At 38.2% G+C, this 104,539-nt stretch overlaps 7 protein-coding genes, 2 long non-coding RNA genes, 1 other non-coding gene and 2 pseudogenes across 10 annotated transcripts; 1 reads left to right on the top strand and 11 right to left on the bottom strand.

The window, feature by feature from the left end:
• Positions 1-4,625: 4,625 nt before the first annotated feature.
• On the bottom strand, positions 4,626-6,260 carry LOC121785512 (8-hydroxygeraniol dehydrogenase-like). Its single transcript, XM_042183968.1, has 5 exons — positions 6,087-6,260; positions 5,908-6,021; positions 5,325-5,838; positions 5,100-5,253; positions 4,626-5,009 (listed from the first exon to the last, which is right to left on the bottom strand). Exons 1-5 carry the CDS (start codon positions 6,182-6,184, stop codon positions 4,807-4,809), a joined length of 1,083 nt encoding a protein of 360 aa, XP_042039902.1. The 5' UTR covers positions 6,185-6,260; the 3' UTR covers positions 4,626-4,806.
• Positions 6,261-18,646: 12,386 nt separating this feature from the next.
• Positions 18,647-18,753, bottom strand: LOC121785629. The gene has a single exon (XR_006047013.1). It is a non-coding gene; the product is annotated as a small nucleolar RNA R71 (small nucleolar RNA).
• A 6,147-nt stretch (positions 18,754-24,900) lies between these two features.
• On the bottom strand, positions 24,901-26,467 carry LOC121784598 (8-hydroxygeraniol dehydrogenase-like). Its single transcript, XM_042182763.1, has 5 exons — positions 26,336-26,467; positions 26,154-26,267; positions 25,560-26,073; positions 25,320-25,473; positions 24,901-25,228 (listed from the first exon to the last, which is right to left on the bottom strand). Exons 1-5 carry the CDS (start codon positions 26,431-26,433, stop codon positions 25,026-25,028), a joined length of 1,083 nt encoding a protein of 360 aa, XP_042038697.1. The 5' UTR covers positions 26,434-26,467; the 3' UTR covers positions 24,901-25,025.
• Positions 26,468-28,969: 2,502 nt separating this feature from the next.
• Positions 28,970-30,488, bottom strand: LOC121784596 (8-hydroxygeraniol dehydrogenase-like). The gene is made up of 5 exons (XM_042182762.1): positions 30,320-30,488; positions 30,079-30,192; positions 29,495-30,008; positions 29,255-29,408; positions 28,970-29,172 (listed from the first exon to the last, which is right to left on the bottom strand). The coding sequence occupies exons 1-5, from the start codon at positions 30,415-30,417 to the stop codon at positions 28,970-28,972; spliced, it is 1,083 nt and encodes a 360-aa protein (XP_042038696.1). The 5' UTR covers positions 30,418-30,488.
• Positions 30,489-37,727: 7,239 nt separating this feature from the next.
• LOC121784594 (8-hydroxygeraniol dehydrogenase-like) lies at positions 37,728-39,370 on the bottom strand. The gene is made up of 5 exons (XM_042182760.1): positions 39,224-39,370; positions 39,003-39,116; positions 38,415-38,928; positions 38,171-38,324; positions 37,728-38,071 (listed from the first exon to the last, which is right to left on the bottom strand). The coding sequence occupies exons 1-5, from the start codon at positions 39,319-39,321 to the stop codon at positions 37,869-37,871; spliced, it is 1,083 nt and encodes a 360-aa protein (XP_042038694.1). The 5' UTR covers positions 39,322-39,370; the 3' UTR covers positions 37,728-37,868.
• A 1,826-nt stretch (positions 39,371-41,196) lies between these two features.
• Positions 41,197-42,947, bottom strand: LOC121784595 (8-hydroxygeraniol dehydrogenase-like). The gene is made up of 5 exons (XM_042182761.1): positions 42,712-42,947; positions 42,510-42,623; positions 41,928-42,441; positions 41,684-41,837; positions 41,197-41,584 (listed from the first exon to the last, which is right to left on the bottom strand). The coding sequence occupies exons 1-5, from the start codon at positions 42,807-42,809 to the stop codon at positions 41,382-41,384; spliced, it is 1,083 nt and encodes a 360-aa protein (XP_042038695.1). The 5' UTR covers positions 42,810-42,947; the 3' UTR covers positions 41,197-41,381.
• Positions 42,948-46,747: 3,800 nt separating this feature from the next.
• On the bottom strand, positions 46,748-48,480 carry LOC121785111 (8-hydroxygeraniol dehydrogenase-like). Its single transcript, XM_042183473.1, has 5 exons — positions 48,316-48,480; positions 48,114-48,227; positions 47,520-48,033; positions 47,276-47,429; positions 46,748-47,176 (listed from the first exon to the last, which is right to left on the bottom strand). Exons 1-5 carry the CDS (start codon positions 48,411-48,413, stop codon positions 46,974-46,976), a joined length of 1,083 nt encoding a protein of 360 aa, XP_042039407.1. The 5' UTR covers positions 48,414-48,480; the 3' UTR covers positions 46,748-46,973.
• Positions 48,481-53,547: 5,067 nt separating this feature from the next.
• LOC121784682 lies at positions 53,548-54,314 on the bottom strand. Its single transcript, XR_006046760.1, has 2 exons — positions 54,247-54,314; positions 53,548-53,796 (listed from the first exon to the last, which is right to left on the bottom strand). It is a non-coding gene; the product is annotated as an uncharacterized LOC121784682 (long non-coding RNA).
• A 97-nt stretch (positions 54,315-54,411) lies between these two features.
• On the top strand, positions 54,412-56,481 carry LOC121785172. Its single transcript, XR_006046932.1, has 2 exons — positions 54,412-56,082; positions 56,186-56,481. It is a non-coding gene; the product is annotated as an uncharacterized LOC121785172 (long non-coding RNA).
• Positions 56,482-63,220: 6,739 nt separating this feature from the next.
• On the bottom strand, positions 63,221-64,913 carry LOC121784369 (rhamnogalacturonate lyase B-like). The gene is made up of 6 exons (XM_042182517.1): positions 64,743-64,913; positions 64,300-64,500; positions 63,913-64,211; positions 63,722-63,838; positions 63,529-63,652; positions 63,221-63,457 (listed from the first exon to the last, which is right to left on the bottom strand). The coding sequence occupies exons 1-6, from the start codon at positions 64,911-64,913 to the stop codon at positions 63,221-63,223; spliced, it is 1,149 nt and encodes a 382-aa protein (XP_042038451.1).
• A 120-nt stretch (positions 64,914-65,033) lies between these two features.
• On the bottom strand, positions 65,034-71,186 carry LOC121784368 (annotated as a pseudogene).
• Positions 71,187-74,900: 3,714 nt separating this feature from the next.
• LOC121784367 lies at positions 74,901-94,371 on the bottom strand (annotated as a pseudogene).
• Positions 94,372-104,539: the final 10,168 nt, after the last annotated feature.

Raw genomic sequence — 104,539 nt, 5'->3', positions numbered from 1 at the left:
GCATCCCCCCTTATCACCTCCATCCTCATGGATGTCTCCCATCATGTTGGATCGAGTAATAGGAGGCATCAAAGTTACCTACAAAACACAATGACAAAGACTAGAAACTAGTCTTAGAGATTAGTGAAATAAGAAAGAGAGATTTAAGAAGCTAACTCACCCCAATGTAGTATCCCACCCTCCAAGTCACTCACCAATGTCATTCGGTAGGTTTAGAATATAGTGGGGCTAGTGGTATCACACACTCTGGATCCAATTCCCACTTGTTGGTGCCTGGACAACTCAATCAAAGTATATACCTCAAGAAAATATAGACACCAAGTAGTAAACACCAAAGTAGTAATGAATAAGCAAATGAGAGCATGAGAACTAGGCCTAAGGTAAACACACACACCAAAGAAAACAAGACATGGGATGAAGCTTTTGTTGAAATTTGGCTGATCTTGAAGAATTTTTTTGGTATTGATCCCCGCGCCCAAATTGGATGAATTTTGGTGGAGAGATTCACAATCAAGTCTGGATCTAGGGAAAAATATTCATATATAGTCTCTAATAATTGAATATGATTTGTATGGTTTTCCCCAACTATGCCAAAACAGGGCAATGATGTTAATCCCCACAGTTAACTAGGCAAACAAAGAATTTTTTTTGATGAAATTTTGCAGGAAGCTAGGTTATATAACATAGATCATACACACCAAATTTCAGTACATTTGATCAATCCGATCATCCCAACAAAAACATAGCAAAACAAGGAATAAAAGAAAACTCAAGGAAGCAATAGATCAAACACCTAGTGGGTACTAAGCTCTAGATACCAAATGATGTGGGTCCAAGTAATTTAAGATCCATTTCACAAGAATTTACCCATTTATGATGTTTGATCTAGATATTTTTGTAAGATTGATTTTCAATTTCTCAATAAAACAAGAGGATAAAAAGAGATCTAACCACAAAAATTGAATATAAACTAGAAATGATGGTAGATTAGGAGTGGAAAGCATGTGAATTGTGATGAGAAAAAAGAGCTACAATCATAGAACCTTAACCAAATGAATGGAAACAATCCAAGACAACTTTCATTAGCTCTATCACTCCTTGGCTCCACTACTCAATGGATATACTCCATTGATGCATACCTCTACTGGAATCAATCTAGGATGGAAACAAGCAACCTTCAAGGAAGGAATTGGATACAATTCTCAAAGAGGAAACTCACTAGGGTAGAAACTTTAATTCATCAAAATCTAAGGAAAGAAATTACATCAAAAGGTATTTATACTAGGGTCCAATTCCCAATGAAAAGGCTCACAAAATCTGGTATATTTAAACTATCCACTCGTGCATAATAATATAATAATAATTATTATTATTGTAATTAATAATTTATTAAAAATTTTACTTTATTATTCTTTTTTTATAAATAAAAAATAATAAGTATATTTAGTTTGGTGTTTAAATTAAATATAAATTTAAAATCTTGATATTTTTCAACCACAATAAAGTAAAGTTACTAGGAATCATATTCCCATGATTCATTTTCTCAGGAACCATTTTCCTTGCCAACTTTACTTTCCCATCAACCAAGTTGCATTAATAGAAACAATGAGGAAAATAAGTTGTATAAATAGCATAAAGAGACAAAAGAGAAAAAAAAGGAGAAACGTGCCAAGTGGGAATTGATCTCGAGCATGGTGGAAAGAAGGCATGATCTCCAACCACCTGAGCTAACTAATCAACATATAATATTAGGTTTGCAAATAGAATATATACTAAAACGATAAATTGAGGGGGGGGGGGGAGGGGGGGCGCCAGAGGAGGGTTAGTGGACCATAACATACAAGATGTTGAGAATAGCAAACTGTTAAGGGACGTTTTCCCCTAACGGGGGTTAGTGGCTTTCACTCAGAAACTGCTGAAGTCCGGCGCCCTATTCGAGGATCGGCGGATGGTGTTTGATAGCTTGGGGGTAGGGTTTCTTCGTCCGCGGCGCGTGGGAGTCTTCCCTTCGGACTTTATAGTGAAGAAGATTTATGGTTTGAAAAATATAACACGTAGTATCCTAGGGAAACTTCTAATTCATTGATTGATTAAAGGATAACAATCTCTCTTATTTATAATACTCACTCCGTCCCATAATAGGAGTCTTATTTGGTTATGATACGAGTTTTAAGAAATGTAAAGAAAAGTTGGTTGAATAAGTTAATGGAATACGAGTCTCACTTACATATATTAGTTTTATAATAAAATTTGGGTGAAATAAGTTAGTGAAATATGAAGCTTACTTACCATTTATGGTAAATGTGAAATAAGACTCTTATTGTGGGATGGACCGAAATGACAAAATAAGACTCTTATTGTGGGACAGAGGAAGTACTATAATACTAATACCCTAACTTATCAAACAATAAACAAATATCTAAACATATATGTAGGGCTGCGATGCTCTATTTAGTAGCACTGAAAATATCTGCAAGCATACATGAAAGATCCAGTATAGCTAAAGGTCAGTACCGGAATATCGAACACATGGAATAAGATTGCAACTGGCTATCATATACTAAGCGTCATATACTATCTAGAGACAATAAACTTTTGATTTTGGAATTATAAACTAAGCATAATAATAAACAAATAATAGAGAGCATAAACACAAAATAATACAAAGCAGGCTAAAGAATGTAGAGTTTTAGGGGACGACCTAGTGATGATTAATCTCACAGAACCTTTACCTTTATGTGTCTCTATAATTATTAGGAAAGTCGCGATTTTAGGATAAGCCCTCTTTCGAGTGCATCTATCCAGTAGATTAGACTCTAACTATCAAAGTCTCCTTCCAATAGATTAGATTCTAACTCCTTAAGTTCCTAAGACTCAATCACAAAGGGTCCCCTCTCTCGAGTGCAGATAAACCTATGTGTTGTACATGTTCCTTTTACTACGTAAAACTAGCTATCTCTCGATTAATCTAGTTAAACGGACATAGTTCTAAAGTTGGCCAGATAAAAGAACAATAAAAACACAAGAATAAACAAAACAATCACATAACTTAGGTTAAGAGCAATTTATAGGTTGGAAAAAAGTTTATTTTTTATGATTTTCGTGCCCTTCAAGAAATGGGAGAGATTTGGGAAATAAATTATTTTCTTTCCTGAATTTCCGCCTAAATTTCCGTCAGCTTTGACTGCACTATGCAATGTTTGTAGAATAGTCATAACTTTTTCCACATAATTTCGATTGAGACGTGCAAGGCATCCACACAAAGCTCTTTCGAAGATGAAGAGAATGGTATGTATTAATTACTGATTAGATTTCAGCACTTCCGGGAAACTCGACTTGAACTGAGGTTGTTGCACCTCGACCCTTTTTGCACTTTTTCTTTTTTTTTTCTTTCTATTATTTATCAATAAACACGTCAAAAATACCAAGTGTATAACATATGGAACACGAAATTTCATGTCGGGTTCGGGTTACCCGTTAAGAAATAATATTATAATATTATTAATTTCAGTATTTTAAAAATAATGTTTTGTTGGATTTCGTTGGATTTTGTTGCTATGAATCTATTAATGTTATTTCATCAAATGAGATTGTGTAATCAGATTTTAGATTATTAATTAGACTCTTAATAATAAGATTCAAGGTTATAACTGTTGTTAATCAAGAGCAGTTGTTATCAGGTCATTACCGTGTATCAGGTTCTAACCATGTGATCAGGTCGTGTTGTTATAGTGTCGTGTCATGTATGTGTTGTTATCGTGTCGTGTTGACCCAAGGTGGTTCTCATTAATAGATTCGTGTCGGCTTCGTGTCGTGTTCGAGTTTGAGGGTAGCAGGTCTGGTTTGTGTTCGGGTTTGAGATTTTTTTAATAGGTCGTGTTCGTGTTTGTTCTTATTGAGTCGTATCATTAACAGGTTGACCCGATAACGATCCAACACGCATGATTTGCCACCCCTACATATATGAGAAAGATACAGTAAATTAAATGATAACTAAATAATTGGGAGATAGAATCGTATCACAAACCGAATCTATCCACCCACAAAGGTTTAAAAACTGCATACCGTTTATTATTATGATAATAGGGTCATGTTAAAAAGCATATAGTATCCAATCCACAACTAAGACCAATCCTACACTATTAGATCTTAAAATGAGTGGATGAGATTAAAGCTCACAAATTTCAATAAATAGTAAATAAAATATCAACAAAGGGTAAAATAGTCAATCTGTATAACATAATAATTTTCATAGTTTTTTTTATATCAACATAGTATATTAAATATATCAACATAGTGACATGAGGATCTCAACACAAGTGCTAGAAAATATCAACACAATTTTATTGATATTGTACCTGCATTATATTGAAATTGTTTGATGTATTTATTAATATAAAATCTGATTATCAACATATATGGAAATTGAAATAAAAATTATAAAATTTCATCATCCGATCATCGTCGGGACATATGCAATTGAGATCTCGTTAGAATCCTTATGAAATTACCTTTAATTTAATATAATTTAAAAAAAATTAATTTAAATAGAGAGAATTACGTAAATTTAAAATTTTAAAATGATTTTGAGGAGAGAGAAAGTTATTAATTTTAACTGCCATATATAAGAATTAACATTAATACCCTTTAAATTTATTTAATTTAAAATATAATGCAATTTTATTTCAACCACTAGATTTCATAATCTAATGGCTAAGATTTGATCTTAGGATTGATAATTAGTTAGCAAATGAAAGACCAAATAAAACGATATAACAACAATCGCTTCCATCGAAGAGTCTGAGTTCAAGATTGTTGGAGAGTGTTGGCAACATCTATCACAAAGCGATACTTCACATCAGCCTTGGCCAGGCGCTCTAATGCAGTGTTAACATAGTCTGCTGAAATTAGTTCAATATCTGCCTTTATATTGTTCTTTGCTGCAAAATCAATCATTTCTTGGGTCTCTTTCATTCCTCCAGTCACACTCCCGGATATCATCTTTCTCCCTAAAAGAATATTCATTTCAAGCTCACATTAATGTCATAGAAATTATTTATTTTACTATATATCATAGAACTGATGCACGGGTATTGTACCTCCAAGTAGAGTAAAAACCGGTAGCTCAAGGGGCTTAGCTATGGCGCCAAGCATGATGAGCTTTCCATGAGCCTTCAAGAGGCCAATGAGTGGCATCACAGCATGATGAGCTGATACTGTATCAACTATACCATCCATTGTTCCAACAGCACCCTAGATAGATAATAGTAACACAAATTTAGACATTTATTGATGATGATGGTTAATATTTCTTTTTTTTTTACCTGCATTTCATCAGCATCTTTACTGTTCAAGAATGAATCTACGCCCAAATGTGAAAGCGCTTCATCCTTTTTGGAGAGCGATGTGCTAATGACTGTGACCTTGCAACCGAAAGCCTTGGCAAATTTGACAGCAACATGGCCTAGTCCGCCCAAACCAACAACTCCAATGTGCATCCCGGGCTTGTCTAGTCCAAAGTATCTCATGGGGCTGTAGGTAGTGATCCCGGCACATAGAAGAGGAGCAGCAGAATCCAATGGCATGTTGTCAGGGATATGAACAATGAAATGCTCGTTAGCAACCATGATATCAGAGTAACCACCGTACGTGATGGTGCCATCGTGGTAGGGAGCAGCGGAAGTGGGGATGGACTTGGGGCAGTAATTCTCAAGATCATCTTGGCAGCTCTCGCATGAACGACATGATCCGACCATGTATCCCACTCCAACTTTGTCTCCGACTTTCACCTTCCCCACCTTCTTCCCTACCTCTGTCACTACTCCCACAATCTCATGCCTGCAATTAGTTATACATCCATGTTAATTATTGGCATGAGATGTGATTTAGAATTTTGCGGAAAGTTACCCAGGAACAATGGGATATTGAGTCATGCCGAACGCGTTCTTGAGGTTAAGAATATCAGTGTGGCAGATCCCACAATACAACACTTTGAACTGCACATCATCGTCACCAGTTGCCCTGCAAAATGATCATGTATAAGTATAATAGCTTATTCATCATTATCAGAGATATATATGTATTACCTTCTGGAGAATTTGAAAGGAGAGAGATGGCCAGATGAGTCTGTAGCAGCCAATCCTAAGGCTTTCACAGGGTGCTCTGATTCATATGATTTCGCCATTTCACAAATTTGAAATTAGTAATATGATTCAAAGCAAAAAAAAAGAAGAGGAAATATAGAGATTACTGGAAAGGTGTTTGTGAATGTTTGGAAGGTGTATGATATTTATAGATATAAGTGACGTACAAGTATAATTCCCATTTGGCATTTGGCTGCTGTTGTGGACATTGAAAGCGATATTATTAATGAAGCCGTCCTAATATTTATTGCTACCCAAGTTAGTTGACAAAAGGGATTCCAATTACTTATCTCATTCTAGATTCTTTCCTCTTTTATCATAAATACCACCACACACTTTAACCGTTCATACAACAATAACACGAGTTCCAATAAAGCTTTTGTATATAGTTAGTTTAGGTAGCGAATGATGTTAGGTTTTTATAAATAAAAAATCTTTGTAAAAATAAATATATGGAATTGGCTAAATAGAAATTTTAATTTTGTTTACCGTTGACTTGAAAATTTATTTTATAAAGAGAACTACATAAATTATAACTTGATCTATCTGAAATGAAACGAAAATAGTTTCTGATTTTTTAGATAAAATTTTTGGCACTTCTGATGATTATAACCCTAGATATCAACATTATGATTTTTAAATCATAGAGGGTATTTTTGGACATTCCCTACTTTATGTTGGTAGATTTCAAATTTTTTATGAAAATATTTAATACTTCCTCTCGCCTATAGAAATAGGTCATTTGGTATTCACACGATTTTTAATGCATAATTGGTAAAATAAGGGAAAATGACAAAAAAATAGTTGAAATTATGTAGTGAATAGTGAGACTCATAAATAATAAAGTAAAAGAGAAGAGAAAAAGATTTTCATAAATGAATATGGATTATTTGTATGGTAGGGACAAAAAAGAAAATATGACATATTTCTATGGTACGGGGGAAGTACTATTTTATTTGAATTCAACTAAATAAGAGTTTTATGTTTTTTTTTTGAATTCTTGCCAAATTCCCTAAATAGTAGGAGTACCAAATTTACCGAATTTGAATTCTAGCATTAATAGTTTTTCTTAATTGTACTAAGATTATCGGCGACCAGGTCTATGCCATGTCTCTCCTCAACCAAGGTTGGTGTCGCGAACCACTAACCATCCGGTCCTCTTCCAATTTTCTTCTACCAACCAATGAAATTGTGTCACGTGGCACATTCTCATTGGTTGATAAAATATTTGTTTTAAATCAATATATCTTTTTATATATAATGTTAAAATATTATAAAAATTATGTACTCCACATTTGCTAAAATTTATAATTTTTCATCCTTGTTAAAATATTATAAAAATTATGTACTCCACATTTGCTAAAATTTATAATTTTTCATCCTTTACAAATAGAGACACATTTACGATATTTTTATATAAAAAATAATTTCATATTTTCTCCAAATATAATCTTTCTTATTTGATATAATTTCTTACTTTTTTAATATGCTTTGTTGCAATAATAAAATATTTGGAAGGAATAGTATTATCAATATATATATATATATATATATATATATATATATATATATATATATATATATATATATATAGAGGGATGTATTCATTTCCTTTTCCTATATTTCCTCTTTTTTTCTTCTTAATATCAGCCATTAGATTAGAGAAATGGACGGTCAAGATCAACATTGGGTAATTAATCCCGTGTTGCATTATTTATCCTATTTTGTGCATTATGAGGGTACAATAGTAATCTAATAATGGTTGGAAACCGCTACGAATAATGCACCACATGGTCACGAGTAATGCATATAATTGACTATATAATGCACAATATGTGAACTGCAATGCATACGAATAAGATGTACCATGTTATGATGTTTGGACACATGTTTCTTGTTTCCCCTAAGGGTTTAATAAGCTTAGGGGCTAGGGTATAGTACGTAGACACATATGTAATCTTCACATGGTAACGAGTAATGAATATAATTGACTATATAATGCACAATTTGTGAACTGCAATGCATACGAACAAGATGTGCTGTGTTATGATGTTTGAGACACGTTTCTTGTTTCCCCTAAGGGTTTAATAAGCTTAGGGGCTAGGGTATAGTACGTACGCATTAATAACAAATTATAAAACGATACGAATAATTCACCAAATTGTCACGAGTAATGGATGTTATTAATTATATAATGCACAATATGTGAACTGCAATGCATACGAATAAGATGTACCATGTTATGATGTTTGACACACGTTTCTTGTTTCCCCTAAGGGTTTAATAAGCTTAGGGGCTAGGGTATAGTACGTAGACATTACTAAATGCACGTATGTAATCTTCAATCCGTTGATTAACCCATATACACAATACCTCTAATAATGCATAATATACTGAGATAATGACAATTAACAGCTACATAATGCACTACCTAAACCAAATAATGCACATACGTATATTCCAATAACAACAATTTGTTAGTAATGTCTACGTACTATACCCTAGCCCCTAAGCTTATTAAACCCTTAGGGGAAACAAGAAACGTGTGTCAAACATCATAACATGGTACATCTTATTCGTATGCATTGCAGTTCACATATTGTGCATTATATAGTTAATAACATCCATTAATCGTGACAATTTGGTGAATTATTCGTATCGTTTTATAATTTGTTATTAATGCGTACGTACTATACCCTAGCCCCTAAGCTTATTAAACCCTTAGGAGAAACAAGAAACGTGTGTCAAACATCATAACACAGCACATCTTGTTCGTATGCATTGCAGTTCACAAATTGTGCATTATATAGTCAATTATATCCATTACTCGTTACCATGTGAAAATTACATACGTGTCTACGTAGTATACCCTAGCCCCTAAGCTTATTAAACCCTTAGGGGAAACAAGAAACGTGTGTCCAAACATCATAACATGGTACATCTTATTCGTATGCATTGCAGTTCACATATTGTGCATTATATAGTCAATTATATGCATTACTCGTGACCATGTGGTGCATTATTCGCAGATACCAAAATGTGGCAGTTAATTTTCCGTCAAATGTCAATAATAACCCTGTAATGCATACAACCACCTTCTATAATGCAACAAGGAACCAGTTTTATTGAATCAATCTGATCCGTTGATGCCTTAGATCTAACGCGTAATATTAAGAAGGAAAAAGGATCTAAGATGTGAAAAGAAGAATAACGCTCCCCTATATATATATATATAATAGTGTGGTTGGATGTTTATTGATAAATTTTCAAATAATGTATTGTTGGGTTGAATGAATATTAATGACGTGAAGGGGATAGAAATTAATTAAATATTAAAAAAGTGGGTGGTTGGGTTGGATTGAGTAGTTGCTGATAAACATAGTCTTAGTCAGCATACATCCACAATTAACATCATCTTAGTAAAATATTTGAAAATCATTATTCATCTACCTTCCTTTTGCAATTTATTATTAAAGATATTATTATCTGTCTGAACAGTCAAAGTCAAAGGGAGATTGCAGTAGCACAATTGGCGAAGGGGAGATTTCGTGTGTAGATCAAGTTATATGGGAAGATAACTGAACCGGGTGGATCAGTTTGCAATAGTCGTTGCCACTTGATCAAGGAGCTCTCTCTTTCACGAAAACATTTATAACTCCCAAACATGCACTACTTTAACAGTAAAGCAGCAAGTACGGGGTCGATCCCACAGGGAAGCTGGTGCGTTGAGTGTGTGTTTAGTGAACAGGGTTCGGCTGCTGCCACGCTTTAAATTGGGAGTTTTAAACTACTGGATTACGCTAGGCAGAAAATAGACTAACTACTTGATCAAGGGACTCATCGTGCTTACAACAAATAACGGACCAAGTAAATGTCAGGCTGAAATAAAGACTTAACTACCTAATCATGCTACGAAACTAAAAACCACTTTTTCATTCAACATAATGAAGATTCAAACACTCGACCAGGGATTTCAGAACTAAACTAAGCTGGAACAGTAAACAAGAATTCTGAAAGTAAACAACTTTGATTTTTATACTTAGAGCTCTAAATAGTGTTGTGAACTTGCGAAATACAAAACAAGAACTATTCTTTAACTACATAACAAAATGAAATTTAACTAACCTAACAGATTCAGAAAATAAGAAAGCGAATAAAGCCGAGAAATCCTCGGTCGGAACTTGAGACGGCGCCGAACAGATATTGATTTCTTTGTCGCGCTCCCGTATGACGCTCTCCTTCTAACTGACCATTTCTACTATTTAACTAGGCTATTTTGGAACTGGGGAAGAACTTCGAACCAGGAACAAGTGGAAAACTAAACTAAAGGCGAGGAAAAGGAATAAGATCATCACTATGGCGCTGCATCCTCTATTTATAGGTGCTTCACACAACCTCCAGCTACGATAACAACTTTGACAACGAATATTCGTCCTTGCTGGGATCGAGCGTCTCATCTGCTGATACGTGCCCTTCTTCTAGAATGTAGTGGTTCTTCAATAACCGAATGAGGATTCGCCTTCGTCTTTGCGCAGCTTACGCACCGATACGTGTCCCATTCTAGAATGTAGTCCTTGATAACTGATTGAGGATCCATTTCCAGCGCATCAGCCTCACGTGTCTTCCTTCTAGAATGCAGTGGTCCCCCGGCTAACTGCTTGATCACCACCTTGATCAACCCACCCAGTTTTGGCCTTTTTACGCCTTTTGTGCCATTTTGATCAGTTTGGCCTTGTTGCATTTGGTCAAGCGGTATTCCTGCACAATTAACACTCGCTTTGCGCGGTAAACTGGTCAAGTAGCCTATATTTTACCCCTAAACCGATGTATGAAATAGGTCTTATCAACAATCAAGGTTGGGGTGAAGATAATATGGTTGATGACAAGCTTTCATGCACTTGAAGTTGTTGAAGGAGATGCTGATATGCGATGTTATAAAGAAGTTGGTGTACGTTGATATTGTTGCTAGCATCTGTTGACATTATTACTATATATAGCGAAGTTGTCATTGCAAGTGCATATTTTACATTTTTATAAATATAAGTTGACATTGTTGCTAGTGACTGTTGACATTATTATTACTGAAGAAGTAGATATTTTCTGTTGATGTTATTTTGTCATCTGTTAATGTTTTTTAATGATCCAGATCATAGTTTAGAGTTTGCACAATATTTAGAGTTTGAAATATATGGATGTAATCAAATGCAAACTCTAAATATTATACATACTCCAAACTATGATCTGGACCATTAGAAAATGTCAATAGATAACAAAATCACAGCAACAAAAAATATCAACATAATGTCAATATAAGGTTAACACATTGTAAAATTTCACGTTGTTTATGTCAAAACAGTTTCAATAGTTGACGTTGTGTTGACAATGTGTTGACATCAAAATCTTGATATTTTACAATGTGTTGACATTGTATTGACATTGTGTTGACAATATGTTGGAGAGTTTAGAATTTGTACCATACATAAAGCTTGCATTTTATCATTACCCTATATATAATGTCAACTAATACTAACAACAATGTCAACAAGTCTATAAACGTAGTCAATGATTTGTAAACTATTTTTGAAGTGTCAAAACAAGTTTCACGAGCATAGTCTATGGAAAACAAAACTACCAACTTAGCCAATGATTTATGGCCTACTTTTTAATGTAAAAACAAGTCTCACAAGCATACTTGTAAATGAATTGCATCCTCCACTCATCATTAGTCTATGGAAAACAAAACTACCAACTTAGCCAATGATTTATGGCCTACTTTTTAATGTAAAAACAAGTCTCACAAGCATACTTGTGTAAACGAATTGCATCCTCCACTCATCATTACACAATGAAGAGATTACTTCTACAAGGTATATCAAATTAGTCGATGAAAAAGTATAAATGCAAATCAAAATTAATATCAAATCGGGCACTACAAAATGCATAATACCAACATATTTTAGCAACAATGACAACTTTGTATATATAAAAATATACTTCCTTTGTCCTGTCCACTTTTGATTGCGACACGAGTTTTAAAAAATATAAAAGAAAGTGGCTGGAAAAAGTTAGTAGAATATGAGTCTCACTTGTACATGTCACGGGTTCAATTCCCGCCACCCGCTGGGAGACTTTCGGCCTTAATCCGCAAACCCGATCGAGCAAGATTAGTCGGATTCTGCTGAAGGCGGATCCGGTACACCTGTGGTCAAACCTAAAAAATGTGCGTTGAATAAGTTAGTAGAATGTGAGGTCTACTTACCATTTATGAAAAAAAGTGAAAGTGAACAAATAATGGGTGACAGACAAAAATGGCTAAAGCGAATCTAGTTGTTTGGCGGAAGATCCTCGGTTGATTTCTTAGATCCGTGAGATTCTGGTGTTCTTGAAGCCTTGTGGTTGTGGTTGTGAGTCATTTGATGTGTGAGGTGGCTACTGTGTTGTAGTAATCGGAGTAACCCTAGGGTTTGGGGTTTGATTGTTTCAGTGTGCTCCCTTGAGACTTGTTGGTGAAGATTGAGGAGGTCCTTGGCCCTGTGCAGTCGTGGACAATTATTGGGGAACGAAGGGAGTATGCATTAACAAACACAATGTCAATAGAAGCATTAGCGACAATGTCAACTTTAATCTATAGAAATATCAACTTTAACATACACGAGCATCAATGTCAATAGACACTAGCAACAATCTCAACTTGAATCTACAAAAATATCAACTATGTAGTACTCTCTCTGTCCGCCATTAGGAGTCTCGGTTTACTATTTTAGTCCGACCGTCATTAGGAGTCCCAGTTCACTTTTACTATAAATTATAGGTACACTTCACTTTCCACAAACTCACTCCAGCCGCATTCTATTATAAAACTAATATATAAAAATAGGTTGCACATTCCACTATCTTTTCTCACTCACTTTCTTTTATATTTCTTAAAACTTGTGCCGAACTCAAATGAGATTCCTAATGACGGACGGATGGAGTAACAAGTACAATGTCGACACTGCTATATACAAATGTCAACTTCTTCAATAATAATGTCAACACGCACTAGCAACCATATCAACTTATATTCATAAAAATATCGAATATACACTAACAAATAATATCAACTCCGCTATATGTAAATGTCAACGTCTTCCATAATAATGTCAACAAACACTAGAAAGAATGTACACTTGTATTTATAAAAACATCAACTATGCGCTAACAAATACAATGTCAACTCCGCTAGATATAAATGTCAATGTCAACAAACACCTCCTTCTTTACCGCCACGCACATCAACATCTCCTCTAGCACTTTGTTTGTCACTATCTTCTTCACCGGATTGCATATACTCTTAAGAATTTGCATAAAAAAAAGCTACTACAATCTGATCGAACGGAAGGAGTAACAACAATTTGCAAGAAGAAGACACAGTTAAGAGGAATTAATAAAAATAAATTAAGCAACCGCAATGTGAATTATATAGTATATATCAACCAACTTGAAGAGCAATTACATAGATTAATTCAACAATAAGAACATAAAGTCTAATTCACTCATAATTGAATCTTGAACAAATGCAACCTAGTAAGATTAATAAATTGACATCTTAAATAAATCATTGCCATGCAAAAAAAAGGGAAGAACTTAAACACAAAGAACTCGTGAAACCGTCAATGATTGAAGTGAAACTGCCCAGCTTGAACAGAAATCGTTTGAAAATGTATGGACGGCGGCTCGAGCTTGAGCTTTATATGGACCACCTCCGCCAACGATTGTACCGTATGCGGATGCGAGCAGTCCTTTGCCGGTTGTTGATGTGTTATTAAAGGCAAGCTATTCACTACTAACTTTGTTAAAAGAAAATATTATGGCCATTCTTTTTCCCCATTCTTTTTCCTGCATCCCTGTGATGTAAATGGACCAATTGTGTATTGGGCCTGGGATTTATTTGGTTTGGGATTAGTATTTAAGCTAACCCAAAGTAATGATCCATTACATACCTAGAGTGCTCCGATGGCTGCCGCGTGGCATTTCACATGGATCCTGGATGATGGCCGTTGGATCTAGGGTGTGTTTGTTGTGTGAGAATAAACTAAACCCTATCTCTCTTTCTGCTCATTTTCGGTTCAACTACTCTCTCTCTCCCTTCCAGAAACACTCCTCCTTCTCTCTAAGAACTCTCTCTCTTTCCTCTGAGATGTCTTCGATCTTCTTCTCCGGTTGCTCCAATCTCTGTGTTAAGTGAGATTAGAGTGTTAACCTCTCAACTTCTGTGTTGATTTGGAGGTTTCCTTCGGTGATTTGAACGGTGTGTTCGAATCAGGTTCTTGGGTGAAGATCTTCGATTAAGTTCTCAGATTCGTGAGATCCTTGTGTTCTTGAGACCGGTGGTAGTGTTTGTGAGGTGTTTGGGTATTCGTTGTGAAGGTTGCTGGTGCGTTGTAGTAATCGGAGCACTCCTAGGGTTTTGGAGTCCGATTTGTTCATTATGCTCCCTTGTGACTAGTTGGTGAAGATTGAGGAGGTCCTTTTGCCCAGTGAAGTCATGTGTGCGACCTGAGCCATAGTCCCTCGATTTCTGACTTGTTGTGCTTCGTTGTATTTTCTTGTCTCAGATCCCTTAGGATCTGATTTCTTGTTGTACTGATAAGTCTATTTAGTGTGCAGGTCAAGTTCTAGTCATTAGAAGCTCGGAGTTTAGAACCGGTCAAGTGTTTTGACTAGAGCTAGGGTTTTCTGTAACTTGTAGCAACTTGTTAGATTGTATAGCTTGTATCCTATGATTGTATCCTTGGTCTGTATTCTTGGAGATTGACCATCTCCTAAGTGCAATACAATAAAAGAGGTCCCGCTAATTAGTGAATCCCGAATGTTCTGATCCCTGCAGTGGTATCAGAGCCACGGGGGGATCATTCGGGCACGCTGGATTGTAAATTAAGGAGGTGGGCTCGTTAGAGTAAGGATCGTCCTCCGGTACAAGCCCTGAGGTAAGACGGATATCCCTTAACGAAGGGTATCCACTTTGGTAAATTGGCTAAGCCCTAAAACTTTTACTGTCTTCTAGTTTTAGGGGTGGGCAGTTGTTGCTGGTAGTAGTCGCTTGTCGCGGCTTTAGGCTATCTGCTCTTGTATAGGTCCTCTAGGACTTATTGCTTTCGAGGTGCTCTTACTGCTTTATTGTTCTTCCGTTGTGCTCTGTTCTGGTGTGTTTTAAGTGTTGGTATTAAATGTGTTCTATGATTTGTACTGCTTGTTAGAGAGAATTACCTATCCACCAAGTGCTATTCAACTGCCTAGAGTGACCCCCTACGCCCTCATTCAGTGAGTGCTTGCTAACTGGGAAATCCTCTAGCCAGGGTGCTCGTGACAGATAAGGAGGACCTCGGTTCTTGAGTTGCGTACTTTCTTGAACACATTTTGGGCTAACCACCTGTGTGTGCATGCTTGTGTGTGATCTTAAGTGATTACTTGCCTTTGTGGAGTCCTGGTTAAGCAAATCCCTACAATCTATGGTTCTTGGTGAGCTCCCTGTATCTTTGTGGCTTTTAAGCTCACCAATTGTGTGTGCAGGGTTCTGTGATGTGCCTTTAAGTGTGTTTCTTTTCTTTTTTCTGTGTGTGTTGCTAAAAATATTTTGGTTTTCAAAATGACTGCTCCTGTTATTCGGATTACTCCCTTTAATGGCAAAAATGATTTTAGTATTTGGAAACAAAAGACCAAATGCATTTTGATACAACAAAAATTTTCAAAGCTGTTGAAAATACAATTCCTAAAACTGAATCTGCTGAAAAGAAAGCTGAAATGAATGAGTTGGCAAGATCAACCAAAATACTCAACCTGAGTGACTCTGTCATAAGGAAGGTTGGAAGCATTGATTCTGCTTCTGAATTGTGGACAACTCTTGAAACCTTATACACTGAGACATCTATGTCAAGTAGGATGTATCTTCTGGAAAAACTTTTCAAATTTAAACTTGATCTTACTAAGGACATAGATGACAATGTGGATAGGTTTCAGAAGCTAGTACAAGACATTAAACGTGTTGGTGATAAAACAATTGATGAATATACTAGCATTGCTTTAATGAATGCTATCCCTGACTCATACAGTAATGTGAAGGCTACCATCAAGTGTGGGAGGGATATTGTTCCCCTTAAGTTGATCATTAGTTCCCTGAAATCTAAAAAACTTGAAATTAGAGAGAAGAATGAGACTAAGGCTTCCCAAAATAAGGCCTTGAACGTTAGAGGTAGATCTTAATTCAAGGGGGATAACAATGGGAAGCAGAATAATGATGGGAAAAAGTCAAACAAAGGCAAGTCTAGGTCTAAGAGTAGGAATCCCAATAAAATCAACAGAAAATGTTTCAATTGTGGGGAGCTTGGGCATTGATATGCTCGGATTTTGCACGGTTTTAAGGCCAATATTTGGTCCGTTTTGAATGTCAAAGTTGCATTTCATGTCTATTATTTGCATATTTTTATATATTTTGGTATTTCTACATGTTTGATGAGAAATGTGCATATTTAAGCTTAAAAAGGGAGTCAAAACGCGAAGCAGGAAATCTGGAGTTTCTGGGACCGACCAGCGACCGCCGACGCTCAGCGACCGCCATATCTGTAGCGGTCCATTTCGGAAAATTGGTGCATAGAATGAAGACACGCCCAGCGACAGCCGGGCAATGCGTGGCGACCGCCACCTAGGAGTCAGAAGTTTCGGATCATTGCATGGCGACCGCTGGCCAAGGTGCGGCGGTCTGTCACAAAAGAGCGACGAGCAGATTTGCCCTAATTTTCTCTCCAAGATTTTCCATAATTTGGAACCATTTTCCTTATTTTAGAAGGGGCGATTTTTCCTCTATAAATACCCCCTCAAGCTTCATAATTAGGGATACGCTTTTTGCAACATATTTCCTAGAGATTAAAAGTTAGAGTACTTCATTGTGCAAGGAGTTGAAGAAGGATTTAAGAACATCAAAGCTATAAGGATTCAACCTTTGAGTTTTATTTGTTTTAGTTTTATGTTCCAATTGTTTTCCCTTCAATCTATGTCTTTAGATTATTCTATCATGTGTAACTAAATTCACAGGATTCTAGGGATGTGTTAGTAACGACTTTAGTTATACAATTCCTTTTCTATTTAATATCCGTTTGTTCTTACTTTGTTTCTTCCTTAAGTTGTTGGATAATGCTTCACGTTTGAGTGACACATTCTGTGATGAATTAATATAACTTGCTACATAATCGTGAGAGGAGGTTGGTGAGTTAGATCCACTAAATAGACACTACAATTAGCTTCCTTTAAAATATACTGTTAATTGAGAGTGAGGACTTTTCAAGGTTCTTAGGAGCTTTTAGGAGTTACGTATTTAGGATTGACAACCCTAATGTTTGTAACCAACGTTTGCATCGCATGAGCATAAACTAGGTGACTCGTTCTATCAAAGTAAGAACTGTGCTAGGGTATAGACTTAGTTGGAATTCATATAACCATAACTGTGAACGCACATCCCTGAAATTCCCTTATCTCTATATTTTTATTTCTGTGATTTATCTGCAATTAGTTGTTTATTGCTTTCAAACTATTCTTTGTTTTCAAAAATCTAAAAATCTTTCGGTTTTCCAAATAGTAATCGAGTTTTAGTAGAAGATAGCCAGTTTGTGTTTGTTTTCCCCATGATCGATATCAGGTACTAACCTTTAGCTATACTATTCCTACTTTGTATACTTGCAGGTATTTATAGTGCTAATGAAAAGTGCATCAAGTTTTTGGCGCCGTTGCCAGGGACTACTTCACTTTGTGATTGTTATCTTCAACCGGACAATTTTACTACTTTGGATTTTACTTGCTTTCTGTTTTTAATTTTAGTTTAATTTGTTTTTTTGTTTCTGTTTCTTTCAGGTTGTGTATGCGAACGCGTTCTGGGAAGGATAGCTTAGAACCGTTTGATCCTGAACTTGAAAGGACCCGAAGGAGAATAAGAAGTGAGCAAGGATCAATGGCAGAAAGAACAGAGCTACCCGAAGGAGAATAAGAAGTGAGCAAGGATCAATGGCAGAAAGAACAGAGCTAGAGAGGCTTCAAGCCATGGTCAAGATGTTGATGGATGAGAGAGAAATGGAAAAGGCTGCCCGCGAGGCGCAGAAAAAAGATTGATATGAAGATAGTACCCGTGATGCACATGTTCAATCACGGGAATATGATTATTTTTTAAGGCACTTGTGTTGATGCTAACAATTTTGAGCTGCGAATGACCCTTATACAAAGGGTTGAGCAGTCTCCTTTTGCAGGTAGGGCCATAGAAGACGCCAATCGCCATCTCTCGAAGTTCGTGGAAATCTCCAACACTCTGAAATTAAATGTTGTCGACGACGACGCCATAAGGGTAAGACTCTTTCTCTTTTCTCTAATTGATTCTGCTAAAGAGTGGTTTGAGTGTATGCCCACTGAACGAGTCTCCACATGCAAGAATATAGTGGTTGCCTTCACTCGACAAGTACTACCCGTCGGGCACGATCTTAAAGCTCAAAAGTGAGATCTTCCAATTCATGCAAGGCCATGACGAGCCCCTCTATGAGGCATTTGCTCGTTTCAAGGCCCTCTTCCGCAAGTGCCCCAACCACGGTTTCTCCGAGGACCATCAGGTAGGAATCCTTTACAATGGATTTAATGAAAATATTTGTGCTATGTTGGATTCAGGCGCGAATGGAGGATTCTTGCGGAAGACCGGACTGGATGCCATGGCGGTCATTGAAGAGTTTGTCACCAACAATAGGGGGTGGTCGAAAGAAAGGCACAACTCGAGGAGAGTAGCAGCCATAGAAGAGGATGATGATAGCTCCTTTGTGAAAGAATTGGCCGAGCTCAAAGTGCGGGTTAACCAAATGGATACATCGAGAAAGAAGGATCCGGTCCCACCGACCTCCGTCATCGCAGTCGCCAAACCCGACACTCCTACCCCTCCTATGGAAGATGTCAACTACGTATAACAAGGAGGCGGCCGCAACAGACCCTATAACAACAATTATGGCCCTAACTGGGGGGCGGTAATTTTAATAATTATAATGGAAACCGTCCTCATCCTAACCTTTCGTACTCTAATAATAATTTCTTGCAACCCCCGCATGATTTAATGTGAGCAAAGGTGGAGTAGTTGAGCCTATCAAGAAAGAGGCGAAGTATGACCAAGGCATCATGAAGATTTTGGAAGTGCTAGTGCAAGATAGAAAAAACCAATGACACCAAGATTGGAGTCGTTGAGGCGAGATTGAACAACCTCGAGCAAGAAATACGTATGATTGCCACTGCCGTCACGAACATTCAAACTCAAATGGACCACGTCCACAAGAAAAATTGAAGAAGACAAGGCAAAGGCAGCAGCACGAGTGGCAGACATAAACAAGAAGTGGGTCGACAAGTAAAAGAAGGACAAAGATGGCGCCTACGGAGTGCAATCTGAGGACTGCCCAACAGTCGGCGGACCGCCGCATATACCGCAGCTGTCCGCCGCCGGACCACAGAACGGAGAGATAAGAAGGAAAGTTATAAAAAGTAATGTGCTTAATGTAGAAAAAGTGCAAGTCGTGAAATAGAAAAATTCAAAATGTGTTTGATCTTAGAAAGGATGCTTATTAAAAAAAAAGAAAAGAGAAAGTTGTGAAAGGTTTAGAAGAAAATAGAATCAAAGGTTTGGAAAATGAGTTGAAGGAGAAAAATAAAGTGTTAACAGTGTCTTGGGTTATTAGAAAAGTGGAGTTATTTTTACTCTACTTGGGATATTTTTATTTGAGTCACTTTTTGGCCAAATATTCCTCACCTACCAAAGAGCCTACATTACAACATAAAGTAAAGACCTTTCGGACTTTTGATTCTTAATCACATCTAGTAGATGATGGATTGAACTTTGAGCAAGCCTATTGTAAACTTTGCATGATGCATGATTTGAGAGTTATACACTTTGTCATATACACTTTGAGAGCGAGAGATAAATCACTTCCCATGTTTGGAAGTTTGCCACATGTGAGTGCATGATTTCAAGGTGTTCCACGAGTTAGTAATGAAAGTGCACTAATAAGCCTTGCTTGATTTGATTGCGTTAATACATGCTTAATCTATTCTTCCATCTTTTGAGGTAATTACGAGTCTAGTCTGTGTGCATTCCGTGCGTCTATTCTTGTGTCTTTTATGTTTTGTTCGAGGACAAACAAAAATGTAAGTTTGGGGGGGAGGTTGATACGCTCGGATTTTGCACGATTTTAAGGCCATTATTTGGTTTGTTTTGAATGTCAAAGTTGCATTTCATGTCTATTATTTGCATATTTTATATATTTTGGTATTTTGACATGTTTTGTGCGAAATGTGCATATTTGAGCTTAAAAAGGGAGTCAAAACTGGAGCAACACTGGGGATGATGATTAAAGAATGTACTAGGCCTAAAATGGTTAAGTCTTATAATGACAATGGGATGCTCTGGCCAATCTCGCTAAGAATGATGATTCTGAAGGGGTTTGTTTCATGAATCATGACATTTTATCTGTGAACTCTGTATCTGATTGCACTTTTACCCAAAAAGACTGGCTGATTGATTCAGGATGTACTTTTCACATTTCTCCTTTAAGGAATTTGTTCTCTGATTTCAAACTTGTTTCTGACTCTTTTGTCTTAATTTCTAATGATAAAAAGTGTAAAATTTTGGGGTTAGGACTGTGTGTTTGAAATTTGAAAATGGTTTTATTCTGGAGTTGGATAATGTGAATTATATTCCTTATCTGTGTTACAACTTGCTTTCCTATTTTTCTCTTGAAAAAGAAGGGTTTGAGGGAAAATGGGGGCAGGGTGTTATGAAAATTTGTAAGGGGTCCCGTGTGTTTTCAAAGCTTTCAAAAAGTTCAACTTGTATGTGTGTTCTGCTCAGTCCCTATGGATGATAGTAGTTGTGCAAATCTAGTAAATGATTCTAAAACTTTATTATGACATAATAGGCTTGGACACATGAGTGATAAGGGTTTGAAAATTCTGAAAATGAATCAGCTTCTCTTCCCTAATGATTTTCAAGGTGATCTTCCTTTCTGTGATACCTGTGTTTTAGGTAAGCAACATGGGTGTCTTTCCCCACTCCTGTTATTGAAAATATTAGTAAATGAGTGTTAGAATACCTACACATGGATGTGTGGGGCCCAGCTTATGTGACTACCCATTCAGGGTCTGTCTATTTTGTCTATGATAGATGACTTCTCTAGAAAGGTCTGGTGTTTTCTTTTAAAGCAAAAATCTGATGTTTTTAACACTTTTAAAAATTGGAAATGCTTGATTGAAAACAAACTTGTAAATCCATCAAACAATCAGAACTGACAATGGTTTGGAGTTCTGCAATGCCCAGATGGATAGTCTATGTGTCTCTTATGGCATTAAGAGACACAAAACTGTACCTTATACCCCTCAGCAAAATAGAGTTGCAGAGAGGATGAATAGGACCCTACTTGAAAAAGTTAGGTGCCTTCTTTCTAAATGTGGTCTATCTAAAAAGTTTTGGGGGAAGCTCTTCTTACTGCTTGCTATTTGGTGAATAGATCACCTTCAGTACCTTTGAAAGGGAAATGTCCAGAGTCTGTTTTTTTTGGTAAAAGAATTGATTTGTCACATCTTAGAGTTTTGGTTGCTCTGCCTTTACCCATCAGAAGGTTGATAAACTTGATCCAAGGTCTAGGAAATGTGTTTTTCTTTGTTACCCTGACGGTGTTAAAGGGTATAGGTTACGGATGAGGGATGAACCAGGGTTCAGGGTTGTAATAAGCAGGAATGTTGTCTTTAATGAGACTGAATTCCCATATTTTAAGGCCACTGGGCAGTCTGCTCCCATCAGTGAGTCCCCTACCTACATTCAAAGTGAGGTGGGTATTCCTACCGATGCCTCAAGTGAGGTGGAGCAGGTATGGATCACTGATCCTACCCCTGAACCTGATGGTGACCATGCTGAGGACCCAGTAGATGTTGTTGCACCTCCTAATTCAACTGATGTCCAAGATAATCCTATTGTTGATGAGCCAGACTTGCATAACTATTTGTTGTCTAGGGATAGGGTCAGAAGACCTCATAACCCCGCTGATAGATATACTGGAATTGTGAATTTGCTTACTATTGCCTTCAATGTGTTTAAATCTGATGGGGATGAACCTCAGACTTCTAAGCAGGTTGTAAAATCTAAAGCCTGGAATTTGTGCCTTAAGGCTATGAAAGATGAAATACATTCCTTGTTGATAAACCGTACTTGGATTCTTGTACTCTTACCTGTTGGTGCCTCTGTGGTTGATTGCAGGTGGCTTTATAAGCTGAAAAATGAGATAGATGGTATTAGGTACAAGGCCAGATTAGTGGCCAAAGGGTTTACTCAACAAGAGGGGGTAGATTATATTGAAATATTTGCTCTTGTTGTGAACTTTACTACTGTCAGACTTATGCTTACTTTGTGTGCTCACTTTAATTGAGAAATGAAACAGATGGATGTCAAAACTGTTTTCCTTCATGGTGATCTTGACAAACCTATTTACATGAAACAACCTGAAGGTTTTGTTGACCGCAAGTTTCCCAATTATGTTTGCTTGTTGAAAAAGGCTTTATATGGTTTGAAGCAATCTCCTAGACAGTGGAACATCAAATTTAATACTTGTATGCAAAAGTTAGGCTTTGTTATGAGCACCTTTGATGCATGCTTGTATGTTAAAAATCTTGGTAGTGTTCCTGTGTTCTTGTTGCTTTATGTGGATGATATGGTTATAATGGGACCATGTTTAAAGTCTATCAAGTCTGTGCAAACTGCTTTGTGTGAGAACTTTGACATGAAGGACTTGGGTGATGCCCATAAAATATTAGGGATCAATATTTTCAGGGATAGAAAGCAGTCTATCCTGATGCTTTACCAAGAACCTTATGTGCATAAGATTATTCAAAAGTTTAATATGGCTGCTGCTAAAACTGCTATTCAGTTGTGCAAAAACCCTGTCTTTCATGATAGAACCAAGCATATAGATGTTAGGTTTCATTTTATTAGAAATGTTGTTGAAAAGGGTGAAATTTCTTTGCATAAAATTCACACTGGTCAAAACCTAGCAGATATGGGCACTAAGTGCTTATCTGTTGATAACTTGCTCTCTTGCATCAAAACTTTACACTTTGACCGTGGTTAGCATTGCATGCCCCGCGGTTAAAAAAGGCCAAGACTTGAGGATCTGATTCTCTGGTGTCTGTGGCTCAAAAGACCTCTCGGGCTAGTGGACTTTGGTCCTTTGGTGCCTATGAGGTAATCTGGTATTTCCTTGACTAATGAACCTTGGTTCTTTGGTGTCTAGAAACTACCTTGTAGGTTGTGATGAAGACACACACAGACCAAGGCTCTCCTCTATTTACCCAAGTTGGTCCAAGGTGGAGTATGTGATGTAAATGGACCAATTGTGTATTGGGCCTATGATTTATTTAGTTTGGGCTTAGTATTTAAGCTGACCCAAAGTAATGACCCATTACTTACCTAGAGTGCTCCGATGGCTGCCGCGTGGCATTTCACATGGATCCTGAATGAGGGCCGTTGGATCTAGGGTGTGTTTGTTGTGTGAGAATAAACTAAACCCTATCTCTCTTTCTGCCTCATTTTCGGTTCAACTACTCTCTCTCTCCCTTCCAGAAACACTCATCCTTCTCTCTAAGAACTCTCTTTCTCTTTCCTCTGAGATGTCTTTGATCTTCTTCTCTGGTTCTCTGGTTGCTCCAATCTCTGTGTTAAGTGAGATTAGAGTGTTAACCTCTCAACTTATGTGTTGATTTGGAGGTTTCCTTCGGTGATTTGAACGGTGTGTTCGAATCAGGTTCTTGGGTGAAGATCTTCGGTTAAGTTCTTAGATTCGTGAGATCCTTGTGTTCTTGAGACCGGTGGTAGTGTTTGTGAGGTGTTTGGGTATTCGTTGTGAATGTTGCTGGTACGTTGTAGTAATCGGAGCCCTCCTAGGGTTTTGGAGTCCGATTTGTTCATTGTGCTCCCTTGTGACTAGTTGGTGAAGATTGAGGTTGTCCTTTGGCCCAGTGAAGTCGTGTGCGCGACCTGAGCCATAGTCCCTCGGTTTCTGACTTGTTGTGCTTCGTTGTATTTTCTTGTCTCAGATCCCTTAGGATCTGATTTCTTGCTATACTGATAAGTCTATTTAGTGTGCAGGTCAAGTTCCAGTCATTAGAAGCTCGGAGTTCAGAACCGGTGAAGGGTTTTGAATAGAGGTAGGGTTTTCTATAACTTGTAGCAACTTGTTAGATTGTATAGCTTGTATCCTATGATTGTATCCTTGGTCTGTATTCTTGGAGATTGACCATCTCCCAAGTGCAATACAATAAAAAGAGGTCCCGATAATGAGTGAATTTCGAATGGTCTGATCCCTGCACCTTCTTTTCGCCATAGTCCATTTGGGATTCCAGATTCATATACTCTCTCTGTCCAATAAAAATATAGTATGTCCTATAATAAAGTTTGATAGTTATTCGAACTTTGGGCTATGAGAGATTCAACATACGGTTTTTTTCCAATTTGTACGTAGAGAACCTTTGATAGTGTGTGAATAAAAAAGTGATATTCATTTCCGTGGATGTAGATCATTGTGGATCAAACCACTGACCACAAAAATCTTTTGTTATTGTTTTTGTAATTGATAATTCAATAGTTCATTGCAAATTGGTGTTTTTGAGGCGTATCAACATGAAAACCATGTTGATGCAATAAGGTTTGGCAGAGGCACAGAAATTCTATCCGAAAATGAAAGATGAAGGTACTTCCGATGACAAAATTTAAGACAAACCAACAGTGAATATACGAGTAAAATTGAATGAAACTAGAGAGGAACAATCACTTCCATCGAAGACTTGAGTTCAAGATTGTTTGAGAGTGTTGGCAACATCTATCACAAACCGATACTTCACATCAGCTATGGTCAGCCTCTCTAAAGCAGTGTTCACATAGTTTGCTGAAATTAGTTCAATATCTGCCTTTATGTTGTGCTTTGCTGCAAAATCAATCATTTCTTGTGTCTCTTTCATTCCTCCAATCCCACTCCCTGATATCATCTTTCTCCCTAAAAAATTATTCATTTCAACCTCACATTAACATCATAGAAATTATATATTTTACTATATATCATAGAATTTGATGCACGGGTATTGTACCTGTGAGTAGAGGAAGAACCGGTAGCTCAAGCGGCTTATTTGGGGCGCCAAGCATGATGAGATTTCCATGAGCCTTCAAGAGGCCAATGAGTGGCATCAAGGCATGATGTGCTGATACTGTATCAATTATACCATCCATGGTTCCCATAGCACCCTATATATAATAGTAATACAATCCACATTCACATTAATTTAGTGATGATAATGATGTTGATAATACAAAGGGGTATTTTTTTTTACCTGCATTTCATTAGCATCTTTACTGATCAAGAATGAATCTGCGCCCAAATGTGAAAGCGCTTCGTCCTTTTTGCTGAAGGAAGTGCTAATGACTGTGACCTTGCAGCCGAAAGCCTTGGCAAATTTAACAGCAACATGGCCTAGTCCGCCCAAACCAACAACTCCAATGTGCATCCCGGGCTTGTCTAGTCCAAAGTATCTCATGGGGCTGTAAGTGGTGATACCAGCACATAGAAGAGGAGCAGCTGCATCCAATGGCATGTTGTCGGGAATACGAACAATGAAATGCTCGTCAGCAACCATGATATCGGAATAACCACCATAGGTGATGGTGCCATCGTGGTAGGGAGCAGCGTAAGTGGGGATGACCTTGGGGCAGTAATTCTCAAGATCTTCATGGCAGCTCTCGCACGATCGACAGGATCCAACCATGCATCCCACACCAACTCCGTCTCCGACTTTGACCTTCTCAACCTTCTTTCCCACCTCTGTTACCACACCTACAATCTCATGCCTGCAATTACATATAACATTTCCATGTTAATTATAGGCTTCCTGTGGCATGATTCCATCTTATGTGACTTAGAAAGTTACCCAGGAACTATCGGATATGGAGTGACACCAAACTCGTTCTTGAGTTGATGAAGATCGGTGTGGCAGATCCCACAATACAACACTCTGAATTGCACGTCGTCATCACCAGTTGCCCTGCAAGTGAAAATTGATCAACTATAAGTATAATAGTTGTACAGATATATATTGGAAAAGCAAAGCACCTTCTGGAGAATTTGAAAGGGGAGAGATGGCCAGATGAGTCTGTAGCAGCCAATCCAAAGGCTTTCACAGGATGCTCTGTTTCATATGATTTCGCCATTTCACAAATTTGTAAAATATCAAAGCAAATAAAAGAGAAATTATTGATAGAAATTATTGGAAATGTGTTGTGTTTCGAATGGTATTTATAGATAAGTGTTGTGCGAACATGGAAAGTCATATCCGTAGGACTGTAGAGAACTTTTCAGGAATGTCAACTCAAAATTTTCATTTTTCTTGAAATAATGACCTTTTTCTAAACTCTTTCTAGAATCTTCTCTCTATTTTTTTCAATCAATTCACCTGTAACCTTTGGCCTATTCTCAATCAATTCACCTGTAATCAATTCAACTCATAAACATTTCTGTTTGATTGCGTCATTTTTTGATGCGAGCAAAGTTGACTAATTTTTACTCCCTAAATTTATGATTAGATATTTCATATAGCGATAGACACGAAATTTAGAAAACTATTTTGACTTTATAAAATAAAGTGGGTAAAAAAAGTTGATAAAATATGAGATGTACTATTACGTACTTCCTTCGTTTCATATTAATAGAGTCATTTTTCAATTATGAGAAATTTCAAGTTAATTGAGTTATATCTAATTTTAGCAAAAAATAAGTCTCTCTTTTATTTTATTTTCTCTTAATCTATCTTACTTTATTAACCATCTATTTAACACATTATTCTTAACTTCGTGCCAAAAAGAAATATCTCTATTAACATGGAACAGAGGGAGTATTTGTTTATAATAAAATGTGAGTGAAATGAGTTAGTAAAACGTAGGGTCCACTTGCCAAATATAATAAATGTGAAATGAGACATTTATGGACGAACGGACGAAAAAGGAAAAATGAGGTATTTAATGGCTAACGGAGGGAGTAGTACTTATACTGTTGTACTTAAATAATGCCCTCTCCTTATCAATAAATATAAAACATTTAGTTTTCGGCATGAGATTTATATTGTGTTGTTTTGTGCGCTAATGAAGAAAGTAAAGTAAGATAGAGGAAAAAATAGATGATATTATTTCCATTTTAGGTAATATTTATTTTTAATGAGACAACCTAAAAATGAATCATTTCATTTGTAATAGAACAAATGGAGTACATATTGTCTTATTTTGCATTTCTAATTTGTCTTAATAAATTAATATACTTTCTAATTTTGAAAATATATAAGCTTTTTATAGTAAGGTTAGTGGCACTTTCCACTAACATTATTTTAATTACTCCCTCCATCCTGCTGTAGTAGAAGCATTTTTATTGACACGAGATTTAAGAAATTATATTAAAAGTTAGTTAAGTGAACGGAGAATAAAATAGGAAAAAAAAAGATAGAGAGATGAAGAGAGAATAAAGTAAGAGTGAGTGAAGTAAGATTGTGTAGAGTATTTCGTGTTTTTTGCCAAAAAAATGAAATAACTCAACTAAAGTAACAATCCAAAAAAGAAATACTTCATCCGTCTCAACTGAGTTGAGTCAAAACATTTTGAGCACAGAGATTAAGAAATTGTGTTGAAAAGTAGGAGATATGAATAAAGTATAAGAGATAGAGAGAGTCAGAAGTAAATATGTTTTGTTAAAAAATGAAATCACTTAACTTAGTTGGGACGAAGAAAGTACAACTAAAGTACAAAAGAACGAATGAAAGTATTTTTTTCCTCTCTTGTAGTTAATAATTTTAAATTAGAACTTATATCAACTCCAAAGTTAAATCGTATTTTTAAGGAATATAATAAATTAAAAAAATTTAATTAAGCTATGCAGGTTCATTAGCAGACAATTCAAATATTAAATGCTCAAGTATTCAAATCACATCATCTACAAATCTTTAAGCCTTTAATACAAAATTTTTAATATTAGAGCATCCACTATAGGCGGACGTCCCCAATAGCCCCGCCCCTTTTTTTCCACAACTCCAATTTTTTTGTCCACAGTCCCAAATTTTTATTTCCGCCACTATAGGCGGACACTTCCAATAGCCCCAAAATTTTATAACCAATTTTCATTTTAATTTTTTCGTACTTTTGGTAGTTGTTCCGGGTCTTCTAAAACAGGTTCCTTCGACTTTTAGTTGATGATGCGTGTATGTATTTAAGATTGTTGAATTTTTGGTGTCGGCTGATATCTTGGAAATGTTTTGCTCTAGTATCCGGTTTTTTTGGTTCCTTTGAGTCACTGTATGTGTGATCCTAAGATTGGTTTGGAGTTATGAAGAAAACAATGAAACAAATAGACGAAAACAAGCCTTATTCTTGCAATAGTCTTATTCATATATATATATATGATGAGTTTGTTAAAGCCTAACATACTAAACACGAAAGCAATAAATACTGAAGACAAAGTAACATAACATAAATGTGTTTGGTCTTCAGATTGCCAATCTATACTCCATTGTCTCATCTTTGACGATGGATGTGATTACCTTGCTTCAAGCTGAGTCTCGGTTATAAATAATGCGGATTAAAATGATGTAAATTTCAACAATCGAGTATATATTTTATTAAAATAAGTGTGTATAAAATACACGTACAAAATGTAAAGACAAGCGACATGAGTATAATATGAATGAAAATAACATTCAATAGTGGCTCAAGCTTGTTTGAGGGTGTTGGCAACATCTATCACAAACCGATACTTCACATCAGCTTTGGCCAAACGCTCCAACGCGCTGTTAACATAGTCGGCTGAAATTAGTTCAATATCTGCCTTTATATGATGCTTGGCCGCGAAATCAATCATTTCTTGAGTCTCTTTCATGCCTCCAATCCCACTCCCAGAAATCATCTTTCTCCCTGCAACAATATTCATCCAATTCACTATAATAATGGATACATGAAAGAAACAATGTTATGCATATATGTAAGGGTTTTGAACCTGCAAGGAGAGGAAAGATGGGTAGATCAAGAGGCTTATCCGGGGCACCAAGCATTATAAGCTTGCCGTGAGCCTTGAGTAGGCCAATGAGTGGCATCAAAGGATGATAAGCCGATACAGTATCCACAATACCGTCCATTGTTCCCATAGCACCCTGTTATTAGTACCCGAAAATTGATTTAGTCTTGATGAATAAATTCGTGAAGATGCTCAATAAAAATAAAAGTGATTGTATTGTACCTGCATTTCATCATCATTTTTACTAATCAAGAAAGAATCGGCACCCAAGTTTGAGAGTGCTTCCTCCTTTTTGTTAGGAGAGGTGCTAATGACGGTGACCTTAGCACCGAAGGCCTTGGCAAATTTAACGGCAACATGGCCGAGTCCACCCAAACCCACAACTCCGATGTGCATTCCAGGTTTGTCCAATCCAAAGTATCTCATGGGGCTGTAGGTGGTGATTCCTGCACATAGCAGAGGTGCAGCGGAATCCAGTGGCATGTTTTCAGGGATACGAACAATGAAATGCTCGTCGGCAATCATGATATCAGAGTAACCACCATATGTGACGGTTCCATCAGAGTAAGGTGCACTGTAAGTGGGGATGATCTTGGGGCAGTAATTCTCAAGATCATCTTTGCAGCTCTCGCATGATCGACACGATCCGACCATGCATCCTACACCAACTTTGTCTCCTACTTTCACCTTCTCCACCTTCTTCCCAACCTCTGTTACTACTCCCACAATCTCATGCCTGTCATTTTAATTCACATTATATATTAGGTAAGAAAATGTTTTATAGTAAGAAAGAAAGGGAAACTCACCCGGGAACAAGAGGATACTGGGAGATGCCCCATTCGTTCTTGAGGTAATGAAGATCGGAGTGGCAGATCCCACAATATAACACTTTGAACTGTACGTCTTCGTCGCCAGTAGCCCTGAAAAATACGCCACGGGTATCGATGTTATAGTTAAAATCGATTGCCAGAATAAAGGAAATGAGTTGTATTTTAGGATGCATTGATATAAAAGAATTAGCAGCATGAGAGAGGAGAGGAAAAGCACCTTCTGGAGAATTGAAAAGGAGAAAGATGGCCAGATGAGTCTGTGGCAGCCAATCCAAAGGCCTTCACAGGATGCTCTGTTTCGTGTGATTTTGCCATTTAACACAAATGTATGTATATGTATTGGTAATTAGAAATATGTATGCAAGCAATATAGAAAATTGAGAGAATGCAAATGAGTGATTGATTATTTGGGAGAATGTTAGATACATATTTGTTAAAATAGGGATTGAAGATAAGGAATAATTTTCATATATTGATCTATCTTTCTTTGTACATTGGACACCTATTATTATAGTATTAGGAGATAGACTATACAAGGCAACACATTTAATTACATTGATTTGGTAGAATATAATCTTCTATGTTTGGTAGAGTATAATCTTCCGTAATCTTCTGTAATTCCGAGAATATCTTCTATGATCTCTTCAACACTCCCCCTCAAGTTAACTAACAGGGTTCCCGATATTTAACTTGCACAATATTTCTCGGAAGGATTTAGAGTTCACCGCCTTTGTCAAAATATCCGCCAGTTGATCTTCTGATTTGACATAAGGCATCTCAACAATCTTAGCTTCAATGATGTCCTTTATGAAGTGCCTATCGACTTCCACATGCTTCGTACGATCATGCTGAACCGGATTCCATGAAATGCTTATTGCTGCCTTATTATCACAAAACAACTTGCACGCTTGGTGTGAGAAAAGTTCCAATTCCCTCATAAGTTTCTGCAACCATAGTAACTCGGTCAGTCCACTCTTGATACCCAGAAATTCTGCCTCTGCACTAGAAAGTGCCACAACCTTCTGTTTCTTGCTCCTCCATGTCACGAGGTTACCTCCTACAAATGTGAAGTATCCTCCTGTAGATTTCCTATCGTTTGGGTTTCCGGCCCAATCAGCATCAGTGAATCCATGTATCTGTAGGTGTCCGTGCTTCTCAAAAAAAATCCCATGTTCAACTGTTCCCTTTAAATATCGTACAATCCGTAATACTGCCTCCCAGTGCTCCTCTTGGGGTGCATGCATGAATTGGCTTACAACTCCCACAGCATATGCTATATCTGGCCTCGTATGTGAGAGATAAATCAGCTTCCCGACCAACCGTTGGTACCTTCCTCTGTCGGTCGGTTTTGCCCCCTCAATTATTTGCAATCCATGGTTCTGAACCATTGGAGTATCTGCTGGTTTGCAATCTACCATCCCAACTTCAGCAAGCAAATCCAGCACATATTTTTTCTGATTAATGAAGATTCCCTTCTTTGATCGCAGTACTTCAATTCCCAGGAAATACTTCAACGGCCCCAAATCTTTCATCTCGAATTTGCTGAACAGGTTTTTCCTTAGTTCCGCCATTTCCTCTATGTCATCCCCGGTAAGGATCATGTCATCCACATATATGATTAGACATGTGATCTTTTCTCCTCTTCGCTTGATAAACAATGTGTGGTCGGAGTTGCTTTGCTTGTACCCATACTTCTTCATTACTTCTGTGAACCTACCAAACCAGGCTCTCGGGGACTGTTTCAGTCCATATAGGGTTTTCTGCAGTTTACACACTTCTCCTTCCTGAAACTCGTTAGTGAACCCTGGCGGGGGCTCCATAAAGACTAGTTTAGGCAATTCTCCATGTAGGAATGCATTCGTCACATCAAATTGATGAAGTGGCCAATCCTTATTAGCAGCAATCGAAAAAAGGACTCTTATAGTGTTGATTTTCGCCACAGGTGAGAAGGTTTCAGCGTAATCGACCCCGTAAGTCTGGGTGTATCCCTTTGCCACGAGTCTAGCTTTATACCTCTCTATCGTACCATCTGGCCTCCTTTTTATTGTAAACACCTATCTGCACCCGACCGTTTATCTTTGACCCAAGTGTTGTTTCTTTTGAGTGTCTTCATCTTAGTAAGCATGGCTTCTCTCCAATGTCTGTGCTTCATTGCCTCGTCAGCTGATTGTGGAATCTCTTCTTCTTCTTCATATAGAGCAGCTTCAAATACTCTTGCCATTTTTGCTAGATTCCCTTGCACAAAATTTGCCACTCCATATCGGCTCTTCCTCCCAATCTTCTCGGGGGAGTATCTTTTTGGTGGGATTCCTCTTGTGCTCAGGGGGGAAGGACATATCTTCCAGTATCACTGTCAATTGTGTTGTCTTCTTCTGATGGTTCTGCATTTGTTGGGTCAGTATCAACCGTATGGACACTTGGTTCAGTAAGTACCTCGGATATCGGCGGAGAAGGATCGAGGGATCGCGGTTGAGATGACTCACTTGACAAGACATGCTCGGCGGCAGTGACAACCGGTTTTGGTAGATCCTCAATCGAAGAGTTTGTCTGTGGCACAACCCAACTTAGGTAGTCCACAGAGTTATTGGACTCATTCTCCCCCTGACTACTAAGGTGGGTGTGGTAGTAGAATTCGGTTTCTAAGAAGTTACAGTTCATGGTGGTAGTGATTTTTCGGGTGCTTGGATCAAAACATCGGTAGCCCTTTCGGTTTACCCCGTACCTAACGAAGACACATTTGGTGGCACATGGGGACAATTTGGTTCTCTCGTGTTTGGCAATGTGGACATAAACCGTGCAGCCGAAGATTTTGGGTTGAAGGTTGAGGTGTTGGGGAATTTTGGATAGAGATGATAAGATATCAAGGGGGGTTTTTTTGTTTAGGATTCGGGTAGGCAAACGATTCATAAGGTAGACGGACGTGGCTATGGCTTCTGGCCAAAAATGTTGTGGAACTTTGGATTCAATCATCAGGGCTCGGGCTATTTCCAAGATTGTCCTATTTTTCCGTTCAGCTACCCCATTTTGTTCAGGTGTATAGGCACAAGAGGTTTGATGGATCATCCCTTTTTCTTGAAAAAAAGTTTTCATTTGGCTATTTAAGAATTCTCTCCCATTATCCGACCGGAGGGTTTTTATCGAAGTAAGAAATTGGGTTTGGACCATTTGGAAAAACAAAACAAACTTATCCATAACTTCAGACTTATGTTTCATGAAATAGATCCAAGTCATTCTAGTGCAATCATCAACGAATATAATAAAGTATCGAAAACCATTTCCCCCAGCAAAAGGTGCAGGACCCCACACATCAGAATGTACTAAGGAAAACATAGATTGCACACGAGTATTTGAGAGTTTAAATGATTGTCGGTGGCTTTTAGCCAAAACACAAGTTTCACAAAAAAAGTCAGTAGGAACAGATAGGTTCGGGAAAAGCAATTTAAAGTAACCCGGAGAAGGATGTCCTAGTCTTCGGTGCCACAGCCAAATCTCTTGTTTCGTGGATCCGTGAGCCAGCATCGCACTGCCAGTTTGAGCTATCTCGTCTACGTAGTAGAGTCCACATTTCTCAGTGCCACGCCCAAGTATCTTCTTCGTCCGAATATCCTGTAAAATGCAGAAATTTGGATGCATCAGTAGGGTACAATTCAATTCTCTTGTTACATGACTGATAGACATCAGTCGCTGAGACAATGTCGGAACATATAGGCAGTTTTCGAGCCGCAAAGTAGGAGATATTTCAACAGTACCAGACCCTTCGACAGTAATCAATTCCCCACTAGCTGTTTTAATATACGTCTTGGTAATTTTACTCATATTAATGAAGTCATTCTTATATGGGGTCATAGTATCTGTTGCCCCACAGTCAAAGATCAATCCCTTCTCCGTATTAGCCCATGTATTTACATGAAATGCAGCGGAAATTGTGTCTAACGGGGCAAAAGGGTTTTTCGACACAAAATTACATATATAGGGGCTAATATCAGAATTTTTATCATAATGGGGGTCAAATGGAGATTTCGAACATGCTGGGGGGTCTCTTTGCAAGTCATGGGGTTCAATTTCTAATTCTGAAAACTTATGTGGGGGATATCGAAATTTTCGCAGGTTAAGGGGTTCAGTTCCTAAATTAGAGGAGTCATGTGGGGAGTATTGAAAAACACAACACTTCCTAGGTAGCCAAACCCGTTACCTCCTAAAATCGGCGCCGCTCCTCCCTTTTCGGCAAAATTGCCGGCTCTCCGGATGTTGCCGCCGTCGGTTGGCCCCTCCGAGCTCTCTGTTGGTCCACGACCGGTTGTTCCCCCACGATTTCCATGTTGATTTCGTGGTTGGCCTTCTTCGGTTACTCCGACAGCCATCTTGGCTTGTGGCTGTGCCGTCTTCATACTCTGCCTTTCCTCCCACCATTCCGGATACCCTAGTCGTTTGAAGCATGTTTCGAATGTATGCTTGGGTCTCTGGCAGTGTGTACACCAGAGACCGGACTTATCAGGTCGTACTCCCGACCGGTTGGCGGCTCCGGTGGAGCGAGGGGGTCCTCCGTTTCGGTGTGGTTGGCGCTGACTCTGAGCGACAACTCCGCTCCCGATGCCGTCCCCAGATGACGAATTTCCGGCTTCTCCGCCAACGGCTTCGCGGGTGGGGGATAAGGACGCCGGTGGCATGATCTGGCGTCGAGCCGCCTCCGTCTTCACCCACCCGTACGCAGCTTCAACTGATGGGTAGGGTTCCTCTTTGAGGATGTCTCGTTTGATAGGGTCATATTCTGGATTCAGTCCAGCCAAAAATTTGAACAGCCTCTTCTCGTTGGAGTGTGTTCGGTATTGATTCACCCCTTTGTCGCAACATGTGATTGGTTGCTTCTGGCAGCGATCGACATTGATCCAAAGTCCGTGGATCTTCCGGTAATACGTTTCCAAATCTATATTACCCTGTTTTATCGTGATTATTTTCTCCTTCAGGTCGTAGATGAGGTATTTATCGGCCTTGTTCTCGAACGTTATGCCCAAGCTATCCCACAACGCTTTTGCCGTCTGGTGATGGGCGAAATCTGCAATGATTTCGTTCTCAATATTGTCGACGATCCACGAGAATACTACTAAGTCATCTTCTTCCCAATCGCCGTATCCTTTGCTCCCTGGTTCCGGGGGTTCTTTCCGGATGTGCGAATAGGCCCCTTGGCCTCCTATCTTGACCTTCATGAGTCTTGACCACAATGGGTAGTTTTTCCCATTGAGCTTGAATGCCACCGTGACATTCTTGCAATTCTTCAAATTGTTTGGCTGATCTGGATCGATTTTCTTGTCTTCAGTTTCTGACATTTTCCTTGCAGGTTCGGTTGCTCTGGTTCTTTGTTCGAAAGGTCGGGATTGGTATCGCGGCTATGATGAGAATTTTCTGAGCCGTCGTAGGTTTTCTGGCTCTGGTGCCATGTTAAAATAGGGATCGAAGATAAGGAATAATTTTCATATATTGATCTATCTTTCTTTGTACATTGGACACCTATTATTATAGTATTAGGAGATAGACTATACAAGGCAACACATTTAATTACATTGATTTGGTAGAATATAATCTTCTATGTTTGGTAGAGTATAATCTTCCGTAATCTTCTGTAATTCCGAGAATATTTTTCGTGATCTCTTCAACAATATTTATAGGAAGAGATGATGATGTATATGCTGAGCGCATGGCCTCCTGATGATGTGTGAATACCCAATGGAATAAGCGTAAGCCTTGCTTTCACTGTTAAGGATTAGTCAATAAAGCCAACATGCATTTTTTAAATTTTAGTGTCAAACCTTCTTAGAAACTCATTCTAGAATCTTAACCTCACCTTATCTATTTGCCTGTTTGACATTACTCGAAAATTAAGAAAGTGGCTTATATGCTTACGTGGACAACTATAATTTAATGCTACTACTGAATAATAAGAATTGTTTCAATATATTCCGCCAGGAAGCTTGTCAATATATTCCTCACTCATGTTGAGGGTGTCAGGGAGGAAGATTTAATTATAATGTAGCACGTTGCAAGACTAGGATCTCCTTTGGATCGAGAGATAACGATTGCGGATAGGGATGTGAATTCAATCCAAAATTCGCAGGTTGGCCTGAATAGTTAGACAATTTCACAGGGTTAGGGTTGGATATTTATAGCCTAAAAAAGTCACAACCGAATGACCCTAAATCTCTTACTTTTTTTATCAATTTATTTAACACACTCAACATCTCTTTTTTAAACTCTGTGTCGAAAAGTTTCGCCTCTACTATGAGAGAACGGAGGGAGTATTATTTTGCATGTTAAACCTTTATGTATTTGGTTGTTTGCCCAGTTAAGACAACTGATCAATACTCCCCCGTCTCAACCTAAGCGAGACGTTTATAATCATTTATGTCTCTACTTTAACTATTTATAATCATTTTTCCAAAACATGTTCGAAAATGAAACGTCTCACTTAGGCAGGGATGGAGTTAGTACTCTCTCCGTACCAACTAAGTTAAGTCGTATTCCTCTTTGGGATATCTCAACTAAGTTGAGTCATTTCTTTTTTTAATAAAAAATAAAACATTTAATCACTCTTACTCCCTCTATCCCAAAGAAAATGACCCCTTCCTTGGGCGGCACGAGATTTTAGGAAGCTTTATTTTGTGTGTTAAGTGGAAAGAGTAATTTAAGAGAGAGGGAATAAAGTAGAGACAAAGGTGTTTCCATTTTTAGTAATGAGTCATCTTGATTGAGACAAACTCACAAACCAAAAAGGAAAGTGAGTTATCTTCAATGGGACGGAGGGAGCATTTTATTCCACTATCTACTTTACTCTCTTTATCTTTCCTACTTTATTAATCTTTCCTACTTTTCAACACAATTTCTTAGTCTCCGTGCTAAAGTTTTTTGTCTCAACTTAGTTGGGACGGAGGGAGTATTTTTTATGGAGAAAATTACCATAAATAAACTAATACTCACATATTACAATAAATTTAGATAAGTAAATTATAATACTCAGTTAATTACAAAATAAAAGGTAGTCTGGGTCATGTTGTTATAGAATCATTGTTAGGCCGGGCAACAGTAACTCGATCGGTGGGAATACCGTTGGCTCATGCACTGCCACATCATCTTCACATCTTCTTCCGGTTTCATTCTACACTTAATAACGAAATTCTGTTGCATCTTATTGTTCCTATCCAACCAACTTTTTCTCTTTATGTTTATGCTGAAATTGTTTTCTTCATCTCAACTAACAAAAGTATATTTTTATTATAATATGTATATACAATGCAGGTATGGAACTTAATGAAAATTCAACACTAACATCATGTCCAGTTTCCTAGATAAAATAATACCAAAATATAATCTAAAATTGAGTTGTAATATTGTTTTAGTCATAATGGGTTAGCTATGACTAATTATACCATGGTTATTCATCTAGGATTGAGTTGTGTGATTGAATCTCATTAACCAAACACAATACATATTTAATCACGGATACAATTTTCCAAACCGAACACACTCTAAATATATAATTGTAAAATTCAACAAAACAAGAGAGAACCAATCTCTTCCCTCCGAACAAAACAAGAGAAGAACACGGGTACAGAACTTGAGAATATGATATGCAGTTCACAAACAAAAGCATATATTTATTATAATATGTGTGTATAAAACACAGGTACAAAACTCAAACACAATTCAACAGTGAATATACGCGTAAAATTGAACAAAACAAGAGAAGAACAATCACTTCCATCGAAGACTTGAGTTCAAGATTGTGTGAGGGTGTTGGCAACATCTATCACAAACCGATACTTCACATCAGCCTTGGTCAGCCGCTCTAATGCAGTGTTAACGTAGTCTGCTGAAATTAGTTCAATATCTGCCTTTATATTGTGCTTGGCTGCATAATCAATCATTTCTTGGGTCTCTTTCATTCCTCCAATCCCACTCCCTGATATCATCTTTCTCCCTACAACAATATTCATTACAACCACACATTAATGTCATCAAAATGATTGATTTTAGTATATACAATCTTAGAATATGATACTCCATATGGGTATTGTACCTGCAAGTAGAGGAAACACAGGTAGCTCAAGAGGCTTATCTGGGGCGCCAACCATGATGAGCTTTCCGTGAGCCTTCAAGAGGCCAATGAGTGGCATCAAGGCATGATGAGCTGATACTGTATCAATTATACCATCCATTGTTCCCACAGCACCCTACATAGGTCATAGTAATACAATTCACATTCATATTAATTTAGTGATGATGATGATGTTGATAATACAAAAGGGTATTTCATTTTGTACCTGCATTTCATCAGCATCTTTACTGATCAAGAATGAATCTGCGCCCAAATGCGAAAGCGCTTCGTCCTTTTTGCTGAGGGAAGTACTAATGACTGTGACCTTGCAACCGAAAGCCTTGGCAAATTTAACAGCGACATGGCCTAGTCCACCCAAACCAACAACTCCAATGTGCATCCCGGGCTTGTCTAGTCCAAAGTATCTCATGGGGCTGTAGGTGGTGATGCCTGCACATAGAAGAGGAGCAGCTGCATCCAATGGCATGTTGTCGGGAATACGAACAATGAAATGCTCGTCAGCAACCATGATATCAGAGTAACCACCGTACGTGATGGTGCCATCGTGGTAGGGAGCAGCATAAGTGGGGATGATCTTGGGGCAGTAATTCTCAAGATCTTCATGGCAGCTCTCACATGATCGACACGATCCGACCATGCATCCCACGCCAACTCTGTCTCCGACCTTGACCTTCTCAACCTTTTTTCCCACCTCTGTTACCACACCAACGATCTCATGCCTGTAATTATATATCCATATCAATTATGGGCGTCTAATGGCATGATTACATGATATGAATTTGCAGAAAGTTACCCAGGTACAATTGGATATTGAGTGACGCCCCACTCGTTTTTGAGGTAATGAAGATCGGTGTGGCAGATCCCACAATACAACACTTTGAATTGCACATCATCATCACCAGTCGCCCTGCAAATTGATCAACTATAAGTATAATAATTTACTTCCTAGGCTCCTAGCTCGTTCTTCTTCATCATCATCATCAGAGATTTATATATATTGGAAAAGCAAAGCACCTTCTAGAGAATTTGAAAGGAGAGAGATGGCCAGATGAGTCTGTGGCAGCCAATCCAAATGCCTTCACAGGGTGCTCTGTTTCGTGTGATTTCGCCATTTAATACAAAATGTAAGCAAACAATAGTAGAAATTAGAGAGAAAAAAGGAGTGAGTGATTGATACTTTGGCATAATGTTGAAAGAGTATTTATAGGAAAAAGAGTTGAAGAGATGATGATGATGATGTATCTGCTGAGCGCGGATGCATATGAATGTATGAGAATGGTCAATAAAGACAACTCAACTTCATGCTATATTCTTTCTTACAAACTTATTCTATTCACCAATTGTTCTTAATCAAAGTCAAAAATGCACATTCTCTCCAATCTCCATAGACTTGAATTTCTATTTCTTCTAGGAGTTTTGAAGTTGAACTATCTGCAAATGTATAATAAGTATTGACAGATTAGTACTCCCTCCGTCCCATAAAAATATAGACATATGATATGACACCGAAATTAAAACAAAATTAGTGAAATAAGAGAGAGAGAGGAGAATGATAGTTAAAGTAGTGTTAATGGATAGTAGGAGTATTATTCATATTATTATTAGCATTTTAATGGTAGTATAAGTTGCAAATAACTTAATGTATATGAGTAATAAATTGGGATAATACGGACTCTGTAGCGCATAACTGAGTTGAATAATGATTTGTTTGGATTGAAAAATAAGAAAAGTCAGCAGTACTAATTTCATTATCAACGGAAATGTTACATTAAACGGGTAAGTTTCTAGCAATCAGATTTTCAATCTCACAAATTACAATCATCAGTCTCGTAATATCTTCTTATTAATAATTTTGGCCTACTGAGTCGTGGCAGCTGTTGTGTGAATAACCTATTGAATAAGCGTATTAGTCAATAAAGCCAACATAGTACTACTACATTATTTATTTTAGTCACCTACCTTATTAGATACTCATTCTAGAACCTTACATAAAAAAATGACCATCCTATTCGAGAATAGTCCAAAATTAAAAAAGTGGCGTGGACAACTATAATTTAATAGTATAATAAAAATGTTCTTTTTTCATCCTAAAAAAAGTTAGCTATTCTAGATTGGCATGGTCCCATAGATATAACACGAATGAGAGGGTTCTTGGATTTATCTGGTTTATACAAACAGTTTGGCAAAGGATATGCATTATTTGTGACCATTGACAGAGTTATTGAAGAAAAATAGCTTCACTTTGAATCAAAACACAGTAGAGGCAATCCAAGCTCTATAAAAATTTTATTTACCATTTGTTGTTTCCAGTAAGAGAATTGGAGCTGTGTGTTGAAGCAGGAGAAGCACTCTATTGCTTATATTGACAAATCTCTTCCTCCCAGATTGAAGCTACTCTCAGTTTATAAAAAGAAGTTGTTAGCTATAGTTTTTATGTCACACATTGACATTGTAGTCATTATTTGGAAAATTCTAGGCTACTGTCAAAACTGATCACAAAACACTTGCTCTCTTGTTGAAACAGAAACTCACAAGCCAAGGGCGACTCTCTTGGCTATCAAAACTCAAGGCTTATGATTTTGTGATAACTTATGAGTTATCTAAGTGTTGTTGAAAACTTGTCAAAACTGACACGAAAGCCACCGTTATGAGTTATCAAACAGAGTTCGAACAACTCTTCACTCATGCTGAGGGTATCAGAGAGGATGATTTAATTGCAATGTGTGTTGCAAGACTAAGATCTCATCTGGCTGGAGAGGTATAATTGGATATACGGAAATCTGTAGGTTGGCTGAATAGCCTAACAATTTTATAGGGTTTAGGATTGAAATCTATAGCACCAAAAAGCCACAACCCGAATATCCCGTAAATATATATGTGCAAAATTCAACAAAATAAGAGAGGACCAATCTCTCCCCTCGAAGACCGAACAAAACAAGAGATGAACACAGTACAGAACTTAGACAATATGATATATACAATTCAACTGACAAAAAGTGTATTTTTATTATAATATATGTGTGCATACATCACATGTACTAAACTCATAGATAATTCAACAGTGAATATATGTGTAAAATTGAAAGTAATAGGAGAGGTGAAGAACAATCTCTCCCATCAAAGGACAAACAAAACAAAGAGAAGAACAATCATTTCCATTGAAGAGTTGAGTTCAAGATTGTTGGAGAGTGTTGGCAACATCTATCACAAAGCGATACTTGACATCAGCCTTGGTCAGCCTCTCTAAAGCAGTGTTAACATAGTCTGCTGAAATTAGTTCAATATCTGCTTTTATATTGTGCTTGGCTGCAAAATAAATCATTTCTTGGGTCTCTTTCATTCCTCCAATCCCACTCCCTGATATCATCTTTCTCCCTGAAACAATATTCATTACAACCACACATTAATGTCATCAAAATGACTGATTTTAGTATATACTATCTTAGAATTTGACACTTCATATGGTTATTGTACCTGCAAGTAGAGGAAAAACAGGTAGCTCAAGTGGCTTATCTGGGGCGCCAAGCATTATGAGCTTTCCATGAGCCTTCAAGAGGCCAATGAGTGGCATCAAAGCATGATGAGCTGATACTGTATCAATTATACCATCCATTGTTCCCACAGCACCCTACATAGATAATAGTTATTCAATCCACATTCACATTAATTTAGTGATGATAATGATGTTGATAATACAAAAGGGTATTTCTATTTGTACCTGCATTTCATCAGCATCTTTACTGATCAAGAACGAATCTGCGCCCAAATGTGAAAGCGCTTCGTCCTTTTTGGAGAGCGATGTGCTAATGACTGTGACCTTACAACCAAAAGCCTTGGCAAATTTAACAGCAACATGGCCTAGTCCGCCCAAACCAACAACTCCAATGTGCATCCCGGGCTTGTCTAGTCCAAAGTATCTCATGGGGCTGTAGGTGGTGATGCCTGCACATAGAAGAGGAGCAGCAGCATCCAATGGCATGTTTTCAGGGATACGAACAATGAAATGCTCGTCAGCAACCATGATATCAGAGTAACCACCATAGGTGATGGTGCCATCGTGGTAGGGAGCAGCGTAAGTGGGGATGATCTTGGGGCAGTAATTCTCAAGATCTTCCTTGCAGCTCTCGCACGATCGACACGATCCGACCATGCATCCCACTCCAACCTTGTCTCCGACTCTGACCTTCTCAACCTTCTTTCCCACCTCTGTTACTACACCAACAATCTCATGCCTGCAATTGTATATCCATATCAATATTATTGGCATCCAAAGGCATGAATACATGATACAGAAACTTACCCAGGAACAATTGGGTATTGAGTGACGCCCCACTCGTTCTTGAGGTAATGAAGATCAGTGTGGCAGATCCCACAATACAACACTTTGAACTGCACATCGTCATCACCAGTTGCCCTGCAAATTGATCGAGTATAAGTATAGGTTACTTAGTTTCCTAGCTGATTCATCACCATCATCATAGAGAGATATATAGGAAAAGCACCTTCTGGAGAATTTGAAAGGAGAGAGATGGCCAGATGAGTCTGTAGCAGCCAATCCAAAGGCTTTCACAGGGTGCTCTGTTTCATGTGATTTCGCCATTTCACAAATTAGTAAAATATCAAAGAGAAAATAGAGAGATTATTGGAAATGTGTTTGTGATTGTTTGGAAGTTGAAAGAATGGTATTTATAGATAAGTGTTGAGATGAATGCAGATGTTCCATCCCTATCCCTATTCCCATTCCCATTCCCATTCCCATTCCCATTCGGCTGCTATTGTGTGAATACTGAAGCGATAATAACCGTAGACTGAAGATAGTTTGTCAACATAGGCAATTCAAATTTTGCATTTTTCTAGAAATATTGACCTTCTTCAAAACTCTTTCGAGAATCTTCTCTCTTTTTTTTTTATCATCAATTCCACCGCACACTTTGGACTATTCAATGCCAACTGCTTATAGTAATTTCCGTTTAATTGCGCCATTTTTTTTATGCAAACGGAGACTACTAATTTTATATTTATTGTTTTTACTTTATCTATTTTTAAAAATTATCTTATTTTATTATTTTAATTCTTCTTAAAGAATTAGCCTTTTTTTTATTTTACGTACTTTCTCCATTTTATTTTAAGTGGAGTATTTTTAATTCAGCACGAGATTCTATATGATGTTGTTTTGTAAATTAAGTAGAGATTGAATAAAAAAGAAACATAAAAAGTGATATTTTACCTTTAAAAGTAGTATGTCATCTAAATTATAACATCTGAAAAATAATAATATGTTATTTAGAGTTGGATGAATGAAGTATATTAATTACAAATAAGGTGAATATCTATATCTATATACATTTACATTTTTTTAATAATTTTTTTTCTTATACATTAACAATTTTTTATTAACATTCATGTCTCCTAATATTTTTATTTCTAAGAGGTAAAATTGTAATAAATTGAAAAAAAATTCGTTATGTAGCTCCATTGGCACACTATTCAAATATTCAATGCTAAAGTATTCATTTATAATTAGAGTACGACTTTTTTAGAATTCTATTAGTCAAAAAGTTATTTCTTATACATATCAACTCATTATGTCATTTGATATATCAAGACTATACAATTTTTTCTCAATATTCAAATCCCATCACGCCCAAATTTTTATTTAAAACCTTTAATACCAATTTTTAAAAATATTTGTAGTAAGGTTTGAACTGGAGATGTAGCTCAATTAGTAGGGCAGCCACTAGTTTTAAAATCATTTTATAAAATTTTGCTGGAACGATTAAATATTGAATAGAGGACTATATTTCACGAGTTCTTTCTTTTTTTTAAAGCATGTTAATTAAATTCCATTTTAATGAAGAAGATTAGATATATTCCGAATGGGGGAGTGACGCACAAGGGTTATGCGTCTTACCCTAATGACGCACAACCCTTGTGCGTCACACTGGTTAGTATTCTCACCTATCACGCGGGTGACCCGGGTTCGATCCTCGGCAATGGTGCATTTTTTTAAGTCATTAGTATTTTATAAAAATAAGTTATTCTAAACATTTGTTTTTGGCAAATACATATTACTTTTTGCAATCATCAAATCAATATATATATATATATATATATATATATATAGGAAAATGATCAATACAAAACTTGATCTCAATACAAAATCCTGACCATAAGATTTGACAATCCAATGGTCAATAATTAAACAAAAACACGGAGGGTCATTGTAAAGCAGTTTTAGGTCATATTATAAACTTTGGATTTGAGGTCATGTTAAGATCATTTCATGTCATCCTTACTATAATGACGTAAAAATAAGCTTACAATGTCCTAAAAATTACTTTTGTATGCTTGGTTCTGCATTTTTGTATTAATATACTAACTTGTCTTGCTAGGCTAAGATTTTGACTTAGTAAATTTTGTACAAATTTTTTGGATTATAACTTGAGTCTAAGTCTACACACAATCGTGAAATTACGTGAGAGAGGCAAAGAGAGAGAGGTGAATTATTGAGGGATGAGACTATAGAATATGTGTTAATAAAAATTTTGGAATTATATTGTTCCTATTAAAAGGGTGTTTATATATAGGTGGCTTTCATATTAAAATAAACATCCGATAAATTACGACAAGCATGCGATGCACACTTCATGATTGGCAATTTGAAAGTTCATATATTTAATATTTTTATTTTACTTTTACATTTTATAAATTGTGACAAGAAATACGATTGGTCTGCCAAATGATTTACAAAATCCAAACCTTTTCAACAAAGAAAAATGATAGATATACTCGTCGTTGTGCAAACAATATGCGTTCATATAAATATTTGTCAAATTGATTATCAATTATCATTGAACTATGCATGCAATTATACATATATGAAAGGTTCAATTCAAATAAAAAGAATGGAATTTTTAAAAAAAATTAATAGTAACTCTCCTACTTTTATATTGTGGGCATTAATTTGATAGGGCTAAAGATAATTTTTAATTATATTTATAATATGGATTGATGCATTTAATTTTTTATTGAATTTAATTTTTTAAAGTTTGTGTTGATTTTAAAGTAATCGAGGGTGATAAACATAGACAATAAGAGTAATATGTATTTGCCAAAAACAACTAATCACTTAAAAAAATGCACCATTACCGGGGATCGAACCTGGGTCACCCGCGTGATAGGCATGAATACTAACCAGTGTGACGCACAAGGGTTATGCATCATTAGAGTAAGACGCATAACCCTTATGCGTCGTTGAACGACGCATAACCCTTGTGCGTCATTAGCCAAAGACGCATAAGGGTTGTGCGTTTCATTAATAACGACGCATAATCCTTGTGCGTCACTTCCCCATTCGGAATAAATCTAATCTTCTTCGTTAAAATGGAATTCAATTAACATGTTTTACCAAAAAAAGAAAGAACTCTATATTTCACCTAGGTAACGTAGCGCTCAAATATATTTTGCTTAAGGTAATATTTCTAGATCATCATTTTATTTTTACATCAATTTAATTTAAGGATTTATAACTAAATATGGAGCTCAAATGTCAATACATTCAAATATAAAATGATACTCCATCCGTCCCTTATAAATAGACTATATTTGTCATTTTGATATATCCCTTAAAGATTAATTCTATTTAAGGATTTTTTTTCTCTCTATAATGAGATGTGTCTCATTCTGCACTAATAATACTTCAATCACTTTTTCTTTTTATCTTTCTCTTACTTTACCAATTGTGAATTAATACACATGTCATTTCAAATGCCTATTTTTTAAGGAACAGAGTGAGTAATATTTTTATATAATGTTAAGGGGCAAATCCCTTAACAAACACCGACGGCAGTTAGCTCAGCGGCGAAGGGGGAAATTTGGCAGCCTTTGTTTCCCCGTCGGACAGATTGGGTCCGGCAGCATTTGCGGCTTGGTGGACGGAGGGGTAGGGTTCTGCACGGGGTTTTCCCTTGGGTTCTGCGCGGGGTTTTCTCTTCGGGCAGATTTGGATAGCTACGGTTTGATTAACGCGATAGAATAGTAGAGAAAATACTTCACTCACTGAATCATTCAAAGATAACAATCTATCATATTTATATTTCTAGTACCGTTAAATTTTCGAACACGGAAACAAATATATGAAAATATATGGAAAGAGAAGGTAAATTAACAATCGGCTTAATAATAAGATATGGCCGGGAGATATGCTTCGATTATATAGGTAGCAGTTGGACATCAAGTACATGAGAGAAGTTCTAGCTCTAAAAAAGTTCAAAGGAAAGAAAAAATGGAAAGAAATATTTGAATGAAAAAGTGGATGGAATTTAGTGAGTATATATAATGTGATATGCAATTCAAAACAAAAGTATATTTTTTATTATACCATATGTATAGATTGTATAATACAAAATTTAAGACAAACCAGCAGTGAACATATGTCTAAAATATATAATTGTAAAATTCAACAAAACAAGAGAACCAATCTCTTCTCTCCGAACAAAATGAGAGAAGAACACGGGTACAGAACTTGAGAATATGATATGCAGTTCACAAACAAAAGCATATATTTATTATAATATGTGTGTATAAAACACAGGTACAAAACTCAAACACAATTCAACAGTGAATATATGCGTAAAATTGAACAAAACAAGATAAGAAAAATCTCTTCCATCAAAGGACGAACTAAACATGAGAAGAACAATAGCTTTCATGAAAGACCGAACAAAACAGGAGAAGAACAATCACTTCCATCGAAGACTTGAGTTCAAGATTGTTTGAGGGTGTTGGCAACATCTATCACAAAGCGATACTTCACATCAGCCTTGGTCAGCCGCTCTAATGCAGTGTTAACGTAGTCTGCTGAAATTAGTTCAATATCTGCCTTTATATTGTGCTTGGCTGCATAATCAATCATTTCTTGGGTCTCTTTCATTCCTCCAATCCCACTCCCTGATATCATCTTTCTCCCTACAACAATATTCATTACAACCACACATTAATGTCATCAAAATGATTGATTTTAGTATATACAATCTTAGAATATGATACTCCATATGGGTATTGTACCTGCAAGTAGAGGAAACACAGGTAGCTCAAGAGGCTTATCTGGGGCGCCAACCATGATGAGCTTTCCGTGAGCCTTCAAGAGGCCAATGAGTGGCATCAAGGCATGATGAGCTGATACTGTATCAATTATACCATCCATTGTTCCCACAGCACCCTACATAGGTCATAGTAACACAATCTATATTAATTTAGTGATGATGATGATAGTGATGTTGATAAAACATTGGGATATTTCATTTTGTACCTGCATTTCATCAGCATCTTTACTGATCAAGAATGAATCTGCGCCCAAATGTGAAAGCGCTTCGTCCTTTTTGCTGAGGGAAGTACTAATGACTGTGACCTTGCAGCCGAAAGCCTTGGCAAATTTAACAGCAACATGGCCTAGTCCACCCAAACCAACAACTCCAATGTGCATCCCGGGCTTGTCTAGTCCAAAGTATCTCATGGGGCTGTAGGTGGTGATACCTGCACATAGAAGAGGAGCAGCTGCATCCAATGGCATGTTGTCGGGAATACGAACAATGAAATGCTCGTCAGCAACCATGATATCAGAGTAACCACCGTACGTGATGGTGCCATCGTGGTAGGGAGCAGCATAAGTGGGGATGATCTTGGGGCAGTAATTCTCAAGATCTTCCTTGCAGCTCTCGCACGATCGACACGATCCGACCATGCATCCCACGCCAACCTTGTCTCCGACTCTGACCTTCTCAACCTTCTTTCCCACCTCTGTTACTACACCAACAATCTCATGCCTGCAATTGCATATCAATGTTACTTATAGGCATCCAGTGGCATGATAACATCTTATGACTTAGAATTTGCGGAAAGTTACCCAGGAACAATGGGATATTGAGTGACGCCCCACTCGTTTTTGAGGTAATGAAGATCAGTGTGGCAGATCCCACAATACAACACTTTGAACTGCACATCATCATCCCCAGTTGCCCTGCAAATACAACCATAATTGTTAAATATTACTAGTAATTCTAGAGGCACATAATAGAGAGAGAGAGAGAGGGAATAAGGAAAAGAACCTTCTAGAGAATTTGAAAGGGGAGAGATGGCCAGATGAGTCGGTGGCAGCCAATCCGAAGGCTTTGACAGGGTGCTCTGTTTCGTGTGATTTTGCCATGTTAGAAAATAAAATTCGTGTATAAGAAAATAAGTTCGAAAGTGGAGAGAGTGCGAATTGATGTTGTTGGCGAAGGTGAATTAGTGGTATTTAAAGAGATTATGATGTTAGGTGATGTATATGCTTAGCGCATAAGCGAGTATAGGAATAGTGTTTGAATTCTCGACATTGTTTTATTGATCTACTTTGATTGACTTTACTTTTCCAAAACAATTTTCTTTGATGAAAGAAATACGAGTAGTGTTACTTTTCGCCTTGTGCCTACTAGTAAATCACTTCTATTAAGGGGACAAAAAATAAAAGCTGTTTTCGTTGCATGATTGGTGTTAATAATTAAAGATCATATTGTATTACTATCATTTCCGATTAATATATAGTTTGAGAAAAAAAAATCCAATTTACCCTAATAGACGGGCATTACATCTGAAATAAGATATACCTAGACATGTTAATAGAGATCGGAATATACCTCTTGATTGCACATCATCTTTTGTAGATAAAGGCCTGCAACTCGACAAAATATTCAGTGGACCATACACACCACCACGTGGCATGATGATGTGGTATGTCCTACTAATTGAAAATTGACAAATGGAATTACTAAGAATATATAGATTAAACTATATAAGGTATTTAGTTCTTGTACCTGGAATAAAATTTTTAAATTAAAAAACTTTCCAAATTTCAATATAAACTATTATACTCTCATATATATAATAATATATTTCATATTTTTCATTATATATTCACATCATTGTAAGACTAATTTATATTAAGTATTTTTTTATTTTGTGTAATAGTAAAATAAAATTATATAAATACTTTTAATTTCATGCCTATAGTACTAATATGATTAGTTATGATTTAGTATATTAACAAACGGAGTGTTACATTTTCATTTATAATTTTTTTCATATATAAATACAAAATGAAAAAAAATAGTAAACTTAAGTTAATGTATTGTGATTAGTTGAGAAACATACAATACTAAGTAATTTTTTATTTTGTGTAATGGTAAAATAATACTATAAATATTTTTATTTTCGAGCATAGTACTAACATGATTTATTATGATTTAGTTTATCATTATGTTTTTTTTATTTTTTATTTTTTTTCATGTGTAAATACAATTAGTTGTAATATTTTTCATATATAATACAAAATGAAAAAAATAGTAAACTTAAGTACATGTATTGTGATTATTTGAGATGCATACAATACTAAGTAATTTTTTATCTTATGTAATGGTAAAATAATATTATAAATATTTTTATTTTCGTGCATACTACTATCATGATTAATTACGATTTAGTTTATCATTATGTTTTTTTTTATTTTCTTCATGTATAAATACAAAATGAAAAATTGTAAATTTAAGTTAACATAATGTGTGTGAAGAGTTTTAAATTTTAGGATATTATTCCATGTACAAGAGAACTAAATACCTTATATAGTTTAATCTAGAGTAAAGGCCAAAATTGGTCCTGAACATATGCCCATTTTATCATTTTGGTCATAAACATTATCTTTTGAATTTTTTGGTCCTGGACATTTCAAATCGGATCACAATTGATCCTCCATTAACAATTCTGTTAATATTTAACGGTCAACGATTTTAATCACAATTTTGACCAACTTAAACAATTTTTAATTATTTAATCATCAAAAATATTTTTTTAAATAAAATCATAAATAATTTGATTATTTAAAAATTGTTTAAGTTGTAATAAATAATTTATGATTTTTTTATGATAAACACAATTTTGACCAACTTAAATAATTTTTAATTAATTATTTAATCATCAAAATTATTTTTTTAAATAAAATCATAAATAATTTTGTTATTTAAAAATTGTTTAAGTTGGAATAAATAATTTAATTATTTAAAAATTACTTAATTATTTCTAATAAATAATTTATGATTTTATTTAAAAAAATAATTTTGATGATTAAATAATTAAAAATTGTTTAAGTTGGTCAAAATTGTGATTAAAATCGTTGACCGTTAAATATTAACGGAATTGTTGACGGAGGACCAATTGTGATCCGATTTGAAATGTCCAGGACCAAAAAATTCAAAAGATAAAGTTTAGGACCAAAATGATAAAATGAGCATATGTTCAGGACCAATTTTGGCATTTACTCTTTAATCTATATATTCTTAATACTTCCATTTGTCAATTTTTAATTAGTAGGACACACCACATCATCATGCCACGTGGTGTGTCTGGTCCACTGAATATTTTATCGAACTCACATTATTTCAAATAGACAAGCTATTATTTTAAATAACACACACTTTGCAATAAAAATAATTCTCTTAGTTATTGCATTTATTACTATTATTCTAGATAATCATTTTAAAAAATATGATAATTATGAAAAAAATAATATGTCATACATGTATAACATTTGATATTATAAGTATTCATGGCAATAATGGCTCTTTCAATGTTGACGCTACTTTTAACGACAATGATCATATGTATTTCTAGTTCTATCACCACCCTTTTATTTTTTATCATTCACTATAATCTATATATCTTACAACTTCACTCATGTCATGACTACTTGTGGTGAGATAAATATCAAAAAATAATCTGCACTTATACTAGTAATTTGGACCCTCCAGAGTTGAAATTCTGAGTGCGTCATTGTATACACCTTCCAACTTTCCTTAGACTCCCGATGTGGGATGAGTTTGTCCTCAACAAATTGTTCTAAAACTCATTATGGGCATTCAACAATCCATGACAAATTTCTAAAAAGGAGCATATCACTACCAGCTCTAGACTTCTGCCAATGGTCGTATACACAACGTGTTTCGTGTGTCGCTTCTAAGAGTATCCACAGCACAAGCATTCTGCCATGTTCTGAAGTGACAAAACAGGGAAGGAACGCAGTGACTCAATTGCCTAAGTGATGAAGGGAATGATGTCCCTCCACTTGCCCTCCTCTTTCGGCCAATAGGGAGCCACTTTGAAACCTACTAGCGGGCTTACAAATGAGTTTGATTTTATCCAATTTTAAAATTATATATATTTATACATAGATATTTAATTTAAAAATTAGTTTTTATGCATAAAAATTGCTTTATATTTGCTAAAATTTATTTTTCAAATAAAATTATAAATTGAAAACCTAATTGCATATATATTTTTTTATTTGTATACTAGTTTTTCATTTTATTTCATTCCTTTTTTTACTTCTTTTTCTAATAGAATGTTATACTTTTGCCATCATTTAGATTTAATTTGAATAATGTCATTTTGTGAGATTCATGAATAATAGAAGAAAAACGATGGTTAAAGAGGGTTGATGATGACCTAAAACTAAGGTTTCGAACCATAGCTGAATATCGTTTGCATCTCTACGCTCGAACGGAATCCATTTGCCAATCGCTCGTTGACTCTTATAATGATCTTAAATTATTAAAATCAGATACATGAATCTCCCTACAGCCCAACAAAGCCAGGTCAATTGATTTAAGATTTAATGGCTGCGAAAGAATAAAGACTACATTATTTAATTAATAGTGGGGAGAAGAGTAGTGAGGTCTAGCAAGGCGGCCTGCCCTTTATACAATTCATTCAATTACTACTCCATCAATTATAATTGGTCATCATTTAACCCGATATGAACTTTAAAAAATATAATAAAAAGTGAATTAAAAAAGTTAATGGCATGTAAATCCTATTTTTATATTAATTTTATAATAAAATGTGAGTAAGAATGAGTTAGTGGAATATGAAGTCTATTAAAAAAAAGGTAAAAATGAAATGTGAGGACGGACGAAAATGTAAATAAGTAACAAATTTTCAGGGACGGATGGAGTACTTTAATCAAATATTGCAGTCAACAACGACATGAGATAATTTAATATATCCTAACAAATAGCTGGATTCCTGATTTATTTTTTCATTGAATTTCATCCCTAGATGAGTTATTTACCCTATGAAACATGTGACAAAGATTGGCAGAATGGGAGAAACAACAATGATGTTTCAAATAGCTGGAAAATATATATTGTTTCACACAAACATTGCAATGAAATCTCCGCACAGATAAAATTCAGGTTCACGCCTAGATTTTTTCCTATTGTTAGACGAAAGCTCTTCTTGTTCTTACACGAAATTTAGGATCGAGTGTTCAATGCCCAAGTTTATTAGACTATTAGTCATCTTGACTAATTAAATTAGATTCGATTTGGCGAAGGTTGCATATGAATCAGCAAAGTCCTTACTGTCAAGATTTAAATTCGTATAAAAATCTAGAATTCGGGTGATATTAGTAACTAATATAGTACCTAATTTGCTAAAAATAATCAGTCATACCTATCCTGTCTTATTTTTCTGCACGCAAGAGTGGACTGACTTTTCCTCGTACACAATGAAGATTACAAAACACATTACCTATGAATTCATAAATTATACATTTCTCAAACGTCTATCAATCTGGATATTTTGCACATCAGATGTTTACAAAATTTTTCAACGTTATGATTGACTCTTAACTCATTAATACGAAAATGTGATTGGCCGGATTGTGTGCAAATCTTCCTATATGTTTCATTATATTTTCTCGATTGATTAATAGTAAACATTGGAATAATACCAAACCTCATTAATTAATTAGTGCATTAATAAAGAGGGTACATTTCTATATTCATCATTAATAATAAGTTCTCTTTTGCTTCTCTTGATTCGAAAAAAATAATTGAATATGATGTCCGAGTACAATACTGTTGGTGATAATAAAATCAAAGATAAAGGATAAAATCATAATGGTTGGGTGGTGGGTTCCTTTGGCCTCTCACTGTCAAGATTGAAATTATGGCATTTCGGTGCAAGTTGTCGTTAAAGTTTTATATTAATACTATAATATAAAATTATTCCTAGTTTATACTATATAATATAAACTTATTTTAATTGAATCTCTGGACTTCTGTATTTTAGAATCGGAAAATTAATAATCGTTGGAAATTTAATATCCGTCCCAATTATTATTCCTAGTTATACTATATAATATAAACTTGTTTTAATTGAATCTCTGGACTTCTGTATTTTAGAGTCCTCGGTCACGACCCTACTCCCTAACTCGGAGAAAGTGTAGTTATATCGCGACTAAAGCTTACTGAAACTGTCTCAACTCATCATAAGATGCTTAATTCAAAGGAAACATTGTCTAAAATGTGTTGAGGGTACAAATCATACTGAATCAGAGTAGTCGTGGGACAATTGTCTTTGCTAAAAACAAGTTCTAAATTTGCAAACGGAAGAGTACCAAGACAAATGTAATATATATGAAGACATACTACATCAGCTATCTTCCTACTTGTTCAATCTTCTGTCCCAACACCTCCTCGGCTTTGACAACGATCAACCTGCACATTAAGGAAAACAATATGCAGGGCTGAGTACTTGATGCACTCAGTGGGCTCATGCCGAAAATATTTTTCTTTTAGTTGTCAGCCAAGCTGAGTGAACACGAGGTTTTTCTGAAAATAAGTCTCATTCACTAAAACTGTTATTTCTTTATGAAAATAGACTGTATTCATTTAAACTTTTGATGATGTACCATATCTAATCTGTGTGAACCGGGAATGTGGCCACATTCCACGATCACCGGACCGGCCAACCTGGCGCTAGCACACGGTCCCTATATGTACACTAGTTCGAGTAGGGTTTGCGGCCCTACTGGGACCCGAATTCGATTTAACTTGTTTGGCATAGCCAACAGATAGGTAATCATAAACAAAACATGACATGACAACTCATTCAAAAATATTCACGTTTTCACATAAAATCACATTTCGAATGAAAGAAGATCCCACCTCGATTGCTTAAACTCTTGCAAACGGTGCTTTCTTGTCCTGAGATTACGCGTCGAGCGACGACGTTCCTTTACAGAATATACTTAAATTAGGCTTTAAGTAATTATTCATCTTGCATGTATGCATGCCTAAGCGTGTGCTCTTTATTTTATTTCCTTCTTTCTAAAATCTATAAGTCTTAAATCTTTAATTAAATCAGTGATTTAATCTATTTGGGTTCTTGCCGAACTGCTCGGGTACAATAAATTCCCAGTTTATTTTCTTTAAGTATTTTGAAATACTTACTTGGCTAATAAAGTTCCCATCTGAGTATTTATTGAATACTATTTCAACACAGCTTAATAAATTTCTTTTCTTCTGTGGCTTAGGGAAATTTCTCTTCTAAATTCCTGTATTCATTTAGGGTGATGGTCCATTAAACTAATTATAATGGCCTAGCATTTTAGCAACAGGCCCAGAACCCTTTTTTTTGCAGTGACCCAAAATTTAAATGGAGACAAATTTCTTTATTTTTCCTGGCCCAAATATACTCCCCAAACTGTCAGGGCCCTTTTTGAAAAATGATCTCTCCAGGCCCAACTCAAAATTAAAGAGGGAGGCCCAAGTCACATTATTCTCCTTGTCCGTCACTCTCTTTCTCTCCATTTCCACATTTTTGAAGAAAAATCCCCAATTGAGAAGTCAAAACCCTAGCTTCTTCCCTCGGTGACCCCCACCGCCGCCCGTCGTTCGCCGTCGTCCCGGCGCTTTCGAAACGGAGAAAGGGCATCGCCTCTCGGGAAACCGCCGTTGCTTGACTCAAGGTTGCTGTCTGGCGTAAATAGCGGTGCACGCTCCGGCAGCGGCTTTGCCGCCGTGCTCCTTTCCTCACGACGGAGAGTCATCGCCGGTTGCTCCCCGGCGTTCAGCAGCGCCGCGCGACCGTCGCGGTTCAGCCCGCCACCATGGGGTTCTCAGCCTCTCGGCGAGCCCTCCGTCGACGTCGCGCCACCGACGGACAACCTCTCCCTAAGCTAAGTTTTCTGCCTTCTATTACTTTGCTTGTTTCGTGGGTTTTGTTTGGCAAAGCTATGAAAAATCTATTCATGACTATTGGTGATGTTCAAGCTTTGATCTTGTGAGAGTTCGATTACTGTGCCCATTAAATTGGTTCTTAGCAGAAGCTTTATGTTGTGATCCTTGGCAGAAATTTAGCTCATTAGAATGAATCTTTACATAGATGTGCTACACATTCCCCTACTGACTGTTATGGTTTGGCTATTGGTTATTTCTATGGCTTCTTAAGTGATCATGCTTCTATGATTCTAAGTTCTTGGCTATTTATGGTGCATTCTCTAAATGATGCAAGAGTGTATTGTGGGGTTACTTACTGAGAAATGGGCCGTGAGGTTGTGGGATCTCCGGCCGAGCTTAGAATGAACTCTCTCTGTTTTGTTCTGCTGCTGGAACGTTGTGGGAATGTGGAGAGAATTTGGGTGAGCATGGAGGGGTTCTCTTATAGGCCGAGATGTGTACTTGTGGAGAATTAATGGGGCTGCTGTATATTCTTGTTTTCATCTTACAGCAACTTTAACTGAAATTGGCTCCTTGTGGGTACTTAGTACTTGGATTCATAAATGAAACTTGATCTGTTGTGGCAGGTGTACAAGAAAGGGGGCCGAGGTGGTTATCTGCAGCTCTACAAGGCTGCTGCAGCTGGAGTGTAGGGTTGTTGCAGTTTTACTCTCTTTTCCTGGCTCGTGGCAGCCTGCAGTTGTGGCTAAGGAGTGCAGTGGCACTTCCATCTTGTCTTGCTTATTTGGCAAGTGTTTCTTTTTTTTTGGGTCCCCATCAAAGGTAGTGTTGCTTCTTTCCCTTACTTGATTCGCTTGCCAAAAGCCTTAGTATTCTATGTATTTTTTTCTTGTTTAATTTAGCTCGTTTCGTCTGTGTTCTGCAGGGGCAAAGGGAATTGATTTCAGACGGCTGTCACCTTGACGTCTCGGGCCCAACGGACCCTAGAAAAACCTGGGCCGAAGACTTGTGTCGAAAGGGCCAAAGCTAGATGTTCCCTATTGTAATAGGATAGTGAGTCTCCCCTTTTCTTTTATCTCAACATGTACGAAGAGTCTACTATAATTGAAATTAATGTGTTTCTGTTTCCTTTGTTCTCTTTGAATATTTGTAAACTTTAGCTTGAAATAATAAAATGTTGTGTTGCTCAAGAATTAAATAAATATTATTTATTTCTCTTTATTTAAATTTCTAGTATTTGTTTCAAAATTCTCAAGAATCTAGGTCTCGGCTATTACATTCTACCCTCAGTAACAAAAATTTGGTCCTAAAATTTTATCTCGGTTAGGCAAAAAACTCTGGGTATTCCTCTTTTATCTGGTCCTTAAGATCCCACGTCTCCTCCTCGCGGCCGTGGTGCTTCCATAGGACTTTCACTGTTACAATAGTTTTATTTCTCAACTCTTTCACTTTTCTGTCCAGAATTGATTCTAGCTTTTCTTCATAGCTCAAATCTAGTTCTAACACCATCTCTTCTTGGTGTACTATGTGTTTGGGGTCAGACACATATTTCCTCAACTGTGATACATGAAACACATTGTGTATTTCCTCAACTGTGATACATGAAACACATTGTGAACATTTCTGAAGCTTGGCGGGAGTGCTAATCTGTACGTCACAGGGCCAACTGTTTCTAGGATCTCGTAAGGTCCGATAAAACGTGGTTTTAGCTTGCCCTTGACGTCGAATCTAGTTATCCCTTTCGATGGGGATATTTTCGGAAAGACTTTGTCTTCTGCTTTGAACTGTAAATCGGTTTTGCGAACATCTGCATAGGATTTCTGTCTATCTTGAGCTTCCTTGATCCTCTCTCGGATCTGTCTTCTATAATTTCCTCTACGGAGTCTGGTCTGAGAATTCTTCTCTCACCAACTTTATCCTAGTAAAGTGGTGATCTACATTTCTTCTCATAGAGTGCTTCATATGGGGCCATATTGATGGTTGCCTGGTAACTGTTGTAGGCGAACTCTATAAGTGGAAGTACTGGCTCCGAGCTTACTCCACGGTCGAGCACTACGGCTCTCAACATATCTTCTAACGTCTGAATTGTCCTTTCGGACTGTCCGTCCGTCTGTGGATGGAATGCTGTGCTGAAGTTCAGCTGAGTGTCTAACTTTCGCTGTAGGCTTATCCAAAATCTAGAAGTAAATTTTGAATCTCGATCTGAAGTGATCGTTACTGGTACACCATGCAGGCGCACGATCTCTTGCACACAAATCTGTGCCAACTTGTCTGATCCGTATGTGATACGAATTGGTTTGAAGTGAGCACCTTTGGTGAGGGGATCTATAATCACCTAGATGACAGTATTTCCTCGCTGAGATTTTGGCAATTTTGTCACAAAATCCATAGCTATATGCTCCCATTTCCATTCTGGAATCTCGAGGGGTTGCAACTTCCCATAGGGTCGTTGATGTAACGCCTTCACTTGCTGGCAAGCCAGGCATCTTTCTACAAACGAGGCTATGCCTCTCTTCATGCCATCCCACCAAAATTGTCTCTTCAACTCCTGATACATCTTCGTACTTCCAGGATGGACAGTGTAGGGCGTCTCATGAGCTTCACTCATGATCTCGTTCCTAAGTGCCTTATCATTGGGTACGCACAGTCTTCCATCAAAGGTAAGGGTGTTATCTGCCTCTTCGCGGTAACTGTCCCCTTTTCCGGTCCTCACTTTAAGGCTGATCTTTTCTAACGCCTCATCGGGTCTCTGGGCGTCGATGATTCCGGCTCTTAAGTCTGGTTCTATGACTAAGGTGGAAATTCTGCTGTCCACCGTCTCTGGGGCTCTGACTATCTCCAGTCGCATCTTAGCAAATTCCCGGATGAGCTCTTCCTCTTGTGTGAGGAAAGTAGCCACTTGAGGTGCAGTCTTTCTGCTCAAGGCATCTGCTACCACATTGGCCTTGCCTGGGTGGTAATTTATACCGCAGTCGTAGTCCTTAACTAATTCCAGCCATCTGCGCTGTCTCATATTCAAATCCTTCTGCTCAAAGAAGTACTTGAGACTCTTATGATTTGTGAAAATCTCACATCGAACTCCATAGAGATGATGTCTCCAGATTTTCAAAGCGTGCACCACTGCTGCTAAATTTTAGGTCATGCGTCGGGTAGTTCAACTCGTGCGGCCTTAACTGGTGTGATGCATATGCAATCACCTTGCCCTTCTGCATCAGCACGCACCCGAGTCCAACCTTCAATGCATCTGTATACACCACATAGTCAACTCCTGCTTCTGGCACAGCTAGAACTGGTGATGTGGTCAACTTTTCCTTTAGTAACTGGAAGCTTGCCTCACATTCTGGGGTCCAATCGACTTTAACTCCTTTCTTGAGCTGTTGAGTCATTGGCTTTGCTATCTTAGAAAATCCTTCAATGAATCTTCGGTAGTATCCTGCCAGTCCTAGGAACTCCGAATTTCATTGGGCGTCGTTGGTGACTGCCAACGTTGCGCGGCTTCAACTTTAGCAGGGTCCACTCAGATCCCTTCTATTGTCACTATGTGTCCAAGGAAGTTCACTTCCTTAAGCCAGAACTCACACTTGCTAAACTTAGCATAGAGTTTCTCGGCTCTTAACGTCTCTAAAGTGGCCTTCAAATGATCCTCGTGTTCCTTCTCATTCTTCGAGTAGATGAGCACATCATCTATAAAACTACGATGAACTTGTCCAAATATGGGTGGAATACGCGGTTCATTAGGTCCATGAACACGACTGGGGCGTTTGTAAGCCCAAAAAGGCATTACAGTAAACTCGTAATGGTCATATCTGGTGCGAAATGCAGTCTTAGGTATACCGTTCTGTCAAACACTCAGCTGGTGATAACTCAATCTCAAGTCCATCTTCGAGAATACACCACCTCCTCGCAGCTGGTCGAAGAGGTCGTCGATTCTCGGTAAAGGTACTTGTTCTTGAGGGTTAACTTGTTCAGCTCTCGATAGTCGATAAACGTTTGCAAAGTTCCATTCCTCTTCTTCACGAAGAGTACTAGTGCGCCCAAAAGTGATACACTGACTCGTAATAGGTAAACCCCACAACACCCTCTATGCATCATGTTTAAGCAAAACAGTAGGTAGCCGAGATCAAACTTAAGAAGAACAACATAACGGTAGCCCCAACAATCAAGAAATGCCAAAGTATTCCATAGACTGCTTCGTAGGATTAATAACGGTAGCAGTTAGGTCCCAAAAACTTTTAACTCAACGAGGAACAAAGTTAAAGAGGAGAATGGAAGGTAGGAACTTAGCTACTAGCCGACGAATCGGCATAGCTCACGAACGGAACCGGAATTCGGAGGGGACCGATGCCTCTTTCCCCTACCGATGGTGCGACCCCAGCAGCAGCTAGGCGTAGAGGCGGTGGCGGTGGCGGAGCCGGCTGTGCGGCACGGCTCACAGCCGGTCCAAAACGGCGATGGGTGGTGGTGCCGCATCGCAGCAGAGCCGCCGGAGGGAAGTGCACTCCACCAGCTCGGAGAGGAGCGACACCCACGCAGATTCGGGAGATGGCGATGGAAGAACGCCGCTGGGTCCGTCTCCGATTCGGAGTCTTTTTCTGCAACAAATAGCGACGGCGGAGCTTCCGCTGATACTAGTCGCCGGTGACCCGGTGGCGACGAAGAACTAAAGCAGACGATGCTCCGACCGTAGCCCGAAAATGACGGCGAATCGATGCATTCGCCGAGAGGAAGGAGTAGGACTGCTCCCATCGTTTCAATTTGGGGCATCTCCTTTTAAATATCAATTTGGGCCGCGATTAATTAAATTGGGGCTTAGCATGTAAGTAAAGTCGTTGAGCCACCGCTCTAAATAAATTCAGGATTTAAGAAGAGAAATTTCATTTAAGCCATGGAAGAAGGAAAATATTAGCCGTGATGAAATAGAAGTCAGTAAATACTTAAGGCAGACTTTATTAGTCCAAGTAAGTATTTTGAGATACTTAAAGAAAATAATTCAGGAGTTTATTATTCCCGAGCAGTTCAGCAAGACTCCGAATTAATTAAATCGTTGATTTAATTAAAGACTTAAGACTTCTAAATTTAGAAGGTATGAAGTAAAATAATAAGCATACGCTTAGGCATGCATACATGTAAGATAAATAGTTACTTAAAACCTAATTTAAGTATATTATTTGTTATAAAGGAACGTCGTCGCACGACGAGTACTCTCAAGTCAGGAAGCGCTCGTTTGAGAGAGTTTAAGCAAACGATGTGGCCTCTTCTTTCTTTCGAAATGTGATTTTATGTGAAAACGTGAATATTTTTGAATGAGTTGTCATGCCATGTTTTGTTTATGATTACCTATCTGTTGGCTATGCCAAACAAGTTAAATCGAATTCGGGTCCCAGTAGGGCCGCAAACTATACTCGGACTAGTATACACATAGGGACCGTGTGCTAGCGCTAGGTTGGTCGGCCTTGTGACCGTTGGAATGTGGCCGGCCCACATTCTCGGTTCACACAGATCCGATATGGTATATCATCAGAAGTTTAAATGACTGCAGTCTATTGTCAGAAAGAAATAATAGTTTTAATGACCGGGACTTCTTTTCAGAAAAACCCCGCGTTCACTCAGCTTGGATGACAACTAAAAGAGAAATGTTTTCGGCATGAGCCCACTGAGTGCATCAAGTACTCAACCATGCATATTGTTTTCCTTAGTGTGCAGGTTGATCGTTGTCAAAGCCGAGGAAGTGTTGGGACAGAAGATTGAATAAGTAGGGATGTAGCTGATGTAGTATGTCTTCATACATATTACATTCGTCTTGGTACTCTTCAGTTGCGCAAATTTAGAACTTGCTTTTAGCAAAGACAATTGTCCCGCGACTACTCTGATTCAGTATGATTTGTACCCTCAACACATTTCAGACAATGTTTCCCTTGATTTAAGCATCTTATGATGAGTTGAGACAGTTTCAGTAAGATTTAGTCGCGATATAACTACACTCACAGTTCGGCCAGTTTCCGAATAAATTAAATCGCCGATGTAATTGCAGAATTAAGATTTCTAAATTTAGAAAGAAGGAAATAAAATAATAAGTACACGCTTAGGCATGCATTCATGCAAGATGAATAATTACTTAAAGCCTAATTTAAGTATATTAATTTTTATAAAGGAACGTCGTCGCACGATGCGTAATCTCAGGACAGGAAAACACTCGTTTGAAAGAGTTTAAGCAAACGAGGTGGGCTCTTCTTTCTTTTAAAGCGTGTTTTATGTGAAAACATGATTTATTTTAAATGAGTTGTCATGCCATGTTTTGTTTATGATTACCTATCTGTTGGCTATGCTAAACCAGTTTAATCGAATTCGGGTCCCAGTAGGGCTGCAAACCCTACTCGGACTAGTGTACACATAGGGACCGTGTGCTAGCGCCAGGTTGGCCGATCCAGTGACCGTTGGATCGTTGGAAATTTAATATTAGTCCCTCCGTCCCAATTAAGTTAGGGCACTTTTTTTGGACATAAAAACTAAGAAATTGTGTTGAATGAGTTGAATGATAATAAAATAAAATATAAGAGAGAAATAAAGTACGAGAGATAAGAGAGAGTAAAATAAGTGATCAATGCACATATGGGCATACCGAAGTGTAACATTTATCAAAAATTGACAACAATCAAGCTAATTTGTCAAAACGTAAAATGATAACGTTGTTGTGTATATGAAAATGCATCATCTTGAGTAAGACATCTGACCGTAATTCAAAACCCTCGATAAAATCGATGGGTTCAGCTGCAATCGACGATCCGAGTTTCTTTAAATAGAAATCAGTGGGTTGGCACATTTCCTTGGAAGGAAAAAAAGTTGTTGGTAACTACATGAAGAAATGCATATAAGAGGGGAGCAACAATAGTAGCAGCTCATTATTTGTACTTAATTACGAGATATGCTAAAACAGAGCAATGATGGAATGAAAGTCCAACTGCTGTCCGGAAAGTCTCATTAGGAAAATGGTCAGGAATGATATCATACATGTATCTTAAGTCACATATATTACTGTACTACTTTGGGCATTGGCAACCCAACCTTTGTGGCTTAACGCGCAACAGAATGCAAGGAAATGGTTGGGATGAATGTTATGGTTTTAGTTCTCCCTAACGTGGAAGAGAGCACAAACCGTGGAGAATTAAGAACAAAGATGAAAGTTTTGCCCTAAGTTGGAGTGCTAGGATTAGCGACGTGAGTGAGAAGAAAGACATTCTTTATTTCTCAATATTGTGACCTATATAGATCCTGTTATTTATAGGATCCGGACCCTGCTTAATTCAACTTTACGACCCGGGAAAGGATCAAGAAGAAATTATGAGAATATTGACTTAAAAAACTTAATATAATATCATGCAAATACTTTGAAAATAAAGAAAGAAATAACATAGAAGGAAATACAATTTTAACTAATGAGAACTAGGCCTCTTCGTCTTTCGTTTGGGTTGTGAGTTCCATGTGGGCTCTGAGTTGGGGATCTCGACCCCTTGGTCCCCCTGCGTCGGGCATCTCGACCTGCACGGCTGTTCCGAGTAGGGGCATTTGCCCCAACAAAGTACCATGTAGATCCGCTCGTGGCTGGACCATATCTCGTTTTCCATATGTGTCATATTCCACAACAAGAGTTTGACTAATTTTATAATTGGTAGCAAATTCATTAATATATAATACTCCCATTTCGACTCAAAACGACACATTTACTGTTCCACACGATTCTATGCAATAGTGTGCTAAGTGGATAGAAAATAAAGTAGCATAGTGAATCAATTTTTTTTAGAAATATGTCACTTATGAGTGAAACATCCAAAAAATGTGAATAGGATGGGAGATCATGTGCATATAAGAGCAATACGAAGAATACAAAGGGAACAAACATGCCATCTAAATCTGAATCTTTTTCTATTTTATGATAGTAGCTACTAAATGAATATTCTAATTTCTAGTAGGTGGGCTTCAGGCGAATGTAATCATATAAAACACTGTTGAAAGCGCCAAACTGTAGTGACTGCTTGAGATAAATGGTATTTGTTCCATGCACAAGATTAAATCCGTCTACCTTTATACTATACAACCAGTATAGCCCATGAATCCCATGTCTCGCTATCGCGTTATCTTTCACAATTCTTCCAGTCTCAAAGTGAGAGAGATTACCATTTGGATCGTCGTTGATCCATACCTACACATATACAGATCAATATTATTCTTTCTATGATAATCGACTTACATTAATTATTTCTTGTAAATTACTTGTATGTTAGCACATTGAGCAGAAGCTAATGCCAGCCTCAGTGTGTAATTTGCTCCCCTCGTCAAATTCGTTGTGTCGAATATTATCTTCCATGTGGTTGGTTTATAGCCTCTCTTTACCTTTCTGCAAATTCGACCAAGGCCAATGGTTATTTAGTTGCCCAAAACTATAGATAAATAAAGTGTAAACTACCTGTTTACATGGGCGAAAAACAAGTGTTTGCGATAGTCGCTCTTTCCAACAATGTAAGTGAGATCTTGATCAGGATACAAGTGTGCGTATCTCTCCCATAAGCCATATTGTCTATATCTGGAAACAAATGTTAATCATAAATTAATTATTAACGATCGCCTTAGTTAAGATATTTGTGAGTAGGAGCTAACTTGTCAGTGTGGTTGATGAATAGTTTGTTTACTAGGGTAGGGTCTAGATCAGGAATGTAGAACTCAGCTGCGGTACGATCAGCAATTCCGATCTCCCACAGTGTCGACCCATTTCTTGGAGGAGTGTACACAATGTCGCCAAGTTCAACTTTGCTTCCTTGTTTGATTACAATGTTGAATTCATGTTTGAAGTCCCCGAGTACAGTTGGTACCCAAGCATACAAGTTGTACTTGCCTGCTCGAACGCTTGTTATGGTGAACGAACTAGTTTCATCAGTTCGTGTCCAGAATTGATAGCCCTGACATGTGATAACATCTATGATCAGTATGTATATGATAAATGTATGTATGTATGTATGTATGTATGTATGTATGTATGTATGTAACCTTAGATTCACGTTTCCATGATCCAGCATATCCAGGTGCAGCTAGTCCAACATATGTAGACTTAGCTGGGATGATTTTACCTCGATTGAGGTAGTTGTCGCGTACAAGCAACCGGCCTGTGATAGTACCACGCTGAGCCGCGTGAACATAATCAGTTGAAGCTGGGAAATCATACGACCATTTCTTGATTTCTTTCAGCATCTGATCAAGTCAACTAGTGTCGATTCAAGTAAATCTAATTCTATGGTTGTATTGAAAAATAAGACGACCTGTGTTTTAGCATCTTCCCAAAGTGTGTTTGGTTTAGTGTTATTAATCCTCAAGTTAAGGTAGATAAAAACAGGTCCAAGCACCTAATTCCATGCCTCTCCATTCCTTACTCTAAAATCCTACCTTTGATTCCGAGCTAATCCATCACTAGGCCTTATCACCCAAAATCCTACCTTTGATTCCGAGCTAATCCATCCATGTACTCGGTTATCCTTTGTGTTGCACGAGTATTGATACTTGTCATCCACCTCACCTTGGAGGGCTAGATTGCCAGGATTTTCCAATACCACAGCTTCCTTGAAATCAAGGGTACGACCCCTTTTCCTGTCATTGGCAATAGGCATCTCCCATTGCATATAGTCCGATATTATCATATGCCGAAACCATATTGCCTATACCTACACATTTGGTGAAATATTCCAAAATAAGCACAATATTTGTTTGATTACTCTAAAATAAAAATCTCAAGTGACGTACTTTTTTGTGTGGTTCACATATAGTCTGTTTACTAGATGAGGGGCTGGATCAGGAACGTAGAATTCAGCTGCAGTTCGATCAGGGATTCCGATTTCCCAGAGAGTCGGACCATTTCTTGGAGGGGTGTACATAATATTACCCATCCCAACTTGGCTTCCTGATATGATTAGAAAATATACATGCTAGATAAGTCTCTTAGCTTGTCAAAAGTAAGTAAGTACATGTGATATCACCTGGTCGGACTATAATGTCACCATGGTGTTTATAGTCTCCGATGACTCCTGCTACCCACGCGTACAAATTGTAAATGCCTTCTCTAACACCTTTGATGCTGAAGTGGCCCCTTTTGTCACTTCGGCTCCAAAATTGATAGCCCTGTGATATTACTGAATTTTAGCAGAGCTAAATGATATATTTCAGTCAAACGTGTATATATATACCCTTAACCGTAGAGTTGGTTTGCCAAGATCCAGCATCTCCAGGTTGGGCCAATCCCACATATGCTGAAATTGCTGGTGTAATTGTCCTGTCGTTTACAAATAATCGGCCTGTGACAGAGCCTCGTTGGTTGGAATGTGGAAAATCTCGGGAAAGTGGGAAATCGTAAGGCCAATTCTTGGTCTCTTGGGCAGCCAGTTACGTAGGAAACAAATAAAAAACTGTATGTTTTTGCTTTGTAATGTTTGTGGATGAAAATTGACCTGTCTCTTAGCATCTTCCCAAATTGATGTGGAATCCGAGTCCGTGTTGAGGTACATGAAAACAGGGCCGAATACCTTGTTCCACTGCTCTCCATCGCGTAATCTCACTCCAATATCCTCACCAGCATAATGCACACTAAAGAATATCTGTCATTAAAAATCAATATGATGAATTAGTGCAAAAAAGTACTATGTATGTGATACGAGACATTGTCATATCTTCTCATATCTTCCATATCTTTTATTTAGTTATCTTTTTTATTCATAATATCTTTTCCATATCTTTGTTTTCTTATTCAATAAGTTAGGGTATTAGTATTCTAGTATTATAAATAGGAGAGGATGTTATCATTTTAATCATTCAATGAATATATGATTTTGGCCAAGTCCCTTGCATAATACGTTGATTCCTTAATCCCTACGCCACCTGCTGCCCGACGGAATCTCACCGTGCACAACCGGGACGTATATCTGATCTGCAGTCGCTGCCCGACGGGTTGGAACCCGCACACAGCCACCCAGATTCTTCCTCCGCCGACCCTCACGGGCGCCGGATTTATCTCTTCATAGTTGTTCTCCGTTCTACCGAACGTTAGGGATTTAGGTCCTTATCGTTCAGTAGAACGGAGAACAACTATGAAGAGATAAATCCGGCGCCCGTGAGGGTCGGCGGAGGAAGAATCTGGGTGGCTGTGTGCGGGTTCCAACCCGTCGGGCAGCGACTGCAGATCAGATATACGTCCCGGTTGTGCACGGTGAGATTCCGTCGGGCAGCAGGTGGCGTAGGGATTAAGGAATCAACGTATTATGCAAGGGACTTGGCCAAAATCATATATTCATTGAATGATTAAAATGATAACATCCTCTCCTATTTATAATACTAGAATACTACTACCCTAACTTATTGAATAAGAAAACAAAGATATGGAAAATATACTATGAATCAAAAAGATAACTAAATAAAAGATATGGAAGATATGGGAAGATATGGCAATGTCTCGTATCAACTCCCCCATGGTTAAAATCCACCTTGTCCTCAAGGTGTGAACCACGAAGCAACGAAGAGTTGAAAGAATAAGCTTTGGCGATTTATCTCCCCCGGGATCAAATGTAAATGTGCACGGTCGCTGTATTCGAGCCAATGCAGATCCATTGTCATCAACTACCGAATCACACGTAAATTTCCTTTTATCAACATAAAGTGAATGCTTGGAAAATTTTCCCAACAATACACTTCCCACGGCAAATCCAATTCTCACCACAATCCTTGTCATTGAGCATGAGATAGCAGCAGGCAACGAAGGTTGCTGCAGGACAGCAGAATGGTCATAATTTTCCTCCTCATTGAAAGGCTCGTCCTCTATCTTGAGTCTCGCACGTGGTAGGCCTGGCAACTCGTTTAATTGGTCACTGGGTGCAAGGTTTAAATCCAACGACCCGATTGCTTTGGGCTCAGCTCCAAGAGTCTTCCCAAAGAAGAGAGTTCTACCCACCTCATCTATTGGCTCCTTTGTTTTTGCTCTAATGTCATTGTCATCTGCGTGATCAATCTTCGAACATGTAATGGGCAGTCTTTTGTGATCCACTTTCTTATTAACACCCGTCTCCCCATACGACGTCAAATATGGCCTAATACCAGGCGAAGTGGTTCGTTTTCCTCCAGAAACAGCTACCTCAACAGAAAATAAGACGTGTCGGGAATCAGCGGCTTCTGTTGTGTGCTGTCCTGAAGGGTCCCAACAAGAATATTGTCGCGGTGTTGGCGACGGCTGTTCATAAGGGGGCACACCGTAGGGCTGTTCATGGGTCGCACTTCCCCGTGATTGGAGTTGGTCGGGAGTGTCCAACAAGTAGGCGTGCGGGTGTGCACAAGCGTCGGTTGTTGAAACGGTAAAGGCGTGTACTGTGTCGGTGGCTCCGGCAGCGGAGGAGTGCGAATCTCTTCAACACGATGACCTTGCATTCGGAATGGCGGATCCCAGTAGGTTGGACGACGCCTGGGCGGTGGTCTATATGCTGCTCTTGAAGCCTGCAATTTTGTCAAACGTCGATCAATTTCTTCAAAACGTGATTCCAACCTGGAGGTAGCGTCATCCAGTAGGTCGATCAATTGTTCATAACGCTCCATATTGGTGTTGTGTGGTGGCTGGTATGATGGCAGATGGTGGCACCGGGGCTGGCGGCTCATGTACGGGTTTCTATCAGGCTGATAGGGATGTGACTTGTCCGGTTCCAAACAGGATGGATGTACCCCGCAGGTAGAACGATGCACGGGCAGTGGAGGACAGCGTCAATTGGTTCGATGTTTGGCGGATCCCACCAGCAACTAGGTGGACGCGGCGGTGGCTGATCATATTCCGAGTATCCTTGCGATGCCCGGTGAGGCGGTGGTTCCCAATAAGAGGGTTGTCGCGTCGGGGGAGGGTCGTAGGGATCGAAATCCTGGAGTGATCGGTTACCGGGAGGATCCCAACAGGTAGGGTGGCAGATCTGGACCGACTCCATTTGGTAAGGCGGTGGCGTATCCCGGTGGTATTTTGCACGACGCCCAACTTCGGTGTAGCTGCGTGACATATGGTGGTGGTTGGCGTATGCGTATGACATGCTGATGGATTGAGGCGTGGTTGTGGGGGATGATGATCGTCTGACTTCAATGCGGCACACGGGAATCCTCCCCGTCGAGCGTTGCAGAAATAGAGTTGTCCGGCGGACAGGCGGGACTCGACAACCAAAGCAGTTGTTGTGCGCGGAATGGTTCCCGTCGGGCAGGGGTGTAACTTCGGTTCGAGATGGTGGGATGGTTAGCTCTCAATGAAACCACCAGTTGATAAGGACCTAAATCCCTAACGTTCGGTAGAACGGAGAACAACTATGAAGAGATAAATCCGGCGCCCGTGAGGGTCGGCGGAGGACGAATCTGGGTGGCTGTGCGCAGGTTCCAACCCGTCGGGCAACGACTGCAGATCAGATATATGTCCCGGCTGTGCGCGGTGAGATTCCGTCGGGCAGCAGGTGGCGTAGGGATTAAGGATTCAACGTATTATGCAAGGGACTTGTCCAAAATCATATATTCATTGAATGATTAAAATGATAACATCCTCTCCTATTTATAATACTAGAATACTACTACCCTAACTTATTGAATAAGAAAACAAAGATATGGAAAAGATACTATGAATCAAAAAGATAACTAAATAAAAGATATGGAAGATATGAGAAGATATGGCAATGTCTCGTATCAGTATGTAGCATTAACAATGAAGGAGGCTGACTGACTGACAGCCAGGGAAGTAGAGGAAGCGTGCGAAGTGAGATCTTGTTTGACAGGACCACCGGCTCGGAACTCATCACTAGGCGTTATCACCCAGAACCCAATCTTCGGATTGGATTTTGAACTAATCCATCCCTGCACGCGGTTATCCTTGTTGTCACATGAGTACTGATACTTATCATCCACCTGTGTATGCATGCACTAAATCTTGGATGTCACTACACTTTTCTTTTGTAACAAACCATGTTCTCAATCTTTAACTAGTTTAATTACCTCTTCTCTCAGCCGTGGATTGCTTGAATTTGTTAACCAAACAGCTTCCTTGTAACTAAGATGTTGGCCTGTTTTCAAATCCATATTTGTTGGCATTATCCTTTGCTTATCGTCGGATATTACCATGTAATGAAACCTAATCTCTCAAAATCATCAGTCTAAATACAAAAATGTTACACTAAAAAATGAAGGAAATTACTGACAGATACCCCATCATTATACATTTCTAACGGTTTACCAAAACCAAATTCCCAATTAAAAAAAAACGCATTGGATTATTAACGATATATTTACCGAGTTTGCCACCCCAACTCCTTTGACGTATATATTTAAAATAGTTACAAAAAACATTTTTCAGATACATATTTTAAAATATCTTGGACTCTCATCATTCTATATACTATAAATTTTTCGTGGCTCAAATTGATAAGGATAAAAAGGTTGTCAAAAATGCGTTAGCCACCGACGTTCATAATTCGTAGAGTTTGTATAACTCAAGCCCACCAAAACATCATTGATATTTTATTCAGAAAAATATAAGTGGATTATAAGAGTCATGGTTACATATATACTAATATACTAGTGTGTGTGTATACGCATGCATACTTGTATAAAATTTTTATGCATGTACACAATATTATGCCGACTTTTGTATAATAAGTTAATCTACTAAAATAATGTGCATACATTATATAATTAAGCTAATTTAATTGGCAAACTAATTATATGTTTTTGTTTCATTTCATTTTTTTATATAATAATTTGAGTTAGGGATGTCACAGGTACGGAATACCCACTTAAACTGTCATAGTATATACTGTTCCAAAAATTTAGTATGAGTAAAAACTATATATTTTTCTTACTAAAAGTTTCGGTATGCCAGATGACAATTTTATGATGATAGTTAATCGACATAGTTCGGCGTTGGTAATTCGTAGTAACAGTCACTAACGCTCATTTACCTACGATTATTTCAACGGTGTGTGTTATATGTCGGTAACTGATGTTACCGACATATTCGTATAGCTTCCCGCGGTAAATTCCATTGGTATACTTATCTTTTATTGTGAATGTCAATTATAGTCAAGTACTACGAATTAGGTCTTACATGTCTTGGTGAAGCTTGAAGGCGATTCTTGCTTCATATATGTTTAGATCGGGCCATCCTTCCATATGCACTAAATTTGCATGAGTATAAACCTGATGATCCACGCAGGACAATGTACCTTGAAATATTTGATACATGTATATAATTATTATATTGGTTGACATAATTAATTCATGCTAAAAAAACATTATATTGTACTACTAATATAATCTATGCATACATGGAAATCATATGGAACACCTCTTATCAATATTGAGAGGCACTTCTCCATCAATTAAGTGATGCCATGTCCTTCAACTTGATCATCGGTTTCTACTATAATTCTAAGGCTTTGGCAGTCGAGCCTGCACAATCATCATCGACAACTTAGTTTTTACTAATTATACAAATAAAACCTTGTTAAACCCTTTAACTTACCTGTCAAAATAACTTTCATTGCGATCTGGCTTACCCCACATAATATCATAGTACCTGTTATTCAATTATTCAAAATTAAAAAAAATATTGTGGATGTATTCCAAACTTTTGAAGGACTTATACTCACCCTCTTCCTTCTACAAGGCGATATTCAAGAACATTGGTGATGTTTTTGTACCCGAGGCTTGTGATCATGCCGGTCGGATTAGACAACGTGATTTTAACAATGCCGTTTTCTATCTCCACCTGAAACAAAATTTAAAGATCAATATGTATTTTTGGGTTTTGCATTATCATTGGTGATGCAAATTTTCAATTTCAATATTTATTGTTGAGAAGTAATTTGAAATTAAGTAAGTCTAACATTCATGCATGTATCCCTTGATGTACTCAATGAAGAGTCATATACAGTTGTACACCCATTGTCTGCAATTTAAAGTCTCCTTTGCCATTTTTGGATGGCGATCATTTGTATTTTTCCATTTTAGGTAGGTGGATCCACATTTCATTAACTCATTACACTTACATTATATTATAAAATAAATACTATAAAAAAGTGGGATCCATATTTTACTAACTCATTTTCCTGTTTTTCTCCACAAAGTCAACAATTGCTTAAAACTCGTGCTGAGTCAAAATGAGACTATAAATGGCGGACGGAAAGAGTATAAATTATTTATATTTAATTCATGTATTGACTATATTTATGTTTAGATGAATTTATAAATACATTTTTCATCCTTACATTTGATTAATCAAATCAATTCAAATGTATATGTGCCGCAGCACTATTCCTACTTAAATCGTGGTACTAGAGTCTTGTTATTCAACATTATATATCTGGTATTTTCATGTTTTCTTCATAATCTCACGATGTTGATATGTACTTTGCAATGAAGAGTCATGTATCTTCATTTTTTTCATGTTTTATCTATACTTACATAGTTACATTTAGAGGCATCTATAAATACCTTTAATCCTTACCAGTTCAATGATCACTCAATCCAAATATATTCATATTATTTTTTTTCTATCAATATAAAAGTGTGTAACACAGTAAAACTATTCTTACTTCTCATACCCAAGAAATATATTGATAGACTTACATGCTCTTCCGTTACGTGGAGTTTGACGGGTGGAGGTGACCTGCGAATAATTCATATATTAAGAGGCAACAAACGGAGAATAAAATTTATTTTCCATTCAGTATATATAATATTTAGGTAAATTAATATTTCAAAGAGAGCAATATGGATGAATTCCATATTGTTTCTTTCTGCATGACAATTCTGAAACGATGAAACAGACAAATAAAAAATAAAAAAAAACCTTTGTGCATGAATCTTGGTAAGAAGGAAGAAGCAGCACAACATTATAAGAAGCCAGCGTTGAATCGATGGCCGTGGACCCTTCTCCATAGTCTCGTCACCTCTCTATCAGCTTACACCGACTGAAACATTATGGCATTTGATGACGTACAAAACCAGTGCCTACGCAACATAACAAATGTAGAAGTATATGATCAGAACTAAGAATGAAGAAATAAAATCTTTTTTTATCATTCTCTCATCTCTCAAAAACACATCAGAGGAACACAGGAGTATCAACAAGCTTAATTCTCTTGATAATGGAGAGCGGTTGACTTTTCAGGAGATTATGATGAAAAATCAAGATTATATTATTACTGTTAATTATATGATTGGTTGAACAATGCATGGTTTAAGCTGTAATTCTGCTACTTGTTATAAATAATGGTAGGTATTACTTTTTCTATAGTTATTTATTCTTACGTGTGTTCACGTCTTAGGAATCTTTAACAAGATTTTGGCTGGATTAAGCTAGCTGTTCTAAGGGTTCTTTATGTAATTAATGATTAACATATTACTCTTATTAATCCCACGCCCATCACAATTCTAATTTCTAAATAAGTTTGGACTTCCAATTTCCAAACCTACTCATTGTTGTCCTTCAAAAAAAATTACTCACTATTTACTACTTATGAAGTACCTTTCTAAAAATAAACCAGAAAATGCATATGTTTCAAACGAACTATAAATGGTGTAACGTCTACCCCCATTAAACCATTGAAATTGTTCAATATTGTATCAAGCCAAAATTGAAACCAAAAAAAAAAAAACGGGTTGAGGCCATCGGTAACCGAAGGGAGGGAGTGTAGCACCAGTAAGGAAGGGGGTTGGCTTAGAGATGCCCACGGTTCGTAAACCGGCGGTTCCGGTTCGGAACCGCCGGTTCCGGTTTTTAGAAAGGCGGAACCGGAACCGAACCGTGAGGCTATTTCACGGTTCCGGTTCCGAACCGTCGGATTTCGGACGGTTTTCACGGTTCCGGTTCGAAAACCGGCGGTTTTTTTTTATTTTTTTTTTGCTATGTAATTTAAAATTTGGACTTATACACTAAATTGGAACAAGACAATGGATAATTTAAATTGAAATAAGACGAATAAGGTGAAAATCATATCAATTTTATTGAATTTGAGTTGTAACGGACAACGATACATTACAATTTACAATACATATACAACAATGTAATATAAATGTATAAGTATAACAATGCGTAATATAAGAGTAGCACTTGAATAATTCAAATGTAAGCACAATAGCACAAATGAGAAATGTGAGACAAAGAGAGAGAATTGGGAGATAGAAGAGAGAAACTCCTGTTAACACAAGAATGGGGTGAATGTAAGTGAGGATAGAAGGGAGTATTTATAGATAAAAATAGGGGGAAAATGGATTAATTTGAATTCAAAATCAGAATTAAAACAAAATTGAAATTCCGACGAAACCGACGGTTTGGGTGTAAAACCGCCGGAACTGCCGGTTTTACCCCAAAACCGGCGGTTTGGTCAACAAAAACCGTCTGACGACCTGCAACGTATCAGGCTCGTGTTCCGCACTGGAACCGGAAAACAGCCGGTTTCACGGTTAACCGCGGGAACCGGCGGTTAACCGCCGGTTACGGCCAAAAAACAGCCTAAAAAAGCTTCCACCGCCTGACGCATCAGATGCCTCGCCGGAACCGTGAAACCGCCGGTTAACCGGAACCGGAACCGGACTGCGGTTCCAAATACGACGGTTCCGGTTCGAAAAAATCGTCGCGGTTCTGGTTCGGCGGTTAACCGCCGGAACTGGAAACCGTGGGCATGTCTAGGTCGGCTGGATGGGGTACCAGGGGAAGGGGATTGGCACCGGAGCCATGGCAGTGTGCATTGCTGGGTAGGCAATGCACCGCTCGAGTGGGGGGTGGTATTTTTGGCCATGGTATATTTTTAACTTACATTCAAAACTCTATAAATACGAACACATTTTCACAATTTATTTCATACCTTCACTCGTTCTCTACCTACATATTTTTTAATATGTGTTTATGTCTAACGTTGTTTAGAAGTACTATTGTAATAATGATCATTACCATTTAATTTCTCGAGGGTTTAAATTATACTACGACATAAATATAGAACTTAGGTTTCATTTTTGTCACCTTTTTACATGATCAACTTGCTAATAAAATTCTTAAGTTAATAATAAAAATAATATTACTACATTTAAAATATATCTATGTCGTGTATCACTTAATCATGTTAAACAATAGATTATACGAACGCGCAACCCTTCTAGTGGTTTCAAGCATACCATTTGCCATTTTCAGGATATCATAGCAATTACGTTTTAATACTAACAAGTAAACACCAAGTTGCACAACTGTTAGTATATAAAATTCTTTTGTTCTTCTTAATTTATGAACTCCATGTGAATATCATTGATCCATGTTAGTATCATATCTACATAATTTCGGTGAGATAAAGATTGAGAGAAATAAAACTATTTGTTTGAATAAAAACAAAAGCCCCTCAAAAAATAATTAGAATTAAAGCATCATGGAAAATGAAAAACATACATACTTGAATAAATAACAAAAAGCACTATTCATGTTGACAATAATGCTTGCAAAACTAAAATACATGAATGAAAAGAATTGATGAAAAAAAACTGTGTACTATATTCTAATGTATACATATATATAGGCAGAGTGAGCATTTTGATAGAAAAGGCGAGCATTAAGTTTAACGTTGAGGCCGGCTTTCTAGGCGAATGTAGTCGTACAGGACACCGGTGAATGGGTTTCCATCTCGCGCTTGCCTCAGATATATTGTATTTCTTCCTTCAACCAACTAACATCCTGATATTGTTACACTGTACAGTTTGTAAAGCCCATGTATCCCATGCCTAGCAATCGCGTTGTCTCTCCCAATCCTCCCCGTTGATAAATGAGGTCGTTGGTTGTTGTTGTTGATCCCTACTTGTATTTCTGCAAAACTCGAAGATGCCAACGCAACCCTCAACTGTAACTTCCTCTCCTCACCACCTTTCCTAAGTTGAACACAATTTTCCATGTTGTTGGGACATACTCTTTATTCACATGCCTACAAAAGTATATTTCACATTAATTCAAATATCTTTATAAATGAGCTTGCTAGTTGCTAATATGATATAGATGCATACCTGTTTACATGGGCGAAAAACCAGTCTTTCCGATAATCGCTGGCTCCAACAGTGTAAACGAGATCGTGATGAGGATACAAATCTGTGTATCTGTTCCACAGGCCATATTGCCTGTAGATTTCTGTATGGTTGATGAATAGTTTATTTACTAAGAGAGGGTTTGGATCCGGGACATAGAACTCGGCTGCAGTGCGATCTGGGATCCCTATTTCCCAGAGCATTGGACCATTTCTTGGACTAGCGTACACAGTATCGCCTATTTGAACTTGCTCCCCTGGTTGGATTGTAATCTCGCCGTGGTGTTTGTAGTCTCCAATGACGCTCGGAACCCAAATGTACAAGTTGTATGTGTCTGGTCTAACACCTTTTATACTGAAGTAGCCTTTGTCGTCCGTTCGTGTCCAAAATTGATAGCCCTGACAAAACAGGAATTTAGCAAAATCCTCTTATGATTTGTTTATAACTAGTATACTTAATTTAGTAACTATGTAACCTTAGAGTCATCTTGCCATGATCCAACATCTCCGAGTGGGGCCAATCCCACATATGCTGATTTGGCTATCTCAGTTTCCTTGTCTTGTACTAACAGTCGTCCTCTGATTGCACCGCATTGATTGGCACCCGGAAAATCTGGTGATTGTGGGAAATCATATGCCCATTTCTTCCTCTCTTTTGCTGTCTGATTTATAGAAAACTGAAATGAATACTTTTTTCAACTGCAATTTAAGGTTTGTGCATTGCAAGTAAAGAAAAAAGGACCCGTCTCTTGGCATCTTCCCAAATGGCAGTAGAGTTATTGTTGCGATCCGAGTTGAGGTAGACGAAAACATGGCCAAACACCTTCTTCCAATGCTCTCCGTTGCGCAATCTAACTCCATAGTTGACACCAGCATAATGTGCACTGCAAAACGTCTGTCCGTGAAAAAAGCAATGCACATATATGTTAATTAGTCCATAATTCCATATTGTGAAGTGGTGATAAGACTAACAGCTAAGGAAGTTGGGCCGGCATGTGACGTGAGGTCTTGTTTGACAGGGCCACCGCCTCTGAATTCATCACCAGGCATCACCACTCAAAATCCGACACGCTGGCCAGTAGAGCTGATCCAGCCATGCACGTGGTTATCTTCGTTATTGCACGAGTACTGGTACTTGTCATCCACCTTATTCATTCATTACACTTTTCAATACACTACTTGGTTTTCATATTCATAAAACTGAATCCATGTTCATTCCCATACGTCTCCCCTTAGTCGAGGGTTGCTAGAATGCGTTATCAGAACAGCTTCCCGATAATCAAGGGTATCCCCTACTTTTCTGTCATTGTCAGATGGCATGATCCTTTGCTTGTTGTCTGATATTACCTTGTAATGAAACCTACACCCACAAATTCATCAGCATCACCAACAAGAATGCTAAATATGATGCATGTATGATAAATTACTGATCCTTACTTGTCTTGGTGAAGCTTGAAGGCGATTCTAGCTTCGCCTATGTTGAGATCAGGCCATCCTTCCATATGCTCGAATATCGAGTAAGAGTAGAAACCTGAAGATCCGCGCAGGAGAATATACCTTTTATCGATATTGAGAGGCACTTCTCCATCAAGAGAGCGATCCCGTGTCTTCATGAATGAAATCTCAACTTGATCATCACTTTCTTCTATAACTCTTGATGATAACTTTGATGATAAATGTAGAGTTTATTTAAAGACTTACATGGGTGTCCGTTAACTGGAGCTTGACTGGAGGTGGTAACTCTTGATTACTCAGTGGAACTAATCTCCTGATAATTTGGTAATTAGTAATTAGCAAGAGAAATTAAATTAGAGTTATGAATAAATTTAGTTTAGTATTGACAACAAATTCAAAGGTGACAGGTTTCAGTTGTAATGAACTTCTCCAAAGAAGTTGGATTAGTTATGAAATTGAAGAAGAAAAAAAGAGTGGTATGGTTGGACGCCTACTTTATTTCTTGACTTCAACTGCACAAATATGAGTTCATAAATCATAATTACATATACCATGGAAATTAATTATTTAACCACATTCTCTCCTAATTCTACACCAAATACCACGCATATATAGAGTAAAAATATTTTTACTTTTCCATTACATAAAATTCAACATTGCTACACAAACCATGAAAATATAAATATGTTTACATTAAACAATGTAATTGGTAGATCACCGTAGACCGATGAGTTTTGTTGTCTGCTTTTGCCTCTAGGAATTTCAACATGAATTGTATGGAGTAGTATATAAGCAGAGGTTAATATGTATTCAGGCGAAAACATAGTTGGCGAGGTCCACGTTTAAATTCTCTTTCTTATTATTTTTCTACTTTAGCCGTTGTTAATTTTTTTTTTCTAATTCAATCTGACTCATTCTCTTTTATTGGTTTCGATTTTTATGTTTCAATTATTATTTTTTCTGTTTAACACCCGAACTAATTAACTTATTATACCAATTCAATTTATAATGATATGGTAATATAAGAATATTTATCAAAATACTATTGTTAATATATGAAAATTTATTGAAAGAATATTGTACTATTTCAAATAATTAATAACACTATGGATTCATGGAAAATGAAAATTACTGTACTATATAGTTCTCTTTTACATTAGAACGAGGAAGATTATTAGTATTATTAATAGCAGTCATGACAATATCGCTACCACTTTTCCGGGATGGTCAACTCTTTCTACATCAAATGTCGACACAGCCAACTTCAAAAAACACCCCTCAATTGTTAACAATTAAAATAATGACTTCATCACTATTGGAGATAGTTATAATTAATGGAAACTTGCATAACAAAAAGGACCATTTACATTAACATAATACTCCCATGTTAATTAAGTCATTTTTTCATTTTGGAAAGTTTCAGGATAATTGTGTCGCTTCTATTTTTAGTAAAAGTAACATTTTCTATTACTTCATTTCTACTTTATTCTCTCTTACTTTATTCACCATTTATTTGACACACTATTCTTAATCTTTGTGTCGAAAAGAAATGCATCTATTAATAAAGAACGGAGGGAATAGCATATCAACTTTAGAGTTTAGAGTAATTTGTCAGGTTTGACATCAACTTTAGAGTTTAGAGTAATTTGTCAGGTTTGACTTCAAAATAAATGTGGAATTGATGGGGTACGAACTAAACCCTAATGGCAAGCCCAATAACAGTGACGGCCCATCAGCCCAGAGCCCAAGAAAGAGTATCTGTTCGGCACCAAAGAGTTCGGCACGACCAAAGAGTTCGGACTCAGCCTACAGCTCGGTAAAAGCCGACCAGTCAAGCTCTCCTCTCAGATCGGCAAGAGCTGATCGGTAAAGTCCAGCAGTTCGGTCTCAGCATTCGACCGAACTAGGAGTTAGTGGACTCATGAAAGGCCTCCACGACCTCCGCTATACCCACGATCTATTTAGTGGTACGAAGCAGTTATTGAGCAGTTATTGCTCACCCACGATCTTGTTAGTGGGGCTGCAAACCACGATCCTAGTTCAATGTATAAATAGAACTTAGATCAGATAGAAAAGGGTTAGAAGCTCTCTAGAGATAAAATCATATAGCAAGTCTGTGTTGTAAGCTGTAATCCCAGATCAAGCAATACAATCTTGCCCTCCCTTTTTCCCGTGGACGTAGATTTACCTCAGTAAATCGAACCACGTAAATTCACCGTGTCGTAATTTATTTTTACGAGCATTCATCATCATCAATAATTCGCGGATTCATCACTGGCGCCGTCTGTGGGAAGCAGAGAACAAAATTTGTGATAAAGCGAATTTTTGATCCATTTTTTCCACCCAAAAAATGCATACCAGATCGCAGAATACCCGTATTCCAGCCCGTGAGAACCAGGAGGAAGCCAATCCATCCCATAGGTCGGGAAAACAGCCTAGGGATAAATCCACCACCAGTTCTCATGGCGAAGGAACAAGCCGCTCCAAAAACCGTCCCACTGAGTCTTCCCAGCAGCCCGATTTGAATGAGGCTGTCAAGCAGTTTTTGGCTGAAAAGCAGGAGGAATTCTTAACCTTCCTGCGAAAAAGCCAAAAGCAGCCGGAGACGAAAACGACGGATTCTCCTTCTCCCTCCGCACAAGAAAGTCACTACCGCAGTAGTGTCGCATCTCCCAGGAGAAAGAATCCTCAACCCCGACATATTCCTGTCCCTCCTCGGTACCGGAATCACAGGAGAACTCAATCTCCTCCATACCGACGAGATATCGGATTCGCCGTGTACGGAGCACTGAAGACTCCGTTCTCGGACGACATCACCCGAACTCCCCTACCACAGAACTACCGAACTCCGTCGATGACTTACGACGGGCTCGTGGACCCTCACGATTTCTTGGGGCGCTATCAATATAACATGGCGAACCAGGGTCTCAACGAGGTCCACATGTGCAAGCTGTTTCCCGAGCTGCTCATCGGGAACGCGAGAAGGTGGTTCGATAGCCTCCCCCAGGGCAGCATCAGATCTTACCGAGATCTAATGGATGCCTTCCACAGGAGGTTCTTTCAGAAAGCGGAAGCCCGAATCACTTCGGCTCAGCTGCTTTCCATTCGTCAAGGTCGCGACGAAAAAATTAGCGACTTTATGACAAGATTCCACAAGGAATGCCTGCAAGTAGACGATCTCAACGATCTGCTTGTCATCTCGGCATTCCAAAATGGAATCCTGCCCGGAGCTCTCTACAGGAAGCTCGTTGAGTGCGGTCCGCAGACAGCTCAGGAAATGTGGGACATTGCGGACCAGTACTCCCGGGCCGATGAGGCAGACCGTCGCAAACGGTCGTTAGACAGCTCATCGTCCCGAGGAGACAGAAGGAAGCCCGATCATAGCGATCAGGGGCATCCTCGCCGGACTCCATTTGAAAGAATTCAAAGGGCTCCGGTGCAAGACAGATTGGGACCTCGTCTCAATCCCGAGAAGCCGCCCGCTCAGTTCGTACCGCTGAACAAGCCGAGAGCGGAAATTTTCGAACTGCACTCTGACCTATTCGAAAAGCCAAAGCGGATGACGAAATCAGCCGCGCGCCGACCACAGGATAACTACTGCTCCTACCATCAAGACCACGGTCACGATACTGAGGAGTGCAGAAACTTGGCTGCAGGTATCGATGTTCTTGTGAAGGCAGGGACATTGAAAAAATACCGAAGTAAGCAGCCAAAGAAGAATAAAAAGCAGAGTGGTGCGAACTGCGCTCCTCAGGATCCGAAAAGGCAGCCGGATCCCGAAGACGATGACGAGCCGCAATATGATGGAGTAATCCAGACTATTGACGCGCTCCCTGCCGGGAAGACCAAGTCGTCCCTAAAGTCAGAACGCAGAGGCTCCAATCGAGAGGAGCCAACGCATAAAAGGCTGAAGCAGGACGAAGTGATTACGTTCTCGGCTGCTGATCCCGTCCCGGCCATCTCTCCTCACCAAGACGCCATTGTCATCCAAGCCGGAGTGGCAAACAAACTGATCCACAGGGTGTTTGTGGATACAGGAGCGTCGGTTAGCATTCTTTTTAAAGAGTGCTTCGACAAACTAGAAGTGGACCCAGCTCGGCTCAGTCCGGCTCCGCTTCCCCTGAAGAGCTTCACTCAGGAGGACACCCGCCCTGAAGGTATTATCAGCCTTCCGATCACGGTGGGGAAAGCGCCTACTAGCTCCAGTACGATGATTGAGTTTTTCGTGGTGAAAGCTCGGTCCCCGTACAACGTCATCCTGGGAAGAGACTGGCTCAACACAGTTCGGGCCGTTTGCTCCACCTATCACCTCACCATCAAGATCCCTACTAAAGGAGGGATAGCGGTCATCCGAGGTGACCAAAAGAGAGCAAAGGAATGTCTGCAAATTGCGCTTAGAAGTGCCGAGCAGTCAGATCGGCACCACCAAGCATAGCAATCACAGCAGCCGGAGTCAGAGGCGATGACCGAAGTCATACCGGAGCCGAACTCGATGACAGTTCAGCTGTACGAAGACGATCCATCCAGAACGGTTAAGATCGGCTTCGCGGGAACGCCCCTACTTCGGGAAAAAACCATCCAGCTCCTCAAGGAGTATAAAGACGTCTTTGCATGGTCTCCGTTGGACATGACCGGAGTGCCCCCCGAGGTAATCACTCATCGGTTAAATATTGATCCTTCAGTCCGGCCGATAAAACAGAAGCAAAGACTCTTTGCGGCAGAACGAAGTCAAGTCATCCATGACGAAGTCCGTCAATTATTGAAGGCGGATGTGTTATTCGAAGTGAAGTATCCTTCGTGGGTGGCCAATCCTGTCATGATCAAGAAAAAGGAAGGAGGATGGCGGATGTGCATAGATTTCACCGATCTAAATAAGCACTGTCCCAAAGATTGCTATCCCCTTCCGAACATAGATAAAAAAGTAGAAGCTTTGATAGGCTTTGAAATTTTTTGTTTTCTTGATCTGTACAAAGGATACCATCAAGTTTTAATGGATGAGATTGACGCTTCAAAAACGGCCTTCATTACTGATTTCGGCATTTTCGCTTATAAAAAGATGCCATTCGGTTTAAAGAATGCCGGAGCCACTTATCAAAGGATGGTAGACAAGCTTTTTCGGCACCTGATTGGAAAGGAGGTCGAAGTGTATGTTGACGATATAGTCGTCAAAAGCAAAAGCACTTCGGAGTACGAGCACAACCTCAAGTCCACTCTCGACGTGCTCAAGAAAGCCAACCTCAAACTTAATCCCCAAAAGTGTACCTTTTTGGTAGATTCGGGAAAGTTTCTGGGTTGTTGGGTTTCAAAGGACGGACTCAAGGCAAACCCCTCAAAAGTTCAAGTCGTTCAGAACATGGCAATGCCGAAGTCCATACATGACGTGCAAAGGCTAACCGGATGTCTAGCCGCACTGAATCGATTCCTTTCCCAAGCAGCCGAAAAGCAACTGCCGTTCTTCAAGGTGTTGAAAAAGGCACCAAAGTTCGAGTGGGGAGCCGAGCAGAAAAAGGCCTTTGACGAACTCAAAAGTTATCTAGCCGAGCTTCCTATTCTCTCTGCTCCAACCGAAGCCGAAGTAATATTCTTATACTTAGCGGCATCGGATCAAACCATCAGCGCGGTGCTTGTACGAGAAGAAGGCCTAAAGCAGCTTCCCATCTACTTTACAAGCCGAGCATTAAGAGGTCCAGAAACAAGGTATCAACCTCTGGAAAAAATTGCTCTGGCATTAGTAAATGCAGCAAGGAGACTGCGGCCATACTTCTATGCTCACAAGGTATGCGTCTTAACTGATCTGCCACTTCGGCAAGTGTTGACCAAACCAGAAGCATCAGGCAGAATCGCCAAGTGGGCTATAGAGTTGGGAGAGCACACAATTGAATATCTACCTCGGAAAGCCATCAAGGGACAAGCCTTGGCAGATTTTCTTGCAGAAGCAAAGTTCGATCAAGCAATTCCTGTTATTGCCGAACAGAAGAATTCTGCCAATGCCGAACTAGCACAGCCCTTGGAATCCGAAGTAGAGCCGCCGGACTGCTGGAGCGGATTCGTAGATGGAGCTTCAAACAAGATGGGAAGTGGAGCTGGTATTTTACTTGTCGCTCCCGACGGACACGAGGTAACCTACTCACTTCGGTTCCTATTCCCCACTACTAATAAAGAAGCCGAGTACGAAGCCCTCCTGGCCGGACTCCAGTTAGCGCAAAGTCTGCTCGTCAAATCTCTCAAAGTCCATTGTGATTCACAAGTCATAGTAAATCACATGTTGGGTACAAGTGAAGCTCGTGACGAGAGAATGAAGAAGTATTTGGACAAAGCGCAAAGCATCAGCCGAAGTTTCTCCTATTTTCGGATAATCCGCATTCCCAGAGCGGAAAATAGCCGAGCAGATACCTTAAGTAAGTTGGCCTCAGATCCGAACTCAAAGGCGGAAGAATTAATGCATCGAAGCATTGATGAAGCCGAGGTACATTCAGTATCCAGCTCGCCGAACTGGATGACGCCGATCTTGCAGTATCTGGATCAAGGACAATTGCCCGAGGATAAGAGAGAAGCTCGGAAGATCACATGCCGAGCACTTCGGTACGAACTTCATGAAGGAGTCCTCTTTAGAAAGTCTTATCTCCAGCCGTTATTGCGGTGCGTAGGACCAGAAGAGACGGACTACATCCTCAGAGAAGTTCATGAAGGATCGTGCGGTAGCCACATCGGAGCCAGAGCTTTAGCTAAAAAAGTTCTGAGATGGGGATATTATTGGCCAACCATGGTACAAGAGGCAGTGCAGCTCGTCAAGAAGTGTACGAAGTGCCAAATTCATGCAAATGTCCCAAGGATGCCGCAGACCGATCTATACACTATGCAAAGCCCTTGGCCTTTCATGCAATGGGGCATAGACATAGTGGGACCACTTCCTCAAGCTCCTCGGCAAATGAAATTCCTTATCGTTGCCGTGGACTACTTCACGAAGTGGGTGGAGGCTGAACCATTAGCTACGATAACGAGCTCAAAGGCATTGGACTTCGTCTGGAAGAACATAGTGTGCCGATTTGGCATACCCCACATCCTCATCTCGGATAATGGGACTCAGTTCACCGACAAGACGTTCAAGAATTGGTGCCAAGAGCTGAACATTCAACAGCGGTTCACTTCGGTCTCCCATCCCCAAGCAAACGGACAAACGGAAGTAACGAACCGGATTCTGGTGAAAGGGTTAAAAGCTCGGTTAGAACAAGCCAAAGGACAATGGGTAGAAAATCTCCCTCAAGTCCTATGGTCCTATCGAACTACGCCCAAAACCTCCAACGGTGAAACTCCGTATAGTCTGGTGTACGGCACTGAAGCCGTAATTCCGGTGGAGATCGGCATACCCAGTCCCCGAACTCTAAATTTCTCCTCAGAAATGAATGACGACGGACTGAGAGCAGAACTAGATCTCGCCGAAGAAAGAAGAGAATTGGCGTGCATAAAAGCAGCCAAGTATAAGGAGCAAGTAGCCCGGTATTATAACCAAAGGGTGAAAAAGCTTCAATTTCAAGTGGGAGATCTCGTCTTGAGAAACAACGAAGTAAGCCGAGCAGAAAAGCTGGGCAAACTCGAGCCCACATGGGAGGGTCCATATCGGGTGTCAGAAGTCATCGGCAAAGGGTCTTATAAATTGACTCACATGTCAGGAGAACAAGTACCCCGAACATGGCACGTCTCCAACCTCAAGAAGTTCCACTTGTAAGAGACAAAGTCCGGTCAGTCTGTCTTGTGTCTAGTTCGGTCATAGGGGTACATGTTTTTATTTGTTTGTTTTTTACTTGTACTTTTTACTTGTCGTTTTATAAAAAGTTTAAAGTTTTTTTCTTTCGTCTTTTTCATTTTTTCTCTATGTGTTTTGTCTCTATGTGCTTGTCGTCTCTTACAAATGGTACCAAGGTATATCGTTCTTTAAAGACTGATCCCCTTTTTAGATCGATTATTAAAGACTATTGTGAGTCCAAGCTTCTAAGGAGGATATAAGACCACAATTCAGCTTAACAAGCAGTCCGTCTGAAACGAACTGCAATAAGCCAACGATTGTGAGTCCAAGCTTCCAAGGAGGATACAAGACCGCAATTCAGCTTAACAAGCACTTCGTCTGAAACGAACTGCAATAAGGGAAAGTCCGATCCACGCGATAAACCTCGCCGAATTAGGACGACCAAGTTCGGTCAAAGAAGTTTACCTCATAAGACCGGGGACGACCATGTCTGGTCAAAGAGGTTTACTGCATAAGACCACTTCGGTTAACTGGGAAAGTCCGATCCACGCGATAAAACTCGCCGAATTAGGACAAGGGAAAGTTCGATCCCGGCGACAAAAATCGCCAAATTAGAACACAAACCAAGTCTGGTCAAAGATGTTTATTTCATCAGACCAAAGACGAGTCCGGTCAAAGATGTTTATTTCATCAGACCAAAGACGAGTCCGGTCAAAGATGTTTATTTCATCAGACCAAAGACGAGTCCGGTCAAAGATGTTTATTTCATCAGACCAAAGACGAGTCCGGTCAAAGAAGTTTACTTCATAAGACCAAGGACCAAGTTCGGTCAAAGAAGTTTACTTCATAAGACCGAGGACAAGTACGATGAAATTTTTTCGCTAAGCTGTAAATACAGTGTTAGAAGCGAAAACAAAATTTCATTTTTCAAATCTTGTTCGGCATACAACTCAGCTACCCTACAAAATGGCGTTACGCTATTACAAAGGACTATTCTACTGTCCAGGGTTGCTGAAGTTAAGCCACCTATCTGCAAAATCCTCTGGAAGCCGAGTTCGGTTGTTCCGAGCAGATGAAGAATAAGCAGGTCGACGAGATGCTATCCTCGACCCAACGCCTCTTCCCCGAGCCCGAGAAGTCCTAACACCTCGGCGATGAAGAGTCTCTGCAATAATCATCTGCTGATCTTGCTCGCTCATAGTCACAACTCCTCGGCGAATTTCAGTCCGTCCCTGTCTTGACGATTCCGGTTGCTCCTGAGCCCGTTCTCGTCTTGACGTTTCCGGCTGTTCCGGAGTTCGTTGTTGACTGGAAGTAGGATTTTGAACAAAGGAACCAGAGGCTTGATCTGGAGTGCGAGCATCTGTTGGCACGACATGCCGAAGGAATCCTTCTATGGAGGGGCGCCGAGAAAGAACAATGTCGTACCGAGAAGCCCAGCGCCGTAATGATTTCACAACTTGTTGGCAAGCCGAGCTCTCCAGCGCATTGTTCCTCCGGAGTACATGATATTCCTCCCACAGTTCGTCAACTCGACTCTGAACATCTGATATGGTCAATCCCCCGCGCACACGGATGTAATCCTCGTACGCAGTCCTCTCAGCAACGGTCGTATTCAGCTCGGCCTCCAGATCCTTCTTATCGGACTCTAAGTCCTTATTATCGGCCTCCAGCTTCACTAAACGAGCCAGAAGCTCGTCATTCTTCGTCTGATCGGCTATAGCTCTTTGCTCAGCTTCGTCTAAAGCCGAAGAGTACAGCCGTTTCCAGTGAAGTATCTCCATCTCCTTGAGTACAAAGCAGCTATATTAGTTCGGCAGCTGTACCGAGCAGATAGTAAAATACAACAGGAATAAAGGCGAGTACGAAAAGCTATACGAAGACAAGTGTAGAGAATTTTTCATTCACAAGGAAAATTTTTACACTAGGAGGGCTTCAAGGCCATTTTACAAGGAAGAAACTAGACTAAGAGAAGGGAGACGAAATCATACTCCGCCAGCTTCGTCTCCGGCTCCTTGGTCTGGTTCAGCTTCTTTCTCCTGAACTACCTCAGCCTCCGCCTCGCCTCCTGCCGGCCTCGCCTCCTCCTCCTGATCGGCCTCCTTCTCCGGATGCCCGGCCCGCTCGACTTCGGCCTCCAGCTCCGGCGGCTCGGCCTCACCCTCTCCGTTGTAAGTCGAAGCGGGTGAAACGGGTCCCACGGAGGCAAAGATAGCCTCCAGGTTCTCGTCCCGATCAGCTCGGCAACTCCGGACTCGGTCTGCAGAAAGCAGGACCGAAGATGAAGCGAGCTCCTCAAGGAGCGGCAGATTCTGAAGCCGAGCTGCTATTTCTCGGCTGTACAGAGGCAGCACGACGTCGGCCCCCTGCTCGCCCTTATCGGCAATTAGCCTTACCAGGCTACCGACAAAGGCCGAGAACTGGCTGCTCAAAAAGAGTTTCTCCGTGTAAACACGGAGAGCCTCCCCTTGGGCAACCACGGCAGCAGCATCGCTCCGCTTCGTCTGCTCTCGCTGGATGACGAGCTGGTTTTTGGCAAACTGAGCTTCATCCTGGGCCGAAATCCTAGCAGCTCTGGCCTTCTCAAAGTTAGCCTCAGCCTGTTCGGCCCGATGACAAGCAGCTGCCAACTTCCTCTGCATCTCGGCATAGTCATTGGACGCTTTGGAGAGTTCGACGGCGATGAGCTTGGAGAGCATATCGTTCCTCTGAAAATGAATAAAGAAAAAAGTCAACAAAGGGGCCACAAAAAATACAGGAAAAAAGCAAGGCCAGAAAATCAAGAAGAGAATTCACCTCGGCGAAGTCCGTGGGCCATAAAAACGGCTCACAGATATGTTCCGAAGGAGGCGCCAAGACCACGTCTTTCTCTGGCGCTCTCGGGGGCTTCTGGGCCTTCCCCCTCCCCTTTGCCGAAGTCGACTCCGGCTTCTTCGGATCCGAAGAGGTTCTTTGCCTTTTCGGAGTCCTCTCGGCATCAGACGCCGAGCTGGTGGTTTTCGGCCTCTCCGGCTCCTTGGACTCCGAAGATTTGCGGCTAGCCTTACTCAGCATGTACACTGCCAAAAAGCAAGAAAGCAAAGTCAGATTTTCTTCGTTAAAGCAGTAGAGCATAAAGATAAAGAGAAATCCTCACCCTCGGCCTCTTCGTCCGAAGACGAGATGTCGAACACGACGTCGCCCTTGACGAGCTCAGACTCCGTGTATTGTTTCCTAACTACGGGAATCTTGTTGAGCTCGCCATCGAGCTCGTCCAACGGTTCAGGCCGAGGGTGACGGATAACGGACTCCGGCCCTCTCCAGGGAAAACTAGGAGCCGCGGTCCTATCATAGTAGAAGAAGCGATTTTGCCACTTCGGCCACTTCGTTTTACAAAAGGCTCTAAAGGGCTGTAAAGGGATCAAGTAAAACCAAGACCCCTTCCTCTTAAATTGAAAGAATTTAAGGATCGCCTTCAAAGACAAATCCCTTCCTAACCTACGGAGTTCGGCAGCGAAGGCCGACAAGTGCCTCCAAGAGTTCGGAGTCACTTGGCCTAAAGGAAGCTGAAAAAAATCTAGTAAATCTATAAAGGCAGAAGGGAGGGGGAAACGAAGCCCGCATTCTAAGCAGGCCTCGTACACGGTGGCGTACCCCTCCGGCGGGGAGTCAGCCCTATGATCACCGTCAGGTACCACCGCCTTCCCCCCAGGAAAAAAGTATTTTTCGGGTAGGGATATCACAGTATCCTTACTCAAAATACTAGGGAAATACTCTACGGTCTTCTCCCCGGACTCTTTCCGGCCAGAAGACCCCTTATTCCCTTTCCTACCGCTACCCGACTCCGAAGAAGAAGAAGACATTTTTCTTACTTTTTGAAGATGAAGAAAGTCTGAAGAAGCTCTTGAAAGCGGAAGAAAATTTCTCGAAAAAGAGAGAGTATAGAAGACGCAACAGCAAAAGTGTTCAAATGAGGAAAAAGGAGCATATTTATCAGATCCGGGAAAGATTTCGAGATCGTTGCGCCGTTTCGAATCCCACCTTTTCAGGATTCAACGGCCGGATTTTACTGTCGCATTTAATGCAGGCACGCGCAAGGCATGTCCCCTGACGTCAGCCTCCCCCTTACCATTATCCAGAATGCCGAAGTGACTCACCTCGCCGAAGTGATTCACTTCGCTTTTCGGGGGGGGTAGTGATGGGGTACGAACTAAACCCTAATGGCAAGCCCAATAACAGTGACGGCCCATCAGCCCAGAGCCCAAGAAAGAGTATCTGTTCGGCACCAAAGAGTTCGGCACGACCAAAGAGTTCGGACTCAGCCTACAGCTCGGTAAAAGCCGACCAGTCAAGCTCTCCTCTCAGATCGGCAAGAGCTGATCGGTAAAGTCCAGCAGTTCGGTCTCAGCATTCGACCGAACTAGGAGTTAGTGGACTCATGAAAGGCCTCCACGACCTCCGCTATACCCACGATCTATTTAGTGGTACGAAGCAGTTATTGAGCAGTTATTGCTCACCCACGATCTTGTTAGTGGGGCTGCAAACCACGATCCTAGTTCAATGTATAAATAGAACTTAGATCAGATAGAAAAGGGTTAGAAGCTCTCTAGAGATAAAATCATATAGCAAGTCTGTGTTGTAAGCTGTAATCCCAGATCAAGCAATACAATCTTGCCCTCCCTTTTTCCCGTGGACGTAGATTTACCTCAGTAAATCGAACCACGTAAATTCACCGTGTCGTAATTTATTTTTACGAGCATTCATCATCATCAATAATTCGCGGATTCATCAGGAATATATATACCGTTTTTCTGGGATTAAATTTAGGCACAATTTTTTCTGGGATTAAATTTAGGCTGGCGCGACTATCGTATTGGTAGATGTAAATATATGGAGTACCAAACTTGGGGCATAAATCAGTTATTCCGCATATGGAATGTTAGATAATGAATAGTGATGTGAAGGGTTTTCAATATTTGTAAATTTCGATTCTCGTGCAAGGCTATTGTCCTCGATCCATATATGTTGCAAACACCACATAAGTCATCTTAATTATCAAAGCTTGTAATATCCATGCACTCGCGTGGACGTAGCTTCCATGTTGAGTCTATAGAAATAACAATCTTCTATAGGTACTCCCTCCGTCCCAACTAAATTCAGTTATATTTTTTTTTTGGATATTCCAACTAAGTTGAGTCATTTCCTTTTTTGACTAAAGATAAAACATCCAATCACTCTTATTTTATTATATCACCTACTTTACTCTCTCTTTATATTTCATATCAGGGGCGGACGCAGAAATCGTCACTTATAGGGGCTATTTTAAAAAAAAATTATTTAAACTATATTCATGTATTATTTAGCTCATATATAGGGGCTTTCTTATAAGAATTTGCATAAAATTAGTATAAATTAATAAAATTTACAAAGAAAAATCATTAAAAAATCATGTTTACCAAGGGCTTAAGCCCCTAGACCCTCCTATGTGTGTCCGCCCATGTTTCATATTATACTACTTTATTCATCTCTCCTATTTTTCAATATAATTTCTTAATTTTCGTGTTCAAAAATTATATATCAACTTAGTTGGGATGGGATGAAGGGAGTATTTATTAATAAAAAAATACGTTGTTTGGTGATTGATGTATCTTCCTCTTAATATATATTACTACCTTGATTGATGATTATATTGATGTATCTTCCCAATACATTGCTACTTTTAACAAGAAATATTAATTGCACCAACACGCTTGGGTCATCGAGCGTAGGTCTGGGAAAATATACCGAAATACCGCACTTACCGTACCGAAAAAATACCGAAAATACCGAATTTTCAGTATACCGTACTTTTCGGTACGGTATCATACCGTACCGACAGATTTAGGTACGGTAAAGGTATGCATTTTGTATATACCGTGGTATACCGCGTTATGCTGTAATTGCGGTATATACCGCAAATAACACGGTATACCACAAATACAGTATATACCGCAATTGCGGTATATACCGGAAATCACGGTATACCGCGGTATACCGCATATTGCGGTATACCGAAATCACGGTACGGTATACCGACAAAAGCGGTACGGTAACGATATCTAAATTTTGGTATACCGACTTTTCGGTATACCGCAATTGCGGTATACCGACAAAAGCGGTACGGTAAAGGTATGATTTTTGGTCATACCGCACGGTACGGTACGGTACTGTATGCGGTATGGCCATTTCGGCGCGGTATAACGTACCGTTCCAACCCTGATCGAGCTATTCAACAACAGACCATTTTTGTTCCCTCCTCCATCCGCTATTATTTATCACTAGTTTTTTGTATTCATTCGTCAATAATTGTCACACTTTACATTTTAGTATTAATTTTGATAATAGATCTCACCTTCCACTAACTCATTTTAGTATAATAAATATACTATAAAATCGATATAAAAAATTAAGACTCACATTCAACCAACTTTTTCCACCCACTTTCATTTACATTTCTTAAAACCTGTGCCGGCTCAACTTGTGACACTTATAGGCGGACGAAGAGAGTATATAATTTTTTTAGGTTATATATATACTACATCTATCCAAAGCAAATAGAGAAAGTTATAAATGACACAAGTTTTAATGCGCAATTAAAGTAAGAGAGAGAGAGAGAGAGAGAGAGAGAGATTTTGGGATCTACGTTTAGATGATGTATATGGTTAGTATTTGTTTAAAAGTTTCCATATTTAGAATTGGTCTGATTTTGGTGGACACCCGAAAAAGGTAAAATTAGTTTGTTGTTTGGTTTCCACATCATTAGTAGTGTATTGTAATGACATAAGTTGAAAATAAAATGATATGTAGGAGTAAAGTGTTGTTTAACTATTCCGAAACTAAAATGTTCAGATTTTTCAGGGACGGAAAAATAAGAAAATAGTTTAAACTTTTTAGTGACGGAGGGAGTATAATTTTTTTCATTAATACTATATTTCTATTGATTTTTTTGTATATAATAAATTAATGCACATACATAGTATCACATACTATGAGTGTTATTTAATTATTTTTACTTGAGTTAATTATGTACTCCCTCTATCTGTGAAATAATATCCACATTTGTTATTTTGGTCCGTCCAAAAAATAATGTCCATATTTACTTTTTTCACTTTTGATAAATGGACCTCACTTTCTACTAACTCATTACACTTACCTTATACTCCCTCAGTCCCACTTTAGGAGTCTCATTTGAGTTCAGCACGTGTTTTAAGAAATATAAAGGAAAGTTGGTGAAAAAAGATAGTGGAATGTGGGTTCTATTTTTATATATTAGTTTTATAATAAAATGTGAGTGCAAAAAAAGATAGTGGAATGTGGGGCCTATTACCATTTATGGAATATTCCAACCGAAACTCCTAAAGTGAGACATCCAAAAGTGGGACGGAGGGAGTATATTATAAAACCAATATACAAAGTGGGACCCACATTCCACAAACTTTTTCAATCCACTTTCTTTCACATTTTTTAAAACCCGCACCGAGTCAAAGTGGGACTTTAAATTGTGGACAGAGGGAGTAACTCATCGAAAGATAAAATGATAGTACATTTTTTTTCCAAATAATTAGTAGTATCATTTTTAAATTTATATATAAATATTATTTTTATGATAAATATTAAATATACAATAAATAAAATAATAAGTAAAAATATACTCCCTCCGTCCGCGAATAGGAGTCTCGGTTCGCTTTTACCATAAATGGTAATAGAATCCCATCTTCCACTAACTCATTTCACTCACAATTCATTTAAAATTAACACTCCCTTCGTATTCAAAAAAATAAAAACATTTGAAACGACGTGGGTTTTAATGCACCATTGGTAAAGTAAGTTAGAAGAATTGGTAAAGTAAGAAAGAGGAAAAGAAAAATGAATAAAATAAGAGAGATGAAAGAAAAAATAGTACAAGTAGAGTTAGTGGATTATGGGATCCATGTCCTAAAATAAAAAGATTCTAAAGTTTTTATTTTTAAAGAACGGCTCAAAATGAAAATAGTTGTTATTTTAAAAAAATAGAGGGAGTATATACAAGTGGGACATTCATTCCACTAACTTTTTTCCACCCACTTTTCATAACATTTTTTAAAAACCCGTGCCACCAAGAAATGAGACTACTATGGCGGACGGAAGGAGTATTTTTCATGTACATTTAAAAAATTACTACTCCATTATTTAACTTAGATTTGAAGTGTTTTGAAAACAGTAATGAAAATTAAATACCAGTCCATTAGATAATGAGAATGATTTTAATTGAGGTCAATTATGTAAGAATATTTATATTCTTATGTGACCTATGTATCTATTGGTTTAAAATTAAAGTTCAAGTTCATAATATTAAAAGCTAAAAAAGGGATTCTAATATTAAAGACGATACCGTGATGGATCGGTTTCGATTATAGAATTAGAATCGGGTGTATTGATAACCCTCCTCTCCTACCTCTAATTATAATGTTATAATATATAATACTCCCTCCGTCCTTTAAAAATAGAACACTTTGTAAACGGCACGGGTTTTAATGTAGAATTGGTAAAGTAAGAGAGAAGGGAAAAAAATAAGAGAGAAGGAGAAAAAGTAAGAGAGAAGTAGTGTTAGTGGAATGTGGGGTCCATATTATTAGTAGTGTTTAATTGTGTTAGGTAACACAAGTATATTTAATTAGGAACTAGGATCAATGACTATAATTAAATTCAACAAATTAACTTCAAATTTTCATTTTTGGAAATGGAAAATTGTATCCAGGGTTGGAAAACTGCTTTAACGGTTGGGAAATTGCACTAATGGTTGGAAATTTGCATAAAGTAGTTTCTTATGGAAAATTGAAGATGGTTTGAAATTTTCATTTCATTTTGGAAATTGACGTAATTAATAGATTTGGATTTAATGTTTGAAATGAGTATGAGAAATTGTTCTTAAATTGTTTACACAAACCAAATCAGTAAAGTACGAAATTGATTGCAGTAAGTCAATATGGAACATTGTTTATGCATTAATTGGTACGGAAAATTGTTTCTGTATTATTTATGGTGATTAATGCATCAAATAGTGCATTGAATTAATTAGTAAATCAATAATGATTATTGCATTAAATTGTAAGCCAATTCAACACATTTATTACCGCCTATGGAATGAAATGTAATTCCACAGGGTGACTTCTAAATTAGACAACACAAGATATTCATACAGAATTGCATCATTGACATTCAAATTCAGATTCTGCCCCAACACAATGATCCAACAAATGCAAAACATTCATCCAACAAATGTAACACATTCATAGGACAGTCACATTCAGACGCAACACATTAAATACAACCAGCATTGCACACCAAGGACAATATATCGACAGATATAGCAAGATAGTCACCTGATTAGAGATCAAGTGTCAAAACTGCCGGACAAAATATCACCAGAAGTTCGAGGAAAACTTTATCCGACTTAGGGCGCACTGTTCTCGGCCGAGAATCAAGGATTACAGTCTCGGATGTGGAGGATAATGTCTCAGATTCGTCAAACGACACCACCAACTCCGGCACCACCATGTCAGAGTCGTCAAGCAGATGACTCATCTCCGGCACCACCGCGTTCAATTCGTCGCACGGAAGGACCGTTTCCTGCACCACCGTTTCCAACTCGTCTCCGGCACCACCACCGTTTGGATCTGACTCGAAACGTTCACGAGCGTGACTAGGGTTTACAGCAGGTCTTCGAAACAAACTTCGATTTACATTTCGATGGAATCGTTGCTGAGGGCTACGGCTGCGCTGCCGACTAGGGGGTGTATCCGGAACGACGGTTTCCATTTCGAAGATGAAGATGTTTCAATCTCAATTTTAGATAGGGCACGATTAATTTAGGTTTAGGAATTGGGTGGGTTGGGGTAATTAATTAGTTGGGGTAATTAGTTTACGAGTCAGAAATTATGAGGCTAAATAGAAAATTAAGTTTTAATTCTAATGGCATAAGTGGTAAATAAAATGATGTGTGGGGTTATAGTGTAGTTGAAAACTTTCCATTTTTGATTGTGTTCTAATTTTGGTGGACGTCCAAAAAAGGAAACTGTGTTCTATTTTTTGTGGACGGAGGGAGTATATATATATATATATATATATATATATATTATATACTAATAGAATAAGTATATGTATGTATAAATGAATTGATTATATATGTGTTGCCGTAATATACTAAACTAATACTATTAAATTATGGCAGTTAGTATATAAAGTAATATTTGTAAGTGTGATATGCATGTATGTGACGTACGGATTGAGATTCATGAATCAGTTTCTTTAGAAACTGATTAACTGCTTTACAAATCAACGTGTCAATTGCTTAACAAAGCAGTAGTATTTAAAATGAAAAGTCACGTCCGATTGTCTCTCCACGAAGGGTCACGTATTAGTATATATAAAGGGATGGCCTATGCATGGATTAAACACACCAACAAATGCTTACAGATATAGTCGGCATTTATACACACATATATTTATATATATATATATATATATATATATATATATATATATATATAGGGGAGCGTTATTCTCCTTTTCACATCTTAGATCCTTTTTCCTTCTTAATATTACGCGTTAGATATAAGGCATCAACGGATCAGATTGATTCTATAAAACTGGTTCCGTGTTGCATTATAGAAGGTGGTTGTATGCATTACAGGGTTATTATTGACATTTGACGGAAAAGTAACTGCCACATTTTGGTATCTGCGAATAATGCACCACATGGTCACGAGTAATGCATATAATTGACTATATAATGCACAATATGTGAACTGCAATGCATACGAATAAGATGTACCATGTTATGATGTTTGGACACACGTTTCTTGTTTCCCCTAAGGGTTTAATAAGCTTAGGGGCTAGGGTATAGTACGTAGACACGTATGTAATCTTCACATGGTAACGAGTAATGGATATAATTGACTATATAATGCACAATTTGTGAACTGCAATGCATACGAACAAGATGTGCTGTGTTATGATGTTTGACACACGTTTCTTGTTTCCCCTAAGGGTTTTATAAGCTTAGGGGCTAGGGTATAGTACGTACGCATTAATAACAAATTATAAAACGATACGAATAATTCACCAAATTGTCACGAGTAATGGATGTTATTAACTATATAATGCACAATATGTGAACTGCAATGCATACGAATAAGATGTACCATGTTATGATGTTTGACACACGTTTCTTGTTTCCCCTAAGGGTTTAATAAGCTTAGGGGCTAGGGTATAGTACGTAGACATTACTAACAAATTGTTGTTATTGCAATATACGTATGTGCATTATTTGGTTTAGGTAGTGCATTATGTAGCTGTTAATTGTCATTATCTCAGTATATTATGCATTATTAGAGGTATTGTGTATATGGGTTAGTCAACGGATTGAAGATTACATACGTGCATTTAGTAATGTCTACGTACTATACCCTAGCCCCTAAGCTTATTAAACCCTTAGGGGAAACAAGAAACGTGTGTCAAACATCATAACATGGTACATCTTATTCGTATGCATTGCAGTTCACATATTGTGCATTATATAGTTAATAACATCCATTACTCGTGACAATTTGGTGAATTATTCGTATCGTTTTATAATTTGTTATTAATGCGTACGTACTATACCCTAGCCCCTAAGCTTATTAAACCCTTAGGGGAAACAAGAAACGTGTGTCAAACATCATAACACAACACATCTTGTTCGTATGCATTGCAGTTCACAAATTGTGCATTATATAGTCAATTATATCCATTACTCGTTACCATGTGAAGATTACATACGTGTCTACGTACTATACCCTAGCCCCTAAGCTTATTAAACCCTTAGGGGAAACAAGAAACGTGTGTCCAAACATCATAACATGGTACATCTTATTCGTATGCATTGCAGTTCACATATTGTGCATTATATAGTCAATTATATGCATTACTCGTGACCATGTGGTGCATTATTCGTAGCGGTTTCCAGCCATTATTAGATTACTTTTGTACCCTCATAATGCACAAAATAGGACAAATAATGCAACACGGGATTAATTACCCAATGTTGATCTTGACCGTCCATTTCTCTAATCTAATGGCTGATATTAAGAAGGAAAAAGGAGGAAATATAGGAAAAGGAAATGAATACATCCCTATATATAGCCATTAGATTAGAGAAATGGACGGTCAAGATCAACATTGGGTAATTAATCCCGTGTTGCATTATTTGTCCTATTTTGTGCATTATGAGGGTACAATAGTAATCTAATAATGGCTGGAAACCGCTACGAATAATGCACCACATGGTCACGAGTAATGCATATAATTGACTATATAATGCACAATATGTGAACTGCAATGCATACGAATAAGATGTACCATGTTATGATGTTTGGACACACGTTTCTTGTTTCCCCTAAGGGTTTAAAAAGCTTAGGGGCTAGGGTATAGTACGTAGACACGTATGTAATCTTCACATGGTAACGAGTAATGGATATAATTGACTATATAATGCACAATTTGTGAACTGCAATGCATACGAACAAGATGTGCTGTGTTATGATGTCTGACACACGTTTCTTGTTTCCCCTAAGGGTTTAATAAGCTTAGGGGCTAGGGTATAGTACGTACGCATTAATAACAAATTATAAAACGATACGAATAATTCACCAAATTGTCACGAGTAATGGATGTTATTAACTATATAATGCACAATATGTGAACTGCAATGCATACGAATAAGATGTACCATGTTATGATGTTTGACACACGTTTCTTGTTTCCCCTAAGGGTTTAATAAGCTTAGGGGCTAGGGTATAGTACGTAGACATTACTAAATGCACGTATGTAATCTTCAATCCGTTGATTAACCCATATACACAATACCTCTAATAATGCATAATATACTGAGATAATGACAATTAACAGCTACATAATGCACTACCTAAACCAAATAATGCACATACGTATATTCCAATAACAACAATTTGTTAGTAATGTCTACGTACTATACCCTAGCCCCTAAGCTTATTAAACCCTTAGGGGAAACAAGAAACGTGTGTCAAACATCATAACATGGTACATCTTATTCGTATGCATTGCAGTTCACATATTGTGCATTATATAGTTAATAACATCCATTACTCGTGACAATTTGATGAATTATTCGTATCGTTTTATAATTTGTTATTAATGCGTGCGTACTATACCCTAGCCCCTAAGCTTATTAAACCCTTAGAGGAAACAAGAAACGTGTGTCAAACATCATAACACAGCACATCTTGTTCGTATGCATTGCAGTTCACAAATTGTGCATTATATAGTCAATTATATTCATTACTCGTTACCCTGTGAAGATTACATACGTGTCTACGTACTATACCCTAGCCCCTAAGCTTATTAAACCCTTAGGGGAAACAAGAAACGTGTGTCCAAACATCATAACATGGTACATCTTATTCGTATGCATTGCAGTTCACATATTGTGCATTATATAGTCAATTATATGCATTACTCGTGACCATGTGGTGCATTATTCGCAGATACCAAAATGTGGCAGTTACTTTTCCGTCAAATGTCAATAATAACCCTGTAATGCATACAACCACCTTCTATAATGCAACACGGAACCAGTTTTATAGAATCAATCTGATCTGTTGATGCCTTAGATCTAACGCGTAATATTAAGAAGGAAAAAGGATCTAAGATGTGAAAAGGAGAATAACGCTCCCATATATATATATATATATATATATATATATATATATATAAACAAAAGTGCTCTTGATTCCTTATCCATTAAAGGGATCAAATAGAAGGCTTGAGGTCAAGGAGAGGATAAACATCAATAGCAGCTTAAGGGGAAACATCAAATAGTGGATCCAACCCTACATCAAATTAATAAGCATGGATGGAGGTTGGTGATCTATCTCCACTTCATAGTATAAATGTTGTGGTTGAATTAATTCAAATCTAGAATTAGATTTCATTATCGAAATCGGTAAAGCATCGAAAGATGGCTAACAGTTGGTATCAGAGCCAATCTAGATTTGGTTAATTCACCATTTATGTGTTTTTAAAATCGAAATTTAAATGGTCTTGATTTTCAATTTTGGTTAAATTTGCTTCCGCTTATGTGTTGGGTATTGTTTTATGAAATGATAAAACAATATAATGTTTTCTACCCATTAAAGATTTCAATATTTAAATGACATATGACTTGTTAATCACCAAAGTGGTCTTGTTATATTGCATTTAATTATTGAGCATGATGAATGTTAGTTAATTAATCATGATTAAAGAGATGCTATAAATGACATTAAAGTTTGATTGATCAATTATATTATTATTTATATACTTGGAGATCACCCAAAGGTGGATCATTGTATACATTTAATAATACGAAAAGGATTAATCATGTCTACTTGTGTCTTATGTAGTATGTATACCCAAAGGCAACATGTTTATTTGATATATGTATGATTTGATTAATTATTAAATAAATTTTTTTTAACATCGTTGAAAGTATGTGTATTTTAAGTATTGCCCAAAGGTTACTTGAATGCATGTTATTTAAAGTATTACAGTTATCTGAATCGGTGTTTAAAGTTCAAAGCACTAATTGTAAGCATGTATAAATGTTGCAGCTTCATCTAATATATATATGCATCTGCAAACTCTGTCGTAAAGTTCAATGGGCAGAACTATGGTGAATGGTCAGAACAGATCCGGTTTTCACTGGGTGTTATGTCACTTGACCATGCCATACTTACGGAAGATGAGCCTGCAGCCATTACGGAAGAAAGCTCCGAAACGGATAAGTCTCGATATGAGACTTGGGAGCGCTCTAACAGGCTAAGTCTCAATCTTATGAGGATGACGATGGCAGAAAGTTTTAAGCCATCTATGCCTAAGACAGAGAGTGCAAGGGAATTCATAGAAAAGATAAAGGAGTGTTCACAATCGGAATTGGCGGACAAGTCAATTGTAGGGAGCCTAATGAGTGAGCTCACTACAAGAAAGTTTGACTGGTCCCAACCTATTCACGATCATGTAACACACATGTCGAACTTGGCAGCAAGGCTCTCTACCTTGGGAATGGAGGTTCACGAACAGTTCTTGATTCAATTCATCATAAACTCTCTTCCTAATGAATTTGGCCAGTTCCAGGTGAATTATAACACCATAAAAGATAAATGGGATCTTAAAGAGCTAAAGGCCATGTTAGTACAAGAGGAAGGGAGACTAAAGAAGATGGGTGGCCAAGTTGTGAATCTAATGGGTCATGGAGGAACGAGCACCAGTAAGGGAAAGATAAGTAAAAAGGACAAACGTAAAGATTCTTCTTTACCTAAAGGCCCCAAAAAGAAGATTCAGAAGGAAAGGAAGTGTTTCTTCTGTAGAGAAACGGGACACTTCAAGAAGGATTGTCCGAAAAGAAAGGCATGGTTTGATAAGAAAGGTAAACATAACAGTTTCGTTTGCTTTGAATCGAATCTTATTGAAGTGCCTAATAATACTTGGTGGTTAGATTCTGGTGCTACTACTCATGTGTCTCATATTGAACATGGATTCAGTACGATCCAACCTATAAAAGGAAGTGAACAATACTTGTTCATGGGAAACAGGATGAAGGCACAAATTAAAGGCGTCGGGACCTACAGACTGATCTTAGACACAGGATGTTATATAGATCTTAAGGAATGTCTTTATGTACCAGATTGTGCTAGAAATCTTGTATCTGTTAGTCGGTTGGATAGATTAGGTTTTAAAATCAAGTTTGTAAATAGTGTATTCACATTGTACAGAAATGATTACTTCTATGGAAGTGGTACTTTGTTTGATTCACTCTATAGTTTCAATCTTGATGCCAAGTTTTCTGAATCCTTGTTTAATATTGAAAGTAGAGGCATAAAACGTATTATGTCAAGTGAATGTTCGGCTTACTTGTGGCATCAAAGACTAGGTCACATATCCAAAGGAAGGATAATGAGGTTGGTAAAGAATGAAATTCTTCCTCAATTGGATTTTAGTGATCTAGATATGTGTATAGATTGCATAAAGGGGAAGCAAACAAAACACATAGTAAAGAAATCAGCCACAAGGAGTTCTCCACTTCTTGAGTTAATTCATACTGATATATGTGGTCCTTTTGATGCACCTTCGTGGGATGGTAGAAATTATTTTATCACCTTTATTGATGATTTCTCACGGTATGGTTATATATATCTATTGCGTGAAAAGGCTGAATCGGTGAATGTCTTAAAGATATTCATAGATGAAGTGGAAAGGCAATTGGATAGAAAAGTTAAGGTTGTGAGATCAGATAGAGGTGGTGAATTCTACGGAAAATTTAATGAGTCTGGACAATGTCCGGGCCCATTTGCAAAGTACCTCGAAAGTAAGGGCATTTGTGCACAGTATACAATGCCCGGCACTCCGCAACAGAATGGTGTAGCGGAAAGGCGGAATCGTACTCTTTTGGATATGGTTAGATGCATGTTAAGTGGATGTAATTTGCCTCTTTCGTTATGGATTTATGCATTAAAGACTGCAACGTATATGCTTAATCGGATTCCTAGTAAGGCAGTTCCAAAGACCCCTTTTGAACTGTGACGGGAAGGAAACCGAGTTTACGACATATACGTATTTGGGGTTGCCATGCAGAAGTAAAGTTGTATAATCCACATGAAAAGAAGCTGGATTTAAAGACGGTCAGTGGATTCTTCATTGGCTATCCAGATAAGTCAAAGGGATATACATTCTATTGTCCTAACCATAGTACGAGAATAGTTGAGACGGGAAATGCTAGGTTCATTGAAAACAATGAAACTAGTGGGAATGGTGAACCTCGTAAAGTGGATTTTAATGAAGTTCAAGACAAAGTTGTTCATCCACCTATTGTTGCACCTAAAGTTGTTGTTCATATTGAACAACATGAAGTGCATAACCCACTTGTTGAGATTGAAGATGAACCAGTCATAATTCAAGAACAGAATAATGAACCAATAGAACCTTTAAGGCGATCAGTAAGGGAACGTCGATCGGCCATATCGGATGACTATGTGGTATATTCTGTTGAAAGTGAATGTGACTTGAGCATTGATGAAGACCCAATCTCATTCCAACAAGCCATGGAAAGTAACAATTCTGAAAATTGGTTAAATGCAGCAAGGGAAGAGATGAAATCTATGGGCGATAACAATGTTTGGGACTTAGTAGAATTGCCTACAGGTTTTAAAGCCATTGGTTGTAAATGGATCTTTAAAACAAAACGTGATTCGAAAGGTGACATTGAAAGGTACAAGGCTCGCCTTGTTGCCAAAGGTTTCACTCAAAAGAATGGCATTGACTACAAAGAAACCTTCTCTCCAGTTTCAAAGAAGGATTCTTTAAGAATTGTGTTGGCTTTGGTGGCTCATTATGATTTAGAGCTTCACCAAATGGATGTAAAGACGGCCTTCCTAAATGGAGTACTTGAAGATGAGGTATACATGAAACAACCCGAAGGATTTATGATAGAAGGAAAAGAAGGTTTAGTATGTAAGTTGAGAAAGTCAATATATGGACTCAAACAAGCTTCTAGACAATGGTATATAAAGTTCAATGATATCATTGTGTCATATGGTTTTGCAGAAATCATCGTTGATCGATGTATCTATATTAAAATCAGTGGGAGCAAGTTTACTATATTAGTCCTATATGTTGATGACATTTTGCTAGCCGCAATGACATGAGTCTATTACATGATGTAAAGAAATATCTCTCTTTGAACTTCGAAATGAAGGATATGGGTGAGGCATCTTATGTGATCGGAATAGAGATATTCCGGGATAGATCACAAGGATTGTTAAGTTTGTCTCAGAAAGGTTATATCAATAAAGTATTAGAGAGATATAGAATGGAAAAATGCTCCGCAGGAATTGCTCCAATTCAGAAGGGAGATAAGTTTAGTAAAATGCAATGTCCGAAAAATGAATTGGAGCGTAAGGAAATGGAAAAAATTCCATATGCATCAGTGGTTGGGAGTTTGAACTATGTTCAAACATGTACGCGACCAGATATCACCTTTGCGGTTGGTGTGTTGGGTCGATATCAAAGTAATCCCGGAATGGATCACTGGAAGGCTGCAAAGAAAGTCCTCAGGTACTTGCAAGGCACCAAAGAGCACATGCTTACGTATAGAAGATCCGATCATCTAGAGGTCATTGGATATTCAGATTCAGACTATGCCGGGTGCGTTGATAGTAGGAAATCAACGTTTGGCTATTTGTTCCTTTTAGCCGAAGGAGCAGTATCATGGAAAAGTGGAAAACAGTCTGTCATTGCTACTTCCACTATGGAGGCAGAATTTGTGGCATGCTTTGAGGCCACTGTTCACGGATTGTGGTTGCGGAACTTTATTTCAGGGCTTAGAATTGTCGACTCTATAGCTAGGCCGCTGAAAATTTATTGTGATAATTCCGCAACTGTCTTCTTTTCAAAGAACGATAAGTACTCGAAAGGGGCTAAGCACATGGAGTTAAAATACTTATCTGTTAAAGAAGAAGTACAGAAACAAAGAGTGTTCTTTGAGCATATTAGAACGGATATGATGGTAGCGGATCCGTTAACTAAAGGACTACCACCCAAAATGTTTATTGGCCATGTAGAGCGTATGGGTATTATAGATAAAGCCTTGCTATTTTAGTTGTATTATACTTGTAAAGTGTAAGACACTTTGAATTCAATAAAAGTTATGTTTCTGTTTATTGAATATGTTATCATTATAGTTTGTATACAATTATGATTTTTGGATAACATATGATAAATTGAGAATAAATGTTCATCTCAATGAAAGGACAATGTGAAGTTGGAATTGGTATGTGATGCATGGAAGGGATCATGTCGCTTAATGATGTGTGACCGCCATGATTCGACTAATTCTAATTTTATCATGGTATTTAAAGTATATATTGAACTTGATATAAAAGTGCGCATTATGGTTATTAAATCATCAAGACAATACAAAGGTCAAGTGGGAGAATGTAAGAATATTTATATTCTTATGTGACCTATGTATCTATTGGTTTAAAATTAAAGTTCAAGTTCATAATATTAAAAGCTAAAAAAGGGATTCTAATATTAAAGACGATACCGTGATGGATCGGTTTCGATTATAGAATTAGAATCGGGTGTATTGATAACCCTCCTCTCCTACCTCTAATTATAATGTTATAATATATAATATATATATATATATATATATATATATTATATACTAATAGAATAAGTATATGTATGTATAAATGACTTGATTATATATGTGTTGCCGTAATATACTAAACTAATACTATTAAATTATGGCAGTTAGTATATAAAGTAATATTTGTAAGTGTGATATGCATGTATGTGACGTACGGATTGAGATTCATGACTGCTTTACAAATCAACGTGTCTATTGCTTAACAAAGCAGTAGTATTTAAAATGAAAAGTCACGTCTGATTGTCTCTCCACGAAGGGTCACGTATTAGTCTATATAAAGGGATGGCCTATGCATGGATTAAACACACCAACCAATGCTTACAGATATAGTCGGCATTTATACACACATATATTATACATATATATATATATAAAAGTGCTCTTGATTCCTTATCCATTAAAGGGATCAAATAGAAGGCTTGAGGTCAAGGAGAGGATAAACATCAATAGCAGCTTAAGGGGAAACATCAAATAGTGGATCCAACCCTACATCAAATTAATAAGCATGGATGGAGGTTGGTGATCTATCTCCACTTCATAGTATAAATGTTGTGGTTGAATTAATTCAAATCTAGAATTAGATTTCATTATCGAAATCGGTAAAGCATCGAAAGATGGCTAACAAATTACGGATAGCTTTAGGCCAGCACTATCAAGTCGCCGCTGGCTTTCCAGTTTATGGTCATTTGAGTTGTTACTGTTCGTTCTATAAATTTTCAACTC

This window comes from Salvia splendens, chromosome 21 (assembly GCF_004379255.2).
Source record: "Salvia splendens isolate huo1 chromosome 21, SspV2, whole genome shotgun sequence".
In the NCBI taxonomy this organism is placed as follows: Eukaryota; Viridiplantae; Streptophyta; class Magnoliopsida; order Lamiales; family Lamiaceae; genus Salvia; species Salvia splendens.
The sequence above is the reverse complement of the archived record's forward strand: the minus strand, read 5'-3'. Positions and strand labels throughout refer to the sequence as shown.

Coding starts and splice junctions, on each gene's coding strand:
- LOC121784595 (XM_042182761.1), bottom strand. CDS start 42,809: ATGGCGAAATCACATGAAACAGAGCACCCTGTGAAAGCCTTTGGATTG. Junction 41,838..41,927: donor AAGATGCTGATGAAATGCAG/GTACAAATAGAA, acceptor TTATCTATGTAG/GGTGCTGTGGGAACAATGGA. Junction 41,585..41,683: donor TGTTTTTCCTCTACTTGCAG/GTACAATAACCA, acceptor ATATTGTTTCAG/GGAGAAAGATGATATCAGGG.
- LOC121784596 (XM_042182762.1), bottom strand. CDS start 30,417: ATGGCAAAATCACACGAAACAGAGCATCCTGTGAAGGCCTTTGGATTG. Junction 29,409..29,494: donor AAAATGATGATGAAATGCAG/GTACAATACAAT, acceptor TACTAATAACAG/GGTGCTATGGGAACAATGGA. Junction 29,173..29,254: donor CATCTTTCCTCTCCTTGCAG/GTTCAAAACCCT, acceptor ATATTGTTGCAG/GGAGAAAGATGATTTCTGGG.
- LOC121784594 (XM_042182760.1), bottom strand. CDS start 39,321: ATGGCGAAATCACACGAAACAGAGCACCCTGTGAAGGCATTTGGATTG. Junction 39,117..39,223: donor CCTTTCAAATTCTCTAGAAG/GTGCTTTGCTTT, acceptor ATCAATTTGCAG/GGCGACTGGTGATGATGATG. Junction 38,072..38,170: donor TGTGTTTCCTCTACTTGCAG/GTACAATACCCA, acceptor ATATTGTTGTAG/GGAGAAAGATGATATCAGGG.
- LOC121784598 (XM_042182763.1), bottom strand. CDS start 26,433: ATGGCGAAATCATATGAAACAGAGCATCCTGTGAAAGCCTTTGGATTG. Junction 26,074..26,153: donor CCATATCCGATAGTTCCTGG/GTAACTTTCTAA, acceptor ATGTAATTGCAG/GCATGAGATTGTAGGTGTGG. Junction 25,229..25,319: donor GGTTCTTCCTCTACTCACAG/GTACAATACCCG, acceptor ATAATTTTTTAG/GGAGAAAGATGATATCAGGG.
- LOC121785111 (XM_042183473.1), bottom strand. CDS start 48,413: ATGGCAAAATCACACGAAACAGAGCACCCTGTCAAAGCCTTCGGATTG. Junction 48,034..48,113: donor CAATATCCCATTGTTCCTGG/GTAACTTTCCGC, acceptor ATGCAATTGCAG/GCATGAGATTGTTGGTGTAG. Junction 47,430..47,519: donor AAGATGCTGATGAAATGCAG/GTACAAAATGAA, acceptor TGACCTATGTAG/GGTGCTGTGGGAACAATGGA.
- LOC121784369 (XM_042182517.1), bottom strand. CDS start 64,913: ATGCCTATTGCCAATGACAGGAAAAGGGGTCGTACCCTTGATTTCAAG. Junction 64,501..64,742: donor GGATTAGCTCGGAATCAAAG/GTAGGATTTTGG, acceptor TGACTTGATCAG/ATGCTGAAAGAAATCAAGAA. Junction 63,839..63,912: donor TTCATCAACCACACTGACAA/GTTAGCTCCTAC, acceptor ATTTGTTTCCAG/ATATAGACAATATGGCTTAT.
- LOC121785512 (XM_042183968.1), bottom strand. CDS start 6,184: ATGGCGAAATCATATGAATCAGAGCACCCTGTGAAAGCCTTAGGATTG. Junction 5,254..5,324: donor AAGATGCTGATGAAATGCAG/GTAAAAAAAAAA, acceptor TTATCTATCTAG/GGTGCTGTTGGAACAATGGA. Junction 5,010..5,099: donor GGTTTTTACTCTACTTGGAG/GTACAATACCCG, acceptor ATATTCTTTTAG/GGAGAAAGATGATATCCGGG.